A 142,207-nucleotide genomic window follows, 5' to 3' on the forward strand; every position below is an offset into this window, starting at 1 on the left:
GTCTCCCACGCGGATGCAGGGTCCCAAAGCTTTGGGCTGTCCTTGACTGCTTTTCCAGGCCACAAGCAGGCCTGGATGGTAAGTGGAGCTGCCGGGATTAGAACCGGCACCCCCATATGGGATCCGGGCACGTTCAAGGTGAGGGCTTTAGCCACTAGACCAAGCCGCCGGGCCCACCTCACATTACTTTTAATGGCAGAATTGTATTCCATGGGTTGGCCATACCATGCTTGTTTAAGAGCAGTATATTGGTTTTTTTCCATTTAACATCAGTTTTTTTGCTATGATCAAAAATTCTGTAATGATCAACATGGTCAATAACTACAAACAGTTTTTGCGGAGAATGTTTTAACAGCAATGTGTATAGACTTTTAAAAAAAGATGTATTTATTTTTTACTGGAAAGGCAGATTTTCTGTCTGCTGGTTCACTCCCCAAGTGGCTGCAATGGGCAGAGCTGAGCCAATCTAAAGCCAAGGAGCCAGGAGATTCTTCTCAACTGGTCACAGAGCCAGAGCTGGGCCAGGGTGAAGTCAAGAGCCAGAACTCCATGGACAGTCTCCCATGTGGGTGTCAGAGGCTGAAGGGCTTGGGCTATTGCTTGCCCCCTTCCCAAGCACGTTAGGAGAAAATTGGAACAAAATCAGTTGTATCTGCTGAGCCATAACTCTGCTCCCACTCTCTATATTGCTTTTTAATGGATTTCAGGCACTCTTTTTTTTTTTTTTTGAGATTTATTGGAAAGTCAGATGTACAAAGAGGAGGAGAGACAGAGAGGATCTTTTCTCCATTGATTCGTTTCCCAAGCAGCTACAACGGCTGGAGCTGAGCCAATCCAAAACCAGGAGCCAGGTGCTTCTTCCGGGTGTCCCATGTGGGTGCAGGGTCCCAAGGCTTTGGGCCATTCTTGACTGCTTTCCCAGGTCACAAGCAGGAAACTGGATGGCAAGTGGGGCTGCCGGGACACGAACCGGTGCCCATATGGGATCCTGGCATGTGCAAGGCAAGGACTTCAACTGCTAGGCTACCGTGCTGGGCCCAACACTCTTTACATATGATGGAGATGAAACCTTTGTCATTATGTATTGTCTCATAACTATTTTCACTGGCTTGTCACTTTATTTTCTTTTGCAGATAGATCATCTGCTGGTTCATTCCCCAAATGGTTACAATGACCTGAACTGAGCCAGTCTCAAGCCAAGAGCCAGCAACTTCTTCTGGTGGTCCCAGGGGGTGCGGGTCCCACATCTTTGTGTCATTCTTTGCTGCTTTCCCAGGCCACAAGCAGGAGCTCGGCGGGAAGTGGAGTAGCTGGGATATGAGCTGGCAACCATATGGGATCCCGGCACTTGCAAGAAGAGGAATAGCCCGTTGTACCATTGTGCCAGGCTCTATTTACTTATTTTAAAGACAGAGTTATGGGTCTACTGCGATGGCTCAATGGCTAAATCTTTACCTTGTATGTGCCTGGATTTTATAACGGCATCGGTAGTGTCCTGGCTGTTGTACTTCTAATAAAGCTATGATGAAATATATATTTATTTATAAAATACAGAGTTACAGGGAGGTGGGGAGAGACAGAGAGAGATCTTCCAGCCACTGGCTCACACCCAAATAGCTGCATAGGCCAGGGTTGGGCCAGACCAAAGTCAGGAGCCAGAAGCCTGGAACTTCTTCTAGATCTCCCCCATGGTGCAGGGGTCCGTGTTCTTTGATGGTCTTTTGCTGCTTTCTGAGGAACATCAGCAGGGAGCCAGATCAGGAGTGGAGTAGCCAGGACCTAAACTGGCACCCACATGGCTTTAATATTTTGCGTAAAAGGCCTCTTCTTGTGTAAGATTATTCAAAATTTCCCCTTACCTAATAAGATCACTGAAGTCATTGCCTGGGGTGAGGGGTGAAGGTGAGGGTTGTGGGGGTTCACTGTGTTCCTCACCACCAGGTGGCTCTGGCTCTCTCTCACTGCCTCAGCCGGTTGCTTCCCTTCCGTTCCCGGGCTCCTCGTGGCTGGGGGCCCCCCTGGCCCAGTGACTCAGAGCTGTGAGTGGATGTGTTGGGAGGACACTGCGGGAGCCAGCGCTGCACTCCCAGCAGGAGGCCTTCACCTGCGGGCCCAGCCCTTCCACGGGGAATCGGAACAGGCAGGTTCTTGGTCTTTTCGCTCTGGGACCTCCACAAGCGGAACCTCCTCTCAGCTGGAGTGTCCCGAGCCAGAGCAGGGCTCAGCTTTCACTACTAACCCAGTGACCCTCAGGGGGCAGTTCCTTAGCGCAGACAGCATGGCTTATCTGGGCTAACTTGCTTCTTCTCATTCAGATGGTTGGTGACTTGCCGTTTGAAGTTAACAGGTCCATCTTTCCTTGCTCAGGCAAAGTGCCATGCTGCTGGTGTGGGCTCACAGTGCGGTGGTTGCGGGAGCCTGCGTCCTGTATTGAAGTGCCTGGTTTGTGTCCCAGGGAGCTGCTCTACCTTTGGACAGCTGCTTGCTCATGCGCCCTGTGAGGCAGCAGAGGATGGCTCAAGGCCTTGAGGCCCTGCCACTCACCGTGGGAGGCTCAGATGGAGTCCTGTACTCCTAGCTTCTGCCTGGCCCAGGCTAGGCTTGTTGGGGGCGTGAACCAGTTCAAATGAGAACAAAAATAAAGTAAAAAAAATGAAATGTCGTGTTTCTCATATTCACACCGATACAGTGGAGCCTTTAGCCTAATCCACTAGTTCATGTGCTTGTTTTCCTCCCGGGTCAGCCACAGGTGTCCCTCAACTTGCAATGGACCAATTATGCGTTGGAAAAGCACCGCGTGCATAGCGCCAAGCCCGCCCTGTGGTATAGCATCCCTGAGAACTGCAGAGAGCGGTGGTCTTCCTTCTGATCACGCAGCCGCCTGGAGGCTCTGTTGCTGCCCCTGGCCACATCAGAAAAGTGAAGACAAACATTCAACATCCACAGTACAGCTCTGCTCGCCGTGTGGTGCTTTATCACTGTGAAGTAAAAAAAAAAAAGTAATAAACTAAACTTGTAAGTCAAACCATTGTACATTGCTGCCTGCATTTAACTGATAAAGCGTTACAACACCTTGACATTTGGTAGGGCAGGTTTTCAAGCTTATCTTGTTTATTCTTATGGGATTCAGTCTTTAGGCAAACTTCAGAATTAGTTTTCAAAGTTACAGATGAACTCCATCAGCATATAGATTGCAATTATGTTGAATGGATATATACATTGGAGGAGTTTTTTATGGTCACAGATTGAGTCTTCCTTTTGCCATGTCTGGTGCTGTGAAGGTATATAGTTCATGAGCTACCGTGCATCAGTGTGTGCCTGGCCCCAGGGAGAGGAGGAGACCCAACACGGTCCTGTTGGCAGGTGCTCACAGCCCAGTGGGGGCTGGGCAGGATTGCTCATGGTGGTCCCGGTGGGAAGCATGAGACAGAGAACCTGAGGTAGGCAGGGAAAGGGTATGCCAAGCACCATGGGTTCTAGGTAGGGATGTGGTGGGTGAGCGGTGGGGAGGTGGGAGCCAGCTGGTGCTGCCTGCAGGTGCTGCTGTCATGTCTGAATGTTACTCTCTAGTAGGATACAGCTGAAGACGGGCTCCGAGGCCTTAGCGCAGCCTGTATCGGGGTTACCATCTGCTGAGTAGGCCCAGAGAGAGCAGAACCCCAGAATGTTCATTTCGGATCATCTAATTATCTAGTCTGGGGGCGTATGTCATGTGGTATCAGATCAGAGGACAAGGGATACAAGGACTCAACCTTGAAAGCCACTAACACTCATTGAGCATCTACTGCACGCTGAGAATTTGCATCCTGTGCTATTCTTGCTGTCAGTGGAGGAGTGAGTATTTTCCTGTGGGGGAGCTCCAGGGGGCAGAGGGGATAAGAGGAGCTTCCCAGGGCCTAGATGCTCCCCCCGAGGCCCAGGGGCTCCTTGGCGGCTGAGCTGGAATTGCATGGCAGTCTCTGCATCTCCTGGCCTCGCTACAGCTGCATCTCCTCAAAGGGAGCCAGTTCTCCAGCAGGAAGGAGGGGGAAGGCTTGTTCTTGGCCAAGTTTCATTTAATTTTCCGTCGGTAGGTGTCAACTGTGAACTAGTCAGAAATGCTAAAATAACAGCTTTAACAACACGGAAGCAGACACGGCAATGTGGTTTCAGCACGCCTCAGCAGCCCCTCCCGGAGATAAGCACAGCTCCTGGAGTATCTGTTACAAAAATGTGACACTTGAACACCACACTCGCCAGCGATGTGCAATTTAGCAACTCAGGCTGCTAAAGAGGAGGGGAGGGGACAAAAAAGAGTTCCCTAGGCAGCAAATGGAACACAAAAGGAGGCGGAAGGAAAAAGCAAAGACAGACAGCCGTGCTGCCTCTGGTCAGTGGGTTCTGCCCAGCAGCCTGGTGGAATGCCCATCGCTTTAGAAGCCCTGTTGGCTAACGACGCAGCCCTGGATGGTAAAGGAGGCATGATCTGACCTTTTAGACCTCAGAGCCCTTGGTAAATGAGCCAGTACTACTGCAGACCCACTATGCGTCCAATATGGAGCCACGTCCAGTGAGGCTCAGGTGAGCTGCTTCTTGATTTGGGGTGCGGCAGCCCCTGGAGCAATGAATGGAGGACACAAATCCAGGACAAGAGGTGGGGCTGTGCAGGCCCAGTGGGCTCACACTGCTGGGCAGGGAGGGCAGGGATGCAGCTCTGGGTGGGGAAGGCCGAGGGAGGGAGGTGATGTGGAGAGGGGCCACGGGCCCCAGCTCAGGAGTGAGGGGGTAGGTTTTCCACCCTCATCCCGATCCTCCTCGGCTTTGTGGTTTGGGACGAGCTGCCTCACCTCTTCGTGTCTCAGGTTTCTTACACATCAACTAGACGTTTCATGAGGAATTTGCCAAGGCCCTCCAGTTTCTGACACCTGCAACATTTCAAGAATCAGGATGAATATGAAGGTTCTTTTAGTTGCTGCAATCCAATTCCAACCGGATGAATCCAAAAAGGGGCATTTATTGGCTTCAGGCGTTGTGCAGTCCACAGGCAGGGTTAGGTGCAGGCTTAGCTGGATGTAGGACCTCACGCTGGACTCCCTGGCCTCGGTCTTCCTTGCCGTTCACCTCCGGGTCTCCCTCTTGTTTCTGTGTTCCTTGTCCATCATAAAGTGCCTTCCTGTAGTTCCAGGAGACACGCAGGTAGGAGTTCAGCCCCGCCGCAACCACACAGAATAGAGTTCTTCCCAAGGAGAAAGCTTCCAGCACCCGCTGAAAGGGGATGATGGTGGTGAGTGACAGATGACGTCCACGTGGGCCTCGATGTAGGGTGTGTGGAGGAGGAGGGAAGCGTGCCCGTGAGGACCCCAGCTGGGAGCCCACGCTTCTTCTGTGCTCTGTTCTGCTCTCTGGGCTATAGTGTCTCTCACTGCAAGCTCATTGGGTCTCAGCCCTGATGTGTAGACAGGCCTTTCGGGGTGACTTGAACACTTTGATGCCCCAGATGGGATCTCCTGAGTGTCCTTTTCTCAGAGAAAAGTCCTGCCCTGGCTGTGTCCACCCTGTCTTCTTTGGCGCCCAGGAGTCCGCTCATCCAGTGGGGGCAGGAAGGGGCCCAGTGCAGGTGACTCCCACGGGGAAGTTGAGGCTGGGGAAAGCATTTGTAGCAGGGATTTCTTTCCCTGACCTCCTGGGAGACTGCCCCTTCTGGATATTTCCAGAACCTATCACTTCACCCCATGCTCTGCTGGCGGCAGCAGCTCTGAGTACTCTCCTGCGTCTCTGCTGGCCTCTCCTCATGGGTCCCCTGACCACCTGCTGTCTGGCCACAGCCTGGCTGCCAGTTCAGTGCTTGGACAGGCCAGTGGCAGGGCTCCCGTCTCAGAGTGAACTCAAGGCTCTCACACAGGGGGACAAGGAGGAGGAGCATGAAGACCCTGATGCCCTGCGGCCTGGAAGAGGGCAGATCCTGACTCCAAGCTTCCAGCTGCCATGATGCCACAGGATGGAGAGCTTCAGGGAGAGTGCCGGGCTGTGTGGGCAGCTGCCCCTCTTCTGAGCTGAGCCCTCCCTCCCCTACACCAGCCCATGCTTGCCCTCTCTTTGGGGGGGACCAACTATCCCTGTTGGCCCCTGGGCCATCTTGAGTTTCGAACTAAGTACACCAGAGATGCTGGCCCCCTACCTGCTTTGCTCCAGCCTCCCCGGACAGCTCCTCCTCTGCTTCTCCACTTGTTTTCATCCCTTAGTGGTTATTACCTGCTAGCACCCTATTTTGTCTTCATTTTATGGACTATTCTCTTTTTCTATGCTAGAAAATAAGCTCTGGGATTAGCCTTGTGATGTGGTAGGGTAAGCCTCTACCTGCCCAACACCAGTATCCCATGTTAGTGCCGGTCTGAGTCCTGGTTGCTGCACTTCCAGCTCCTGGCTAAATGCTTGCAAAGGCAGCAGATGATGGACTAGCATGCTTGGGCCCCTGCAGGCCTGGATGGAGTTCCAAGTTCCCGGCTTCTGCTGGGCTTGTAGCCATTTGGGGAATCAAACAACCGACAGATGATCTTTCTCTGTCTTTCAAATAAATCTTTAAAAAGAAAACAAGTGGGCCCAGTGGCTAAATCCTCACCTTGCACATGCTGGGATCCCATGTTGGTGCTGGTTTGTGTCCAGTCTGCTCCACTTCCCATCCAGCTCCCTGCTTGTGGCCTGGGAAAGCAGTCGAGGATAGCCCAAAGCCTTGGGATCCTGCACCTGTGTGGGAGACCCGGAAGAAGCTCCTGACTCCTGGTTTCTTGGCTCAGCTCTGACTGTTGAGGCCACTTAGGGAATGAACCAGCAGATGGAAAATGTTTCTGTCTCTCCTTCTCTCTGTAAATCTGCCTTTCCAATAAAAATAAATAATCTTTTTTTTTTTTGAAGAAAGAAAGTAAACTGCATAGGGGTGAGGCTATCTCTTCCTTTGTTGCACCTGCTGTGCTTACAGCGGTGCCAGGCACGGAGGGCAGGCCTGGTCAACACTGGCTCAGAGCTTGATCTGCAAACCAGAGCTCACCAGACCTCCGTGTGCACCTGAGCAAACGAGGAGATGTCGGGTTCTGGCTCAGGCAGTCTGCGGTGCGGCCTCGGGTGCTGCATTTCCTCAAACTGCAGGTGCATGTGGGAGTAGATTGTGCCACTTTATGGTTTGGGATCTCCGAGTGGCGGTCCCTTCTCTGCACTTTGCCTCCCTGGGTTTGGAGTGAGAAGAGCAGGTGGGACCACCCGGAATTGCTAAGAGAGGCACTTGGCTCAGGCATCCCTGGGTGGACAACCAGCTGGCCCTGCACACTGACTAACGTCCCTTGCTTGGTGCTGGCTTTCAGAAAGAGCCTCCCTCCTGCCCCTCACACCCCCAGCCTGCCTCTCACTGTCTCGATATCTGGCTACAAACAAGCAAAGGATTTCTCTCTAGAGCCTGGCTCACTTTGGTTTTGCACCTGCTGTTGGCAGCTGTTGCCGAAACTCCCATTAATGGCACAAATGGGGCTTCCCATGGACAGGACGTAAGCCCTGGCTGGCACTGGGCTTGGGGGTTGAGGGCTGTGCAGACAGATGGGAACCCTGCCAAGTGCCACAATCCAGGCTGCACTGCCAGTCAGAGATCCAAATTGTGGTCAGCTGGCCAGCTCGGCGAGCTCTACTCTCGCACACTTCTGGGGACCCAGGAGAACAGGTAGGCAGCTCCGGGCCCTCTAAGAGCTCATATGTTAGTTGAGGGAGAGAGAAGACCTTGATAGAGAAAAGACTTGAAGAATAAGACCAGACTGTGGCTAAAAAATCTTTGCCTAAGTGTGGGTGTGGAACCAGCTGGAAGAAATTCTGAGGGCATTTTGTTGGGAGATAAACTGGAATGTTCCTTTTCCTCATAAAGATTTTTATTAACGTTAATAGAGCATCTTAAATTTTAAACCGAAGCGCTGTCGCCAAGTGGATGTACTCGTTTAGAAAGCTGTGACATGTAAAAGCTTTTTAATTTAGAGAAGCAAAATAAAACCATGGGAGGTACTGACTGGCCATTTAGCTCCAATTACTCGGAATTCTTAAGGACTGTAAGGGTCTATTTTTCCTTGTGCTGCAAAGTTTTGGAATTTTGTAAAAAGATCAACATGCCCAAACACTCCCAGGTTAATTACGGTGCTGCTGATGTGGTGCTGATGACAGTAAGCTGTGTTTACTGAGAGCATTCTAGAAGTCAAGCACGAGGCAGTGGGCAGGTCCACCTGCTCTTCGTTTCCATTCCTGTGCTTTGACAGGTGGCTTTTACTTCCACGGCAGAGGTGTGACAGGCGACCACTCCTGACCCATCAGCCTGCCCTGGCCTGTGAGTCGGTCACATGATCCCTGGCCTGTGGGTTGGTCACGTGATCCGCAGAGAGCACATGATGCCTGGGAACAACATCTAATCTTCCCTGAAGTGGGAGAAGCTGAGAGCCCGTGAGACCAGAAGCTCAGCCTGCCTGGGAGCTCTGGGCAGGCAGTGCAGGGCAGGGAGCAGAGCTGAGCCAGGAGCTAGCAGCCAGGGGCTGGAGTCACTGGTGTCTGTTTGAATGAGTTCGAAATCCGTGGGTCTCAGCTGATGTGTAGGGAGGCACAGTCTGTGTTTCCACTTTGCAGACATGAAAGCTCTAACAAGTGGGTGACATCAGGGAGCCACTGCGATGGCTCAACAGGCTAATCCTCCACCTTCAAGCACTGGGATTCCATAGGGGTACCAGTTTGTGTCCCAGCTGCTCCACTTCCCGTCCAATTCCCTATTTATGGCCTGGCAAAGCAGCAGAGGATGGTCCTAAAACCTTGCACCCATGTGGGAGATTCATTAGGAGCTCCTGGCTCCTGGCTTCGGATCAGCTCAGTTCTGGCTGTTGAGGAGGCCATTTAGGGAGTGAACTAGCAGATTTAAAATCTTTGTTTCTCTGTCTCTCTCTGTCAATCTACCTTTCCAATAAAAATAAATAAAAATTTTTGAAAAAGAGAGTGACATCAGTTTCCATGGGGACCCAAGGGCTTCTCAGCAGAGGGCCGAAACATGGATGAGGATGTTCTCTGATCGGATGGCTGAGAGCAGTGGCAGGGCATTCGCTGAGGCACAGTCTGCAGGAGGAGGGCTTCAGAGGAAGGCCATGAGCTCAGGTTGTACCACACCCAGGTGGGAATGGCACCTGGAATGTCAGAAAAGGAACAGGGTGGGTAGAGAGGCTTGAAACAATGTATAACCAACCGACCAAACAGCCTTCTCAGGGATAACTTGAGAAGTAAGACCCACACATGTTAGCCCCCATGGCGCAGCTGGGCAGGGCGTGATGGCATCCTGGGTGGCCCAGGGGGTGGGGGGCGTGGTCTGTGTTCTGTGCAAGGGACTCATTGGTCCTTGACTATGCGTCATGACCCTACTATTCTTACAAGGCCCCATTGGTTGGATTGCTCATGTTTTCCCTTTAAGCCCCCAGGCTCCCTTCCATTCCCAGGCCTACAGTCCTTCTCACAGGCTTAACCCACATTTTGCTTGCATGTCTTCTAGCAATCAGACGTTTTGTTGTTTTACTGCTTGTGTCCTGATTTTAGAAGACGTATTTATTTGAAAGGCAGTTATAGAGGCGGGAGAGTGGGGGGTGAGAGAGACAGACAGAGAGATCTTCCATTCTCTGCTTCATTTCCCAAAGAGCTGCAACGGCCAGAGCTGATTCAGGCCAAAGCCAGGAGCCAGGAACTTTCCCAGGGAGCTAGATTGGAAGTAGAGCAGTCAGGACAGGACTCAGTGACTTTATAGGATGCTGGTGTGGCACCTAACCCACTGTGATACTACGCCTGCTCATTGCATGTATCCTTAACTAGTAGAATTCACGGAATGGTTTACCTTTTCTGCAGGGAGCCATGTTTTTAAGACCCACACATGTTGCTGTGAGGACATGGAACCCCTAGTACTCCATAGTGCATAGACTACAGAAAGCTTGTACTGCCCGCCACTCCCAATGATGCCGCAGTGGACGTCCCTGCCAGCATCAGCTCCTGACCTGCTGAGAATGGCCAGCATGGCAGCAGCGAGGTGTCAGCCTGTGGGACCACAGTGTTTCCTGCCTTCTTAATTCATGCTCTCACACACTGACCAGGGCTGGCCTGGGTGACCAATGGGGTTACTGTACCAGGGAAGAAGCCCTGCTTGTTCTTGCATTGAGCAGCTGGCCTGTGGCTTGAACACACAAGCTGCCTCCTGGAGAGGCGTGAGTTGGGAGAATCAAGCCATCTGTCACTTGGGACAGCACTAGCCCACTCCTTGGCCTGGAGGGGGATGGTGAGCCACCTTGGAGGTGACTCTTCCAGCCTCAGTCATACCAACTGACTCCTAAGAGCCAGAAGCACACAAGCAAATGGCTCCCTAGTTCCTGACTGCAGACACGGACATTGGATTCTAAATATCCAATGTTGAGACTGGTGAGCAGCCTACACCCCAGGAAGGTAAGTTGTCAGGTCATAGGTTGGCTCTGTGCAGGTGTGGGTCGTACACACAGTTTGGGGACATCAGCATGATCGTGAGTTACTCCCAAAGTTGGTCATTTGTGGGAGGGAGGCACAAGGCCCTAGAATGGCAGCATGCCCTGGGAGAAGATGGTCTGTGCCAGTGGCCTGCATTTCCAAAGAATGGTCCTAGAGGACTGTCTGGGGTGGGGTAAGGTTGGCATGGGGGCGGTTCTCTAAGAGCCTGGAAAGCCCCAGGGGAGGGGTGCTGTCCTGCCCCACCCTGCCTCACTCTGCCAGTGTGAGGTGATGACTTCAGTGCACCTGCTCTGACCAGGCGGTCATAGAGAGCGCCACTGTTTAGACGGCTGTGGCAGGAATTCACTGTCTCACATGTTCCCTGCCTTTGCCTGGGGGATCCCTAGGGTGGCATCCCTTGGGTACCACTTCCCGGCTCTCCCCATTTGGATAAGGAAACGAAGTGCAGGGTTAGATGCCTGTTCAGCAGACTCCAGGGGGCTGTGACTGCTCTGATGTCCCAGGCTACCAGAGTTGGAACTGCTCTGCCCAGTGACTTTTCTCCCCTCACTTCAAATTGTGCCTCATACTGCAGGCTTTGCTCGCCGGGTACAGCAGAGTTCCCACGGATGGCACAAGAGATGGGGATGGCCAGCCATGCTTCTCTCCCTCTCCTTGGTAATGGTCCCATGTTGAGCCCAGCCACTTGGGATGCCGCACCACACCGAAGGAGTCTGCAGTGATTAATTCAGGGAGGCACAAAAGAGCCTGGTGTGGCCACTCAGAGGCTTCCTTGGGACTTGCTCACTGAATCTTCAGAAAAGACGACCTTTCTCAACTGTTATTGCTGAGCTGAGAGCATTCATCCATTTTCATGTCTTCCTGCAGAGTGGGATAGAAGGAAGAGAAGAAGGAAGGAAGCGGGGAAGGACGGACGGACAGACCAATTGTGAGGGTCACAGACAACTGTGATTCCAGAAGCAAAGGAGAGAAGATTCTGGAGGGATTTAACTGGGCACAGGGCACTCGGTGAGGAAGCCAGCTTCTGGCATGGCCGTTCATGGGAGCCCGAAGTTCTTTCTCCTTTCTCTCCCACTGGTTTGCCTGGAGCTTGAAAGCAGTGTTTTTCTTGCTGATGGTCGGGAGAAGCATTCAAGAATGAGATCTTCACATTCCTTGGGTTTGCCTTCCTAGCATCTCCACCTCGAGCTGGGATGTGTGTGGAGTAGCAGCAGCCACAGGCCTGACCAGGGGCATCGCGCTCTGTAATAAGTGGCCAAGGGCAGTGGAGCAGCATTCTTGGTACCCTGCCCGGATGCTCCACCTGCTTCTGTTGGCGCCAGGGTCCCAGTGGCGCTGAGACATGCGGCCGACCATCATGCTGCTGCAGCTCTGGGATGGTCCCAGGCCTCTAGCTACAAGAACGTGGGTCTCTCCCCGAAGCGCTGGTCCAGGCCCAGGTCTGGGGTCCATAGCCACCCCAAGCTTGAGCCCCAGTTTCCCTTTCCACCAGTCCATGAGAAGTCCCCAGGCTCAGGCTTTGCTCCCCTCCCCGCCCCCCCGAGAACCTGGCTTCTGGGAGGGCTTTTCTAGGGTTGGATTTGCCTGCTAAGCATAGCCCTGGATGCACTGGAGGAGCTCAAGACAGAATGTGCCTTGTCTGTGGGCTTCACAACTCTGCCACTGCTCTCATGCAGCCTGGGCTTGGCCCCTTGGTGAGGCAGCAAGGCAGAAGGACAGGTGGCCTGGAGGGAGTGAAGGAAAGTGCTAGGGGGTGGGGGTGATCCACCTGCTGGCAGCAAGCAGAATGAGGCTTCATTGGCTCAGCATGTCTGGGAGCGATCCTCTCCCAGATCAACTTGCAGACTCCCAACCAAAGTGCTTGTCCGGCCCCCTCCTGTCCGCCCCGCCTCCTCTCTCCGGAGAGCGCGTCTGCGGGCACAGATGGCCCCATGTCAGCGTCCCTGTGCAACAGCAATGTGAGCAGGGAAGGAAGGCAATGCATCTCATGGCTTCAAAAATAGACCCGCACTAGGAATGTGCCAAGTGAGCCTCCTCCCCCTCTCCTCTTCCTATTCCGGCCATGCCAGGCATGGCTCTAAAGCCAGCCCTCCTGGCTTTGCTGCCCAGCCAGAGCAGTGGTCTGCAACGTGACATTTACAGGGTTTGTACGAAGTAGAAAGAGGCATGGACATCTCTTCTCTCTAAGTCCATCTGGCTATTTCTGGAGAGGATCAGCCCAAGGATGCCGGGGATAGAATTCCCAGCGTTTCTGAGCACAGCCATGAGTGACAGTGTGGGAGCTGTGTCTTCCGCCCCTTCCACCAATGCCTCCTCCCCCAGGCAGGCAGGCGGCAGTTTGACTTCAGCTTGCATACCTTGTGTGATGGAGCACTCACTCTCTGACACCGAGACCTTTCCATGTCAGGGGCCGCTGGCTGCCCTGGTGGAGAGGTCTTAGGAACACCAGGCTGATGTCTCTCTCTGAGCTCGCTCCTCCGCTGCTTGTGGGGCTTGGGGCCGCGTTCTGTGCTGCAAACCCACATTCCTGGTCTTAAGTGTGCTCTGCAGGTGCATCCGCAGAGGCTGAGAGAGATGTCGTTTCTGGAGCCAGCTACTCTGGGGCGATAATGAGCACGTGTGGAACGCTGGGACGGTGCGCAGCGACAGGATGTTATTAACTTGGTTGTTGTGTAGTGCTGCCTGCTTCCTTCCCCCTCAGAGTCGGCCGCAATTTTTGCCTCCCCTTGGATTGGTTAATGATACCTACACTTTAACAACCTCTCCGGCCTGGACCCTTGCAGTGAGTGACCTTAGCTCATTCCCGCTAGTCTCCTCCCAGCTCACAGAACCCTGTAGAGTGGTTCTCCCTTAGTGCCTCCCACCATCCCCATTGTTCATGCCGCTGGCCAGCAGCCCTTGGCCTGGGGGCGTCAGGGCCTTGTTGCAGTATGGGGGCTATGTCTGGCCCTCCGACTTGGCCTGCTGCCTGTGCTCTCCTCCTTCCAGCCCCCAGCTTTCATCCCACCATGGGGAATGCAGGCACCTGCTGCTTGTTCCCCTTTGTTCCTCCCATGCCCCACTTCTGTCCGCCTGCCTACACACCTATGTTCTGAGGCCCCACAGAAGCTGCTTTCTCTGTGTCTGTAACCAGGCTGTACACTGCCTTCAGCTGTGGCTTTCTCTATAGTGAAACTCCCAGCCAGTGCCCCTGATGGCCGCAAACAATGGCCTCAATGGCACAAGATGGAAGTTCAAGCCATGACTCCGTCCCCTGCTCCCTGCGCTCTGTGCAGGTCCCCAGCCCTCACTAGCCCTCTGTTACTACATCTGCCCTTTCTCTGGCTTTCTGGTTAATGGACACCATGAATGTGATAAGTGTTAGCTCACGAATCTTTTCTTCTTTAAGAGAAGTGAGCTGGACTTAGATCCTTTTTATAACCTTGGAATGTGTAATCAACAAATATTTAGTAGGCAATTGTTGTTTGCCTAGCCCTGCGTAGTGCAATTAGAGGGTTAAAAGCACAGGAATGGTTTCTAGCTGGCAAGTTCTCGTTCTGGGGAAGATAATGCAACTGTGGAATAAGGAGCCTAGGGAGTGGGATTGTCTGAGCCTGCAGGAAAACAGGGTTGCCAGCTGTGGGCATAGGCAGCTGAAGCAATCCAGGGAGGCTTCCTGGAGGAGGCATCCTAGAGCCAAGCGCTTAAAGGGCAGCTACCTCCAGAGAGAGGGGGCTGCCCTGTGGCCTGGTGCCTTTCTGGATGCTCCTTGGCATCTCATCATGACTCTGGGGTTGTCTGGAGGACTGGTCCCCGACATACCCAGGCACTCACACAGGCCCAGGGGAATCCCTGCCAAGCCCAGATGCACCCCCCCGCCCCCACCCCATGCTCAGACCTGAATCTTAGCGCTTCTCCATCTTTCCCAGACAAGTGTGTTCCTGGATCCCCATATGCCTACCCTGTGCCCCCTGGATCCTGTTGCAGCAGTGGGGCGGGGGCCTCACCTGCCCTCCTGTGGAGTGTAATTTATCACAGGGGGGAAAAAGCCTCTGCTGACTGTTGACAAGAGGTCTTTATTGGGGGGAAGTCCGTTCTCGGGGCCTTTTCTCCCCTCAACGGAGAGGCAGAGAGGAAGCAGGAGCCGCGGGGATCAAAGCACACGGACGAAAAGGGTGCACCAACGGAGGAGGCTTTTCACCCCCTCTTGATGTGGAAGCTGGAACGGGTGCCCTCAGGTCCTAATTAGGAGAGCAAATGCTGGCCCAGTGCATCCTTGGTCTGCCAGGGCTCCGTTGCCCTGGTGACGAGCCAGTCTGCACAGCCTCTTCCGGGTCCAGCTGAAGGTAGAGCGATGGGTTGGGTCTGTTGCAAACTCCGCCCACCTCCGTAGCTGCGAAAACCTTGGCCTCTAGGTAACAGGAAAAGTCGCTCTGGCTACTTCCTGCTGAGGAGGGGGCATTGTCCCTATGAGAGGTCCAGAAGAGGCTCCACGGGCACCAGAGGGTAGGCGTGGAGAAGCATCAGGTTGATGGTGACCCTTCTGTGAGGTGTCACAGGCTCTTTTCTTGTACGAACCTTAGGAGACAGGGGGCAATGGTTAGAAAGAGGCCTGTAATTGTTAGTGGAGTGAGTACTGGGATGAGCGATGACATGAGTGGGGATCCCCAAATATTTGGACCAGAGTTGTTCCCGAGTTTTGTAAATTGGTAGGCCCTGTCTGTAAGGGTTAAGAAGGAGTTCCATCAACACCCGTAACTGAGATCTTGGAAGGAGATGTACAGTCGACATGGCAGGCAACACTAAATAGGGAGCCCCCATGTCCACCAGGAAATTAATGGACCTATCCGCTATCTCAGTGGGGATTCAGGGTTCAGCCAGGGTGATGAGGGTGTCTGTCCCCGCGGCCTTGCTAATCCTCAGCCAGTCCCAAGAGTTCGGGGGTTGGGAGGGTTGGTAGGACTGCTCCCCAGTAGGATGCAGCATTCGTGGAGGCAGATTGCCAGACCCCCGGGCATTGGGCATTCTGAATTTCAATGACCGAGCTGTCTGCAGTGTGGACATGGCTTGGTAGGAATGCAAGGTATGTGAGAACCTGGTGTGGGGCACTGTTGGGACCAGTGTCTCTCCTGCCCACATTTAAAGCAGTCTCTCGGTGTTGTCGAGGCCTCGTGAGGCATGGTTGGCGGTAGGGCCACCATCACTGCCTGGGACTGGTGGGTCACCTTTTTCTGTAGTCTAGCCTGTCTCTCCTGTTCAGCTACCTTCTCATGAGTATTATAAACTCTAAAGGCCATTTTTACGAGTTCCTGGATAGGAGTCTGAGGACCCTCCTCTGTCTGATTTTCTCCTCAGTAGGACTAACTGGGGAATGAAATAGGTCACCAAGACCATGGCCCCCACGGAAGATTCCAGATCTAGTTTAGCACATTTTATAAGCGTCTCGGGCAACCTGCTCAGCAACAGTGCTGGATTTTCATCCGAGTCCTGAGTGACTTCGCGTAATTTATTAAAGTTGACCACTTTATTGGAAACTGCCTGCATGCCTGCCAGGAGGTGTTGGACCATGCGGGCTACATTGCAACAGCTCTGTTTGCCATCTTGATATTCCCAATCTGGGGGCACATCGGGGACTGCTGAGCCCCTGGTAAGAGGGTCTGGTCAACAAGGTGTTTCTGGTCCGCCTGATCTTTGGCTGTCTGCAGGATGCGAGCCCGTTCCTCAGAGGTCAGGGAGAAAGTAAGAATGCTATGAATGACCTGCCAGGTTAAATCAAAAACCCGAGAAAAGGCATCTAAACTCCTTCATATAGATCTCCGAATTAGCGGAGTAAGAACCCAGATGTTTTTCAATCTGGGAGAGGTCCCGATTGGAAAGAACACGCACCATTACTCTGTCCTCTGCCCCAGCTCCTTCACGAAGAGGACACGGGTGTGCCTGCCACATGACTGTCTGTGGCAGGCCGGTCTGTGACCCAATGCGAGTGCCCACAGGTGAAGAAGGAGTATCGGAGGGAAAAGGTACGGGAGGGGCAGTGGGAGGAGAGGTGGGAACAACGGGACGAGGAAGGCCAAGCGTGTCCACACGTTCCGGATTTGGCACTGGCAGGAAAAGTCCACGAGAGCAGTTGAGTGAGGGCGGTGCTGTAGGGAGAGAGGTGGAAAGAAATGGGTTTGAAGGTGGTGCTGGTGAAGGATGTAGACATGATTTTTTTTTTTCAGGGACAGTACCTGTGGATACAAAGAAGGAGGAGGAGTCGGGTCTGAGGATGGCGCAGAGAGCTGGAAATGGAAGTGGGAGTAAAAATGGTGGCATTCGAGTTAACATAAGGAATAAAGTAGGAGAGAGAGTGGTGGTGACGGTGGAGGAGGAGGATGGGAGAGAGCCCTAGGGGTAGAGGTGGCTCAGAACAAAAGTGATCAGACACTGAGTTCAAGGAATCCACAGAGACATGGGAGGGCTTGGTCTTAGCCAGGAGGACTTGAAAGACAGAACAGGAGCAACGAAGGAAGGGGTGAGAATGAATGGAGATCCCCAAAGGCCACTACATAAGGCATTTTAGACCATTTGCCCTTGCGGCAACAAAAAAATTGTCTAATTTCGTGAGGATGTTAAAACCAAACGTACCTTCCGCTGGCCACTTTGAATTATTGCCTAGCAAATATTGAGGCCATGCCATAGTTGAGTAAAAAACAAGACACTTGCCATGGAGCTTCTGGCTTACTCCCCAATTTTTGAAGTTGGCCAAGAAGTATTCCTAGGGAGCCTGGGGTTGTAGGGTTGGGACAGCAAGTTGCTCATCCTGTCCCAAGGGAGGGCCTCACAGTTAGTTTGAATATGAGGAAGGTACCGGTTTCCCACAGAGAGGGCGGGCCAGTGAATGGGACACTGTGAGCTCAGGATAGAGGGAGGAGTGCATGGTTTGGACGGTCTAGATGGTGGGGAGGACTTTCAAGGACAGGAGACGCTGGAAGGAGGGTCTCCTGTTCCTCACATCTGGCAGTTCCGTGACAGGCAGAGGTCTCCAGGGGCCGGTGGCTGGGGGTTGGGGAGGGGGACGCCTCAGCCCCTAGGGTTGGGGGTGGCTTAACAACCCTTCTTCCCGGTCAGGGAACCAATATGTAAGGTTTGCCAACCACCAGGGAAAGAAAAATGCCTTGGCTGACTGTTGACAAGAGGCCTTCATTGGAGGAAGTCCATTCTCAGGCATTTTCTCTGTGCGGAGAGAAAGCGGGAAGTGAAAAGGCGCGGATGAAAAAGGTGCACAAAGAAGAATGCAGGAGGCTTTTATACCTCTTCTGACGTGGAAAAACTGGAGCAGGTGCCCTCAGGTCCTTACCAGGAGAGGACATGCCGGCCCGAGTGTGCCAGGGCTCCGCTGCCCTGGTGATGTGCTGGGTATGCACTGCCACTTCCTGGTCCCGTCGGAGGCATGAGTGATACGTCAGGTTTGGTGCAAGCTCTGTCCACCTGCATAGCTGCAGGAGTCTTCATGGGGAAAGACAGGTTTGGGTTGGCACTGTGGACAGGGACGTGTCCCCAGCCTCCAGGACATGCTCTTGTCTGGTCAAGGCCCAGCTGGAAGCTGGTCTGGCGCTGAGCCTGGTGCACCTTTGGGTAGCCTACAGCTGCGAATGCAAAGTCTCAGGGGCCCTGGGAGAGAGGAGACTTGCTGAGGCTGTTGGTTCCATGAACAGAGGTTGGTCAGAGCTGAGGCTGGCCACTGACCACATCCAGTAAGGTGCCTGCAAGGGGCAGGGGTTGTGGACCAGTCAGGGAGATGCAGGGAAGGGGACCCTGGGCAACCAATGGCCCAGTCTGGCTAAGTTTGGGTTTGGCTTCTCCGGGCACAGGAAAGGGTCCTATAACCTGACTAGGGGGTGACTAGTCGGCGGGCACCTTAGCATGGGTCACGAGGCTTCCCTGGGCCCACCATGTACCCCCCTAGTCTGTCCCTCCTTCTTCTTCTGTCCCTCCCTCTCATTCAGGATGTAAAGGAAACTAGCATTCCTTAGCATCTGTGGCCACATGACAAGGGCACAGGCTTACCCCTGTGCTGGCTGCCAGCTTGGCCACTTTGCGTCGACGTGGTGGGTGTCCTTCTCTGCAAACGGGATCATCTGCGTGATGATCAGCCTGTGTGAGCGCTGAAGCAGACACATCCCTGGCGCACAGGAGGTGCTCAGTGGGAGCAGGCTCCCATCAGTCCTGCGCTGATGGAGCAAAAACACGCCCCTTTCTCCCTCCCACCCTTCCTTCTCTCCTTCCTTCACTTTTTCTGTACTCTGAATTTTTCACCTTCCTTGTAGAGAAATCGGTGCTGGGGAAATGACTCTGGGTGAGCCCTAGACAGGGTCCCTGAGCGCCCATAGTTGGTCAAGGACTTCTCACAGCCCGGGTTTGCTCCAGCCGGGTTTTACTCTGAGCGCCTTTGGAGAGTCCTCCCCCCTAGCCTTCCTTCACTCCCCCACTCTCCTTCTGTCCCCTTCTCTCTCTTGATATTCCTGAGAGACAGACTTGAGTTCTGGAGTCATTGACTAAAGGAAATAAGGAAATATAAAATTAAAAACTAAGTGTTGGGCCTGGCACGGTAGCCTAGCAGTTGAAATCCTTGCCTTGCACTCTCGGGATCCCATATGGGCACCAGTTCTAATCCTGGCGGCTCTGCTTCCCATCTAGCTCCCCGGGAAAGCATTCAAGGATGGCCCAAAGCCTTGGGACCCTGTACCCGTGTGCGAGACCTAGAGGCGGCTCCAGGCTCCTGGTTTCAGATCAGCTCAGTTCTGGCCATTGTGGCCACTTGAGGGGTGAATCAATGGACAGAAGATCTTCCTCTCTGTCTCTCCTCCTCGCTGTATATCTGACTTTTCAATTAAAAAAAAAAAAGATCTTTAAAGAACAAAACGAAACAAAAGCTAGGTGTTGGAGGTTGATGTTGTAGCATAGCAAATAAAGCCACTGCCTGTGATACCATCATTCCATATGAGCACTGGTTTAGTCCTGGCTCCTGTGCTCTAATCCACCTCTTTGCTAATTGCCTGGGGAAGCAGCAGAGGATGGTCCAAGTGCTTGGCTGCGTGTCATTCACATGGGTAGGCTGTGGCTGTCCCAGACTGGGACGGGGTGGCTGCTCTCCATCCCCAAGGTCTGAAAGGAGCCTGGGGGTACTCCAAGGAGAAGGCAGAGTGCTTGCAGGTGCAAACTGTGCTACATGAATGAAGAGCTCCCCCACTGTCTGCGATGCCTGGGGCTGGGCTGGGCTGGGTGCAGGACCTGGGACCTCAATCCAGGTCTCGCAGGTGAGCTGCAGGGCCTGAACCATTAGAATTGGCATCACTGCTTCCCAGCGTTTGCTTTGGCAGGAAGCTGACCATGGGCCTAGAGCCAGGATGTGAGCTCACGTGCTCCAACGGGGGATGAGGTGCCACTGGCTGCCTCAATTCAGAACCACATGTCTGTCCCATGGACTGTGTTTTATATTCCATGGAGAGTTATACTTTATGAGCCTTTAAAAGTTTTTAACTTATTTTTATTTATTTGTAAGTCAGGTATGAGGGAGAGAGAGAGGGACAGAGAGAAGAAAGGAGATAGAGAGAGCGATTCTTTTTTTTTTTTTTAAATTTGTTCGTTTACATCCCAATGGCCTGCAATAGCTGGGAGTGCACCAGGCTCAAACAGGAGCCTAGAACCCAAGCTGTGTTTCCCACATGGGTGGCACAGACCCAAACACCTGGCCCATCGCCTGCTGCGACCCAGACTGCGTGTTGGCAAAGAAACTTGCATGGGATATTGGAGCCAGGAATTGACTCAGGTACGAAGGGCTGGAGGCACCTTTGCCATGGTGCCAGACGCTAATCCCAGGGCTACATTCTGGACCCAGCGTTCTCTGATCGGCGCTCCTCTGACCTCCTGGAGGAGTCACACACGTGCTGCGGGGATGGGGGAGTTATAAGTGTCTAAGCTAGGATTCCATTAGCAGTAGGGGCTGTGGAGTGTCTCTGGAAGGACTTGAGGGTGCTGGGGGAGGGGGCGGGGGGGGGGCGGGGGGGCGGGGGGGGCGGGGGGGCGGGGTGAGTGCCTTCCATGCCGCCGCTCCCTGGGGCTGGCCATTTTATCAGCCTTACTCTCTTTGCTGAGCGAGTCACTCATTCACCTGCTCGTATTGGCAGGTGTCACCCTCTTCCCAGCTCCTGGTGGAGGTGACGTGAGACTCAGAAGTCCTTTCAGAAAGGGCTTTTCTCCTGCCTAGCCTTCTTGGGCCAGCAACTCCCGAGCTCCAGCAGCCAGCAAGGGGCCTGGGTGTCCGGGGCTGTGTAGCTCACAGCAGATCAAAGGCTTAGCGAGGCTGGCTGCCTCCTTTCTCCTTCTGTTTGCTGGTCCCTGAGCAAACAAGCCACAATAAACTCAACGGCATTTGGAAATGGACAATGCAAAGAGAAAGTATCTGGAAAAACAATAAAGGGGTCAGAGTGGGAGTTGCAGATCGGTCCACTAATTCCCCCTCAAAGGGACGGTGGTTTGCAAGCCGGCATGGGTGGGGGCCTAGGTCAGAGTTCTCCTCCGTCCATTGTGTCACCCGTACAGATGACATGGGGGGAGGTTGGGGATCTGTGACTGCACAGGCAGGACGAGGGGACCCACTTCCGCCAGCCAGGTCCTGTCAAGAACACAAGAGGATCCCTTCCCAGGTAAGGGCCAAGCGACTGGTGAGCTGTAACAGCCTGAACTGAGAAGCTGTGGCTGCACAGCTCAGACACCTCCTCCAGGAAGCCTCCGTCTTCCCTGGGGTCCATGATGCTTTCTGCTTCTGCAGCCCTTAGCACGTGGCTGGCATGATATGGTGCTCAGGGCTAGACCCTCATCTTTTCTATCTGCCTCTCTGATTGCCGCGTGCGACAGTGGATATGTTCATTTCCAGCCCAGGTTCTTGTCTTCCACTGTGCGGGGACTAGAATGTGTGAAAATTTGAGCAGGAACTAGTTCACGATGAGGGAATGAGCACACATTTGCATGCCAGTGTTTTCCCACACAAAGAAATGCCCAAACTGAGTGGGTCAGAGGGTTGCCTGTGAAAGAGACGCAGGAGCAGAACCTCCAAGTGTGGTCCGTGGGAAACACAGACCTGTCTCCTCCTTCCTCCTCTGTACATGAGAGAGAGAGTGCAGCGCTGCAATCAGACGTACACCTCCAGTACGCGGGGTTCTTAGCATGTGCCCTGGTCCCAGATGCAACAAGTGCACCCTGAGAAGGCAGGTGTATCAAGCTGATGGTTAGAGACAAACTTCACAGGGATACAAGACTTCCAGCTCATCTAAACGTTAACTGCCTGCTTGCACCATGTCTATTAAACCAGGGGCCAGGAAACCACGGCTCACGTAAGGTTTTCTGAGAAGGAAGTTGAATTGGAACACACCCCTCTCCAGTGTGAGTGTCTGTGGTTGCTTAGTGCTGGAGGGGCAGCTCTGGGCCACAGCAATGGAGTCTGATCAGGCTGTTCATTGTCAAGGCTGATCAGGCCAAGAGATGGTGTGCAGCAGGGGCTGGGTCTTAGGGCCATCGCAGTCTTTGTCCTTGGCCTTCGCAAGAGCTGGACGTTATAAGGCTTAATTAAGGGAAGGAGTGTCCAGGTTGGAGAAAATAAAGAGCATCAGGGGAAACAGCTAAATTGCTTAAAAGCTGATTTCAAGGACTTTAAAAGCTTCCATTTACATATCCAGAGCTGATCAGCTAATTGCACAGCCATCTTGTCCTAACCAGCACAGCAGCCCTCCAAGGTCTTGTTAGACAACACCTTGTTAGCCGAGTTCAAGGAGTTGGATGTTCAGATCCTGTAGTCTGCACCTGACACTTCCCACCAGGCCAATCTCTCTTCAGTCTGAATTAGACACTAAACAGACATTCGTGTACCACATTCAAAGTGATTGTGAATGAACTCTACAGAACTGAAAGTATGACTTCTCTCAGACCAGGACAAAAGAGGCTTCATTTTATCTGTCATGCACTGTCAACCTGGAACTACAAGTTTTCCAGGGCCAAAGAAAAGGTTTGCAACTCAGACATTAAAAAAAAAAAATGCTGCCCACAGGTGCTGGTGTGCTGGTTGTGCTGGTTGTGCTGGTTGTGCTGGTGTGCTGGCTTTAGCTGCTGCTTGCAACAATGGCAATTTACATCGGAGCTCTGGTTCGAGTCCTGGCTGCTCCACGTCCAAGTAACTGGGCCCCATTTAGCCAAATGGAAGTTCACCATGGAGTTTCAGGACCCTGCCTTCAGCCTGGCCCCACCCTAACTTTGTGGCCATCTATGGAGGGTGCAACTGGGTAGATTTCTCTCTGGGTGTCGCACTGCCTTTCAAGTAATAAAATAAATCTTTAAAAACAATGCTACATCTGAAATTTGCATTTTAAAAAACTGGGGAAAAACCCATATGGAAGGATGCCTCATTGAAAGTTTGTTAATGATGTTAGGGCAATTGGCAATCAGTTAGTTACTGATCCCCACTAACAAGTGGGGATGCAGGCACATTGTAAAATACTGGGGGTGATGTAGAGGTGGGGCCTCAAGATGTGGAGACGGGAGAAAACGCACATTTTGTGGGGTTTGAAGCTCGTACCCTGTGAAGCAACATCACCAACTTCTGCACAAGTCCTTGCTTTGCTGGGCACTTCCAGAACTTGGCCACGGGGCCCTCTCCATGTGACTATTTCTGCATAAAGGAGAAGCAGCTTGGGCAAGACTGCTTCAGTCCCTCCTGCCTGCTGCTCCTTTCATTTCATAAATGAGGGGACTGAGCTCAAGGATCAGTACCCCCTGCCCCTGCCCGGTAGTCCCAGGGGTTGAGGAGTGATGATTGTGATTTCAGTATCCCAGGCGTGAAGGTGCCTGCCTGCGCGTGAGTGGGTGCCGAATCACGCAGCCTTTCCTGCGGGTCCCCAGCGCCGTGCCACTGCTGTGCAGCTCGCCGCGGCTTCGTAAATAGCTGACACCCTTCAAGTGAAAATCACTCCAACCTGGCGGTTTTCCATAATTGTGCTGGCTCCTGATGGATGGGTCAGCAGCGGCCATTCCTTTGGTAGTTGTGGGTGTGGTTGATGTGGATCTGGGGGTCTTCATTCTATTCTAGGTCTTTCCTTACAAACTCTGCAGGCATGAGAATTCCAAATGGAGGAGTCCATATGGATACTGCAGGAAGGGGACAGAATTTACGTCACAGTGAAGGGCTGAGCACATGTTCGCACACGAGTGGGGGGCCAAGCCATGCATAGACATTCCTGGCTGTGAGTGGGCCAGAGAGAGCTGACCAGAAGTGAGCGATATCTCCCCCCACTCCCAGCTTCTTTTATCTGGAGGGCGGAGGTGGTACCTTATCTGCATTTGAGGCATGCTTCCTGGTCCAGGATGAGACAGCCACATCCTGGGCAAGTGGATGCATCAAGCTGAGATGTAAAGACAAGGTCAAGGGGTAGGCCTGAAGAATCCCAGCTCTCTCGAGTGGCACCGCACAGGAGGAGGGAAAGGCGGCCGGAGCTGCTGCTCCCATGGCAGTAACCTGTGTTCTTGCAAGTGTGATGCGTGCTCAGCCTGGGATGTCTTGGAGTAGCAGCAGAATCCAGGGCCCAGCGCTCTCCCTGTCTGGGGTAGGACTTGGAGTGACACCCCATGGCTTCTTCGCTGGCCCCTGCCCACATCCCAGGCCTCTGCCTGTAGGACATGCACCCTGTGGTTGGGGCACCCAAGCTTAACCTCAACTTGAAACTGCAGAGGATCCCCGCATTCTCTCTCCTGAAAAGCGAGGTGTGTGCCACCAAAAGTGAGAGGCTGAGCAGGGAAGGGGTGTGCTGGGTCGGGGCGGAGGGGGGTGCCGTTTTCTTGTTTCTAGTGCAGTGTTAGTGACCTTTGAACTCTTGAGCGCAGTTGCTGTCTCGTTGAACAAAGTTTCCCCTGCCACTTTCAACCTCTTCTTGGTCTGTGGCAATGAAACTGTGGGCTCCGGTCCCTCAGAGCTGAGAGGAGACTGGGAGGGAGGGAAATCTGGGGGTCCGTGGGGTCCTCCAAGCTCCTGGCTGAGCTCCGTGGGGTCACGTGGGTTTGGTGACAGCCTTATTGAGATGTTTTCCCTGAATCATTAGATAGAGAACAAGTGTGGGAACATAGCAACAATCTGCTTATTTGTTCCTGCTGGGGCGACTTTGGGTCTGGAGTCCCTGGTTTCTCCTAGAGCCCAGGTGGGGCTGCAGGTGCAAGAGGAAGAGCCTGCACAGCCCATCTGCCGGGATCATTCTGATTGTTCTCCTATCCCGCCCCAGGTACAGATGACACACAGACACAGGGGGCCTTCGAGGCTCTGCGCGCGTGGGTAGTGTTTAGCCGTTAGTATTTATGTAAGATTTCGTTTTAATTTTTATTGGAAAGGCAGATGCACAGAATGAAGGAGAGACAGACAGAAAGATTTTCCATCCACTGGTTCATTCTGTGAATAACAGGATCTCAAGTAGTCTCCATTCATGGGCCTCCTCTCCACACTGGTACAAGGAAGGCAAGTGCTTTTCGCTCTGCTCTTTTGCAGAGCCATGAGCGCAAGCCAAGATAAACTACAGACTCAAAAAGAAATTTTTTTTTAACTATTATTTGGAAAGCAGGGTTGTGGAGAACAGAGAGAGAAGAGAGGGAAAGAGAGAGAGATATCTTCTAAATACTGATTTACTCTCCCAAATGAGCATAACAATCAGACCTGGATCAGTTCAAAACCAGTAGGCAGGAGCATCTTCCAGGGACCCAAGCACTTGGGCTATCCTTTGCTGCTTTCCCAGTAGCATAAGTAGGGAGTGGAATTGGAAGTGGAGGTGCCAGGATTCGAACCAGTGCCTGTAAGAGATGCTTGCATGACAGGCAGAGGCTTAACCTCCTATGTCACAGTGCTGGCCCCAGATTGCAGACCATGAAGGAATTTGCAAGTGCCATGCATTCCTTCGTACCCACAGCTCTTGGGATCTAGCTGGGTGTGGAGAACAAGGAATGAGAGTGAGTGCTCCGGGGTGGTGCCCCCTGCACAAGTACAGTCAGAGTGCAGACCCAGGCAGGGCAGGCAGGCCCCATTCCCCCCCCCCCCCCCCCGCCCCGCAAACATTCCAATCCCTTGCTGTGGAGCTGTGCATCCAGTGCCACGGCTGCTCTCACCCCAGGAGGGCTCCTCTGGCTGAGTCCGAGTGTGCCCAGTGGGGGCTGTGCCCGCCACCTCAGGCATGCAGAAGCTGAGGCCTAGGGAGTAGGCCTGCACTTCGGGTCCTTGGCTTTTCTGCTGTCACCCTCAGCCCCATGCGCAACTTTTGTGTCTTCCTAGCAGAAGGTTTGCTTGCACACTAGGCGGCCACCGCCCCCAAGAGCAGCCAGTCCCCACTGGGTGTCGAGAGGGGTCGGGGGTTGGAATTCGTCCCCAGGCACCCTCTCTCTCTGCAAAGTTGTTATTAGATTCCGTGCCTGGCCCTGAGCTGGATTTAAAGATTTGCAAGAAGACAAATTCCAAACAGCTGCCCATTAGGGCCCTGACAGCCGCAGCTTAAAGATAACATTTACATTCAGCCCGGCGTTGGAGCTCTCTGCTCCCCACTCGGCCCCTCGCCTGCCTCCGGTGGGATCAACGCCTCGGTTGAGGTTACGTGGAGGTGGCCACATTCTTCTAAGCTGTTTGCACAGTGCTCGGTTTGCTCTGCTAACATGCTAGGCACTTCTTCCAACCGGTCTGTTTGTCCAGTATTAGGGCTGTTTGCCGAAACACCTCGCCCAATCCGAGGGGGCTCAGCTCTCTAAACAGTTGGTTCCCGAATCTGTCAATCAATAACGCCAATTGGGTTCCTGAGGCGGGCGACGAGTGTGGCCAAGTCCAATATTTGCCCAAACTGCACCGCTGCCCCCTACACCTGGCTATCCCTCAGCTCGACAAGGAACGAAGAGGCTGCTGGGAAGAAGCAATGCTGGCCCGTGGAAAACCGGTTCCAAGAAGCAGGGTGCATAGGCGCACGTGACAATGGCTCCTTGATGATGGATCATTTACTGAAAGGAACGGTGATTGCCGGCTCACCCAACCCTGGTGGGATGAGCTCGGGGCACCGGCAGGGATAGCTCGGTTTCAGCTTTGGGGAGCCGGAGACTGGATCCAGGGATTGGCCTGGAATCACAGGGGATGTGAGGGACATCAGGATGCCGTTAGGCCAATGACGTCAGCTCCCAAGATGGGCCAAAGAGAACAAGGGAAACAGGACCTTAAAACAACATTCCACAGACCTTTTGGAAAAAAGACGGAAAGGACCAGGAGCTTGACACAGGAGTTGGAAGCGTTCTGTTTTGGGAGTGGACAAAATGCCACCGAACGGTTCCGTGAACACGGCTGATTTTTCTGTAGTGTGAATTTCACTTGGAAAAAAAAAAAGTGGTGACTTGCAGTGAACAGTGTTCGTTTGCATTTGAGACACGGCTCTCCAGCGCGATGCCTAACCCAGGGCTTGGCTGGAGTAAGGGCTTAATAAACGTGTATTGGAAGAACAACCTAACATTTGCACAGTCAACAAAGCTCTTTGTTATACCTGAGCTCATTGCAGCCTGCGCGGGCCCACGGAGGGGGCTGGTGAGCATTTGCATTCTCTCTGGAGCAAGGGAAAGCATGGCTTTAGGGGAGGACGCTGGCTTGCCCAGCCTGCCGCAGGGCATCCTGGCAGTGTTGACACGCCCACCCCGGGGGCTCCCACTGGGAGCGACGAAGCAGGGGCTTGGGAACATTGTTTTCCTTCTCTTCTTTTTAGGGGATATTCTTACTTAAAACATGCAGAAATTGGATCGTCAGGTTTCTTGGCCTCTGTGCGTGCGGAACATCCTAGCTCTGTGCTTGATCAATATTTGCTGACTCAGCACGTGGCAGCTGTGCACACCCAATCCCCAGTGGTGGTGCCCTCTGGAAAACCCAAGTGCAGCCAGGAGATTGTGCCCCTGGCTATGTGGTGTGTGGAAGGAGAGCTGGGCTAGGGGCACGAGAGAGGTGACTCTCAGACTTGGGGTGGGGGTGGGTGCCTGGTGGCTGGCTGAATTCTGCTGTCCTGTCACTTGTCAATCTCAGAGTGGCAGTGGCTAAGGACCAGGAGGGCCCAGAGGTGGCATAGACTGTAGTCCAGACATTGTGATCACACAGTGTTTTTTTTTTTTTATTCCTATCTCTGGTCTTTCCTTCCCGAGGGCCCAGGGGAGTGAAAGCCGGCTACTAGATCTGTGTGTTTAGGGCAGATGAATGGGCCAGGGGGCACCCAGTGCAGGGCTTGGTTTGAGATGGCTAGCAGCACTGCTCTGTATGGGCTGTCCTGGAGAGGACCTGAAGCACAGGGCCGGGACTGGGGCAGGTAGGGGGACCCCTCTCTGGACCTGGACTCACAGCTCTGAGGAGGACAGGTCTCTACCCCTCCACTTTCAGGGCTGGGAGTGGGGTCAGGCTGTTAGTCTCTGGTTGTGACAGCACTGTCTGTGTCTGGGATAAAGAAAGGAGTCAAGGGATGTCCAGAGAGCTGAATGACCCACGAAAACGTCCCAGGAATGCTGGCTGGGGCCCGGTGGCAATTAGCATGGGGTAGTCGTGATCTAGAATAGCAGCATGCTCTGGTCTGCAGGCTCCTTTCCAGCCTTGTTGCCTAGCTTGTCCCTTAGGGACCCCAAGGGGTTGAGTTTAGAGTAGGCCCTTGAAGAAGGTGACTGTGGTACATGGAGCCCATAGCGGCCCTCTGGAGACGCAGCTTGCATGTCTGTATGGGGCCTGAAGAGCTTGCTGTGCAGTGACCTGGGGCAGGCACGGCCTGGCCTCCCAGTGGGCATCTCAGTGGAGCTGTGCCTGGAGAAGGAGCCAGCAGGACCACAAGCTAGGGCTCAGCAGGTTGAGCCACCACTGCCCGTGACATGAGTATCCCACATGTTGGAGTCTCAGTTGCTCCGTTTCCAATCCAGTCTCCTGTTGATATGTTTAGGAAGGTAGCAGAGGATGGTCCAAGTATTTGGGTCCCCGCCATCCATGTGGGAGACTGGGCGAGAGTTCCAGGCTCCTGGCTTTGGCTTGGCTCAGACCTGGCTGTGTGGCCATGAGGGACTGAATCAGAGGATGGAAGATATCTCTCTCTCTCTCTCTGTAGTTCTGCCCTTCGAATGCAGCAAATAAATCTGAGAAAAAGAAAAAAAAAAAACATCTGGAAACCATGTAGGAGTTGTAGAGCACTGCCTGAAAACTCCCTCTCAGGCCCTGAGTGGTATGGTGGCAGAAGAAGCAATCATAATAATAATTACAACAATCACGGCAATAAAGCAGAAGAAGACACAGGATGAACAGGGCGTTCCTTCTCCTGTTCCCTCGCCCCCCTTCCCCCGCCCCACGGTGGGAGCCAGGGATGGCCGTGCACCTGCTTGGCCTCCATCTGGGTCTGCCCCCACGAAGCTGAACCCCTCAGCTTCTCTGGTTGGCACTGATGTTCTTCTTCCAGGTCGCTGAGGGGTTGGAGGAGCAGGTGCTGAGGAGGCCTGGGCATCCAGCCAGCAGGTGTGCCCCTGCTCCCGGGTCCCGTCACCCCATCTGCTGTCCCAAGGGCTCCAGGTGATTCCCAAGCCTCTCTGACCAGTACAGCTGCACATGGATGGGAAGCCCACCAGTGGCACACGGGACAGCCCCACTCCGAGGCTCCAGAGCAGAGCTCAAAGAGTGACGCGGCTGTGGTCAGCTGGCAGCTTTTACTTATTCATTTTAAAGATTCATTATTATTAATTTTTTTTTTATCAGAATGGCAGATATACAGAGAAAAGGAGAGACAGAGAGGAAGATCTTCCATCCACGGGTTCATTCCCGAAGTGGCTGTGATGGCCGGAGCTGAGCCGATCTGAAACCAGGAGCCAGGAGCTTCTTCTGGGTCTCCCACATGAGTGCAGGATCCCAAGGCTTTGGGCTGTCCTCGACTGCTTTCCCAGGCCACAAGCAGGGTGCTGGATAGGAAGTGGAGCAGGTGGGTTATGAACCTGTGCCCATGTGGGATGCTGGTGCTTGGAAGGGGAGGATTAGTGTGCTGAGCCACCACGTCGGCTCCCAGCTAGAAGCTTTGGGCCACACCTGAAGCCACTGAAGCTCAAAAGGAAACAGACCTAGGAGGTTTCTGAGCTAACTAGGCTGTGGGGGTCCTTGTCCTTGGGAACATGGAATATGGAAGGTGTGTGTCAGGTTGAACCCTTGGGACGGAATTAGAAGGCTCCAAGCTCCTGCCAGCTGAGCTATAAACTTGGCTTTGAGCCTCTTGGTGGCAAAGCTGTTGGTGCAGCATGGCCAGGCACCTGCTTCTCTGCTTCTACCTGTTGGCGAAGGCAAAACCTGTCGCTGTCTCAGATCACCTGGGGCTTCCTCCAGGGCTTCACGAGCTGTGTGCCAAGGAGCTATTCTCTGCAGGCAGGCAGCAGGCCTGGGGGGTGCTTGAACATAGATCCGGTAGCTTTTCTGAAATTGTCTGTTATTAGTACCCTCGTGAACAGGAGAGCAATGGGTGCTGCGTGTGGGGCCTTGATGACAGTCATGGTGGTGACGTTGATGTCTCTCCACGAGGACAGCTGTTGTACTTGCCCTTTCATGAATGTCCACTCAAGCTACTGTGGAGAGGCCGAGCCACAGGGCTGCCTCTAGAACGCAGCACAGGCCCTCGATGGAGAGCATCCTGGTCAGGTGCAGAGCCGCAGCCCTCAGGTGGGGCACGCAGCCTCACGTCCCCTGGGATACAGCCTGTTCCTGGTATGTGACATCACAGGTCTCAGGTTACAGGGGAGACTGCGCACTAACAGCTAGGCCACCGTGAAGATGGAGGGAGCAGCTGAGTTACCTTAGTCATGCTAGCTGAGCTCTGAACTTACTGGAGGTGAATGTTTTAAAAAATTTTTATTCGTTTATTTATTTTTTCTGTTTGAAAGGGAAAGAGAGAGTGTACACACCAGAAAGTACGTCTGTTTGTTGACTGACACATCGAATGTCTGCAACGCCTGGACCAGCCTGAAGCTGGGAGCCAGGAATCTGGTGCAGGTGTGCCACATGGAACCTGGACTGTCACCTGCTGGCTCCCCGGGTGCACCTTAGCAGGGAGTCGGAGTTAGGAGCAGAGCCGGGACTTGAACCCAGGCCCTCTACTGTGACATGGTTGCCCCAGGGAGCCAGGTTGGACTGCTGTGCCAAGCACCTACCCAGGGGTACAACATGTTTGTGTAGGAAGTGTCTATTTCAGTACTTGGAATAATTTACTGAATTCTGGTGATCTTTAAAAAAATCTAAACTTTCACATGCTTTTAAATGACAGAATGAAAACCAGCCCCTAGCTTTGTCAATACATTCTTTTTTTTTTTAAAGATTTATTTTTATTATTTTTTTATTGGAAAGGAGGATATACAGAGAGGAGAGACAGAGAGGAAGATCTTCCGTCTGATGATTCACTTCCCAAGTGAGCACAACGGCCGATGCTATGCCAGTCCGAAGCCAGGAGCCTCTTCCGGGTCTCCCACATGGGTGCAGGGTCCCAAAGCCTTGGGCCGTCCTTGACTGCTTTCCCGGGCCACAGGCAGGGAGCTGGAAGGGAGGCGGGGCTGCCAGGATAGAACCGGTGCCCATATGGGATCCCGGGTGTGCAAGATGAGGACCTTAACCACTTGCGCCACCGTGCCGGGCCCAATACATTCTTTTATAAAAAACATTTTATTGAGGCTGGCATTGTGGTATAACGGGTTAAGCCACTGCCTACAATGCTGGCATTTGGTGCTGATTTGAATCCTGACTGCCCCACTTCTAATTCAGTGTCCTGCTAGTATGCCTGGCAAAGTAGCAGAAAAGGGCCCAAGAGTTTGGGTTCCTGAACCCATCGGAGGACCCGGGTGAATCTTCTGGCTCCTGGCTTCAGCCTGACCTAGCCTGGGCTGCTGCGGCCGTTTGGTGAGTGAATCAGCAGGTGGAGGATCTTTGTCTCTTCCTTTCTCTGCTTTATAAGTAAATAAATGAATCTTAGAAAAGATTTTGCTTACTTAAAGGGGAGTGGGGAGAGTGACAGAAAGAGAGAGGTCTTCTGACTGCTGTTTAACTCCCCAAATGGCTGTAATGGCTGGTGCCGGTCCAGACCAAATCCAAGAGCTAGGATGTTAGTGCAGGGACCGAGGCACCGGGCCATCCTTTATGGCTTTCGCAGGCACCTTAGCAGGGAGTTGGATCAGAAGTGGAGCAGTTGGGACTCAAACCTGTGTTCCAACATAGGATGCTGATGTCACAGGCAGAAGTTCAGCTTGCTGTACCACAGTGCTGGCCTCCAATAAATTGCACCTTTTGATGTCCATCTTGGTGGGATTACACCTTTTGGTAATGTTTCACCACCTAGGCAACATCTGTACAGTCTTGGTCAGGTCTGGGCCACAGCCGCAGGCAGCCATCTGCATTTGTCCCCAGTCTATAGGAGTAGATACCCTGTGTGGAAGCATTTCTCCGTATTTCCCGAGACACCCTGCTCTACACCGATAATGGATAGACTAACCTCAAATTGCTCTTATTTGTTCGTTAACGTGAGTCCCCCGAGGGCTCGCTGTGCAACACTTTATTAGTCTGCCTTGAGTAATAGATTTTAGAGTAATAAAACGACATTATTTTTAAATTATTTTTTAATGTGGACTTTCCAGCCATTGACTGTCCTCTCCGATCAAGCTGAATTAGTGAGTTTTAATTGTGTGTAAAAAAGCAATAAAATCATCATTACTAAAATGATGGGGCGCTTCGCTCGCGGCAGGCATGGGGCTGGACACATCACGTGCTCTGTCCCTCTGAGCCTCGCCAAGCCATGGCCTGGCTGCACAGGCCGAACTTGGGCTGTGCCTGCCTTGGATTGCCTCTGCTAACTGGGGCAGAGCCAGGGATCCAGGCCAGGCTGGGCCCCTTTAGGGTCATGCTCTCTGCAACGCTTGCTGGACGCAGTCAGCATGAGCCTAACAAACAGAGCAACACGCTGAGTAAGGCTGAGCCTTTGGCCTCAGGGCACCTGGGTTAATAACATTAGGAAGGTGAGAAGTGGAAAAAATAAGAGAAAACTGAAGGCACATCACGTCCCACTGAGGATGTTGTGCTGTTTATTCTGTCGGAGCGGCTGGCTCTGAGGTCCCCGCGTGCCAGGGGCCACAGGAGACTACCGGAAATGATGTGGTGCTTGGCTTTGCACATCCACCTGTGTAGCAGGTGCAGAAGCACTTGGTTAAACAGTGATCTAGATGTTGCAGTAGAGGTATTTTTTTTTTTTAAAAAGGTTTGCTTTATTTATTTAGAAGACAGTTGCAAAGAGAGAGGAAGAGACAGAAAGAAAGAGAGAGTGTGATCTGTGATCTTTCATCTTCTGGTTCATTCTCCAGGTGGCCACAACGGCTGGGTGAAGGCCAGGTCAACTCCAGCTGGGTCTCCCATGTGTATGCTAGGGGCTGAATCCTTTTGGCCACCTTGTGTTGCTTTTCTAGGCATATTTTCAGGGGGTTGGATTGGACGTGGAACAGATGGGACTTGAATAAGCCCCTCTATGGGACGGTGACATTGTAGGCTGTGGCTTAAACTGCAGTGCCACAATGCCAACCTGTGAAAGTGTTTTTAAAAATTAAGTTGGAGGAATAGGACCGTAGCCTGGCATGTTAAGTTAATGCCTATTGCACCTGTATTCTTTCTGGGGTTCAAGTACTGCTTGCTCATTTTCCAATCTAGCTCCCTGCTAATGTGCCTGGGATAAATATTGGAGGATGGCCCAAGGGCTAGGGCCCCTTCACCCATGTGGGAGACCCACAGGAATTTGCTGGCTTGTAGCTCCTGCCTGCCCAGTCCCGGACAGCTTGAGACATTTGGGAAGTGAAGCAGAGCACGGAAGATTCTCTCCTGTAAGTCTGCCTTTCAGATAATCCATCAACCAACCAATCAACCAATCTTCATGAGAAAACAAGCATATCAACTGGGTGTGCTTCAGCGGCAGAGCTGAGCGGCAAAGGTTGAAGTATCCCCAAGAAGAGGAAATTCCTAGGATCACAGCTGCCCTGACTGCTGCCCCGTGGAACTGGAGCCACCATCCAGAGGGCGAACTCTGACTTGAGCTTTCAGCTTTCTAATCTACCCTGGCCAGTCTTGGGTAGTCCTACAGTCCCAGAGTCACACAGTCAGTTCCTGACAGCCAGTGTGTGTGTGTGTGTGTGTGTGTGTGTGCACATGCATCTTTGCCTCCCAACACCTGCCTCTAGGGATTCTCTGGAGGGCTCAGTACATGCTCTCTCTTCCTTCAGGGAACGCACATGTCCCCTCACTCTCTGTCCCCTCTCCCCACTGCCTGGCCTGGCCATCAGCCATCAGCACAGGAGCCCACAGTTACAGGAAGGGGCCCAGGGCCGCCTGTGTCCTTATGGGATGTGGGGATGGTAGGTACGGGTCAGGCATTCTGACGCAAAGTTGGAGTGGGAACCAGGTGGCGGAGCTTCCACCAGGCTCCGACTTCAGCTCCTGTGGGAGGCAGGTCTTCCAGGGTCAGTTGTTCTGTTCTTCCGAGCAGATTCTGGCTCCAGGAGGAGCCTTTAAGTCCACAAAATGCAGCTCTTTGATTCGGTACACAGGGAGAGTCAGAGTCCATGGGAGCTTTCCATTGTACTGACAAAGGCACCAGGCCACAGTGACCTGGCTCTTTGTCCTCACAAAGGACAGCCACTGGCCATACCAGTCTCACTCTGACTGAGAAAATGTTACAGGGTTTCTACCATGCTTGGTCCTTTCAGAACGAAGCAGAGGTCCAAATCCTCGACCCATATGGGTGCAGGCTCCGCATCCATTCAGTACTCTCTCAGGCGGTCGCCTGGTGCACCCTAGAGCAGGGTGGCACTGCCCGGGCCAGTCATCTCCAGGCCTGGCCCCAGTGGTATAAGAGAAAGATTTAGGTCATAAAGGCTGATCTCCAAGGGGCCTCTAATGGTATTGAAAAACCACTTCTCCCAAATGGATCAGGGTATCAGATTTATTTTATTTTTATTTAAAAGGCAGAGTTATAGAGAGAAGACAAGACAGAGAGATCTTCCACCTGCTGATCACTCCCCAGATGGCTGCAGTGGCCGGAGCTGAGTGGGATACAAAGCCAGAAGCCAGGAGCTTCTTCCAGGTCTTCTACATAGGTGCAAGGGCCCAAGAGATTGGGCCATGTTCCACTACTTTCCCAGACCATAAACAGAGAGTTGGACGAAAAGTGGAGCAGCAGGGAATTGAACCGCTACCCCTGCGGGCAGTGTGTGGCTCCGCCCACTGGGGGAGAGGACACTCACCACGTCTTGTGAGTCCCCATCCACAGAGATCAATTAGAGTAATTAGAGGACAGCCCCTCTGTTTCTGCACTTTGAATCTAGATCCTAAGTGTGGAGACTCCAGATGCAGGGCTCTGCAAGAGGCAGGAAGAAATTGAAGAAGGCATGGAGGAGCACACAGACAGCCCACGTGAAGAAACCATGCTCAACAGGGGGTCCCTGGAGCCATGGGATCAGGCACAGGGCTCACTCCTGGTGTAGGGGGTTAGGAAGGGGCTGCTCAGAGGGCTCAGGATGGCCACGTTGCAGTGTGTGTCCCCATTTTCCTGCTTTCTGGCCAGAAGGAGTTTGTTGTCATCACTGTGACCTGGAAGTGGGGAGCTGGACTTCCTGAGTGGTGAGTCTCCAGGTCTGTGTGTGAAGCAGGGGTTCCTGCAGCTCAGTCTGACTTGAGACCACTCCCACCTTTTCACTGAGAGCTGGTGCCTAGGCATGACATGGGTTCTGGGTGAGGAAGTGCAAGCAGCATCCCTAGACGATTCTTGCTGGCTGGGAAGTGTGCCCTCCCAGTTAAGCTCTGGATTGTCTGGATTGTTACTGGTGACATTCCCCAGGTCTCCCCTACCAGTCTCAGTGCCAGCCTCAACTGGAATGCTCAACAGCAGAGGGCACCAGAGGCCTGTCTCTGGCTTTACCATCCTGCTGGCATCATGTGAGTGTGGGTGGGGTGGTGCTGGTGCTGCAGGGGTTGGCTGTGGGACTATGCAGGAAGCAAGCTCAGGACCTGCGCCTCCTGGGTGTTGCAGCTGGGGTGCATATCCACAGGAGTCTCAGGGATGTGAGCTAGCCCTTCAGTTGGCTTCAGAGAACATCTAAGTGGGAGCCGAGAGGGCCCACCATGACATGCAAAGAATAGGCCTTGCAGGAATCTATGCTGTCCATGTCATGGCTTAGCCCAGGGTGAGGCTGGGCTGGGAAGCCAGGGGCCTGGACTGCACACAGAGCACTGTGTACGGTCAGCCAGATCTGGCTCAGAGCAGTAATGAAGGGAAGCCGGCCCAAGGCTGCTGCTCCGTGCATCACACTCTGTCCCAGGTCTTTGCCCGTCTTGCAACCTGCTTCTGCCTGCAGCCCAGAAGAAGCAGGTGGAAGTCAGCAAGGGCAGGGCTCAGGAAGCTGCTGTCAGCAACTGAGTCTGCAGTCGAGGGAAGATCTGGAGGGCTGACCCTGCAGTGGGAGTGAGGAGTTGAGAGCAAGCCTTGGCAACATGGATCCCTTTCCTTTCTTAAGCTCCAGTTTTCTCCTTTCAAATGGGACTGTGGGCCAGCTGAGCCCCGAGATTGTTCCAGTTGTTGTGACCTAAGATCCAAGTTGTGCTGGTTATGGATGGGGAGACAGCCTGGGCCTTGGTTGGGGATGAGGTTGGGGATGAAGGTGAAGGGAACAGAGGGAGGAGGGGCATGCAGGAGCGGGACCACATGTGGTCCTGGATGGCGGCTGGAGGTTGCCATCAGCCAGGAGCGGTTCTGGGGCATGCACATGCTTGCTATTCTCCAGTGTTGGTGTATGTATCAATGTTTTACCTTTCTACAGGCCAGACCAAGATCAAGGTCAGGTTCAGAGCGTTACTCGCACCCGAGCTGGTCCAAGGTCAGACAGAAGACATTGCTATTGGTACCCGTGCCTCCCACCCATCCTGCGTCCTCTGCCATCCCTCCTACTTGGGGAGGACGTCTAGGCCGCACCGTGGCTCTCCAGTGGCTGGACCTGTCTTCCAAGGTCTTTGTGCGAGGGATGCCCTTGTTGTCACCCTCTCCCCTAACCCCCTCATGGCCACACTCCGACAAAATGCTCAGTGTGCAGAACAGAGCAAGGGGCCAATCTTGACAATTCCATCCCTGCTACCTCTGTGTGCATGACTGGCACGGAGTCCAGCAGCCCCGGGTTGCTGGAGTCAGTGCCCTCAGCTGCGTGGGGTCCTGTGCTGCTGGAAAGTCCTTTCTCTTCCTGTTCTAGGGGCAGTGGCAGAGTCTATGGTGAGTAGAAGCAGCAGGTCAGGGACTGTGCTCTGAAAAACGGAGCTCCGCCACGGGTACTGTGGCTGCTGTGGAAGGAGGCAATGAGGAGCTGCAACAGGTCAACTTCCAGAGGCTTCCATGAGGCAAGGGCAGCTAGCAGCAGCGCCAGCCTGCAGTGGGGTCTGATGAGGCTCCCAGGCCTCTCCTCGCACTGTCCCCCAGGCCAGCATCCCGGCCGCCTGACTCTGGCAGGCTGAGCATGGCGTGAGTTATTGCACCTGCTGCAACCGATACACCTGAGTCACATGACAAGCTGAGAGGGCAAGCAGGAGTGGCCTCCTGGGAACTGCCCCTTTACTTTAGGTCAGCCAGGCACACAGGACAGCCATTAGGAGTCCTCTTGTTACACGTGGGGTCTCATGGGGCTAAGCAGCACCTCCAAGTTGGGCCACCCAAGGGGAGCCCAGGACGCAGCTGAGGTTGGTGTGGGGAGGACTGCTGTGGCCGTGGGTGGTATGATGGTGGGGTGGGGAGGCCAGGCGTGTGAGGAAGTGAATCTTTTAAGCCAGAGGAGAACTAGAGGGGCCTTCAAATTTCCAGTGACATGGCATTTTATCACATGAGAGGAGCTGTGGGTGGTGCCACTGTTAATGAGTTCAGGGATTCGTGTGGTCCTTGGGACACCGTGTTAGAAAATGCCATAGAGGCTCAAATGCGGTGTGGGAAACTCGAGTGGGGCAGTGACGGGAGGAAACCTCAGAATGATCATGGGAAACACAATTGGAAGTGCACTTTAGTACAAAGCCATTTTGAAAGCCATACATGGTTGTTTCAGAATGTGCATTTTCCACAAGCTTTTAAAAATTTATTTATTTAAACACTTTTCTTTTTTTTTAATTTGGAAGTCAGATATACAGAAAGGAGGAGAGACAGAAGGAAGATATTCTGTCTGTTGATTCACTCCCCAAGCAATCATATCGGCCAGAGCTGAGCCTATCTGAAGCCAGGAGCCTCTTCCAGGTCTCCCACACAGGTGCAGGGTCCCAAGGCTTTGGGCCGTCCTCGACTGCTTTCCCAGGCCATGAGCAAGGAGCTGGATGAGAAGTGGGGCTGGGGGGGTTACAAACCGGCAGCCATATGGGATCCTGGCACGTGCAAGCTGCACCAGACCCCTTGCACAAGCATTTGAAGTTCTTTTGTGGAACGGGAATAATATAGATTACCCTATATTACATAATTGAGCAATGAATATATGCTATATTGGTCATAATATCAATACGATTCATACACAAGAAATTTAGTTTTGAGGGTCCTGAATAATAGCCTAGTGGCTAAATTTTTGTCTTGCATGCACCAGAATCCCATATGGGTGACAGTTCATATCCCTGCTGCTCCACTTCCCATCCAGCTCCCTGGTGGCCTGGGAAGGCAGTAGAGGATATTCCAAGTCCTTGGGACCCTGCATCTACATAGGAGACCCGGAAGAATCTCCTGGCTCCTGGCTTTGGATCAGCTCAGCTCCAGCTGTTTTGGCCACTTAAGGAGTAAACCAGTGGATGGAAGACCTTTCCCTGTTTCTCCTTCTCTATATACATCTAACTTTTCACTAACAATAAATAAATCTTAGAAAAAAATAAAATGAAAAAATAATACCGCAGAATGTGGTGCAATTATTTTTAAAAGTTTAACAATTGGTTTAATAAAAAAGATAAGATGCAAGGCAGAACTTTATTTGTTAATTTGAAATGCAGAGTGAGAGAATGCTTTGTGCAAGTTTTGGATTTAAACTTAAACAGAGCTTCTACCTGTTACTTTCCTCCTCCAATCCTGTGATGAGCACGGCTGAGCCGGGCAGATATTGGTAGCTGGTAACTCCCACCGGGCTGTCCCAGGACCCATCACAGCTACCTCTTGGGACTGCAGTAGCAGGGAGCTGGGCTCAGTCAGTGGAGTTGGGACCGTGGTGTCTTAACTGCCACATTCTCTGAGCTGCCACATTCAGCACGCGCACTCCATACGCTCATACAGTCCAGCTCAGGCTCTGCTTTTTTTTTTTTTTTTTCCTTGGAAGGACTCCTGTTTGGGTGGGTTCCCTGCCGAATCTGCACTTCAATGTCCTAAGCCTCAGTGTCTCCATCTGTAGAGTGGCCTCACGATTCCCTGCTCCCATGGGACACCCCTGAGAAGGTAACCCTTCACCTGGCCTGGAGCACAGGGGCAGCAGAGTGAGTGGTGGTCACTAGGCATTGTGGTGTGGGGAGTTCAGAGCCACCGGGGGTCATGTGCTGTTGGCCTGTGGCTCTATTCGTATGTCCCTCCATCCCCACCCTGCCTCCCCTCCCTTCTTAATCCGTTTATTTATTGGAAAGATTTGCAAAGGAGGAGAGACAGAGAGACAGAGACCTCTTCCATCTGCTGGTTCACCCACTTAGTGATTACAAAAGCCAGGGCTGAGCCCGGAGCTGTATGCAGGTCTCTCCACGTGGGTGGAAGGGGTCCAGGCACTTGCATGCTCAGACACATGAGCAGGGAGCTGGAATGGAGGAAGTGCAGTCAGAACTGGAGCCATCACTCAGGTAAAGGATGCAGGCACTGTACATGGTGGCTTAATCCACTGTGCCACGGTACTGGTCTGATCTCTTGCTTCTGAGCTTCAGTTTTTCATACAAACCCTTTCATGTGAAGACCTAACACAGTCCCTGGAATAGAGCAGGGCTTACTTCCCATCTCTGCTGCTGCTGGAATCACCCCCTGTGGGATTTCCTGTCGGGGGTTCCTCCAGGAGCCTGGGTGGCCCGTTCCCTGAGAGGGTCCCGTCCGCCAGGCATAGCATTCTCTGCTGGCTACTGACTGTCCTTTGGGGAACAAACCTAGACACCCCTAACCAATTTGCTGAATGATCAACTTGCTGGATGACTAATGTGCCGTAGGACTGAGGACACGTTCTGGGGACTTGGGCTTCCCCTGAGACTCCGCACAGAACTTCCAGCAGTAGAATTTGCATGAGTGTCCGATTTCCGATGAGGAGCCCGACTCCAGCTGCCCAGGGTTTGTCCCAGCTGCTGCCCAGGTTCTGCCTCCATTCCGGGGATGGGTGAGCGGTCCCATCCAGCACAGGTGCAGTCCCTGTCTCTCTCTTGCTTTTGCAGACCCTCCCACATTGGTTTATCTGTGTATTAGTCCATGCTGGGAGATGAAAACACCTGAGAGGCTTTCTTTAGAAAAGGAAAGGTGTATTTCCTTTACTGTGTTAGAAAAAGTTTGTATTATTTGAAAGGCAGAGTGATCGGGTGACCTTCCACCTGCTGAGTCCTTCCTGAGGATGGCCACCACGGAGCTTCATCTATGGCCATGGCTGGTCCATGCCTGAACCAGGAGCCTGGGGCTGCATCTGGGGCTCCCAGGAGCATGTGGGCCGTCCTTTGCTGCTTTTCCGGGCCTACCAGCAGTGTGCTGGATGAGAAGTGGAGCAACTGGGACTCCAACTTGGGTTGCTGGTACCGCAGGAGGCAGCTTAGTTTGCTGTGCCACAATGCCAGCTCTCAAAGGTTTATTTCATCTTAGAACTTAGGTTACAGGATGTGGAAGCCACGGGGTCAGTCTTGGAGGCTAGTCAGGGCAGGCTTCCTAGCTGGATCAAGTTATAAACTTGGAGGCAGAAAGAGACCCTGGGCTGAAACTGACCTGAGACATTCGAACTTCTGATGAGAACTACCTGGCAAGGACAAACCCCCAGTGACCTGTAAATTTTAGACATTGAATCTCAGTTTAGAATCACCAATTGCTGCCACACTGTAATTGCTGAGAATCGGCAGTTACAGATTTTGACATACTGGAAAAAAAATCATTTACTTCGACTTTGCCCTTTATGTGATTTCCATGCCCCTTTACCTGTGTCTGCCTCTACGGAAGGCAATCCTAGAAAAGGAGCTTAGTCCTAAATGTTTTCACTTTAACGTTCGATTATTGATTCAAAGCCACAGAAAGAGAAATCTCTCATGTGCCACTTCACTCCTCCAGTGCTTAGAAGCAGGGGACTCCATCTGGGTGTCCCCCATGGGGGGGCAGACACCACCACCTGCCACCTCCCAGGGTGGGTATCAACAGGAAGTGGGAGGGACAATGGAGCCAGGACCTGGACCCAAGCTGTGGGACTTGGCTGCAGGAGTCCCCAAACAATATTATCCTTGCTGTGCCAGTGAGGCTTTCTGCCAGCTGGAGTTTCCTTCCTGTTGACTGTTGTCACTTCCTCAGCATCTGTGTGTGTGTTAAGCCTCCTCTCTTTTGCCTTCTCTATGGCACCTGCACAGAGCCACCATGCACAGAGCCCCCTGCGGGTAACCTGTGGGCAAGGTAGGGAAGCTCAATCAATGGGATTGCAGGTGTCTCCCCAACCAGTGTCCTGAGTGTGAAGACCTAATGAGATCGGGGTGGGGTGGGCTGGAGCCGTGTCTCCACATGGGGTTGGCAGATGTGCGGTGTGAATTGTCTTGGGTCACTTGGACAGGAAGAACCTGGGCTGGTCTGGGTTGTCCCGTGGAGCAGAGACCGCCCAGCCCAGGAGGGCCATCCCCAAGGCCAAGTCTTAGAGCAGAGAGCAACTTCTTTGCCAAAACTCGGCATGGGATTCCCCCCGCCCCCAGATTCTCAGCTGGTCTGGCATAGACTCCGCTGCTGTGCTCTGGCCACACAGACTGTTCAATTTCTGGAACATTCTGTTCTTTCCTTCCTCGAACCTGCGCATAGGCTTTGTCCGTACTCACGTCCTCTCCAGGTCTAGGCTGAAGTGTTCCCCTTTTCTCCCCATGACTGTGGACTTCTGCATCTTCGCAGTTCCTCAAATACACCATGTGGCCTGTAGTTCAAGCGTGCCCTTGGACTCGGCCTCTGCCTTTACGTCGGCCGTGTTTGCTTGGCTACCTGCTGCCTCCCAGCACTGAGCGCTCTGCAAGGTGCCCTTAGCTGGCACTAAGAAAACATTGCAACCTTTTAACGTGTTTATTTGAGATGGAGAAGGAGACAGAGAGAACTGTCATACACTGATTTCACTCCCCCAAAGCCTACCAAGGCCAAGGTGAGGCTGAATGAAGCTGCAAGCTGGAAACTCCATCCAGGTTTCCCACAACGGGGGCAGGAAGCTGGCCACCTCAACCCTTAGGGTCTGCAGGGTGGGCGGGAGGGGGGAGGCGGAATGCTGAAGTCAGGAGGCAGAAGCAGAGGTCAAGGCCGGGCACTCTGTGTCTTACCCGCTAGATGAAAGGTCCACCCTGTTAACCGTGTCCTGAATGTAGGGATGACTGTGGTTGGCTGAGTGTCCCCCAAGGTGGAGAATGGTAAAGTCGCCCCTCTGTGGACGCTCTCACCCTGGTGCTGGTCAGCAGAGCTTTTGAAAATTTTGTTTAATTTTATTTTTTGGCTCTGGTCTCTCTCTGTTCCCTCCCCAGATCAGGGTTGGCCTCTGCTCTGGGGTCTCAGTCCACTCATTCATCTGCAAACATCCAGGAGGGAAGGGGCGGGAAGCAGCCTGGGCTCAGAGGGCAAAAGCTGCACCTCTTTGAGGAGGAAGTTGCCTGAGCTCTGGCACCGTTGGGGCACTTCATCGAGAGGCTGGGACTTGCAGCCCATGTCGGGAGGCGCTGGCAGCTCCTGCGGTAGCCCTTGGAGGCCCCAGGAGCAGTCAGGGCTGTGGCCGATTCAAGTGCTAATTCCTGGGCTGTATGCTGGCAGAAGAGTGGCTCATACATGGGCAAGCTCCTGCTGGCATCTGCTGCCAGCTGGTCTTCAGGACCAGTGTGTCCGCCTGTCCAGGCTGAATGGAGGAGGATGGCAGGGCACCTGGCGGGGCCTCCCACGGGCGGGTGTCTGGGGTCAACAGGGAAGTAGGAAGCTCTAATCCTGTGCTTTCCCCCAGAATCTGCCACCTTTTTATTTATTTAGTTTTAAAAGGATTTATTAGATTTTTGGAAAGTCAGAGAGAGACAGAGAGAGAGAGAGAGACAGAGAGAGAATGAGAGATCTTCCATTTGCTGGTTCACTCCCCAAATGGTTGCAGCAGCTATGGTTGGGCGAGGCTGAAGTTAGGAGCTAGGAGCTTCTGGGTCTCCTGTGTGGAGAGACCCAAACTTTTCCAAGCACAAATGAACAGGGAGCTGGATTGGAAGTGGAGCAGCTAGGACTTGAACCCACCTTGCTATGGGATGTTAACATCACAGGTGGTGGCTTAACAAGCTGCATTTGGTGCCGACCCCCTACCTCTTTAACCCACTCGCTTCCCAGGGCAGTGGGCTGGTTCTGGCCCCAGGCTGGACCTGGAGGAGGTGGAGATAGCTTGGTAGTCCTTTGTCCCAGCCCTTGACCTCAGCAAGCATGGACAATTCACAGACTCAGTTGTGCTGCTCTTCCTGTTGACTGAAGACTCTTTAAGGACTATAGGACCAGAGACCCCACGCTTGTCTGGACAAGCAGGTTGTTCAGCCCATGTGTGTCAGAGATGGAAGCTAACGTCCAGGAGGTAAACTGAGGCATTCCCTCCACATCGCTTTGCTGATGTGTGTCTGTGGTTAGGGATATGGAACACTAATGCCCTAAGCTGTTCTTGGGTGCCACATCATGTAGGGTCAGTGGAGAACTGGGCAGATGCTGGGTTCTGGGGCAATAGATGGGAAAGCGCTGGCCCACTCCCTCTTTTGTCACCTGCTGGCTGAGAGCCTCTGGTGTAAGCTGCCCAGTCCTCGGAATTCTTAGTTTTCACATCTGTTGAATAGGAACATGATCTTTTTTTTTTTTCTAAAAAGTTATTTATTTTTATTTGAAAGGCAGAATTACAGAAAGGAGAGACAGAGATCTTCCATCTACTAGTTTACTCCCTAAAGGCCACAACAGCCAGAGCTGGGCTGGTCTGAAGCTGGGAGCTCGGAGCTTCTTCCAGGTTTCCTACATGGGTACAGGGGCCCAAGGGCCTGGGTCAGCCTTTTCTGCCTCCCCAGTCCACTGGCAGGGAGCTGGATCAGAAGTGGAACAGCCAGGACTGGAAATGGGACCCATACAGGCTTAACCCACTACACCATGGCACTGGCCTCTAGGATCATGATCTTAATCCTGGACCACTCCTCAGCATGAAGGAAGGTTGTAAACAGTTCCACTGTAAAAGGTGGGGATTTTCGCCCTCTCCCCTCACATCTCCTGATCCGCACATTAAAGTCCTGGCTCCAGGGAGACCTATCTGGAACTGGGGCCTCCGAGGAAACGATGCAGTTAGAATGAGGTCAGGAGGGCAGGGCCCTGAGGCGACAGGTGGAAACCTCAGGAGTCCCTCTCTGTCTCTGCGTGGGTTGGCATCCCGCAAAGGCCAGGCGAGGACACCCAAGCAGGCAGCTGTCTGCATGCCAGGGCGAGAACCCGTCCCAGAATCGGGGACCCCTGGAGCCTAGACTTTGGACTGGCAACCTTCAGAGCCCTGAGCAGGTTGATGGCTGCTGCGTCAGTGCTGGCCTGTGCAGTTTCATGACGGCGGCCTTGGGGGACACCGGCGGCACACCTCCTTTGTGAAGCTGCCCAGGTCTTTCAGGGTGTTTGTTTCAGAGCCTGGGGCCGGGCGTGAAGGAGGCTCTGAGGGCAGCTTGGTGGGGTCCTTCCTGTGCCGGCAAGAGAGGGGAGGAAGTTGCTCTCTCAAACAGCAGACATTTGGGGGGCCCTCTTGGAAGCTGCCCGCCCCAGCGTCTTCCAAGGGGCAGGGCGATCAGGCCCTCGTCTCCCACTCTGATTGCATTACTGGGTTCCTGGTGTGTATGTGTGTGTGTGTGTGTGTGGGGAGGGGGAGTGTAGCCTAGTGGGCAGCAATGCACCAAGAGGTGCTTTCTGAAGCAAAATCCAAAATTGGCTCTAACGTTGGGTGAAGGGTCTACTGCATGCGGCCCAGCACCCTGGGGCCCTGGCCTTGCCTTCTGGATATCCTGCAAGCTCTGGCTGGGCCTGCACCCAATCGGAGTGCTGTGGGTAGTATGGCATCCCCACAGAGGACCTGGCAGTGTCAAGAAAGCAGAGCTCAGCAGCCAGGCTCCTCTGTCCTCCCTGCCCCCATCTTGGCATCTTTTCCTTAAACCTCAGCAGCATGAGCCCCGATGGTGTGAGAATTGGGAGGCCTTCTTGGAGCAGGCAGTAGCTCCAGCCCCAGCTTTGAAGAAGCTGGGAGCCTCAGGATGGGTGTGAGGTGGGGGTGGGCGCTGTAGAGGACAGTGGTGGGTGTGGCCCGGGGTCAGTGGGTCAGGCTGGTGGTCAGGGTGTGCCTGGGTGGAGCTGGGTGGGAGCCTGGCCACAAGGCGGCTGGGAAGCCCAGGTGCTGTCTTTGACCCAGAGCTCAGTGGTCCCCGGCCTCGGTGGTTAGCGCTAAATAAAGCAGTCCCTGTGATGTGGAAACCACAGCGGGCTTGCTCCAGGTGCCGGCTGCTAATTCTGGACTGCAATTGTCTGAAGCAGGATTGTGTTCTGACCTGCTCAGGAACACTGTGACAGCCTCCCCTGCCTGGCGGAGACAAAGGCTAGGTAGGGGCACCATCTGCCCTGGCACTAGGGGGTCAGGGAGTAGGTTCCTCTGGACCCATGAGAAGCCGGCCTAGGTAGGTAGGGCTGCAGAGGGCGTGGGCCAAGCCTGTTTCTGTGAATGGGGCTGGCGGGGAAGCAGGATGCAGTGTGGCTGTGGGAAGGCTCCCATGGAGGCCCACACCTGGCAGGTAACCTCATTTTACAGAGGAGGAACTCAGTTCTGGGGGAGGCTGGGGCCATGTCATGGAACAGATTTGGTGTGTGTGTGTGTAGGGGCCAGTCTGCTGAGACCCCTTGCCAGCGTGCCCTTGGGTTCCTGTAGCCCTCAGCTCCACCACCTCCTAGCTGTGAGGGTGACATCATTTCAGCAGTGCTAGTCTCGTGTGGGTGTCACGGGGCAGGGATCTGAGCCGCTGCTGGAGACGCCACATTCCACATCGAGTGTAGGTTCGAATCCCTACACCTCCTCTTCTGACCCAGCTCCCTGCGGAAGCCTCTGGGGGGCAGCACGTGGGGAGACCCAGGTGGAGTTGCTGGCTCTGGGCTTCAGCCCGCTGTGGAGCTGGCTGTTGCAGGCATTTGGGGAGTGAAGCAGTGAATGGAAGTTCTCGCTCTGCCTTTCAGGCAGAGCAGAATAAATATATAAACACTAAAATGAAGAAGTAAAAAGTACCACAAAATGCAGATCTGTCTCGCCCGACGTGTGCAACCCGCCTAGTGACAGGTGCTTGCCCCCATCCCTATCACCACCTTCATCTCAGCCCCACCTCCCTGCTCCATCCAGAGCTATGTCCAACAGACCAGAATCCTGCTGTGACATGTCCATTCCAGTGGCCCCTGCAGGCAGAGCCGACGGCAGAGCAATGAAGGCCAAGCCGGGGAGGCCCTCCGCCCCTCCCGCTGGCCCCGGCCCAGCCTCTGCCAGGTCCTGTTCTCTCCTTATGACTTCCGAGTGGTGTGCATTTCCTCGGCCCGGCTCACCCACCAGCCCCAAGGGAATGGGGCCCTGGCGTACAAAGCTGTGCCCCCTGCTAACCCCAGCACAGCCCAGCTAGGCCGAATCAATATTTCATGGGTGCTGAGGGCACAGAGTTAATGACAGCTGGGGAGGCCCTGGGGGGCATGTGGACAGGCTGCCAAGGCTCGACAAAAGGTCAGGGTTCTGCAGCCCACTTTGCAGCTCCACTGCCACCCTGGTGGGGTCCCACGGGGACTGTTCTGTCTGGGACCCTCCTTCCCCAATTCCTTCACTTATCCAGGACCCTTTTATCCTTTAGGGCTCAACTTAAAAGTTACTTCCAGGCCAAGTTCTCTGTTGATCTCCTGACCTGGCGCTCACTGAATCTTCCTGCAATTCGCTCTTATCTTGCCTTGAGCACAGAGTGCTGGCTGCTTCCTGTCCCCTGCCATGACAGCTTTCATTTCTGACAAATCCTGATTTCACAGGGAGGCACTGTGCCGAGGGACAAGGTCAGGTTTTATAGCCTTCCTGGCAGCTGTGAAATTGCTGGGTCAGCCTTCCAGGAAACTGAGAAGGAGCTGAATCATTGTTCTCTGTTTTTTGCCTTGTGCCTGCAGGGCAGACGCGATGGCTGGAGCTCCAGCACCTATTCTGGGCCTGTGTGTTTAAGGGCGTGTAACGCCAGGACTACTCTTGTGGGTGTCACCAAACTAGCTCTGGGCTGTTAAGGTTTGGGCTTGTTTTTGGGAAGACAGAAAACAGTCCTGTGTTTTGATCGGCACTGTTAGATTTCTGTGACTGGCAGCCAAGTTCAGTCCCAATGCCCAAGAATCCTGTCATTATTGAGGGTGATTTTGGGGCAGAGTCATTGAATACTTGCATCATTTAAAAGTTAATTTCCCAAAGGCAAGGTCCCCTTTCACCTTATTTATTTCTGTATTTCAAGACAGTAGCCAGCACTGGTTGTGGCTTGAAGTGCTCAGCAGATTTTTTTCTGAGTGAATGACTGTATGCTAACCAGTGCGTGGTAGAGGGCAGGAATTCTGCGAGATCGTTGGGGAGTGGCAGGTGCAGCTCCGGCAATGGCCTCTGCACTGACTTTGAGAAACTCCTTCAGCTGCTCAGGTTAGCAGGAATCATCTGTTTGTTTTCCAGTAAGTTTTCTCTTCAATATTTTCATTTGAACTTGAAGTTTAGTTACTGTACTCTGAAGGTCTCTTGGAGGAGACTGTCCTGTGATCTCACTAGTTCCAGCAGCTCCTAGAATGCCCACGCAGGAGTGTCATTTCTTGCCGCACAGTTCCTTCATCCTCTTGGTTAGGCTCACAAAAAATGTGCATTTTTCTCCTCCTTGCGATAACAGAATTTTGCCATTTATTATAAGCTGGACTGCATAATACCTTTGTTAAAATCCATTTTAGAGATAGATAGATGGATGGTTAGAGACCTTTCATCTACTTTTATACCCCAAATGCCTGGACTCGGGCCAGGCTGAAGCCAGGAGCCTGGAATGCAGTCGGAATGTAGTTCAGTTCTCCTACTAGGGGCCAGGGACCCTGGGCTACCACCTGCTGCCTCCCAGGATGGTGTCATCGGGGGGCTGCCTGAGAAACGGAGCCAGGATTTGAACCCAGGCACTGCAATCTGGGCAGTAAGCATCCCAGAAGCATGTGAACCACGGCCCCCAGTGCCCACAGCCCCGAATGCTGGTTGTCGGCGGCCACACCGCAGCCTGTTTCCCATTCTCATTATACTTTTGGTGTGGATGGTACTGGGACACACCTTTCCATGTCCCCCAGGTTATTCTCTTACAATGGATGCTTGGAGGTGGACATCTTCGCTGCAGATAACGGCATTCCAACATCCTTCTGCAGGACAGAGGCCCATGCCAGCATAAGAGGAAACTCGGGAACGGGAGAGCCACCGTTTTCCTCTCCTCTGGCTTCGGTGTCCCTGGCTGTGCAGCGGGCAGGGCCCAGCCGAGGGCTCCAGCTCCCCTTACAGATGTGCATCCTGCCAGTGGGTGAAAAAAGAAGCCTCTGGTTTCTTTCTAGGCAGGAAGGCATGAGGGGACCTGGCTACGTCAGCCTTGGTCTCCAGGGCACCCGTGAAAAGCTGGCCCACTCTGGGCAGGAGTGAGAAGCTTCCTTCTCTCTCTCTCTCTCTCTCTGTGTCTTCCACGTGGTAACCCTTCTGTCCTCTGCCCAGCAAGTTAGTGCTCTGCTGCATGCCCGATGCCTCTGGACCCCTTGCTCTGGGTCTGGGAGCCGTGTCCAGTGACGACAGAGCTTCACTTTTGAAAGCAAGCGCAGGAGGAAGGTGAGGCTTACCCATCAGAGCCACCTTGGGTGAGGTGGTCAGCCCCCTCTGCAGGTCACTGAAGGAGCTGAGCACAGCGTGCCATGCAAACAGCTGGGAATGCCATGCAGGCTCTGCAGCAGGGTTCCCGGGACCTCTTCCAGGCACGTGGAATCATTCTGTATTTATCTGTTTGTCTGTGAACTCGGCGGGGACAGGCAGGGTGCTCTCTGCTTGTCGTCACAGCTAGGGCACAGCAGGTGCTCACCCAGGAAGAGAACATGGCAAGGCCGTGTCCAGATGTGATGGGAAGCAATCATGGCAAGCTAGGAAGTGAACCCTGAGCAAGGCTGAGTGTGGGGAGCCACTGACCGCAGGAACAGCTGTGGGTGCTCTTTCCTCTGTCAGGGCGACAGGCACGGGACGAGGACCCCTCCCTGCAGCCTGGCCCTTCCCGTGTAGGAGGCCTGTGCGCCCTGGAGTGGGTGGCCAGGGAGCAGCAGAAGCCCCTGAAAGACATGGATTGGTGATGGTGAAGGAGAGCCGGGATGGGGATGGGGCTGGAGGGGGAAAGCAGGTGCAGAAAGAGGGAGCCAGGGGTCCTGACGACACCTTTGTCCACTTGTTCATGTGCTCATTCCTTCACCCAATCTTTCAGAGAGATTCTTTAATTGTGTATCTATTTATTGAGAGAGTGCGAGCAAGCTGCCACCTGCTGGTTTCCTAACCAAATACCCCTAATGGCTGAGACCGCAGCAGGCCAAAGTCAAGAGGCAGGAATCTGGCACTTCATCCAGTTCTCCTGGGAGGGTGGCAGAAACCCAACAGCTTGAACCACGACCTGCTGATTCTTGGGGGGTGGGGGAGTTAGAGTGTCACACCAGCAGCAGGAAGCTGGAACTGGGAGAGGCACCAGGACCAGGATGGAGAAGCTTCTGTGGGCAACCCAGGCAGTGTCCTCACCACAATGCCGAGTGCTTGGTCCTTGGCCCATCTTTCCAAGATTCTCTGTGAATTGTGTTGTGCGTTAGGTTCAAAGACAGGAAAGAAAAGAGACATGGCTGTGTTGGTGAGGGGAAGGGGAAGCTCCCAGCCGCCAAAGTTGTTCAGCAGGAAGCTGGATGACCACTCCTTGGCCCACTTTGTAGCCTGGGGACGCGTGCTGGGAGATACGGTGCAAGCAGCTAAGATGCAAGGACCGCTGGTTGTATTTGAGGGACGGGTTTCTGGGACACTTACTATGTGATTCTAAAAAAGGTTATTTTCTCCTGGCAGTTGTGATTGTTTCATTGTCACCATAACCGAGTTCAGGGGGCACTGGCGATGTTCTCTGGGGGTTCCTTCCCACAGGGAGGCAAAGGAGCACCCGGTAACAGAGGACATAAGCAGGTGGTTCCAGGGTGGCTTTCGGACCAGGTAAGCTGGTGCAGGAAGCTCCTCAGCAGAGCCAGGGGCTTTCCTTGCGTTGTGTAGATGAGCTGGGGGCTCTCTGTGTCCCCCAGGGGGATGCGGTGGGCAAGCTGCCTGCTGGAGTTGTGCCGACCTTGCTTCATCCACGATACCCTCCAGCTCCGTGAGGGGGCTGGTGGCACAGCGCTTCAGCCCCCGTCTCTCACCAGGAGAGCAGGAGAGGGGGCTCACCACTGCTCTTCGGCCTTCCAAGGGCCGTGTTTTTTCAACATCTCTTTGCTGGGGTTGGGCTGAGCCTGATGGATGTTTGTTGAATGACTAATTATTGACTGATAGGCTAACAGTCTCCGCTGAAGTAGGCTGAGCAAACACACCCCTGAGTGGAGCGTGGTGTCTAGGTTACACAGTGTGCTCTTGTGCGGGTCACTGCGCACACAGCTGGTTGTCATCACCTAAGATACTGCAAGGAAGCACTCCGAACGGCGCAGATGGACATGCCAGGAGATGCCAGAGTTGAGGCTGACCTGGGGGCTGGCGAGAGGAGGGGTAGAGGAGCTCCGGGCAGGGCCAGTGTGGTCCAGAAGGAGACGGTCAGTCAGGGACTATCTGGTTACGAGGAAGAGTGATGATAAACGTGGCTCTCAACTAGAGCAGCAATGATCATAGCTCAATGGGAGACTACAGGAGTCTCTCCGGACCCAAGGGCAGGGTCCACACCCGGTCCCCACAAGAGGCTCCCAGCGACAAGAAGTCCAGCTGCCCTTACAGCCCTGTCCTGGCCTCCCTCGATAGCTTTGCTTTGGTCTTTTCTCCGTAGACTGGCTTTCTTTATGGGTGCCCCAGGCTGTTCAGCTCTTAGGTGACCCTGACTCTAAAGCCCAGTTTCCAGAAGAAGGCATCTGATTTGCCAATGGCTAGCCAAGCAGGAGCCTCCCCAGGAAAAGGCATCTCTCTCCCCTCCCTCAGTCAGATGTGCTCCTGCAGCTGGTAGATGGAGACTGTGTGGGACCTTCCTGTGGGCAGGAGAGTCAGTCTCAGGGACAGGTCTGGACAGGCAGGGACGGACTGGGCAGCCAGGAAGGCTAACAGGCCTACTGAGGAGGGGAGAACGGAGAGAACTTGGCTGTTGGAGGAAACAGAAGTGAGTCTCAGAAGGTTCATGGAAATGCGTCTTGAGGGGTAGGTGTTTGACTCAGCTGTGAGGTCACTGCTTGGGGAGCTGGCTTCTGCGTGCAGCTCTGCATCCCAGCTTCCTGCCAGCGCATACCCTGCGAGGCAGCAGGTGAGTGCCTTGCTCCTGCCCCGGAGACCTCTTTGCATTCCCCACTCCTGGCTTCAGCCTAGCCCAACACCGGCTCTCGCTGGTACTTGAGGGAGTGAATCCACAGATAGAAAATTTCTTCTCTCTCTTAGGTATGCAAATACACAATTCAAAATGGGTATTAGAAATGAGGTTGAACCATGTGTAAAAAATGCCCACCATGTCTTTTAAAAAGCAGATTGCTGGAACTGGGAGCACTGGTCACCACCAAAGTCCAAGGAGTCACCCCCATCATTTTCCAAGTCTTTGTGGAGTGCCATTTGTCAAAAATGTTAATGTCCAATTTTAGCGAATGGCCATCTTGGGGCTGTGTCGGCCACGGGGCTGGCAGAAGCTGCTTCTAGAATGGTCTCTTGATGATCCTCGCGATTTGTTAAACAGAGACGCTCCACGGACCTGGGGCCAGTTGCACAGCCAAGCTTGCCTGTGCTTTCCTTGTGGGCCAGGAGAAGCTGCCCTAATCACCCTGTGTGGACTGCCCTCCACCCCCGATTCCCCAGGTGTTAATGGGGTCACTAGAGCCTCTTTCCAGGCATTGCGTTGTCAGCATTAGCTCGCCTTAAATCTGCTCTAAGAGCTGAGCTCACAGCCAGGGTCTCCACTGGTTACGCAGTGCTCAGTGCCCGCAGTGCTGGGCTCCCTGAGTAGGCCCATCCCTGCAGGTGCTCTGCTGATGGATGGGTTTATATTGGTCTGTGGCAGTGTGGGCTCCGGTCCCTGCACATGCCAACCGCTGCGACAGGGAGGAGTGGGGGAGGGTGGCTCCCTGTGCTGCCTCACCCCACCTCTAAGGGATGACCTCCCCAGGTAACCTTTGTCGGTTCCTTCAACTTCCCCAGAGTGTTGACTTAACAGCGGGCATGCTCCCTCCCTGACCTGGGTGTGTTGGTTCCGTCTCCCCAGGAGCATCCACCGTGGAGGGGAGGGTGTGGCAGGGGAAGGGCACTGAGGGCAAGGAGGAGCAGGGGCTGGGAGGAAAGGGAGGAGAGGTGGAAGCGGGGGGGGGGGGGGGAGGTGAGGCGAGGCTGTGCAGCTTCCTGCTCAGTGGAGGGTTAGCACAGGCTGTCCTAGTGCTGCTCAAACAATATTGAGAATAACCCTGGCTCAATAGCACCAGTGTTAGGCTGCAGAGTCAATATTGGCTTAGCAAACATAGCAAATAAGGAGTTGCTATTTGCGTAGCTACGAGTACTTGTGTGCTCTGGCTGCCTCGACAGGGGCAGCCCTTGGAAATGAATGGGAAAGCGACGGTGTCTGGAAGTGGAGGGTCCTGTTTGATGGATTGGGACAGGCTGGGGTTTCTCACCTTAGCGGCGTTAGCCACAAGGCTGGGTCTGCACATGTGAGTGGCCCAGGGTTCTGTGACAACTCAGTACCGTGGCAGTGCCCAAGGGCTCCAGCCATCACCCTGTGGGGAGGGCAAAGGCTGCTGCTGCTGCTGCTGCTGAGACCTGCTGGGCTAGGCCCTGGGCCAGGCTGAATGGGGGTGAGGACGGCCACCTCTGGCATCTCCTGCCTCCAGCCTGGCTCTCCCCTGCAATCCAGTGGACCTGGAAAGCCACCTGCATAGGAAATAAACACCATGTGCTAGGGCTGTCCTACCCAAGAGGCTGTGTCAGCGGCTGGCCCCTTGCTCATCCCACTCTGCCTGGGAACCCAATCCTACTTTCCATGGGGAGAGGGAAAGACCATGGGCTATCCAGTTCATTTACATCTGTTGCCTCTGAGCAACATTTCTGGCATGGTTGGTGACCTTCCTGGCCAGATAAGCCTATTTACAGCAAGCGGGACTGGCTCTGTGTCCTCTCTGGTGTCCCTGGGGATTGGTCTTTGTGCTTCTGAATTCTGCAAGCAGCCTCGGCTGGGCGTCATGGGAGCCTGGGCAGCCGGGAGGGATGCAGGCCAGGTTGGCTGTTCCTGCAAGGGGTTGTTGGGGGCACAGTGGTTCCTGACGTCTGGAGCCTGCTCCCTAGGTTTGGCTTGCAGCACTGCTGTGCTGGTGAGGTTGTGATGTCATTTGGCTGTCTTCTCTTCCTTGGGCAGCCCTGGTGACATACGGCTTGTGACTAGTCCTGCCCCTTGGTTCCGGCAGGTAGCATTTCAGGAAGAGGGAAACTCTTGGATGCTGGGATGTGAACAAGACAAGGGAGTACCCAGGCAGGAAGGAAGGACAGGGAGTAGTCGGTGGCTGTGAGCAGGACTGTTTTGGCAGCTGTGGCTTGTGTGTGTGTGTGTGTGTGTGTGTGTGTGTGTGTGTGTGTGTGTGTGTGTGTGGTTGTGCATTGGGGGACAGGCGTCTTGGTGCTATGGGTTTCCATTCTCAAGCTCACATGGACTTGGCCATGCACCAACACAACCAGGCTTTCTCCCACTGGCCTCCCCTCCTTCCTCACACCTCTACGCCTTAGATGATGGGTCTTCAAAGACCTTATTCTTCAAGCCCCCAGTGGTCCTCACCCTTGTTGAGAGAAAGTGACAGTGTGTTGACCATGGAATGACAGTCCTGGCATTGAATGGGAGCTGGGCCGCCAGAGCAGTGACCTCACCTCTGGAAACTCACTTACTCCCTGCTCTGTGTAAAGGGCTTTGGCTAGAGGAGAGTCAGGCTCTGGCAGTTCTTCAAAAAGCTGATATGCGTATGAAGAAGCCCCTTTGGCATTTGTTTAAAGATAGCCCAAGTCTGATGCTTGCAGCTGAGCTACTATAGCAGCCGACGGGAGCAGAACCCAGGCATTGCCTTTTAAATAAGCAAGCAGAAGAGTATGATATGGCTGGCCGGCTGAGAAATCCTAAGAGAGCACTTCTGAAAGCTCGTGCAAGATGGCTTTCCAAGAACAATTTCTTTGGCTGCAAACACGTTTTGAAATCCACGCACGCAGAGTCTGTGCCTTGGTGGAGACCACGGTGTGGTGTGTGTATGAACTCAGTGTCCTGGATCTTAGCTGATGGGGCACACAGATGGGGCCACCATGCAGCACCCACACATCCCCATCTCTGCAGTGGCTCAGTGGGAGCACATGCGATGGCTGTGCCAGTGTGTCTGCGAGGCCACGCCATGCTGCTGCCCCCACACCGTGCTCCTTCCGGCTCCTTCTCTCCTGCCCTGAGTTCTGCCTCATCCTGGCCGTGTTGACTGCCCTGGTAGGTGCTCATGGGTGAGACTGGCGGCTGTACTGTAGAATGTGATCTCCGCCTCTTTGCTCAGCTCCATCATTTCATACAAGCGACATTCAGGTCAGGCTGCCACCTTCTCCTGGCTGCATCTGGGGTTTTGGCACCCCAGTCACAGCCTCCCCAAAGGCCTGTGTGACTTCAGCATCTATGTGAGTGCCACATTCGTCCTTCATGCTCAGACGTGATGGGTGGCACAACCGCCACTCCGTACTGTCACTCGTGCTCTCTGTTCCACTCTTGCGAAGCTGGCTGCACACAGCACCATTTGAGGAGCTGTGCAATACAGATCCAGTGGCGGACAGCTCATTCTATGAGATCCACACACGAAGGGGTGCCGCAGGGTGCCATAGCTGCTGCGAAGGCTGGAGCGGAGTGAGGGTCTGGGAGCTGCAGCTGAAGGCAGCATACAGGCTTCCAAAGGGCCTGCTCTCAGAGGCTCTACTGGAGGCCTGGTGGCCTCCCCAGCAGGCAGCACTGGCCCTCTGCAGCCGTGGGCAGCGGAGGCAGGAGCTGACTGTGAAGCAGTTGCAGCCTCCCACCCATCCCTGGGTTTGTTCAAACCTAGCTCCCTCATCTTCTCAATAGCACCCTTCTGTGGTGTTGCCAAGACCTAGCCAGTGTCCCGAGGGAACAGGAGCATTTAGGGACGGCCATAGGAAGGTCATGAGGAGAGGGTGACAAGGGTGTCTGGGTGTGGATAAAGCTGCAGTCAGGACCATTTGTGCAGATCCTGTAACCCTCTGCTCTGTTTCTCACACCACTCTGCTTTTCTCACTAGCAGCACCTGACAGCCCTTCACCATTGGTGGACATGGAGGACCAGGGAAGCCGCCAGTGATGGACCAAACCCTCCTGCGCATTCCTTGCTTGGGTAGCACACTTATTGCTTTCATCTCAAACCCAAATGCCCGAGACATCGGCCTCTGACTTGCTACCTCCTGGCTCCTTCTTCTATACCTGTGCAGGCACCAAGTCAGGGCTGGTGCCCTGCTGAGGGTCCCTTCTGTCTGCCAGGCCAGGTGAAGATTGTGAGAGGGCCAGGCCAAGGAGGGAATGGCACTTCCTCCGTGCCCAGCAATCCCTAGCAAGAGGGAGAAAAAGAGCTTTCCCAGTGGCTTTGGCAGCCCAGTGGCCCGGTTGGCCTGCGAAGGACCAGGCCTGTGGGCTAGGTGTCTGGGATTGCAGCACAGTGGAGATGTGTGTGTTTGAGACTACAGTTCTCCATGGGCCTCATGAGTCTCCCCAAGCAGCTGTGGTCAGGAAGAGAGGGGACTCTGCTGACCAGTGGCTTCCTGGGTGGGCCAGGGTCTTCAGATTCTGACTTCTGGGACCCCATACCAGTCCTGTGTGTTTTCACATACATGAAAGAGACCCTGGAGGCTAATGTTTTGGGATGTATTGCAAATATTGTGAGATATGTTAACACCCTGGGTCAAGACGATTACAAGCTTGGAATATCAAGTCTGGATGACCAATGGGTGCTTAGTAACTTTTAAAAAAATTATATTTCGTGAATTAACAGAACCTGGCAATGGAAAACAAACAAAACTGAATGATATGTTAGCTCCTCTGTAGAGAATGCCTGATTCAGAGTAAGCCCCCAGCAATGGCAGTATAAGATAGTGGTGTGTTGCAAATGAGACGAGCCTTTGTTTGCTCTCATTGAGCAGATCTGCCAGGTTCTGGGGTCCTAGGCCTGGAGGAGCTCCGAGCCCAGCTGTGGCAGCTGTGAGTTGAGTGACTGCAGCCACACAAGGTTGTCTGTGTGGGTAGGGTGGGCTGTCAGTTACTACTGTTAGCCACTCTGGCAGGGAGAGATTGGGCTGGAAATCCCTGGAGGAAGTTACATCTGAGCTGGAGTTTTCTGTTTCAGTAGGAGTTGGGCAAGAAAAAAAAGAATTTGGGGAAATATTGCAGTCGAAAAGATCAAGGAAGGGAATTTAGAAATCCATCGAAGTGAATATACAAGTGGAAGAAGAACAAGGAGACTTAGGCCGGGACTGAGGACGGGTGTGCATTTTCCCTAGCAGTGGGCTGCTGCCCAAGAATGTGAAGCTTGGGTCCACTGGAGGGGGCACTGCAGGAGGCAGGAGACCCATACAGAGTATCTGCAGTGGACAGGTCCCTGCAGCCAGGCAGGGGCCTTGACAGAGGAGAAAGCTGAGGACGAACTATCCTTGTGCTGCTCTAGCAAACTAGCCCACATGTAGCGGCTGAAAATAACACCACTTGGTGTCCTCATAGCTGTTGAAGCCAGAGCTCAGAATCAGTTTCACTGAGCTGAGGTTGAGGTGCCGGCAAGGCTGACTTTTCATGCGATCTTCAGGGTAGGATCCACGCTCTGACTGCTGAGTCCAGCTTTTCCATCTCTAATGTGTCACCTAATCCTGAACCCTGCACTCCTCCTTACAAGCCAGTGCTGTGAATGTTCAGGCCCCAGTTGACTCATCTCCCGATTTCCCCGTCCTGAGCTTCATCACCCTTGCAAGGTTCCTTTTGCATGTAAACTAACACCCACAGGTCCCAGAGATTAGGATGTGGACATGTTTAGAAGGGCATGGTGCAACATCCTACTGGAACACAAAGGCCTTGGGAGATGCAGCCAGAGCAATTCAGCCAGAGGTTGGGGAGTTTGCAAGCATGACAGGAGTGACTGAGTTAATCCTTTGGTTACTGGTTTTAACAACAAACACATGATGGGGCCACCCAGTGACAAAGAAAGACAGGTTGCGGGGCAGAGAACAATATGCTCTTTGAGGGCACAATGAATTTGAGGTGTGTGGGGGTCCTCCAAGATGTGGAATTCAGGGACAGGGTCTGCTTGCGAAGTAAATACGAGACACCAACAGGCACTTGACAATTGAAACTGGGGTGTGGGTTAAGATGACTTGTCCCTGAAATTTTGGAGACATCAAAATCACTTTGGCAGAGAGACAGACTCTCCCAAGGCTTAGTACATAGAGACACAACCCTGCCTTCAACCCTGACCCCTTTTCTTGGGGAGGTCCCTTTGGGGAGATGCACTCTCGCATCCCTGCCATCTATTCAGACACCCATCACCCCTTCCCCGCTTGCCCGTGCCTTGGCCATGCACCCCAGCCCCTCCTGGAGGCCCACACAACTGCCCTGAGTGTTTGGTGTGCGGTGGTGTGGTGTGGTATGGGTGGGGTGGTGTCTCAGTGTGTCAAGCCTCAGCCTCCCAGGCAGATAGAGTGTATGGCTGCTGTTTCAAATCCTGGCTCCTTCCCCTGTGGGAAGGGGCAGTGTCTTCAAAGCTGTTAATGCTGTGTGGGAATGCCTGCTTCAAGTCCCAGCTCTGCTTCTGATCTGGCTTCCTGCTCTGGCGCACTCTGGGAAGCAGCAGGTGATGGTTCCAGTGTTTGGGTCCCTGTCACCCATATGGAAGTGGTGATTGAGTTCATGACTTACTGGCTTCTGTCTGGCCCAGCATTGGTTGTTCTGGGCATTTAGGGGAGTGAACCAAATCTAGTTCTGCCTTTCAAATCAATAAAAATAGATGCAGAACTAAACTTCAGAAATGCAAGTAACTCTGCTAAATGATGTCTGAAAAATGCACATGCATCTCTCATTCCACCTCTCCTTTTTATATTAAATTCCAATGGAACCCAACATTCTGCGTTTTGTCTGGCGACCCTGCCTTGGGGTCTTGCTAGAAGACGAATGGTGGATGCCAGTCTGAGATCCAGTGGGCTTGCGACAAGTCCTGGGGATCTGCGTTTTCACCACCTCCTCACACAGCCAGACTTTGAGACACACTGAAGGACAGTGAGGAAGGGGCTTGGAGGAGGAGCAGACAGACAGCAGGAGGACTCAGCCTGGGGTGGCATAGAGGAGGGTGTTGGGGAATGAGAGGCAATGCAGGGAGAACATTGCATTGACAACATGGCCACATGGGGCCAATGGCGACTGTTGCAGTTTTATGGACACGCAGGCACATGTCACTGCATTCTATCCAGCTCCTATCTATCTAGCTCCTGCAGTAGTGGGCTGCTCCCAGGATACCCTGGATACAGTGGTGGCTCAGCCTCTCTTTCCTTGCCCCTAGTGCTTTAAACAGGCACAGCATGGGAATGTAGGAACAGGAAGATCACAGGGCTGCCTTTACCACAAAAGGGAGTGGGGAAAGTTGGATTAGGGGGTTGCCATGTGCTGCACCTGGCCTAGCCTCCCTGCCTCCCCCTGCTCAGTCAGTTTCTCAGAGAGGCCCTGGAAGTTTCCCACAGTGGTAGCTGCTTGCAGAGTACACTTGGTTAGCTTCTATCCCTGCCTTGTCTCACATTGTCCCTGGCTTCCCCCAAACCTCACTTCCTGGAAACACTGCCCAGCTACACAATAAGTCCCATGACCTTGTCCCAGGTTCTGCTCCTGGAGACCCCTAACCTGTGAGCATGGAGAGGACAGTTAGCACACAGCTGTGAGGATAAACCGAGGGCAGTCAGGGGAGGGGCCGTGAAGGGGAAGTTTTTCTCAGTGAGCCCAGGGTGTCTTGCGTGGTGCTGAGTGGCATCGTCTTGTATTTCCTGGGGTCCCTCTGCAGAGCTGCCTTTTGGGGCTCCTGAATATTGGCAGCCTAGTTCCCTGAGACTCTGTCCTCTGCATTTGTGCTGATGGGCACACATATTTGGCCCTTGCCATCCCCAACCAGGAACGCTCTTATTTCATTGTCTTAGTGAAAAACAGGAGACGAAGTTGTGCTGAGCTCGGCTGTGGGCCCAGCTCCGCTATCTCATTTCATCTTGATTCTTTCACCTTTCAGATCGAGGTACTGGAACTCTGGGAAGTTACAGAATCCGCTGAAGTCCCTCTCCCTTCCTCTTGCTTCATGTGTGGCTGGGAGTGGCTGCTGCCACCAGAATGAGCAGGTGTTTGAAGACAGGCACTGGCCACACTCGGTCATGCCCTTCTGGCCAACACAATCCCTGGCCCTGGCCCAAGACCACACTTTCTATAGATGAGCCTTCAAGCACTGGGGCCCCTTGGATGCTCAGCTCTTGGGTGATGCTACTGTTCCACACCCCAGTGAAACATAGCACCCTTCACACCGGTGCAGCCTGAACTCATTACCTCTGCTGACCCGAACGGGATATCTGCATCCCAGTCCCAGGAGATCATGTTCCCTTTTGAAACAGCCACAGCCCTACCTAGATTCAGATGAAGCTCTGGGGTTACTTACCTGCTCCCTCTCTCCCTCCCCACCCCGGGCCCTTTTCACCTTGACTGTTGCCGAGGCAGGATGCTCAGAGGCACGTAAGCATTCTGGCCCCAAACGCAGTCCTTGATGTTCATCAGGGCTGTGGTTTGTGTGGTCTGGGCTGATTGCAAGACCAAGAGAAATACAGTTGCTGTGGTTTTCCCTACCTGGCCATTAATTGGCAACAACGGATCCATGGTTTGGCATCTCATTGCCAAGTAGATGTTGGTTTCCGGTGGGCCAGGCATCTGCTTTTTCTTTGCTGCATGGCCCTCAGGGCTCAGTTCTCAGCAGGTGCCACTCAAGTATTCCTGGCTGAGGAGCATGGCTCCACTTTCTGCTCCCCAGGTCAGCTCTGTGTGGCCTCCGCTTCAGCAGTTGCTGGCACTGTGCAGAAAAGGCCTGAGTGATCTACTCCCGCACCCTGGCTGCTGGTGGTCACTGTGGCCAGCAGGATGGCGCAATCAGAGGAGTGTCCCCGGAAGCCAGGGACCTGGTGTGCACCCGAGCTGTGTCATGCATGAACGCGAGGGAAGAGGCGGTGAGAACAGGAAGTATATATTGAATCCGTACTGTAAAAATACAATCAGTGCTTTATGCCCTTAATCTCAACCCACAATCAGGGGTCATTACCATCTCCACTTTTTGTTTTAGGTGAAAAACTCTGACACAGCTAAATTTTTTTTTTTTTTTTTTTTTTGCTTAAGGTCATCACTGCAGAGGGTGGTGACTTTTAAGCTGCGCTGTCTGCTTGAACATGGCCTTTAGGCAGGATATAGGCATCACTGCCTGGGTCAGAGCCTTGTCTGACGCAGGCCCCCATGTGAAGGCTACTTGCCCACCTGACACGCAGTGAGTGCTTGATAAATGCTACCTCTCTCTCCCTCCAGCCGAGCGTCCCTTAACTTTCCGCTTGATTACAGCGGATCTAGTACCAATGAGCGGAAGTAGCAAGGGACTTATCCCTGTTGGAGGCAGAAGTGTCTGGAATCTGTATCATCTCGGGGAGACACTTCTCTTGGAAGAGGAAGATAGAGCCTGGCCAGGCAAATGTTGAAAGTGGAAACCTGGTCTCAGCTGGGGGCAGTGCAGGATGGCCACAGGAGGGTTGGTTGGGTGCCCTTGGCCCTGTGAAGAATGCATCTGTTTATCCTCATTTGCTCTCTTGCTTGCCTGTTCCACGCATTCAATCACCTAACGTTTTCATCCTGTTTCACATCGTCTGGCATCCTTCCACCTGCTTGTCCCCATGCTCATCCCCACTGCCTCTCAGGGCCACTGACAGCTCTGCTGCAGCCCTTGGCATTGGCTATCCAGGAGGGCACCCTCTTTCGCCCCTGTTCATCCACACACGGCGTTGCTCGGCATGTCCCTTTGAAATGCACGGCAGCACGTCCCTCCCCCAGCTCAGGAACCTGGCCCAGCAGGAGAAGGTCCTGTGGGACCTTTAGACCCCTTTGCATCACAGCTGGCCCCATCCAGTTCCTCCTGGGGGCCCATGATGTGCCTCTGCTTGTGTGTTCCCCTCTGCATCCCTCCCTTCCTTGTTGATGCTGTCTCCCCCTTCTAGCCTTGGTGTGTGCAGTTTCTGAGCAGCTGTCCTGGGTCATTGTTTCCTCTGTCCTCACCCCAGTCACTGGCCCGTCTGTGTCATCAGAATCCTACCTCTTGTCTCTGGGGCCCAGCCCTGAGCTTAGTACCACAAGCCTTTGTTGAGTCTTCCAAACACCGAGGCTTGGCTAGACCCCAAGGACATGCAAAGGTGAATGAGCCAAGTTTCCACAACTGGTTCAGATAGCTCGGGGTGATGTGCTGGCTGAGCAAAGCCCAGGTGCTGTAGCAAAGAGCAGGGAAGACTGGGAACCCAGATGGAGCGGGCACAGGAGGGCTTCCTGGGGGAGGCTGTGCTGACATGGAGTTTCCTGAGTTTCATTTATGTGAAAGGGAGAGAGAGTGAGATAAAAATCTCCCATTGGCTGTTTTATTCCTGGCATGCCTGTGACAGCCAGGTCTGAAGCCAGGAGCCCAGAACTCCGTCCACGTCACCCACCTGGATGACAAGGACCCAGTCTCTTGAGTCCTTGCTCATCTGCTGCCTCCCAGTGTGTGTAAGAACAGGAAGTTAGATTGGAAGCTGAGGCAGGACTCACACCAAAGCCTAGCGCTCTAGTACCGGGGGTGGGCATTCCAGTGGTGGCCTAACCACATCTACCACGATTACCACCCCTGAAATGGAGTTTTGAGGTCCCATTACAAAGCCCTAAACAGAATCAGAAAAGTGGTGCTTAGCCAAGGTTCAGGGAGCAAGGCCTCCAGGCCAAGCAAGGCTGGGTGAGGGGCAAGGAGGGGTGCCTGGTTACTGGGAGGGCAGCAGCAGGAGGAAGAAAGTCCTCATGACACACGGGAGACTAGGTTTGGGGGAAGGGGACAATGGCCTGTTGAGGAGGCTGGTCAGGAACCCATTTGACCTGGGGTGTCTGTGGGGGGTGGGGCACTGAGTGGTGTTACTATGGTGAGACTGAGAGTAGAGGTGAGAAAACAGCATGCCTGAGGCCAAGGGGCAGGAGTGGACAGGGCCTCAGCAGGGAAGGACAAGGGGCACACTTGCCCAGGAGGGCGAGAAGAGTGGTCATCTGGCAGAGACCTCGGGGATGACCACAGGTATGAGCCGGACGCTCTCCAACATGCCCTCCCAACCTGCCCCAGACGCACTCACTGAGCCTCAAAGGGGACACCAGTCTCACCTGGGACTGCATAGCTTCGGCTGGGGCTCTGTGCAATCGGTGCTGGGCACACCTGAGCAAGTAGAAGAATGAGGGAGTAACAGAACAAAGCCCGCATGGACCTGGGCTCTGTCCTTTGCTGCAGTGCAGCGCCTGGAGATTCTCCGTCTCCCTGAGCATCCCAGCTGACCTGAAGGTGAGGAGGATGAATGACGCAGTTCCCTGGCTAGCAAAGCCCTCATGCCATATACTTTCGGCCTTCTGGAATCTTCTTCCCTCGCTGCTGGCCAGCTCCATACCAGCCGCCCTCGTGAAGGCCCTGTTTACTTTTCCTGCTTCAGCTTTTATCATTTTCTCCGGGACAATATTTGCCTTCCCATTACTTGAATTGTGGCCTCTCGGGCCCCGCGGGCAGGCCTTGCAGGGGCAGTCATCCCATGTTTTGTTTGCTGTACTGGGAGAACAAACAGGCTTGTTTGACTTCTCTGCCTTTTCCCAGCAGGTGGACCCCTTGGAGCAAACACTGAGGAGTCCTGTCTTCTGCCCCTTGGACCTCGAGTTGGCTGTGGGGCGTTTGAAGCCGAGGCCAGGCCAGGGGGCAAGGCTGGTGGCTCTGGATGAAGATCCCTTCAGACCCTGTGCTCTTGGCAATCCTGGAGGATCCTGAAGGGGACCTGGGGTCCTGTCGAGTCTGGGAAAGTGCTCTAACAGTCTCCTACCTGGCTATTTAATGCATAAACAGGTTGATTTGGGAGTGATTCCATCAACAGACAGGTTCCAGAGATGAGGGCTGTGTAAGGTTCGGGCAGCTAGGACCAGGAAGAAGCTTGAATTTGGAAGGTCGCCAGGGGCCCCGGTTTGAGATGCAGACGGTTTGGTGCAGACTCCGTGATGGGTTCACTGCTTGTGATGACTGGGACACTGAGGATGGAGCTGTGCCCTCATTCGCTCTGTAAACGCTCAGCCAGCATTTCTTAATGTCACTGCGATGTCAGGTGTTGGGCTGCGACAGTGAACCAAAGCTATAATAATACCACCTGCCCTTTGGAGCTGATGAGTGCAAGAGGGAATCATGTGGCAAGTTAGAAAGGGACAGAGAAAAGCAGAGCAGGAAAGGGGGGAGAGGAGAGTCTTAGGGTATAGTGGGGTGAGTCTCCCAGACAAGCTGATATTTGATCAATAGCTTGAAGGAGAGAAAGAACTTAATTCCAGGCAATGTCTGACCTAAAGCCTGGCCTCCTGAGCTCCTACCATTCCTCCCGATTGAGTGAGACCAAGGAACTGGACCCACCGCAAGAGATTGGCAAGAAATTGTTCTCCCAGCTTTAGCCTGGTGCAGTCTCCAGGGCATTCATCAACCAGAGAGGCAGGGGAGAGTGTGTGTGTGTGTGTGTGTGTGCGTGTGTGTGTGTGTGTGTGTGTATCCTGTCAGGACACTATTGCCAGAGCTGAGTGGGACCACCGAAGGGGTGCATGGGGAACAGGCAGTCCCCAAGGCCATGACCGACCTGGCCAGCTGGGGAAGTTAAGGCTCTCAGGTTGAGGTCAGGCACATCCATGTGTGTTGGAGGCATGAGTTGAGCAAAGTTTTACTGAGGATTTCCAAGGAGACAGATGCTTTCTCATTCTCACTGCATTCCTCAGGAGTGATCCACAGCAAGGAAAACAGAGACCTGTTGCTTGAAAAGCTGCTCGGTGGCTGACTGATCCGGGCATAGATTTAGATCTGTCTGACTCTGCAAATCAGCCCAGTTTTGACTTCACAGCCATTATCAGCTTCCCCACGCGAACAACTCCCAGTGTCATCATGGCCAACATCAGTATCACAGCTGAGACAGCCACTGATGTCACCGCTGCCGCCACCGCTGTCGACAGCACCAACCTCACATCTACCTCACCTTGCCGTCCACAGCCCTGCGAGCACAGGCAGAAAGCGATGGGGTAGGGTTCCTGACCTCTCTGCTTCCTAGGCGCTGGGGAGCTAGCCCCAGTCTTTATCTATAAAACAGGACCAACCATCTACCACAGAGGTTAGCAGAGCTGCTGAAACCAGAGCTTCTGGTTCCTGTGCTCTGCTGACAAGACTCTTGTCACGGTCATCGGTGACCTCCTTAACTGTCATCATGTCGCTGCCTAATGCACCTGACCACTTCCTCCTCCTGGTGTTGACACGCTCACTGCTGCCGGCCCCCAACCCCTGACCCCTCCTTGGCTAGCTCCCAGACCTCACAGAGTATGCTTGCTGCGTTCTTTGTCCCCTCAAGCTCTCTAATTGCTTCTTCCCGGAGCAAGTACCAGCCTGCCTCCCTGGGGATACTAAATGCCCTGGTAACATGGGAAGGGATGTGGACCCCAAGAACAATGGTCTCGGGGCCATGTTCTCTTTTTGGAGGGAACAAGTTTTTCTAGTGGGCTCCTAGGCTTGTGCTTGGTGGGTCTGCTGGCCAGGTTTGAAAGACAGAGTTACACAGAGAGGGAGAAAAACATGGAGAGATCTTCCACCACTGGTTCACTTCCCAAATGTCTGCAAAGGCCAGGGCTAGGCCAGACTGCAGCTAGGAGCCAGGAGCTTCTATCAGGTCTCTCATGCAGGTATAGGGATCCAAGGACTTGAGCCATCCTCTGCTGCTTTCTCAAGTGCATTAGCAGGGAGCTGGATCAGAAGTGGAGCAGCTGGGACTAGAACTGGCACCCATATGAGAGCACAGGTGGCAGCTTTGCTCACTACACCACAGTGCTGCCCCAGTTCTCTTTTCTTTCATCATTAGGGCAGTAACTTTCCACAAAGGCCAGGGCTGGGCCAGACTAAAGCCAGTAAGTAGCCAGGAGTTTCATCCAGGTCTTATACATGGGTGGCAGAACCCAAGAACTTGAGGCATCAGCTGCTGTCTTCCTAAATGCATTAGAAGGGACCTGGAATGGAAGTAGAGCAGCTGGGACTTGAACTGGCACTCTGAGAGGGGATGCCAGTGTCACAGGAAGTGGCCCAACCCACTGTGCTGCACGGCCTGCTTTTGAGAGTCAGAAGCAGGAAGGTTCTGAGGACAGCACCACAGTTTAGCTTAATGATCTTAATTGGTTTTGTATTTAATTCAAGCATCAGGCAATCCTGAATTTTCTCACAGAGTAAGTGTGACCGTGGACTGAACGGAAGAGGTTGGTTCTGGAAAGGGTTCCAAGAAAATAGAAATGAACAAAGCCAGAATGATCATTTTAAAGTTACATTTCCTTGTAAGAAAGACCGGGGCAGGCAGATGGAGCCATAGGAAAATGATCGATTCTTTAACCTCAGCTTACTTCCGGTGATCGCTTTTAAGGAAAAATCAAAGCAGAGGGAATTACATTCACTGGCTAGTTGAAATGGTCCAGTTTGGGAAAGCGACTGTTCTGTCTATATGTCCTGTGCATGAATTCCCTCTTGAGATGGCCACAGCAGCAGCAGGTGCTGGGCCGGGTGAAAACCAGGCATTAGGAGCCTAACTATGGGAGCCATCACCTGCTACCCACTACTTGAACCCCAACTCTGTGATGGGGGTTGAGGGGGCGGTCTTAACTGCAAAGTCCAACTGTTTGTCTAGTCTGCCTCCTCTGGACACACATTCAGATCCTGTGGAAGGCACTCATTGTGTGTGTGGTTGTAGATTCTAAGAGGTGGGGTCTATAGTGGAGTCTGGAAGTGTGTTTCAGCAGACCAAAACGTGCTGGACCCCACGCAACACTCCCGTGGGATCTTTAAGTGGAGCAAGACACAAAGCAGACAGCAGAGTCTTACTTGACCCCGCCACAGTTCTTGCTGTATTTGAAGTCTTTTCACCCAGTTTCCCTCTGGTCTTTGATGGGAAAGGAAAGCAGTTACTCACCGTTGTACAGTCTCCCCACTTCTGCGATATCTCACAGTGAGCCAGAAGTGGAGCCGGGGTAGGGATGCTTATACCCAATTGTCAGCAGAAGGACAGACTCTCAGCAAGGTCCTACGTACAGGCCAGGGTCCTTCAGGTGTAAGGGGTGGGACCCACACCTTGGCCTTGACCTGGAAGACCACACCATACATGATCTATCCTCAAAACATCTCCTTCCTCTGATTCGCTTACTGTTCCATCTCTCCTCCCTTTTCCTCCTGTCTTCCCTCCTCCTCCTTCATCTCCACCTTCCCTGTCCTGCCCCCTCCTCCCTCTTCCCGCTTCCCACCTTTCTGAAAAACCAGTGTTTTCTCTGTTCCTGTCCCTCTACAAGATTGTCCCAGGGACTTTCTCACTTGCTCCTTGATGCCAACACCAACTGTGCCTAGGTACACAAAGATCTTCTAAAAGTTCATAAAAACATATCTTATGAAAAAAAAATCTATTCATGGATTTTTAAACACTTTCACTCCAAAATAAACACCCTTTCCTTTCAGTGTCTGTGAGCTTTTTCAACTACCTCCATATATTTATTGAGGCAATCTCTGCCCCCAAGTCACACCAACTTTCTGCTTCTGTGACCAATCGAGCAGATGTTTGCAGACACTACAGAAAGTAAGTCATTGAGCAATCTTTCCTTGAACCAATTAGATTCCGACATCTGCTTACTGTTTAATTATCTTCTGACTGAGGAAATGGAAAAGTTGACAAACAGTTTAACCAACAAGAGTCAGGTTCCATATTTTCCCCTCCCATTTCCCCGTGGGTATGTTTACTGAATGTTGATCTGCCAACATCTCCTGGGCTCTTTGGGGCATTGGCAAAAAAGCACAAATATTTATGCTCCGTGAACTCAAGATGGTTTTCATACTGTTTTTATGTCTAGCTGATTTCAAATGAATGACAATGGCCCTTGATGTGGTCACAGGAATTTGCCATTAGTTTTTGCTAGAAATAGCAAGCAGCCAGGATGTATGCCCACACTGGGTGCTAGTTCTCCATGATTTACCTTCTGAAACCATGGCTGCTTCCCCTTGGCCGAGGAACATAGCAGCTTGGCAAGGCTGTGAGTTTCCCATTACACGTATATGAAAATGAAGTTCAGTAGGTCCCTTTTGGCTTAGAGGTGTCTGCACGTAGTGCTTCATTTGGGAGGCCAGGAAATGGGGAAAGGACCACACAAAGGCGGCAGGTGTGGCATACCATTGTTTCGTGGTGGGGAAGTTGCTGGTTCTAGCTGCAAGCAGGAGACAGGGGCTGGGTGAGATGGTCCAGGGGCAGTTAGAATGGTCTAAGGTCTCAGATCACTAAGAAAAACTCCTGGTGTCTTCCTACCTTTCTTTCTAAACACACACACACACACACACACACACACATACACACACACACACGAAAGATCTATTTGCTAGTTCCATTCCCAAGTGCCTACAGCCGCTAAGACTGGACTAGGGTGAGAGCAGGAACACAGAATTCAATTCTGGTCTCCTCTGTGGGTTGCAGGGACCCCCACATTTGAGCCTCTTAGGATGCGTCGCAGCAGGAAGCTGGAACCAAGTAGGAGCCAGGACTCAAACTAGGTGGGGCATCCTGAGTGGTGATGTAACCCCTGTGCCCTTGGTGTGGAGCAAGGATTCTTCGCAAGATTTTGAGTCTTCTTGACTTCTGTCTAAAATGCTGATGTCAGTAGTAGGACACATGGGAACCTTGTCATAAGGAGACATGTTGAATCATAGGAACAGGATTCTGTACCTCTGGGGAAGCCGCTTAATTTCTGTGACACTTGGCTTTGTAGCCATAGACTAATACGTTTCAGAGTTTTTGTAGGGGATGAATGTTCAGTAGGATGGGATGTTGGGAAAATGGGTACCAACTGGAGATAAGAACAACTCATATATAAAGATGAGGCTTGCACCACTGGGTGCAAGTTGGGGGTGACAAGTAGGTTCAAGCTGGTGATGGGCTTCCTGGATTGTGTTGTGGGGAAGTACAATGCAGATGCCTGGTTGATTAGTAATGTCTGTCCTGGTCCCTGGAACGGGAAAGCTGCAATTGCCAAGTGGATGATTTTACATGGCCCTTTCAATTCTACCTTTTTTTCTTTTTTTCTTTCCAATGAGGATGAGCAAAGCTAACCTCCCTGTGAACTAAACACCCTGAGGCTGAGACCTGGAGAGCTAGACCAGGAGGCCTAAAGTGCTGCTCCTCCAGCTTGGATGTGCATGCCTGAAGCCATCACAAGGCAGATGCTGAGTCAGTGGGTCCAGGGAAGGGCCCAGCACACCTGAATTTCCAGCAGACTTTGAGGTGCTGCTGATGCTGCTGGAACCTGCCACAGGACCGGAACCTGGGCCAGGGCTCTATGCTGCAGGCTTGGTAGCCTACAGAAAGCTCTCTAGTTTGGCTTCTTTCCAAGGCTTCCTTTACTCACCAGCCTTTGAATTTCTCCTGCAAGACAGCCTTTGATGTCAGAGAGATTATTTCTTTTCTCTTAGCACTCACTTTTTTGGGGTTTGTTTTTGAATGTGCCTTGCAGGTGCAGTGGGTTTCAATGTCTAGACTATTGCTGCAAATGACAGAGTTCGGACTCACATCTAATCGATGTCCCTTGGCTACCCGGCATCAACCCTTTGGGCATCTCTGGTCTAATCATGGAGCTAATGTTGCCAGTGCTTTCAACTCAATGGAGTTGTGCCAAGGCGTTGGATAGATGCCAAGTGTGCCCTCAACTCATGTCAGAAAGCCAAGCCCAGCCTTGGTGACTCCAGGTCATCTACCCTCTCAGACAACCAAGGCAGTTACAAAACAGCTCCTGATCCTGGGTTCCTGGGAATGAACTTTTACACCCTCAGGAGTGGTTAGAGTCCTGTTGAAATGTTGTCATCGTACCTGACTTTGAGCCGACTGTTTAACCTCGCTGATCAAAGACCCCTCCCCTGTAGAAAGGGACTGATATGCATGCCTGCCTTTCAGAGCTGTTGGGAAGAAGACAAAGAGGACCCTAACATGTATGGAGTGGTGAGTAGGAAAGATGGCGCTGTCAACACTCCTTTGTCTTTCTGAACTGCAGTGTTTACCTTATGCTGTTCACTACAAAATCCAACCATTTAGATTCTCCTGGATAGTCCATCCAAACAGTGTCGTGTTTGGGCCCAGCGTGGTAGCTTAGCAGCTAAAGTCCTCGCCTTGAACACGTCAGCATCCAAAATGGGTGCCAGTTCTGGTCCTGATGGTTCCGCTTCCCATGCAGCTTCCTGCTTGTGGCCTGGGAGGGCAGTCGAGAATGGTCTGGGAGTCTTGGGACCCTGCATCTGCGTGGGAGACCTGTAAGAATCTCCGGGCTTCAGATCAGCTGAGCTCCGTCTGTTGTGGTCCCTTGAGCAGTGAATCAATGGATGGAAGATATTCCTCTGTGTCTCTCCTTTTCTCTGTATATCTGACTTTGCAATAAAAATATAAATACATCTTTTTTTTTTTTTTAGAAAAGCAGTGCCATGTTTAATGTGGTACCTTCCTTATGTACAATAGAATAGAAAACTCTACTCATCGCTAAATACTGTTCCCTCCTGGTACAACAAAAACCAACTCTTTCAACAAACCTCAAAGCTTGAGCTCTAAAACGTGTTGGCAACAAGAGCTATTTGGGCAACACAGACAAATCTGAAAATTAGAAGCGAACTTCAAATATGAGTTGGCATTAGTAAAATCACCGATAACTTTCTCAACTTCTGCTGCCTTGCTTCTGCAGTGCGTGGTGTTAATTCTGCTAAATGTTGTGATTGCAGACTGTTCCTTAAATAGTTTTTAATTGGTTGTCATTTGGAGAAAGCATGTTTCACTTGAGATAAAGGGGCAAGAATTGTCAAAAATAAAATGAACAGATAACATTCCGCAGAAAAACTTGTAGGCCTGGGCTGTCATACCAATTGTCGTCCCGCGATTGCCTGGATACTTGTAATTGTGTCAGCTTCACTTGTTATCGCTCTTCACGCAGCAGCAAGTTTTTTGGCAAAGCTTCTCCTGCATCCGTGGAACAGTTCTTCCTCACCTTCTGTGTGTTCTTCACAGAGAACTTCGCGACCACGTGAGTTATTTGGGATGTTAGGAAAAAAAGGCAAACAAGTCAAGCAATTGTGCTTTGCCCAAAAATGTCTGGTCTGTTAAAGGGTGGGGAAACGTCCAGCACAGAAGGCTGGCTGTGCCAGGGAAATCGCAATGGGTCTCGAGTTGGACACATCTCTAGCAGGCTACTTTCTAAGCTCATAATTTTGCATGGCCCATGGGTGATGTCAGAAACATGCAAATTTCCCCTAGCCCATCCTAGGTAATTCACAGGGTCAGTTCTCTATGAAGAAAGGTTGAACCATGTAAAGTCCCCTTCCCGCTCGAAAGTTCTGCACAAGATCCACCTGCTATCCTGACACTCCAGCACATCAATAGGTGGGAAATAAATGGTGCAAACATCTTTTTGTTGTCATGGTATCTTCGCAACATTTCCACCAAAGCAATTTCCTTTTCTTTTAACTTGATTTAGCCTGATATTTTGGGCCTATTTTTTAAAAAAGATTTATTATTTTACCTGAACATCAGAGTTATAGAGAGGGGGAAATAGAGTAGGAGAGAGTGGGGAAGAAAGAGAGAGAGGAGGAAAAAGAGAGATACTTCTAACTATAGACCTCTGGTTTACTCCCCAAATGGCTGCTATAGCCAGAGCTGGGCTGATCTAAAGCCAGGAGCCTGGAACTTCTTTCTGATGTGGGTGCAGGATCCCGAGGACTTGGGTCACCTTGCACTGTCTTTCCAGGCCATTAGCAGGTTGCCGGATTGGAAGCACAGCAACCAGGGTGCTATCCAGTGTCCGTGTGAGATGCTGGAGCTGCAGCCAGAGGACCACTGTCCTGGCCCCTGGACCTATTTCTAAAGATAGAGTTCTGTGCTTATGAGCACATGCTTCTATTAAAGAATCTTGTGTCCCTTTAGCTCATGGCACAACAGACATGCTGGCAGCCCTGCTTTGGCAAATGCCACCTAAGGAGCCAGCCGACATTCTCTTGGCTGAAGAGGTGGCAGAGGTCAGTACCCTCTGTGGGTCGCCACGTGCCTGAAAGGGTTGCACAGGGCATCCCAGGCACGCTGTACCCTGCTCTAGTGGCATCTTGTGTAAAACATGTGTAAGCATTAGAGACTCTCCCCACCCCTCCCTTGTTTTTTTTTTCCCCAAATAGGAAAATCTCTGAAACATTCAGGGTGAAATTGACACGTGCAGTGCTACTGTGCTATGTCTACTTGTGTACTGTTAATGTAATATGTCCTTGCCTTTGCTTAGCCATTAAGGAATGAAGAGGTGGTGGTTGAAAGTTCTTGTCTAACAGACAGAAGCATGTAGCACTCCACAGGTCAGAAGGAGGTACTTGAATCTCAGTGGAATTCTGCTCACTTGGTTCTCACGGGAGCCAGAGTGGAATGCCATTCAAGTGCGGTCTTATTTATTCTTTCATAGCGCCATGTGTATTTAAAAACCAGTTGCCTACAGCAGCCTCACTTAGCACCGCAGAAGCTGGCAACTTCGGGGGCCCCTTGGAACCACAGCCTTGGGGTGTACCATCCTTGAGTGATATGGATTCCTTGGCTGGTTACTCTGCTTTCTTGGTGATCAAAATCTCCAAGGCTCAGCCCAGAACAAGCCCTAGCTCCCCCTTACCTGCCAAAATCCTCCCGTGCAACTCAGCTGCTTGGGCCGGCCAGTGGCAGCACTTGCCTCCTCTGCCCCTGCTCTTCCAGTCTTGGCTTCTCCCACTTTGCTGTGTTTCTCTGCTCCTGGGACTGCCTCCCGATTTGATGCATCCTTTGATACTCAGCACAGAGCCTGGGTGCTGAGGTCCCGCCAGGAAGCAGTAGATGTGTGGGGAGAGGTGGCAGGGGTGGGGTGGGGTGAAGGTAAGGGATGCAGGAGGTGGTGGAGAGGGACAGTTTATAGGAGGGAGTGAAGTGGAGCCAGGGTGGGGAGAGCAGCCAGGGTGTTTGTGGCTTGCAGGACTAACAATGAGAGCTGCTACCGTTTCTGGGCCTGGGTCATCCTGCTAGCCAGAGCACAAGAGACGAGGAGGGGTTGGGAGGGGCAGACCTCTACTTCCCCTGGAACCACCTGAGAAGTACAACCCAGAGTGACATCTCTGTTCTCTGAACTGCAACAATACTCTGGGTTTGAAAGTGCCATTTGGCCTGGAGCAGCTGTCTTGATCCTTGGTGTGGGTTGCAACGCTGGCTCATCATTTCCGTTTGCAGCCCTTCTCTGCTGCGCTGTGTGAGCCCCTGGATGAAGGAGCCCCACCTTGTCCCCCTTGGCATTCTTCATTAGAAACAACTGGAATGTTAGCTGTGTTAGCTCTGACTCATCTATTGCTTGTTGCTACCTTCCACAACATGTCTTTGGGACATCAGGCTCTGCACTCGGGACTCTCGTGTGTTTTTCTGGGAGCATGTGAATCTCAGGCCTGGGGTGCGAAGGTTCCAGATACAGTAGAAATAAGAGTACAGGGATCAGCAGAGCAGAGCTCAGGAGGGTTTGTGACCAGGGGTCAGGGAGTACCAGGCAGGCATGGATATGGCCTATGAGTTTGAGGGTGCAGGACCAAGGATGCCAGAACAGCAGAAGTGTGCGGTGAGGAGACTCATCTGGAGATGTGAGAATGGGCTGGGCATGAGGTGGAAGAGGGTGCCAGCCATAGTCGGCACTGTTCAAGACAGCAGCCACCTGTGTGGAAAGCGACTGAACTTGGAATGAACGAAGGTGAGTTCAAGCCAAGAGCGATCTCCTTAGTGCCCCAGAGACATTTGCAGTGCTCCAGAGGCTGGCCAGTGCCACATGGCAATGGTGTCATCCTTACAGAATCTTCTACCACACAACCTGGTCCAGGATATCCTAGGTATTTCAGGGGCCCCACCAGGCTTAAAGGAAACATTGGTTGGAACTCATCCTGTGTTCCCTGTCCTGATGGCAAACATACTCAGCTCCACATCTTGAGAGTGCCAGGGAATAACGGCATATGAGCCCCCAGACTGCAGTTTCCCTATCTAGAAAATGAGACTCACTACAGAGGAGGACTGGGAAGCACTTGGGAGCTGCCTTGTCCAGATTAGCGTCCCTGGTCGCTCACTTCAACAGCAGAGTAGGGCCCCTCAGCTGCGCCGTGCGGAGCCTGTCCTGCAGCCCTGGACTGGGCAGCTTGTTGTGACCACCTCGAGCGATTCCCACAGGAATGATACACAATGGCCCTACTGTTGTTGTTTTGCACAGCAGACCACAGAACCCGGCAGGATGGACAGCATTGCCAGGTGACAGAGCCAACTCTTTCTGCGTGATCCAAACCTGTTACTGTGGCTCTCCGTCATCTCTTCTGGCTGTCTTCCCCATCACTCAGAGCGTGGTCTCAGGCCTCACTGGGTTCCTGCCCGCGGCAGATGGAGCCGGGCCAGATCCAGGCCAGGAGCCCCAACTCAATCCAGAGCTGTGATTCGGGAACCACCACCTGCTGCCTCCCGGAGTGAGCATCGGCCTGAAGCTGGAATGGAAGCAGAGCCAGGCTCCGCATGGACCTCACAAGCTGCGCCGGATGGGAGCCTTGGATTTCAATTTCCTTCCCAGCATCCCTCCCAAGAAAGTTTCCAAACTCTCTGATCTTCATGTTTGGTGGCACAGAAGGACCCCATAGTGACCACATGCTTGTAAAGTAACTAAAACTGCATGTGGTGGAGAACGGGCTAACTGTGAAACATCCCCCCTTGGTTGTGGGGTCTCTGGCTTCCTCACCTGACGGGATCAACTAGGACTTCAGAAGGAAGGGGCAACAATTGCAGATCTGACCTCCGACTGGTCCAGAGCTGCCTGACTCCCTCCTTCCCCTGGGGCCTGCTCTCTAGATCCTGGCTGCAGTCACCCGCCCAGTCTGGGGGTACTGAGCCGGTACTGAGATGATTTAAAGGGGAAAGGAAACTGCGAGTGTTTGCTTGCCTTATGAGGCAAGTGGGGAAGATGGACTTTTTTATGTTTAAATTTTTAATGTACTTATTTTCACTGTGTTTGAAAGGGGAAGAGAGAAAGAGAGAGCAAGCTTTCATCTGCTGTTTCACTCACCAGATGACCGCAAAGCACAATAGCTGGACAGAGCCAGGCTAAAGTCAGGAGCCCAGAATATAATGGGTGGCATAGACCCACTTACGCTTGAGCCAGCACCTGATGCTTTCCGGGGTGAGCGTTGGCAGGGTGGGGCTGGGACTCACAGGCAGGGCTACTCTGAGAGGCAGATGTCCCAGGATGCATCTCAGCTGTTCCACCAAGCGCTGGCCCTCCGAAGAGGAGTCTGACTTCCTTGCACAGGCTGTGGTGAGTTCTCAGCAGCCAGCTCTGACCTAGCTATTTTGCAAGAGAAATTAGCCCCGTTTAGGATGGCACCCCAGCCCAGGTGCCCATGGGAAGGGGTGCTTGTGTGTTTAGGTAGGAGGCCTTCTAGGATGCCGGGCCCCAGTGATTGACATTTCCCAGGTGGTTTTCAAGAAGGTGTTGACCTCCCCAAACCGAATGGCCAAACTGGCCTTGCCAGCTGTGGTCATAGCTGCACAATCCCTGCACCTGCTCTGTCCCAGTGCTCAGAGCTGGAGCTGTAGGGCCTGTGGGTGCTGCCCACAATCACAAGTGCTGTTGCCATGTTCTTAGAATCTAAGTCCCGGTGATTGAGAACAGAGACGACCATCTTCACTGATCCAGCCCTGGCCAGGACCCAGCCCACGTGCAACTCAGGTCTGGAGCTCAGGCTGTCCCTGCAACCTGGAATACCTTGTCCACTTCCTCTACTGCTCAGAACCTTGTCAATTTCCTCTCTGCTGGCGCATGTCATAGAAAAGTGGGTGGTGCTTATGTACTTAAGCACAAGTCTGTACAATCATGACAAGAAGGCAGGTGAGAGGGAAGGAAGAAAGCTCGCTAGGAGCTGCACACTGTCGGCCCCTGGGCCCCGGTCCCTTGCTTGGACATACACTATTGCCATCTCACCCCATGCTGGCCGCAGGAGGAAAGCTGAGCCTCTGCTCGTTTTCCACGTGACAATCTACTGGCCCAGAGCGTCCGTGGGTGAGGCAGATTTACTGGAAGATACAAGGTGGGGTGGGGGTGGTGGCGAAGGAGGGATTTGCATCGCCACCGCACAAACAGCTTCGTGCGGAGAAGCACATGTTCCCATTCTTAAAAGGTTTCTGCCACCCACCACCCTGCGCCCCACGGCCACTGTGCCGCTGCGTGCTTCCCTCTCGCCCTTTGCTCCGGGCAGCCGTGGCTCTACGCCACCTTGGGACACCCACGTCCTATGATCCAGTGCCCACATTCAAGTCTTGGCTGAGTTTCCGATATCAGCTTCTTGCTAACGGACATCCGGAGAGCCAGCAGTGATGACTCCAGTGGTTGAATTCCCTGCACCTATGTGGGAGATACAGGTTGAATCTCCTGGCCACCTCTCTCCCCAGATATTGCAGATATTTGGGACGCGAACAGGCAAGTGGGAGCTCTCTGTGGAACAGTCTGTATGCCTCTCAGATTTGAAAAAAAAAAAAAGGAAAAGGAAAATTGTCTCTGGCAAAGTGCTAGCAATGTTTAGAAATGTCTTGGAGGCCTTAAGAGGTCACACACAGGACCCCGTGTATGTGGAACAAGAAGGGCAACTGGGCAACAGGTGTGTGTCCTGATGACTGGGGCTGCTCTGCTGTGTTTATCCCGTGATGGCCTTTCCATAGGGCTTCTCGTCCAAGGAAGACTCCCACGGCTTACAAAGAATGCCACCTCTCCGGTCCAGATGCCATTGGCAGTCCCTAGCTCTAGTGCCCCAGGAGCCCTCACAGCTGTGCTGAGGGGAGGGGACGCTCCCTGAAGGGTTCTGGTGGCTGTGTCTTCCATGGGGACCCCTGTCACCAGGCCCCTGGGACAACAGGGTGGGTGAGTGGGCAGTCCCCTCTGTAGAGGCTGCTTTGGGGACTTTCTGAGGGTTGGTAAGTGTGAATCAGGCCCCAATGTTTCCATTTCCTGTGCCCAATTCTCTTTTTCAAGAAGTGTGTGTGTAGGTCTGTGTCTCAGCAACATGCAGGTGCTCCAAGTGTCACGGGTCCGAAGGAGGAGGTTTGAGGAGTGAGCGAGGGCTGGGCCGAAGACAGGTGCCCGAAATTTCCACTGTGGGTGGCACAGTGAAGGTGACATGCCTTTCCCATCTATAGCCCTTCTGAGAGCCAACACCCTGGGCAGTCCATGTGCTCCATGTCGCCCGAGTGCCACCTCTTGTCCTAAGTGTCTTGAGGCTCAGAGGGTAGTCAGGGTCCGGGCTTGGCTGCTCACCCTGCTTTCAGCTCACGTAGAGACCCTGCCTGGCCCTCCGCTGCTGCCCGATGGAGAGCAACTCTGAGGCTCAGCACTTTAGAGCCTGCCAAGTGCTCTCATGCCCGTCATCTCCTCTGACCTCACACGCCACAGCAGGAGGAGAGCTGCGGGTGCGGTGGCGCCATGTGGGAGGTGTGGTGGCACTTAGCTGGGGCTTGGGGTTGGAGGCCACTGCTCTGTGCTGTGCCCCCACCACCTCCTGCCCTCAGCCTCTCCACCATTATTGCCGAGGGAATTGCTGCTGAAGATGATTTCTTGACATTTCCTATCCAGCCTCCGTGGTTAAAATAGCAGCTTCAGGATTGTTCCTGCCTTCACTTGGAGTCGCCCACCAGCTTACACAATCATCCCATTCATCTGTTCGTTCACTCAAGTCCTTGTTCAGGGCTTTGGGCTCAGTGGATGGGGGGGCACTAGAGCCCTTCCCAAAAGGGCCTAATTGCAGGCCCTGACTTTGAGAGGAAGAGTAATCTGTATTTCCAAGGCCCATCTGTTAAAAGCTAACAGCAGGCATGGTCTGTTGTGTCTACCACATTTGACTCCCCAGGGCTGGGCAGAAGCTCAGCTGGGACAGTTTGGGGTCACCTGTGCCACTGGCATCCTGTGCTCTTGTAGAATTTTAGAGAAGTGAAGGTACTGACGGCTGGGGTTGTAGTGAGAGAAGGCTTCTCGGAAGAGGTGTGACTTGAGCTTGGTTGGGGAATTATGAAGGTGGAGAAGGCGGAGCGAAAGGTTTTAGTGTGGTTCAGGGCTCCTGAGTGGGCTGCCAGGTATGTGCCTGTGTGTGTCCCCATCCGTGAGCATGCACGTGTGCACACATGTGTGGTGGGGTGGGGGAGGTGAGTCTGTGAGCAGACATGAGGGTGGGGATGCTGGTCTGCGGGACAAGAGATGCCCATGTGCAAGGGACTGGAGCGCCCGCGGCTGCCTGCTCCTGCCTGCACGGCCGACGTCCTTTGATCCTGCAGCACAAGGTGGCAGGCAGACACTCTCAGTGGCACACACTCTTAGGAACATGGGCACTGCTCTTTGCGGGGTAATTGAGTGGCCTTGGCCTGCTGGAAGCCCTTGGCAATGCAAGTGTTACTGAATAACTTCTTTCCCCCCACCGTCCCATCTGAGAAAGATTTCTTCTAACCACTGGTTCACTGTCTGAATGGCTGCAACAACCAGAGTTGGACTGGTCCAAAGCTGAGAACAAGAAGCTTCTTCCGGGTCTCCCACATAGGTGCAGGAGCCCAAGATCCCGAGCCATCCCTTGCTGCTTTCCCTGGCAGGGAACGAGATCAGAAGCGGAGCAGTTGGAACTTAAACTGGTGCTCAGATGGGATACTGGTGCCACAGGTGGAGGACAAGCTGTTACTCTCTCCTTTGGAGCTGATTTTTCTTATGGAAGGGGGAAAGATGGACTAATGAGTGGGGAAAGGAGAAGGAGAAAGAAAAGCAAGAGAAGAAGGAAACAGCACGGAATGAGAAAGAAAGAGAGAGAGGACAAGGAAAAAAAGGTAGGAGGAGGGCTGGGTGAAGAGATGGAGGTAAGGTGAGGCTGGAGGGAAAAAGGCAAGGGAGCAGCCGGAGAGCCTGCGCAAGGCCCATGGCGTCTCCCTGATTCTGCTGAGAGCTGTGGTTACTTCTTGCTGGAGATGCTTGGGATGAATGTCTGAATTTCTCAAATGGCCACGGAGGACTAACCTGCCGGCATTAACGTAAAAAGTGACCACCTTTGCAGATGGCCGCTCCTGCCTCTTTAGGGAGACAGCGAGCGACCCCTGGATCCCCACCTTCTGCAGCCTCTGGGCTGCCGAGTGCCCTCACGACCTGGTCTCCCCATGGATCAGAATCTCCTGTGGCTGAGTGCCAGGTAGTGGCGGCTGTGGTTGCCATGGAAATGCCTTTCTCCGTCCTTCTGCTGATGTGACCATGAAGACCCCCCCCCCCCCGCTCCATTCTTGAGGAGTGACAACAACACACTATACACACTCCCCTCATGGAAACTGCCAGGCAAGGCGTTTCTCCATCCTGATGGAAAATGCACAGACAGTGTACCCTTCATCAGCTATAAGTTCAACGTTCAACGTTCTCCCTGGAACTCGCAGCCAATATGAGCTTTCATGCTTAGAAAAAGATGGCACCTTAAGAAGTGAAAAGCAGGAAGAAGGTGTTCCTGGTTTCGGGTTCTATTATAACATGTCTGGAAAGCCAGCAGAGACCGTCGGAGAACTCCTGGAATTTGCAAGGGAGCTGAGTGCCAATCTCAGTATGGTACCCACAGGAAGCCTCACTGGAGCTCTGGAAGGCTTGGGGAAGCGTGTGGGACTGACGAAGTGTCACATATTCTACCGTGTGATTGATACACCTCCAGAAATTCTCTCTAGGCCTTCCTCTTCTTCCAGTGGCCATTGGACTCTAACTTTCTGCTCTTTCATCCCTGCTGTCCCCTCTCCCACCTGCCCCATCTTGTCTTCACCGTGCAGCTCTCACTACGCTGTGCGTGGCAAGGCAGGCCTGCCCGCCCCGCCATGGGGTCCCCCACTCACAGTTGAGGGGAAGCCTGAATCCTTGGAGATTTCTTCTCCCTCTCTGCCCCATTTCCTTGGGAATGATCACCGAGTACAGGGACCTCCAGGAATCCATGGAAAAGGGAATTAAAAGATCAGACTGAGTGGATGCAAAAAAAGAAAAAAATTGTAAGTCACTCATTTGAATGGTCTTCCGGAAGCTCATGGGACCATGCATGCTATGGAAAAACAGTGGTCGGATTGCCAAAGCTGTTGCACCCACATCAACTCATCTTGCAGTATTTCCATTTCCTTGAAACTTTTTGAAGTGCTTGCTTATATTCGTCTCTTTAATGCACTGACTACGTGCGTGAAAATCCGTGACTTTCTCACCGGTTTGAAGACGACAGCAAACAGAAATGTAACTCCGAAGGATTCTCAGTAAGAGTGGGGCAGGGGGAGCCTTCACAGAGAAATCCACAGGACGTTCTGTGTTTTGTGTCAGGGGAGATTTGGGGTTGGCAAGGCTACAGTGAGCGGTGTTCCTTTTTCATAAATTCATACTGAATCCTGGCACCAACCTAATCGAAATCTCAATGGAAACTTTTGGTCATTTAACCAAAGGGCACTACAATGGATCTGCAAGAATAACAAGCTAAAAATAGCTAAGATTTTTTTTTTTCCTGAACTAACAAAAATATGTTTGAAAACTACAGCAACGACAAAGAGTCAGTCAGTCTCGAAGGCAAAAGTAACTGCAAACCACGCTTGGTCTGGGTACAAAGGAGCATGAGACTAAGAGAAACCCAACATGCATGGGAAAAGGTTGGATTCCCAAACGGTGTTGAGAAAATCCAGTCCTAGCAAAAAAAAAAAAGATTTTGGGATCTTTGTCTTTTTCTCAAGTGAGACACAGGGAGCTGGATGGGAACTGGGACTCCAAATGGGGCCCATACTGCAACACTGGTGCCACGGGTGGAAGCTTAGCCTTCTACGCCACAGCACTAGCCACTCAAAGCATGTTCATTTGTTTATTTCTTAAAGTTTTGTTGTTGTAAAAATTCTATTTTTCCTCCCGTTGTTGATTTTGGTTTATGGCTTTTCATTTAGCAGGATGTATAGTAACTGTGGAATAGGGACCATCATTGCCAGATAGGAAGGTACAATGTAGTATGCATCTCTACTGACAAATCAAAGGACTCCCGATGAAACTGTTTACTATATGTTGACAATAGGACGCTGAACTCTCTGCCATTGTCCACACCTACAATGTCAGGATACACTTAAATAGCAGAAAGATGGATTTAAGACTGTTTGTGAAGGATTAGTATACTGTTATAACATGGGGGGCATCAGTGGAAAGAAGGGGATATGGGGAGGAGGGAAGGGAAGTTCCAGAGCCTATGAAACTGAATCATCAGATAATAAAAAATTTAAAAATATGTTTACTTATTTTTATTGGAAAGATAGCTTTACAGAGGGAAGGAGATACAGATGATGATCTTTTGCGAGCTGGTTCACTCCCCAAGTGGCCGCAATACCTGGAGTTGAGCCAATCCGAAGTCAGGAGCTAGGAGCTTCTTCTGACTCTCCGATGTGGGTGCAGGATTCCAAGACTTTGGGCCATCCTTGACTGCTTTCCCAGGCCACAAGCAGGGAGCTGGAAGGAAGTGGAGCAGCCACGATATGAACTGGCATTGTATGGGATCCCTGTGCGTGCAAGGCGAGGACTTTAGTCACTAGGCTACTGTGCCAGGCCCCAGGTCTCACATTTTTAGACTCAGTTGTTGTATGTTTAGAAATCCATCCTCAGAAAACCCTGAAGATAAAACCAGTTCGTCTTACAATGTCATTTGTTAGACTAAAGAGTGGAAATAAGTGAGACATGAAGTAGCACAAGATTGATAAAATATGGTAAATTCATGTTGTAGAATAGAGTTTTAAAAGCAAACTTGCCTATTCAAAGAACATTGCACAACCCAGGCACACTCTCCCAATGCTTACAACATGTTAACGTGCTGGAGTAATGATCAGAGCTGTGAGTGAGTGTGACTGTGTGAGTGTGAGTGTGACTGTGTGTGTGTGTGTATCGAGTCTGTTTTTCACTCCTCCGCCTGAGTGAGAAGTGGAGCCAGAATGAGCAAATGAGCGTGATGTGTGACTTAGCTTCATGCCTTTGGTCCCCTCTCCCCTTGGGGCTGGGAAAGGATGAATGCAAGGTGTTCCCTGGGAACCAGACAGACTCAATTTACCACCTGCACCTGTGTCTTCTTGCCTCATGGAGGCTGGGTCTTTCTAGGGACAAGGCCTGTGTGCCTCCTTCAACCCATTGGAGATGCTGGGCAGGTGCGCATGTTGCCAGGAAATCAAGTTTTGACGTTCTGGGATCATGCTGAGCTCCAGACGGTTTCTTTTCTCAATCTCACAGTTAAAACATCACAGTCACCTCTTTTTCTCTTCTCTGATAAGATAACAAATCATTTTCAAAGACCCATGCATCTCATATTGGGGTGCCTGGTCTCATTGGCCCTCAGCTGCTGGCTCCAGCTTCCTGCCCTGGCAAACCTGGTTGTAATAATGCTGAGGAGATTGGGTTCTTCCCACTCATGTGGGAGGCCTGGATTGAGTTCCCAGCACCTGTCTTCAGCTCCGGCCATTGCACACATTTGGGGAGTGAGCTAGCAGATGGGGACTCCGTTCGTCTCTAAAATAAAATTCAAAAATATGTAAGACATGAGCCAGCACAGTCATTTCAGTCTTTTGAATTCGGAGCTGGGCTCCCAGGGCCCTGCATTTGGGCCATTGTACAGGGTATATTCTTGACCCAGGGAAAGATCGAGTTGCCGCCTTGGCAAGTGGCATGACAGCAGGGGTTTTAATCTGTTTGTCCATTTCTGTATTCCCAAGTAGTGTCTGGCATCTGATGGGTGCTCAGCACCTGCTGCCTGAGTGCAGGGTGAATGAGCAGAGAGGCAGATGGGCAGACCTCATCTGCAAGTCCTGCTGGGTGGCTGGCTTGCGATGGGATCCTTGAAACCATCAGGGATAGAAGGAGAGAGGTGAGGGTGGGGCTGGGATGGGATGGGATGGGATGGGATGGGATGGGATGGGATGGGACAGGGCCTGCCTGCTCGGCCTCCCCAGACAGCCTGCTGGAGGGCTGGGGTTTGCAGCTCGGGGTGCATGCGTGCCACAGCAGACCAGCTGGGGCACCCAGAAGCCGGTAGCGGTGTTTCCTGTGCCACCCGCATTTTGTTCTCAGAGCTCCACTCTGATCCTGGGGAAGCTTGTGCTACTTTCCTAACCTGACTTACAAAGCCATGGCCTCAGGGAGGCCACAAAACCTTTAAGTGAGCTACCAGGGTGCCCAGGTCTATCTGATGTCCCAGTTGCCTTGACCTTGAAGCTGTATGCCACAGATGGCTCTCTCCCTCAACTCCTCCCCTTAACAGCGTGGCAAGAATCTACTTCGGCAGCGCCTGCATCCCGGGAGGGGTTCAGACTCCACCCCTAAATCATAGCCTGGATTTGAGTGTCGAGCTTGGAACAGCGCACAGGCATTTGTGACGGGTCCCCACCGTCCATCACGCCCCCGCAGCCCCTGACGTGCAGGGCTGGGTGTAATCAGTGCGATGGTGTCTGATCTACGAGGGGTGTTCATCATCCCAGGGCTGGCACCTTGACATATTACCTTAGCTCGCTGTCTGCTGCAGAGCCGCCTAATGGATTTCTGTAATGCATCACCCGGGGCAGGTGGCTGAGAAGGCGGCTGACGCCAGCCTGCTGGAGGCCTTGCCACATGTGAGCCTGCACGCCCGGTCTCTTATGAATTCACGTGTTCGTGCCTCCGAAGAGGGCATGAGTCAGAGGCAGAGGCAGGGAAGTGGAGAGAGGACGAGGAGAGAGAGATGGAAGGATGGGAAGCAAAACAAGAAGTGAGAAAAAGAGGAAAGGAAACTGGAATGGGGCGGAGGGGAAGAGAAACGAAGGTGATGGGGAACCAAGAGCGGGGAGAGGGGTATGGGAGTGTGGAGCGGAGTGGAGCACGGAGGACTGCAGGTCAAGGTGAGGTCTTTGAAGAACAGAGGGCAGGAGGGAGGCACGGGTATTGCAGACACCAACTCTGTCCCTGGGTGCAGGGGCCATTGGGGAGGGGGTGATTTCTTGGATCCTGCTCCCTGGGGACTGGGACTGGAATCTTCTTTCCCATCATCTACAGAGAGCAAGCGGGGCTCCATGGTCAGCCGTGAGCGTTCTCCCTGTGCTTCTGAGATCACTGGCAGAGGAAGCAGCCCCCGGGTGCCTATAAAAGCTCCACAGCACCCTGCCCCACAATGCATTTTACCAAGATGCCACCAGGTCAGGGAGCAGTGACTGGACTGTGGTCATCACTCCCCACCCTGGGCGCTCTCCTGGCTTTCTCTTACCTGGCTAGTCTCATGTCACCCCTCCCTGCACCTGTGGGGCAACTTCCGCTCTTGATCCTCCTTGCCTCACTCTCTGTGATCCTGACTTGGCCACAGCGGCCCCTGCTGTTAGGAGGCCTCAAGCTCTCTGCCGGCAGCTAGCTGGGACCACTCCTGTGCTTGACCCAGGCGTGCCATCCCCAGGAAATCAGACAGGAAAAAAGGTAGCCAAAGAGTGGCCAGGAAAGCCTGAGAAGATCATTTCAGAAGAAAGGGGAGGAGTGGCCAGGCAAGGGGTCCAAGAACAAGTCTAGAAAGGGGATGTGCAAGCTGGGTACCACTTGCATTTGGAGCCTGGTTGCTGGTGCTAAGACCTTTGACATGGTCAAGACTGCACACCTCGCCTGGATAGATTGGGATCTGCCTCCCAGGCCCCTCCTGTGTCTCCCTGCTTCACCTGGGTCAGCCCCATCTCTGGCAGCCAAGAGCCCCCGACCTGCCATCCGGGTGCTAAGGTGACTGGGTTGGGCTGCACCTCCATTTCTTCCTTAGCTCTACCTTGTCTCAAGGCTTCACTTGAGCCCTCTCTCCTATTCGGTGGGTCCTCCTACTGGTCTGAGCACATGAGATTCTGTTCTGGGACAAATACTATCTTACTCCGCAGGGACCCCAAGCCCTCCGAGGAGTAGAGACAAGCCCTTCTGGATGAACTCATGGGAAGTACAGCTGTGTGAGCTCTGAGGGGCACAGGGACCAGGAGGAAGCGGGGAATAGAGGCCTTGGGATGAAGCATGGTGGTCCCGCTCAGGCTGCTGTCCAGTACTAGTGCAACCTTGAACTTTGTGGCTCTGGGTTGTAGGTTCCTTACAGGCAAGCTGTGAAGGTGGTGGTGGATGGGATTTATGGCTTTTACTTAAATGCACATAAATATTGTCAACGTAGAAACATACTATCCAGTTATAAACCTAGATAGGCTAGCCATGTATGTTTGCCTTCGGGTCACGGTAGGTTCACCTGCCATGGCAGGACACAGCACAGCGAGCCTGGGCACCCTCTTCTCAGTTTCCCCCCTGGCAGGACCACTTGTCCTGCCCGTGAATGACCACTGACACGTCTGCACCTACTGGGTCCCTCCTCCACAGACACTAGTCTGCTATTGTTACAGCAGTGGAATCTTACTTCAGCTTTTGGATTGGACACTTTTTATTTTATTTTATCTTTTTTTTTTTTTTGGTTTATTTTTATTTGAAAGAGAAAGTCACAAAATTAGAGACAGAGAAAGATTTGTCCTCTGCTGGCTCACTTCCCAAATGGCCACCACAAGAGCCAGAGTTGAGTTGAGCTGAAGCCAGGAGCCAGGAACTTCAGTAGGGGTTTCCCACATGAGTGCAGGGACGCCAGGATCTGGGCTAGCCTCTGCTGCTTTCCCAGGCCATCAGCAGGGAACTGGATCAGAAGAGGGGCAGTCAAGACAGGAACCAGTGCTCATAAGTCACGCTGGCACTGCAGGCAGAGGATTAGCAGCTACGCCACCCTGTTTGTCTCCAGTTGATTTTCAAATATTGCGTTAGCATGCAATTCGTTTATATATTGCCGAACCGTATGTGCTGATTTTATGCTAAGAATTTTTTGCATTCACGCTCATACCTGTGTCTGTCTGATTTTGGTAATAATGTAATAGCAGCTTCATAAAGGAATTGGGAAGTTTTGCCTTCTCAGTTGTTTTCTGGAAGGCATTGTGTAAGATGCCCATTCTTCTTCAAATGTCCTGTGGACTTTTGGGTCTCTAGCATTATTTTGGGGGGAATAAAATTACAAATTTGGTTTTCTAAAAATAATGTTGGTGTATAGCTCTTGTGACTATCCAAGTTACCTATTTCATTTTAAGTGAATTCTGGCAGTTTATGCTATTAAGAGCTTGGTGCATTTCCTCCACGTGGTTCCATTTGCTTGTGTGGACTTGTAGTATTTCCTTGTGTTCTCACGGATGCGGAGTCTGTCACGATGGCTCCCTTCTCACTTCCAATACTAGTGCTTTTGATTTTTTTCTCTGTGTTGTTTTCTGTAGATTTGCCTACTTTATCAATCTTCTAAAAGAACCAGCTTGTTCATTCATCCAAGCTCTTTACTGTTTTTGTCTTAATTTCATCATTGGACTGTAATATTTGTTATTTTCTTTCTTCTGCTTGCTTTCAGTTTATTTTTGTTTTACTCATCTTTCATGAGAATCTGTAGAATCTTAGCCGGCCTACGGATTTGAGACTTCCTTCCTTCTAATGCGTGTACTGAGTGCTACACATTTTCCCCTCAGCCTGGCTTTAGCTGTGTCCCACATCGCGTTTTGATGTGCTGCATTTTCATTTCCACTGTATCCTTTGTATTTCCTTTGGGACTTCCTCTCGGTATGTTTTTAATTTCCAAGTGTTCAGGGATTTCCTAGCCATTTTTCTTCCCTTGTTTCTAGTCTGATTACATTCTGATTGGGAAATACACTTTGGACAAATTCTCTTTTAAAAAAAATGCATTTATTTGAAAGATAGAATTACAAAGGGAGAGGTGGAGAGACAGAGAGAGAGAGTTAGGGAATGGTCTTCCACCTGCTGGTTATCTCTCCAAACAGCTGCAATGACTGGGACTGGGTCAGACCAAAGCCAGGAGCCTGGAGCTTCTTCTGGATGTCCCATGTCAATACAGGGGTCCAAGCACTTGGCCCATCTTCTGTTGCTTTACAAGGTACATTAGCAGAAAATTGGGTCAGTAGTGGGCAGCTGGAAATCAAACTCACATTGATACAGGGTGCTGGTGTTGCAGCTGGTGGCTTGACACACTATGCCACAGCTTTGACCCCTGGGCAACTCAGTTGCTTTAAATTTGAAGGCTGCGTCATGGCCCAAGATATGGCTCATGTTGATACACTCCGTAGGTCCTTGAGAGTAATGTACATTCTGCTACCTTGACTAGAATGTTGATGAGAGCCTGTTGTTGAAGACGACAACTTCTTCTACGTCCTTGCTTTCTCTTATCATTTTATGAATTGTTGATGGAAAAATATAACTCTTCAATTATAATTGTGATTTTCACGAACTTTCCTTTTAGCTCTATGTGTTTCTGCTTCACATTTTGCATCACATTCGTTTGGTGAATTCACATGTAAGAATGCTACATCTTCTTGGTAGTATGACTTTTATCATGACAAAATACCCTTTTATCTCTGCTTATTTTACTTACTCCAAAGTGTACTTTATCTGGCTATTAATATGACCACTCCTGCTTTCTCTTAATAAATTTTTGTATAATACGCCTTGCCCTCTTTGTTGCTTTTTCTTTTACTTTCTACTTACCTATGTCGTTATATTTAAGTGAGTGTATTGTGATAGTATATAGTTGGATCATACTTCTTTTTTTAAGATTCATTTATTTTTAGTTGAGAGAGAGAGAGAGAGAGAGAGGTCCACCATCCACTGGTTCACTTCCCAGATGGTTGGAATGGCCAAAGCTGAACTGATCCAAAGCTGGGAACCAGTGACTTCTTCTTGGTCTTCTGCGTGGGAGACTTGGCCACCCTCCACTGTTTTCCCAGGCTGAACAGGAAGTTGAGCAGCTGCAATACAAACCAGTGCCCGCAGGAGATGCTGGCACTGCAGGGAGGAAGATTAGCCTGTGTGCCACTGTGTTGGCCCCTGAGTCATATGAATCAGTCCCTGTCTTTTAGTTGGTGCATTTGAAATGTTTGTACTTAATTTGGTTACTGGTATGTCAAGGTTTAATTTGCTCATTTTGTTTTCTTGTCTCTGTTTTCTCTGCTTTTCCTGTGCTGCCTTCCAGGAAGTTAACTGAACACTTTTCAGAATTCCATTTTGCTTTAACTGAAGTGGTGTTTTGTTTGTTTGCTTGTTTTTAGCATCTCTCTTTTATAGCATTTTAGTGATTGCTCTAAGTATTATAGAACATTACAATATATAACTTTTTTTTGTAATTAACTGGTGTCATCATTCTTACTACTCCTAGTGAAGTACAGACACCTTGCCTCTTGTTTTCCCTTTATTTTTCCTCATTTTTGATGATCTTAACTACATGGTCTATATTCATCTCAAACCGCATCAGTGTCAGGGTGGTCACTTCCACCATCAAATAGAAAGCATAAAAAATTAGCCATAGAAAGGAAAATATTTACATTTAATATGTTCTTTATTTCCTCTCGATATGCCAAAATTCCTCTTCCAATAGTTTTCCTTCTGTTGGGGGGAAGTTTCTTGGGTTATTCTTTAGTGGGGGTGTACTGGAAATAAAATCTCTGAGTTTCCCTTCCTCTGTGACTATTATTCCCTTCCGAAGTTTGTTGTTGCTGAGTGTGGGGTTCGGGGTTGACGCTCCTTTTCCATCAGCACTTGAAAATGCTGCGTCTCTTCTATCTCTACGTCTTCTGATGGGAAACTACCATCATTTAGTTTTTCCTCTGCAGGTAAAATGTCATCTTTTTTTCTCTGGCTGCCACTGCACTTTTTTTTTTTTCCATTGTCTCTAGTCTCCTGGAGTCTTCGCCTGAATGTCATTGGCTGTATCTGTTGCAGGTGCCTTTTCCCCTTGTGCTTATCTGTTCTCTCTTTCTTCACCTTCTAAGGCTCTAATGATATGATCTCCGAGGATTCATTTTTCTTTATTTTCTCCTTGCTACTATTCTGCCTTTCAATTTGCTAATTCTTGCCTTTGTCCCCACTGTTCTGCCATTGAGCCCACTCACTATTTTCCATTGTTGTATTTCTTTTTTTAGGTCTAAAATTTCCATTTGTTTTTTGCTCTTATCTTCTATTTCTTTGTTGAGGCTTTCTATTCTTTCACGTGTTTCAACCGTGTTCATCATGTCATTTTTTTTCCCCAAATAACTGCTTTAGTGTCTCTGTTGGGGCAGGCATGTAGTCTAGGGGTGAAGCCCCAGTGGAGATCCTTGCAGCCTGTTTGGATTGCCTAGGTTTGAGTTCTGCTCCCCCTCCTCATTCTACTTTCCTACCAATGCAAATCCTGGGAGGCAGCAGGTGATGGAGCAGAGGTGTGGCATTGCCTTCCACATGGGAGCCCTGGCAGTTCTCGGCTCCTGGCTTTGGTTGTCCAACTCTTGAGGACATTGGGGCTGGAACCAGTGGATGAGTGGTGTCTGTCTTCTCTCTCGATCATTGAAATAAGAAGAGAATCCTTGTCAGATAATTGCCACATTTTGTCATGGTAGTATGAGCATTTATTAATTGTCTTTTTCCATTCAGTCTGAGATCTTCCTTCTTGGGGTGCTGAATGACTGTTTTGATACGTTAACTTAGGCATTTTGCATGATGACTAGAGGTGCTGCTTTAGCTGGGTGGTTTGTACTGAAGTTGGGGGTGGGATGGGGAAGCCCTGTTTCCTTACTGCTAGGGGAAGGCAGGAGTCCCTAGCCACCCCTGACCTGTAACAGGAAGACCTCTTATTGTGGGGGCCATGAGATCCCTAGCAGATTCATTTTTGTGTCACCTTGCTCGTGCTGAGCAGTGATCAAGGACTCCTCATCAGGGCTCTTCCATGCCCGCTCTCTTATGCAGAGGGAGGAAGCACCTCATTGCTGTGGAGTAGGTGAGAGCTGAGGCTCCTGTTGACCCTGGCTGGCCCTGAGTGGGCCCCTACTTGGCTGGACTAGGGTTGTGATTCCAGTCTTATTAGGCTGCCCCTTTCCCGGTCCTTTGGCCGGAGAGGCTTGGGTTTTGCTTGGCATATCTCGTTAAAACTTGTTGGAGATTCCAGCTGGTTGGTGTCTTTAACCCAGGATGTAAAGAACACAGTCTTTATCAATGCCCGGTTCCTTGAGTCCTGTAGTCTCTCTCTGGCCTCCTCTATGGCCCCCTCTCAGAACCTCCTCCTATCTGTTTCATACGTAGCGTCCATGGGTTTGGCTTGATCCTAGCAGGAAGAGTAAAGAAAGAATATCCGTTCCATTTTTATGGAAGCAAATATAGATCTGGCATTTATGTCTAAGCTGCTGAACCCACAGCAAATATTACACAGTGATGGCCAAAATGTTAAGCAGAAAAAAATGCCACTGTAGCCAAAGTGAGATGGAAGATGGCAGCCCCAACGGCTGGTCTCTTCCCCCCTACTACTCCACACACCTCTAGGGACCTTCCAGAACTCCCAGGAGGCTATAGAGTACAAAGTTTGAAGTAGTCTTCATTCTCCTCCAGATGAGACATATCCGTGAGGAGTGCCCATAGGTGGGAGGTGAGATGGGACTAGGGCTTAGGGTATGGCTGGCATAGGGGCACGCAGGAGCGCTGTGGTCAGTAGCAGTGCTGGTCTTGGGGTACCTGCTACCTTCTCCCTCCTTCCTCACTCCCACACTCCCCTGCTGGCATGTTACTTGCCGCCTCTTCATGAGTCTTCCAGTTCTGGTCTTGTGGTCTTGCCTCCATCATCGCCCTCAGCCCCTGCCTCCCTGCAGTCCGAGCGTCTCTCAGGGGTCCTGGGTAATCAGGACCTGGTGCTGCCCCACTCTGCAGCTGCCTGGCCCAGGACACGATGGAGCACGTGCTGCAGAATTCATCGCCAGAGTCTGGCATGAAGGCTCAATGGCTAAATCCTCACTTTACATGCACCAGGATTCCGTAAGGGTGCCCCTCCATGTCCCAGCTACTCTGCTTCCCATCCAATTCCCTGCTTGTGACCTGGGAAAGCAGTTGAGGATGGCCCAAAGCTTTGGGGCCTGCGCCTGCATGGGAGACCCAGAAGAAGTTCCTGGCTTCAGATTGGCTCAGCTCTGGCTGTTGCAGTCACTTATGGCGTGAAACAGTGGGTAGAAAATCTTTGTCTCTCCTCTCCATCAATCTGATCTGCCTTCCCAATAAAAACCAATGCCTTTTTTTTTATTTTGAAAGAAGTCACTGCCAGCATCAGTTAGTTGAGTGGTTCCTTGTTCTTTGTCAGCTATGTAGGCAGCAGGAAGAATCCCGAGTCTTTCCAGGATCCCTCTTGGATCTTAATACCCCCAGGAGTAGCTCCTGGATGGGCTGAGTGGCTCAGGGGCAGTCCTGCAGAAAGTGACATCATAGGACCCTCATGCCCTGTCACTGAGCCACAAACATGGATGGCAGTAAGGATATTCTATTTGAACGTGGAGTTAGGGGCTGGAGGAAAGGGACAGTTGCAATAGCTAAAACAGCCTGACTGCTCACAGGGGCAAATGTGTTTTCTGGGGCACAGAGGCCTGGGGCTTCCAGCTGCACCTGCAGGAGGCATAGACTTGATCTCACATTTCTCCATGAGGCTGGGGTCCCTGGGGAAGCAGCGCTCAGTCATGAAGCTCCCTTAGGTGCTGGAGAGGGGTTGGGCAGGTGAGGGGCAGGCAGCCCCGGTGGCTGCTGCTACAGCTCAGGGCTCAGTCCTGCCCCTCCCACTACCTCCCTCCCCTCTCCTGGCTGCCCCCTTCTCCGCCTGCCACACAGCTGTTTTGCCAACATCGTTGCCTGATTATCTTTCAAGTGGCTTCTTGGAGCAGATGTTCCCAGCTCCCTTCTGCATGGAAAACAAACAGGCGCCGTGTTGTTACCGGATCTCCCGGGGAACAGCCCTCTGCTGCTATGCACTCCTCTGCTCTCTGCTAGGAATTTGGCTCCTGGTATCTGGCAGGGGCTCCTTGGGGCTCCTCTGAGGTGTGTGGGACCCCTTGGGTGGCCTCTCAGAATCACAGCAACCTTTGCAAAGCATCCACATCTTACCCACGTGGATACCGAAAGACACCCAGGGGGCTCTCCCTCACTGGCAAAAATCTCTTCTGGCTTCCAGTGGGTCTGTCGCCGACAAGATGCTGTTGAGTTTGCATCCTGAGGTTTGTGTTATGAAAACAGTAGGTTTGGTTTCTGTTTGATGCCTATGAAAGGTTCACACGAAGCTGAATGTGCCTTTCAAGGTAGACCCCTGTCATCTCCTCACGTCACTGAGGTTCAGGGCTCCCTGTGGCCAGGCAACAATCTAGGCAAGGTAGGAGGTTGGCAAGGGTACGCAGGATGGAGTAAGCCATGCCAGCAAGGCTCTGGTGCCCAAAACTAGCTGCCAGTCCTTCCTGACTGGCTGTGTGCCAACAACTGCACCGCTAACCATTGATGTCCTCCTTGGTGGAAGAGCTTGAGGGCCCAGGTGGCAGAAATTGGACACAGATGACTGATGTGGGGGACTTCCAGATGGCAGCTGGGTGCTGGACAGACCTCAGCAGCAGGACAGGCAGGGAAGTGGAGCCATCCCGAAGTGTGTGCAGAGGGATGCCTGGCCAACCAGCATGGCTGCCTTGCTTGGCATGGGAGCTGGTTGTAAACAGGATAAAATCACACGCGTATCTTAGGAGGGCAGACCCCAAGCCTCCCTCTGGATGGGGGCTACATCCTTGCTTGCAGCCCACTGGAAAATCCCTGCCACTCTCTGGCTTTGGTGAGAGAATCCACCTCTCCCGCCACTGGCCCCACTCAGCCCTGCCTTATCCACTGAGATGGTCCCACGTCCCCCTGGGCAGGTGCACATCTCACTGTATTGAGCCTGCCTGGTCACTGTCCTCTTTTGCGTGTCCTTCCAGGACTTGACTCCTCTAACCTTGCCTCCTGAGCTGGTCTCTCCTCCCTGGTCGGCCTCTCTAGTGATGAGGCCTCTGTCCCTCTGTTCCATGCCTTTGATGAGGGAGGGGGCGTGCAAACTTGGGCAGGACACACAGCTTCCTGTGTGCATCCCTGGAGATCCAGTGGGCCTTGGGGCCCAGAAAGATACCTGATTAGCATCCCCCAAGGGTCCCTGAGCAAGGAGCACCCTTTGAGGAAGCTTCCTGCTGGGTTGCAGCCAGGTGCAATCTCTGTGGGTAGCATGGGCATGCGGGCCATGCCCCAGGGGCATCCCTGCTTGTACCCTCCTTGGGACAGAGGTTGCTGACTCCAAGTCCACTTGTCTTCCCCACTCGGACACCATCCAAGCCTCGGCCCCTGAGCAGCTTCAGAAGCCAACTCCAGCATCTCCTCCTTGGACCCTCAGCTCAGGAGGCGGAGCTTTCCACCCCAGCACAACCACACCCTGCAGGCACACCACTTACTGTGTCTTCTCCCTCTCCACCGTGGCTGCTCTAGTCCCAGCCACCGTCGTTTCTCCCTGGATGCTGCAGAAGATGCCTGGAAGGTCTCCTCTCCCAAGGATAACCCAAGAAATAGACAGAAGTTGCTCCTTTTGGTGGCTTTTCATCTCACTAGGGTAAAATCAGATTCTCTTAACGCCCCCGGCCCCTGCCTCTCTTTGGAAGGAAGCTGCTGCCAGTGTCACATGGCTTTTCACTAAACTGGTTTGCTTCAATAAATTGGTAAGAAGAGCAGGTGCGGGGGCGAGGGGAGGTGGCATGATAGCACAGTTGATTACTTCTCCGCTAACTAGTGCCAGCATCCTATATGGGCTTCAGTTCATATCCCGTCTGTTCCACTTCCCCTCAGCTCCCTGCTTGTGGTTTGAGAAGGCAACAGAAGATGGCCCGAGTCCTTAGGAGCCTGCATCCAGGTGGGAGACCCGGAAGAAGCTCCTGACTCCTGGCTTCGGATTGGCTCAGCTTCAGTCTTTGTGGCCATCTGGGGAATAAACCAGTGGTTGGAAGATCTCACTCTATACATTTTTTCTTCTTTCTATACCTTAGCTTTCAAAAACTAAAAATAAAAAGAGCCTTTAAAAGTGATAGTTTAGAGTAATAGTGAAACGCACAAGCCAGCCACCTCTGCACTGTGTGTCATTGGATTGCTGTCCTTAATGGCACCGCCAGTGCCGAAGGTGTGTGTCTGCCCCACCATCGCTGTGCGGCATTGTGCTCGGCACTGGCATTGTGGAGCAGCACTGAACTGCTGCCTATGATGACAGCGTTCCATGTCACTACACCAGTCCAAGTGGCAGCTGCTCCACTTCTGATCTGGCTTCCTGCTAACACACCTGGGAAATCAGCAGAAGTCCATGTGGAGTTCCTGGCTCCTGGCTTTGGCCTAGTCTAACTTTAACCACCTCGACCATTTTGGGGAATGAACCAGTAGGTAAAAGATCTTTGTCTCTCTGATTCTCTGTCTCCTTTTAAGATTTATTTTACTTGAAAGCCAGAGTTACAGAGAGCAGCAGGGAGAGAGAAAGAGGAGTTACAAAGTTACAGAGGAGAGATCTTCCATCCACTGGTTCACTGCCTGAATGGCCCTGATCTCTGGAGCTGTGTCAAATCGATCAGGAACCAGGAGCTTCTTCTGGGTCTCCCACGTGGGTGCAGGGTCCCAAGGACTTGGAATATCCTCTCCTGCTTTTCCAGGCCACAAATGGAGAGCTGGATGGGAAGTGGAGACGCTGGGACATGAACTGAAGCCCATATGGAATGCTGATACTGCAACATGAGGATTAGCTTACCGGCCACCACTCTGGGCCCTTTATCTCTCAAGCAAGCAACACACATGTGTTTAAAAAGCAGCTCTCTTGTAATCTTACGGGATCTTTAATTCTGGCCACAGGCAGCACACGACTGCCTCCCGCCCCATCATGAGTTGCTGCAAGCTCAGCACTTGCACCTGCGGGTGAGCCAATCCTCTTATGCCTTTGGTGTCCCTTCACATGGGGACGGCTTGCTCCTCCCTTCCGCAACGCAGTGTGCACTTCACAAACACTGAATTCTGCCTCACCCAGAATGTACCATTTGGCTGTCCTAGTCCAGCTGCCTGAGTCTGTCCTATGCTAGTCTCTCAGATTCTTTTCTAGTCTGCTCCGTTCTGGTCTGTTCCAGCGTGTTTGGGCCTGGCACTCTGTGTGTTCCATGTTCTGTTCAGCTGGTTCCACTGTGTTCTCTGATTCCTGCTTGTTTCTATCTGCACCGCACTGCTCTCTTTTTGCTGACTCTGCTCCTCCACTCTGAGAGATGCCCTCTCATCTTATCATAGGGCACACGGAATGAGATGGCATCCTGGGCATGAGACAGTCAGCCACGGATGTGAGAACGGAAGGGAGGAAGAGAGAGGCAAGGGGTATCAGCTGACCTGAGTGGTGGGATGGTCTAGCTGGGAGGAAAGGACGGGAACGCAAAGGAAGCCAGAGGGTGGGCATGAGGTGGGTGAAGCACTGAGGACTCCGGCCCGGGAGACTGGGACTGGAGGCTGGAGTTAGATCACCCACGTGCTGAGTGCTGAGGTCAGTAGCACTGTCTTTCTAGCAGGCGGCTTAGATCTGTGGTTCAAGCATAGCTACTGGACACTACTGGGTTTGACAATGTCAGGACTTCAGGAGAGGCAGTGTGGTGCAGTAGAACGACAAGCCTCGGACAAATGGCCAAGCCCTTCATAGTCTCAGTTCCTGTGTCTGTAAAATGGGATAATGCCATCTACTTTGGGGCTGGCACAGTGGCTCAACAAGCTAATCCACCACCTGCTGGCACTGATATCCCATATGAGCACAGATTCCTGTTCTGGCTGCTCTACTTCTGATCCAGCTCCCTGCTTATGACCTGGGAAAGTAATGGGGGATGGCTTAAGTGCTTGGGCCCCTGCACCCATGGGAGGCCAGAGGGAGCTCCTGGCTCTTGGCTTTGGATCAGTTCAGTTCTAGTTGTTTTGGCTGTTGGGGAGTGAGCCAGTGGAAGGAAGATCTCTCTATGTGTTTTTCCTTCTCTCTGCAACTCTGCTTTTCAAAATAAAATGAATGAATGCTTAAGACACATACCACCTATTTTGCACTTGGGGAGGATAAATAGCTTAGAGTCCTGAACAGAGGGCTGGCCCAGTGCTTGGTTCAGGCACCAGGAGCTGCTGTTGCTTGGCCTTTGATGGGACTGGAGGCTCGGTCATTGTTGATCAAATTGTGAGAGGTGGTTCCCTTCCACCCATCAAGATAACACTTAGCACTGGGCTGGGCACTGAGACGGCACCTAACAAACAGAATTTCCTCACTTGGAAGGCAGGTAAAGCCCTTTCCAGAGCCGACCAGACTGGTGGCTGCTGGGGCCGAGCTGATGCGATTTGCACTTGGCCTCCAAACCCATTCAGAATCAGGGAATTAGGAGACAACGGAGGAGGCTGCCAGAAAGAATTTATCTCGGAAGTGGAGCTTGGGGAATAGCACTAATATTTTCGGAAATTGAAACTCCAACCATGAAATTGCCTATCATTTATCATACATGGTCTCTCAAAGGGGAAACAGAAAAGCATTTAGTCTTATTGCTTTTTAAACACTGAGTACAGCCATCCAGCCTGCGGATTGAAGAGACGAGGGGTCCAGCTGGCGACTCCCTCTGGCCCAGGGTGGGGCTGCTCCCTGTGGACTCGGCCATGTCCAGCACCCTGAGCCACACACAGTGAATCCTGGACCGCTAGGGGTGGTGCCAGTCTGACATGTATAGAAACTTCCAGATTCCCAGACTTTCCCCTAAGAGCTGGCAGTGCTGTGTCTCCCCTGTGCTGTTTCCAGGATCCCTTCGGAAAGGGCGGCACTGCTGGCACTTGGGGCACTGCACCTGAAGGTGCATGTGGTCAGCAGATGTGCATGGCAAACACCACCTTCCTTCTCTAAGGCCATGAAGCTGGAAGTGTTGATGCCAAGGCTCTTGTCCAGCTTTTCCTGCATCTACACTGGGCCCTTCCTCTTGAACACATGGATATCCCAGGTCGTTGGTCCCAATGTGCAGTAGGAAGTTAGCATGAATTCTCACTGCGAAGTGTTCACAGCTGCTGCTGCTCTGATCCTGGAGCCCCAGAGAAGTGGGGATTCCTGGAGTCGCTTTCTGTGGCTGCTGCCCTCTTGCTCTGGTTCTGTCTATCATTTCTGCACAGGGACACCGGGTCCTCATGTCCAAAAGAATCTTTCTGCTCAACCCAAATCAAGCCACTCCCTGGCTCCTGGGTTCGTGAAGCCTTCCAGGCCCCATGTAGTGGCACATTTTTGGGGAATTCCTGTTTCATCCTGGAAGCCTTTGCACCTTGTCCTCATTTGCTTTGCGCCCACACAAGGTCTTCACCATGTGAGGTTTTACTGATTTACTGGCTCACATTTCTTGCAGTGCAAATGGCTACAAGGTAAGACTGTAAGACACCTGCTGTTGGCCTGCCTTGTCCTTCACCTGGTCCACTGCCCCTCATAGCAAGTGTCCTTGAGCAAACACCAGCTGTCATTCAGTCCTGGTCAGAGGTGGGGTTAGGGGTAGATGTTGAGATCTCTGGGAATCATAATATTTTCCTTTTGCTAAGCATCAAGACTCAAAACTTTCTCTTCTCTTAGGGGCTGGTGCGATAGTTCAACTGGCTAATCCTCTGCTTGCAAAAACAAGCATCCCAAATGAATGCCGCCATGTGACATCTGCCTCACTTCCTATCCAGCTCCCTACTTGTGACCTAGGAAATCTGTAAATCTGCCTTTCCAATAAAAATAAATTAAAAAAAAAACCCTCATCTCTTCATATCCTGATTACCAGAAATCACATCCTCATGACATTCTAGATCCTATTAACTGGATTGGCTCATGTTGTAATTTGTATTTCTCATTGTCTTTGTCTATGAATGAATCTTCCCCATCTATTGGGTCGCTCCTCAGGTGACTGCAATGGCCAGCACGAGGATAGGCCAAAGCGAGGAGCCAGCACTTCATCGAAATCTCCCATGTGCATGACAAGAGCCCAAGTGCTTGAGGCTTCTTCCACTGCTTTCCCCATGCACGTCAGCAGGGAGCTGGGTCAAAAGTGGAATAGCCGGGTCAATGAACTGGAATTCATATGGGATACTGATACCCTGGGTGTTGGATTTGTTTTTTATGACGCACACAGGCCCCAGCGATGTCTTTTCGGGAGATTTTATTATTTATTTGAAAGGCAGATTGATAGAGAAAGAGTGCTCTCATCTGCGGATTTATTCTCCAAATGGCCACAATGACGGGCTGGACCAGGCCAGAGCCAGGAGACACAAGGTTCCTCCAGGTCTCCCACGTGGGAGACAAGCAACAAGCATGGAGCCATCTTTGCTGTTTTATCAGGCACACTAACAAGGAGCTGCTGGGACCCCAACTGGTGCTCCAACATCAGGATGTTATATTGCAAGGGATGGCTCAACCTCGTCGTGCCACAATGCTGGTTCCTGTCCATGACTTTGTTCAACTGTGGTAAAATACACACAACATGAAACTTCCCATTTTAACTATCGTTAAAGCTATACATTCACCTAGAGGCAGAGAGACACACAGTAAGAGAAGGGCGCTTATGCCCACAAGGTCCAGGGACACACAGGGTTGAAGCTGACAGTCAGGAAGCCAATGCTGGCCTTCTACTTGGCTGTCAGGAGCCCAGTATCCTGAGCCATCACTTCCTGCCTGTGTGCACACTCCCAGGGAGCTAGACTCAGGAGTGCAGCAGGGACTCAAACCCAGACATTCCAACACAGGATGTAGATGTTCCAAATGCTCTTCATCACAGGGCCAAGTGTCTTCCTCAGTGTGACACGTCAGTAGTGAGTCACATAGTCACCATTTTCCCAAACTGAACCTGCACCCACAAGACGCTAATTCCCCATTCCCTTTTCCGCGCCCCCCCAGCAGCCACACCGTGGTGTCTTTGCCTTTTAACCTGCTTACTCCTTTCTCCCCCAGTTGGCACCGCCACCAATGCAGCCCTACTATATCTTCTCTGGCTCGTTTCACTTCGCAGGATCTCCTCCAGGCTCCCCTTTGGATGGTAAATAATAACCTGGTTTCTGTGAGAACTTCAAATCTCACTCCACAGAGGATCCCATCAGCTCCTGATTCCACAGCAGCAAGATGGCGTTATTGTGTGGGTAGTAAGCATGCTGGTCCTGCAGCAGTTGTCAGTCAGGCTTGCAGGGTGGGGGCTGGGAAGGCGTGCATCCAGGAGAGCCCAGCAGTTGGCCAAGACTGACTGCCCCACCCCGTGTGCTGTCCAAGTTGCTCAGGTAGAAGCCGAGATGCATTTCTACGGCGATTGAGCACCGGCTGTGAGGCCAGCCGCACAAGCGTGTTGGTAATTGTTGGAGCTGCAGGGAGGAGAGCAGATACCAGGCCTGCCTGACCGAGCTGCTGGAACCCAGAGCTGGGACACGCGATTTCCCCCTCTTGCCTTGATGCAGAACAACCCTAAGGGGACAAGCCCGGGTGGGCGAGTACATTTGCATTTCTTTCAACTGAATTAATTCTAAGTCTCTGTGCCAGCAAGATGTTGCAGATTTGGCCTGCTGGCCCCTGGTTTCCATGGAGATGCCCACTGGCCTGGCCATTGTGGTGCCTTCAATGCCAATCTGTGCTGGAACTTTTGCCCAGGAATGGGATGCCTGGGGCCTCTAAAAAACACTCCAGGCCACACTGCCTGTCTATTTGCCAGATGAGCTGGTAGCCACCGGGACCTGTCCAAATCAGTGCTTCTGATCTGGGATGAAGGCCCTTGTGGGCAGCTAATGGTCCCACCTGCAGCCAGGAAGAGGCTGCGAGCAGGGGAGGGCACCACAGACTGAGCAGGCCTGGGAGGATGGGCTGGGCTTAGAGAACTGGAGGAATGAGACCAGCCTTCCCCTCAGGGAGAGAATGGGGAGGCCAGAGAGTGGCAGGAATTTGAGCCTGCATGTTGCTGGGCACTCTCCCTCCCGGTCACAGAACTAACAGTTTCACTGGGTGTCTTTGTCCCTGGATTTAGAATTGTCCACTGGAGGGACAAGGAGCCCTCCCCGCATTCATAGTGAGCTTTATGTTTTAGGTCTTTCCAGCCCCAAGGACCGTATGCTGTTGCCTCCATCATGTGGATAAGGTAGCGAGGGTCAGTCAAGGGCCTTAGGATTCCACTCTGTCCCCTCTGCTGCCTACAGGGCCATGGGCAAAGCTGGGAACAATGAGGGGTGCACACCTCATCAAATATCTAGAGAGAAAGCATGCCTGGTGACCCCAGGGGGCCTGGGGTCAGACATCGCCTGGATGTCTGGGGTCATCTGGCCCTCCTTGGGGTTGTGCTGGGCCAATGAGAAGAGCCAGAGACCTGGGCCATGACCTTGCCTTGCCAGCCACCATGTGGACTGGTGGTTTCCCTGCTTGCCTTCCCCTGTCCTAGGGAATCAGCTAGTTCACCCTGACTCACACAGCCTGGGGCCATTTGCACTTTATCTGGGGGAGGGGGTGGACTTCCAATCTGGTTAAGGATGAGAACTAGACTTGTGCCTGCCTCTCTGGTCCTCCTAGCCAAGGGCCAGCGTTAGGATGTGAGGCTCTGTCAGACTGCCCCTGCCAGCGGGTATGTCTGGGCATGGGAGTGCTTGTTGGTCTGGGCATGGGAGTGCTTGTTGGGCCAGCCCCATCTTCCAAGATTCCCATTGGGAACAGCCATGTGAGGGACCCCTCAGCACTCCAGTGACAGCGGCTGCTGGGACGGAGTCCCTGCTATACAGGCACCTGACGGCCATGGAGCTGTTCTCCCATTTTCTAGATGAAAACCTCAACCTGGTAAGGCAGTGCAACTTTACTGAGTTCTCATACACTGGGATAGCATAATCGGAAGGAGATCTGTGTCGTGTGACATGTCACTGACATGCTGCTTGTCCCTGACCAGGCCCACAGGAGTGCTCCCAACAGCTTCTCTTCCTCAGGGCTTGGGGTCGACAAGCAGACCTAGGCATCTCTTTGTGGCACTGCTCGGACAGGGCCTCCCTCTCTGTCTGGGACGGGTAGGCATGCACGGCTTACCGTCTCCAGGCGGCCATAGGATGAGTAACTGATGGTGATTAGCTAAATCATAACATCGCTCATGCCACGCGTAAGTGATGAGCCAACTGGTGCCAAGCTGTGCTGAGCAGCAGTGGGCACCCCCGCCTCGCCTCCCCCCTGCACCCTCTCTCCTTCCCCAGCCCGGAGAAGCCACCACCACACTGCCTGCCTGTGTTATCTGGCACATCAAGTGCTGCGACAATGAATATAGATTGACCTTATTATAGCAGCCGGCTGCTGGTGCCAGGCACAGCCAGGCATACTTTGCACAAATTAAAGGTGTCAGCATGTAATTTACGGTTCATGGCGGAGAGGGGCGGTGGACGTGGGGGAGGCGCTGAGGCAGGTAGAAGGGAGGTGGGCTGGTGCTGGGGCTGGCACCGGGAACCCTTGCTCTGATGACAGGAGGCAACGTCGCGGTGTCATTTTCATCCTGGTTTGCTCATTTCAGCTATTCATGGCTCCGAGGGGGGCGGCCCCCTCTCCCAAGCTCCCTGCATGCGCACTCTGTGTGCCTGCGTGTGTATTTTTCAGCTAAATTACTGGTTTTACCTGAAGAGCGTAAAGTAGGTGTGCTAATTTACGGCTCGGCAGATAAAGCCGCAGTGTGGGAGCTGTCTGGGAGGCTGTAATCCGACATCATTTTGCTAACACGCCCCGGAGCAGCTTGCCATCCTGAGCCCGGCCTGTGATGGAAATCTTCGTCTTTTTTGCATCCACTCCCTCGCCAACACGGATCTCAGATTCAACTCTGAGCGATAGATCTCGGCTTCCTTGCCATGGCACACATGTACACAGTACACAGTTTGACACGAAGAGTAAGTTCAACGTCACAAACAACAGTCCCTGCTCTTAGCCGCCTGAAGGCATGCTCCAAGTGCGGAGCTTTCCTCTCCTGCAAGCCCGCTTTCCTGCCGGGCGGGGCTCTCCAGCCTCTTGATTGGCAGGAGAGGAAAAGGGTCGCCAAGGGACAGCTGGTGCTACTCCTCCTGGTCCCCACAGGAGGAGAGTCAGGCCAAGATGTTGGTGCTCTGTAAGTGTGTGTTTGTGTCACAGATAGGGCGTAGCCTGGGGCTTCTGAAGAGTGGCTCACCCCTCCGCTCCTAGCCCCTCTGCACTGGCCGCCAGGGGACCTGGTGGTGGGTAGGCTGTCCGAGGAGCTTGCCTTCTCCTGTGAGAAACTCTTCTCGGCCTTGCTTTTTGGCCCTTGATGGGGGCTCTAGGGGATTACGACTGGCTGCTCCAGGGTTTGGCCAGCGGTGCTGGGGTCTGATTGAGGTGGGAGGGAGGAGAGATGGAAGGTGTCTGGTCCCTCCTCCTTCCGTGATGCTGCAGCTCTGGGCTGAGCCTTTCCCGCAAGGCAGCAGCGGCCATGCCCTGGCAGGACTGAGTGTGACTTTACGTGTGGGGTCACTTTGCCGGCTGCTGGCAGTCAAGAGCTTTCTTGGTCCTTTGAGTTCCCTTGGCTTGCAGATATCTGTCAAGCACAAGTTTCTCAGTTGGATCATGGTGGTGGAGGGAGCGGGGCGGTGCTCTCCTTCCCGTGGGGGACCTGAGCAATACCTGGGGAATGCCTTCTGTTGGGGACCTGTGGTGACCTGTCCTCATGGCCCACACAGGAGGGAGGCTTCCTATGGGAAGAACTCGACCCTTGAGCTGTCCTTTGCTGGCCTGCCCTGTGACAAGTGCTTGTTGCTTTTCCTCCAGGACAGCCTCCCAGGCCACCCTGTTGAGTGCTGTCTGGCTGGGACTCTCAAGGAGGCGGGAAAGGGAATCCTGGAGAGGCTGTCGCCTCCCTGGGATCACAGGACTTTCTCCAGCAGAATCCAGTCTTAAGCTTGGGGCTCAGGGCCGAGCTGTGTGGGAGGTTTAGGAGGAAAACCCTCAGTGCGGGTGCACACACACTCACATGCACAAGTCCCCCCACAGGAGTACCTCCATATGCATTTGTGTGCATTCACAGACATGCACACCACGTGTACATATCCACGCTCCCACGTGTGTGCAAACACACACCTGCACATATTGGTGCCTGGATAGCATACACTGCGACACAATGTGCCCAAATGTGTGCACATGTAAATATAGGTGCACTCCCGTGTGTCTGCAGGCAAACATGCATGTGCACACACAAGCATACCTACAGCTCATAAAATATTTACAAATGCATGTACGTGTACACATATATCCAAGTACCTTCAGGGAGCCATGATAAGCCCTCAGGAAGATGGGGGGAATGGAAGACAGGCTTTTGGGGGCGGGAGGTGGGCCTGAGATGTATTAGAGTAGCCCAGAGCTTCCCAGCTGACCACAGAAGGCTGACTGGTTGTGTCAGAGCCACGGGGTCAGGGCTGGGCAGAGGATGCTGAGCACTGCTTGGGATGCCTTGCCTGCATCCCACATTAATGTCAGGCGGAGCGCTGGCTGCTTCCCTTGCAATTCAGCTTCCAGTTAATGCACCTGTAAAGGCAGCAGCTACAGCCCCAGTACTTGGGTCCCTGGTAGGAGACCTGGCTGGCATTCCTGGCTTCTGGCTTGGGCCTAGCCCAACGCTGGCTGTTGTGGGCACTTGGGGTGTGAATCAGCAGGTGGAAAACCTCTCTCCGACTCTCTCCTTCTCTGTCACTGTATTTCAGGTAAATTAAAAAAAAATCAATAAAAATTAAAAAACACACCAAAAAACTGTGCATTTGCAGGCCCCCGTGTCTGACTTACTGAACCCAGAGCACAAAAGAAAAAGCCTGAGGCTTTGCTTGTGTCCAGCCAATTATAAACTGCTGCTGTCTAATGAGCCACAACCCTTCCCCCATCCACACCGTTTCTGGGGAAGAAGGGACCCACACACAGAGAGGACAAGGCACTTGCTCTGGGTGTCACAGCAGTTGATTTCCCAGCCAGGTTGGGCTCCCAGTGCGGGATGCACCCCTAGGCTTTTCAGCGGAAGGGGTGGAAGCAGCCTTCTCCCCAAGCAGCCGGTTCTCAAGATGGCAAACAGGGGGGTGGATGAAGGTGGTGGCAAAGTGGGAATGCGCCTAGAATAACGTGACATTTAGAGACGTGAGTCACTGGCACGAGCTGTTTTCTCCTCTCCCCCTCTGCAGCCCCCAGGCATGCTCTGAGCTGCGGGAACGCCAGCCTGGACAGCCACTTGGGGAGCATAACTCCCAGGGCAGAGTAGCGTGGCACTTCTTCTTGCTGTGTGACTTTGGGAAGATGCTGCACCTCTCTGGGTCTGTGCACACTCACCATCAGGTCTGTGAATGCTAATGGGCAGCCACATTGTGTGAAGGGGGATTCTACAGGACACGTGCTACCCTGACTCCCCAGTGCTGCTGTGCACTGTTGGGGTTCTGTTCTGCTGGACCCCAGGGATGCCAGGATGGTACTGGGAAGGAAGGTGGCTCCAGGTGTTGGAGGAGAGGGTGGGGTCAGGCAGGGAGGACTCTGTATGTGCTCAGGGCCCTGTGCGTGTCCTGGGCTCCTTCCCACGCTCTCTTCTTAGAGGCAATGATTTAAGAACCAGAATGACTTGCTGGCTCCAGTCTACATGCAGCTCATGTGTGCCCTTCACAATGGCCAAGGTCACAGGGTGGTGCTCCTCCAGCCAGGGCCGATGAGGCTCTGTGTGGATAACCCCCTCCCAGTCCCTGTGGGTCCTGACTCCACAGGCACTGTTTCCACTTCACCGGGCCCACAGTCCAACTCCATGCTAGGCACAGCACTTGCTCCGAGTACATCTACCATGTTGCATCTGTGCACCTGGCCAAGGCTGTGCAGCCCGGTGGGGAGAGGGCAGGTCCCAAGGCCCTGGGCAAGACTCTTTTCAAGGTGTCACTCACTGCCTACACTCCTGGGATGGAGGTAGTAGAGGGCTCCTAGCAAAGGGGCTCTTTCCACTGCCACCCTCCCTCGGGTCTGTCTGTATTAGTAAGGGCATGGAATGAGGGCAGAGTGAGAGAGGGAGATGGCCGTGCTACTATGAGCAGCTCGGATGAGGCTGGCATGGGGTGGGAGCTCTGTTAGTGCCTGGGGTAGGGGGAAGACGGGCAGGGGGGAGGAAGGAAGTGGGGGTGATGCTGCTGGGTGAAGCTCCACCTGCTAGCCCTGCCTCCTGGTCCAGTCCGTTCTCTGTTTTCATCCAGTGGCCCTTTCCCTTTCTCCAGGAGGTAGAGATTATTCTGGAAGGGATGGGTTGGGGTAGGAGCGTGTTGTACATTCTGGAGAAAGCTCTCTACAAAATGGAGCTGTCTTCTAGAGTCCAGGGAGGCTCGACAGTGATTGTCCTGACCGACTCCTCTGAGAAACCCTCTGAGCAGCAGGGGCTACTTAAAGCGAAACATCCCACCTCTGAGGTTTTGGTAATCCCCTGAGCTGTCAATCACCACCTAAACGGTTCAGCTGCAGAGGTCTGCCTGGGAAGGACCGCTGAGCAAGCTGCTAGCATGAGGTAGGTCTGCAGGTGACAGGGCAGCATTTCCACACCCAGGGGTGCAGGGAGCCCAGTGGTGCTTGCTGACCAGGGTTTTATCATTCAGCACCAGCCTCCTAGTCTTGGTCAGAAGCAGTCCCTAGCTCACCCTGATGTGTGGCTGCAGCACCCCACTCTGGCTGAGGCCAGTCTCCATTGACATCCTGGGGACCGGAAGCACTCAGAGGTACCTCTATGGGGGCTGGGGTGCCCTGCCACTTATGCTCTAGAAGAGTGTGCCCTCCAGTTTGTGATTTTGTTTGAGAGCAGAATCTCCTTGCTTGCTCCTTATCCGTTTTCTTGTTTCTCACAAAAACCACCTGGTGCCAGAAGCACTCCCTCTGCCCATTCTTCCTGGGGGTGCAGGTTCTGGGTTGGCACAGGTAGAGGGTGGGCTGCGGGGGCTCTCAGACCCTGAGGAAATCTCAGAGCACTCTGGTCAGGTGGTTTTGCTGATGGAGTGGCCACGTGGCTCACCTGGTATCTTAGCATTACCATGTCATAGAAAGGAAAGTGAAATCTCCAAAACGGAATGTGAGCTGCCCAGGGAAATACCATTGTGGCCGGACACTGCCTGAAACGCCGCCCATCTCAGCTTGATTCCCCGCTGTGCCGGACACCCCCCGGGGCAGGATGCATCTGTAAGTTGTTTTGTTGATCTTGGCTTCACAGATATGGAAACCAAAGGCTGGAACAGTGGGCTGCTTGGTGCAAACGCCAACTCTCAGTTGTGTTGAGATTGGAGGCAGAGTTCAGGGGCCCAGCCCCAACCAGCCACGCAGACTCCTCTAAGGTGTCATTTACTGTGACAGATAGAAAAGGGAGGAAGAGAAAGAGGCATGAGAGCTTCTGTGGCCAGCCACTCTGAGCACCACGTGCATGCTCACGGAGTCCTTTGGATCGCCTTAGGAGGGAGGACACCCATTTTACAGATGAGGAAACTGAGGCTCAGAGGGTGCAGGTCCCCAGGCAGGTCTGTCAGACTCAAGCTCAGTGTGTGTTTTTCCTTACTCAGCACTACATTCAGCTCTTCCAGAACTGTTTGCCAGGTACTGTCTCATGTTTGCAACTTGGCTGTGATGTCACAGCCTACTGAGATCCTGTTGTTGTAGCCACCACTGTGACCGAGCAGGCTTGGCAGGCGGAAGCTCAGCAGAGTGCGGCCTTCAAGAAGGAAGCAGAGATGGAGCACAGGAGGTGGGTAGTCCCGTTCTGGCCCCTGGCCTGACCACTTCCCAGCACGGGCAACCTGGGCTCCTAAGTCATCTTTAGGGACTCAGTTTCTTGTTCCATAAAAGGGGGTGGAGCTGAGCCCTGAGTGCAGACCTCACTGTGTGGCAGTGGGGAGAGCTGACGGACTGTGGCTCACAGGAGCCCGTCATGGAGCCTGGCACACAGGGATAATTCTCCTGGCTCACTTGTTTCCTGGCATACCTGGGGTACCCACTCCCCCAGCAGCTGCAAGTGGACTTTCCATTCTCCCAGAGGCCAGGCTGTCCCCTGACCTATGCCCAGCCCTCAAGGTGAGTACCAGTTCCTTCCATTCTGGCAGTTGGATACACAATGACTGGAATGGAGGAGCCTGAGGTACATCGGAAAGGCTCTCCTGACTTTTCCAAGTGTGAGCATAACATGTTAGTTCTTTATATCCCCTAAGGATGCCTACTGAACTCCCGGGTACCCCAAGCATAGATGAAGGTACTGAGATACAGAGAAAGCTACCCAGCTGGCACAGGAGAAGCAGCAGGACTATGGCTCCATCCTATGGTCAAAACAGGCTTATGAAATGGGACATGCCCACCTGGCATGTGGCAGGATCCTGAAGGTGCAAGTGTCCTGTGGCTAAACCCCCCCATTGCATCCCAGGGAGCACCAAGGTGGATCAGAGACCCACCCTTTGGGAATTCGGGTACACCTCCATCTCTCCATTTGCCAGGCTGTGAAGTGGGCTTTGCCAAGGTCAGGCTGGTGCTGGTGAGGTCTCCAATGAGGACCCTGGGGAAGGATGTCCCAGAGAGCCGGCTGCCTGGAAGGGGCCCCTTTGGAGAAGCCCCTGGAAGGGGCTCAGTACCGGGGAGGAGTTAAGAGCACGTGGGACCACACTTTCTAGTGTCTGTCTCACTACCAGGATAAGATAATTAGTTCTATAGTCCTCAATGCTTACATGCGTTTTTGTTCAGCCATTCTGTGTCTGCAAATGCAACAGTATTGTGGAAAGGAAAACAGGAATTTCAAAAAGAGATTTTAAAATCCAAATTGCTTGTCTATTAATATTGCTTGCCTGGGATATGATTGCACCATCCCTGGGCTTAGGGTTCCCCTGCCCTCATCAAGAGCACAAACTGGGAACTGGAGCTGCAGAGCCCAGCAGACCTGCCTTTGAAGCCACAACTTTCTTGCCTGTGTATGACTTAAAGGAGGTCATTTTGTTTGGGCCAGGGTTGCACGGGAGGGAAAAAGCTCAGGTAAGCATGTGGTTGGTGTGGCGGTCATCATTGTGTTGGGTAGGGCTGGCCCTTTTGTGCTAACATGAGTGAAACTCAACCTGGAGTACCGTGGGCCACTTTCTGAACTGCCCTCACCATCACTAGAGATGCCAAGTCACGGGCAAATGTGACTGCAGCTGTGATGACAGTTATCCTGCAAGGAATCTGATGCCCTTGGAGCACGCAGAAGGATGGACCAGAACCTGGCTAAAGGCAGCTGGCTTGGCTGTCTCCTGGACGGGGCCTCAGCTGGTCAGATTTCAGCTTTCTCTGTGTTCCTTTTAAAATAATTGAAGTGTCAGCTTGGGTTCACAGGCTGGTCACGGTTTCGATCCCTCCCTAACTTCATAAGGCAAGTCCATGAATTATACAGTGCTGGAGCAGACGGTGCTAAGTTAAGGCTGCATCACAGGCTGGGCTTAATAAGGACACTCCAGCTATTCTTGGAAGGCATTTGCAACTCAAAAATCTGGTGTATGGAGCTCTGATGTAGACTTCAAACTCGGAAGATTTCAGCGGGGTCAGCACTATTTCACGTTCAAGCTCATCAACAAGCAAGGAAGAAGGGGCACAGGACTTGGTTTTCAATTTGGGCTTTTCAGTGATAGCACAAATGGTCAACGTGCCTGCCTCCTTCCCAGCAGGCCCCATCCTCATAATGTCAACACACATCTTCTGGGACTCACGCTGTATAGACATGGCTGTAGTGAGGACAGACATTTCCTGGCGATGGAGTGTCAAGGTAACAGGATTGGGCGAGGTCATGAGATGAGAGCTTTTCTACTTGCTTTCTTACTTCCCACTGAGGCTTTACATGACCTAGACCCTCTGTTCTCTAGCATGACTGTGCCACATGTCAGAAGCTCTGCTGAGAGGGAAAATAGAGAACAGGAACTACCAGTTTCTAGCAAAAAAAAAAAAAAAAGCAGCTGACATCTAACTAAAAAGATCAAACACCGGTGGCTGGCGGAGACGAACCCCCGTGAAAGCAAGCCTGCAGGTCTTCCCTGCGCCAACAGCACAATGCTCATGCAGACACCCCAGGTGGGAGTGCTGAAAATTCCAGATGGCTCCTTCCGCACTTCCTGGGGACCAGGCCCCCTCCCTTAGCAGGTGCCTGGTCTCAGTAAGACAGAGTTCCTGTTCAGACTTCCCTGTATTGGTTCTGGCATGTGGGCTTGTTTATAAACATGATCTTGAATGGGGAAGGCAAGCAGGCATCAAGTGCCAGGAGGTGATGAGAGAGGCCCATAAACAAGACTCTATGCGACAACCACAGAGGACCGTGAAACTCACTTGCAAGCCATTGGGCCAGTGACATCTTCATGATCACAGGATCAGGTGTATTTTGGGAACCCCTACATGCAAGCTCAACAGAGCGCATTCAGGGTGGCCCCTGATTCTCTGCTTGGGGAAAGTGAGCATTTCCCCACTCAGGCGCAGTTCTACACTGCACGCACACACACACACTCACAGATTTTAATGGAACTGAAAACTCCTGGTGCCCACTGTAGCAGTTACAGCACATTACCCACATGTCAGCACACCGATGGCACTGCCGGGCATCGATGATGGCGGGCAGTAAGTGTATTTGATCATGATGTGAATGGCTGCTCCCATGTGTGGCATGCTTGCTACACTTCGCAGTGTTCCTTCTGAGTGTTCTCCTACTTAAGAAAAGCATCGCTTACTGTGAAGCAATGTGCTGGGTGCTGCTGGCAGAGGCCTTCCCCATCTGCTCAGTACTGAGTCTCTGGGTTGCTTCCAGAAGCCATGCTGGGTGAGCGGCCTATAGCCCCTAGGTTTGCTAAGTACTCTCTAGGTTGTCTGTGCAGCAAGAAAGTTGCCTAATGAGGGGTCCTTATAACATAACCCCATCATTGAGCCATGTGCTTATATTTGAGAATCCCCTAGGGCTCTTGCTGAAACAAACAAGCTGGCTCCAGGCAGTGTGAGGTTCTGCACCTGTGGAAGTGCCCTAGTGATGGAGTGGTGGATCCTGCTTGAGTAGTTGATTTTTGTGAGAAGACCATCATCTGGAGCTGCGTGTCATTGCTGTCCCAGACGCTTCCATGCAGGTGTATGGCTTCAAGTTTGCTTCCAGACTGTGTCATGGGTACACATGGCTGCTCCACCAAGAATGCAGGGCTACGGGAGTACTAGGCCACCATGGGCAGGGGACAGAGAGCTGGACTATGTGATGCCACTTGTCTCCATTGTTCAACTGTGTGACATGGGCCAGGCAGTTTGTCGCTGTGTCTTTTCTCCCTCCTGTGTATCTGTCTGGGCTGAGGGGTGTCTCTGCTATATGCCAGAGAGCTGAGTAAGGTTGACACTGAGGATACATCATGTCCCCGCAGAGTGGGTGGCTCTAGAAAGAGAATGACGTGGCTCTAGCCCCCATGGTGTATCCTTGGTTAATGCTGTGTATCTCAGAGTTTTGATGAAGAGAACATTGGGTAGTTGACTAGTGAGCATGTATCTGAGACTTTCTGGAGAAAGGGAAGTGGGCTTGGCTGGTTCTTTCATTCTCCTTTGGGGTTGCACACATGATTTCCTAAAGCTCAGACTATAGGCACTGTTGACAGCACAGCAGGTTGCCTTACACCTGTAATTCAGGCATCCCCCAGGGGTACCAGGTCACATCCTGGCTGCTCTGTTTCCAGTCCAGCTCCCTGCTAATACACCTGGGAAAGCTGTGGAAGATGGCTCAAGTGCTTCGACCTCTGCACTCATGTGGGGGGCCCAGATAGAGTTCTAGGCTCCTGGCTTTAGTGTGACCCAGCACCATCCATCGCAGCCATATGGAAAGTGAATCTAATCTCTCTTCCTTACTCCTTCTTTATAAAGCTGTCTTTCAAATAAATAAATAAATCTTTGAAAAACCAAAGATCACCCTGTGACAGCTCCAACACCAGCTCAAGTCAGGCCTTCATGCAGTTCTCCCAAGCAAAGCATTCCTGAGTAGAGCCCTGGCAGATGGTGGAAGCTGAAGGTTGGCATCCAAGCTGATGGGGACACAGGATGAGTCTGTCTCCAGCTGGCTCATCTTGAAAGTCGGCTTTCGCTCCCTACTCTATCTCCATAATACAGTGCAAGATGGAGACACAAAACAGTCTCCTCCTGCTAATAGACAATGTGAAGGCAAGGAAAACTGTGAGGCTGTGTGCTTGCTGGGCAATCATGACATCTGAACTCCAACGAGACGCTCTGAAATAACTTCTTTCCATTACCCTAGGAGCCAGTCTCCCTTCCAGCTGTCACCCCACTTCCATGTAGGGCTCCTTCCTTGTTTGGTCCACTAGATCTGAGTGAGAATCAGCTTGAGTGCTACAGATCCCATGACCCGATCAGGGTATGTCCTCCTCCAGCCAAGTTCGGAGGATCTGGGTATGTGACATGGATTGGTCCAATCAGAAAGAGTCTCTGGGTAGATCAAGCTGGTTTTTTTTTTTTATCATCATAACAAATACTGAAGACAAACTCATTATGAAGGAAGAAAGTTTCTGTTGGTGCAATTGTTTTGAAAGTTCATAGTCTAAGATGGGGCAGCCCCACTGACCTGGTGTCTGGTAAGTGTAGTGGGCATCAGAATGCATTTGGAGGAGGGATCTTTCTCTTGTCCATGTCTGTGGGTCCCCATATGATCTGTCTGATCATAGGTGTGAGTTCCCCCCAGTCACTTCATGCAATGAATTACTTCCCAAAGGCAACCTACCTCAAGACACTACAAGTCTTTATTGTCATTTTTTAAAAGATCTATTTATTTTTATTTGAAAGGCATATTTTAGAGAGAGAGAAGGTCTTTCATCTGCTGGTTCTTCCCAGTTCTCAAACTTGTCAGAGACCTGTGGCTCTGTTTCTTCCTCACCATGGAGCTTTTGCAGAAGGGGAACTAGGAACGCAACTCCTTGTTCCAGGCTCTCCCCTGTCTCTGCTGACCCCAGGCCCTTTGCTTGTCCTTATCTAATCTCAACGTCATGACTACCACTACCTGGCTCTCCATCACCCTTTCCCTGGTTTTCACTGTGTCCCAGTTTCTTCAGAGCTTTGGTTCTGATGATGCCAAAAAACTTCAGGGCTTCTAGAACTAAAAGAAGCAGTTCTTGAAAGTCAAAAGCCATGGCTTTCAAAGTCTTGTCTGCTATGAAGACCACTGGTGCATTTTGAAACAGCAAGAGTGGAAGCTGCCTCTTCTCTCTGCAGCATATACTGCTGATGTCACAGTGCCAATCTTTCCTGAGCGTCTGTGGCTGTGGGAGGCACAGGCTGAGGCGTTTGGGGCACCTGCTGGTCAGAGGCTTCCAAATCCTTCTGGAGGTCCAAGGAGTGCCCACTGAGAACAGGGCACACCCAAGTTCCAGTCATGACTCTGCCATGCATCTGCTGCACAGTTTAGGGAAGTTAGTTGCTTTGAGTCACACTTTGCGTGTCTATAAAATGGAGAGACCAATGGTAAGCACGTCAGGGCTATTTTGGGATCCAGGGAGAGAATACTAGGATACTTATATTTATGGTAAATGGAATTCAAAGATAAGTTTATTTTGTTGCAAAAATTTTTAAATCTGTGAATATAAGGGGTCTTCCAAAAATTCATGAAACATTTGTGTTAAGAAAGAACTGTGCACACATTTAAAAATATTTCAAGTTCTAAAACCGATCTTTCAATTGCAGTTTGAAGTGTCCTTGTATTTATGGAGTAATTTGCAAGCAACAAGGCATTGTATGACTATGAGGCGTCGCCAGTTTCGGTTTTCACTTGGCTGTGAACTTCTTGGTACAGCTTCTCCAAGGCCCTGCTGAAGGCTTGTCTTGTGGCCCCTCGCGCAGCAGTTAGTTCACTCGGGGGTGGTCGTATCTCTCTTTTTTCAAGGAGATCTGGGAATCTGGAGATGTTTTTAGTTGTTGTAACTTGAGGGTTGCTGCAGGGCTCCAGTGAGTGGAGGCCAGGGAGATGGTCAAACACACTACGATGGCACAAGAGAACCTTCTAAAACAAAGAGTTACCCAGCTCTGAATGTCAGTGGCAACGCAGTCTAAGCCCTCAACAGACTTGCTTTCTCAACAGCCTTGAGAAATCATTCCTGTAATTTGAAGGTAAATCGTTAAAACAGCTTCAGTTAAAATCAGACTGGGAGGGGCCGGTGGTATGGCAGAATGGGTTAAGCTGCCGTCTAGGAGGCTGGTATCCCACGTCAGAGCATTGGTTCAAGTGCTGGCCGTTCCACTTCTTACCCCGTTTCCTGCCCATGACCCTGGGAAAACAGCCTATGAACCTCGTAATTGGAGCTGTGACATTTACATGGGAGATCTGGCTGCAATTTCAGGTTGCTGGCTGATCCAGCCTGGTCCAGCCTCACACACTGCAGCCATTTAGAGAGAGTCAGCCAATGGCTCTTCTCTTTCTCTCTCTGTCGCTTTCTCTGTCACTCTCCCTTTCAAACAAACAGATCTTTTGAAGTGGACTTCAGGCTTGAAGAGTGTTTGGAAGCTGTGTCTTGATTATCTTTGATGAAAGGAAGGAGTGGAGAGATGGTGGCTGACTAAACAGGGAAGATTTTGACCATTGCTTCCATATACCTGGGGTGGGACAGGCGTGAGATGATGGAAAATTCCCAGCTGAGGAAGAAAAAGGGGTAGGCATGAAACAGGCCTGGCTAGGGTTGGTGTGCTGGGGGCCATGAACTCTCTACAGACAAGCTCAGTGCCCCGTGTGCTGGGTGCCATGGCTGTCCTTCAAGCCCTGTCCTTCCTGTCGCAGGGAGCTACCTGCATGTGAAACTCAGGCCTGGACCTGGGGCCTTGCTTTGACCAGTGCGATGGAGCAGAAGTGACAACCGCTCTGCAGCATGCACTTCCAAAGGGGCTCCCTGTCTCAGCATCCCAGTGTGCTGTCAGCCTGGGTCCCAGAGGGAGAAGACAGCAGCAGAGGGTGTGACCTGTACTTGCCATGGAGCTTGGGGCACAACTACTGCCACTTAAGGTCCATTTGTCGTTGTACCCTAGCCTTTCCGATTCCCACTGCAATCGACTCTATCTGAAAGATTCGGGTCCTTGGACTGAACTGATTGTGAATCACAATGTTTGAAAACCAAAATGTCCTGCATTTGTCCTGAAAATGTATGGGCTATTTTTTTCTGTCCGTATTCTCTGGAAAATGCAGCGTGACAACTATTTCCATCACGTTTACAGTGTACGAGGTATCGTAAGTCATTTAGGGATGCTTGGAAGCATATGGGAGGATGTATGTAGGTTCTGTGTTGATGCTGCCTCGGCTTATATAAGGGACTCAGCATCTGTGGATTTGGAGACCCTGGGAAGAGGATCCTGGGACAAATCCCATGTGGATTGGAAGGGATGGCATGACCCAGTGGAGTGGATTTGGAGAAGAAGCCTGTGTAACCGGGCTGCCTCAGTTTGCCCTTCTTTGTCCTGTGGAGTTGTTTTGACACAGGGATGTTGGGCGTGATTCAGCCAGCAAAGGACAGCAAGTGGACTGGGCGTTTTATTTCTGCTTCTGGGGTCACAGAGTCCAGAGGTCAGCAACTTGATGGGAAGACAGGCAAAGCCCTAAAGGTCCTGCTTGTGGCTGGCCGGGGCAAGGGCAGCTTCCCAGAAAGGGGTGGGATGTTTCAGTCACCACAAATGTCACCATGATCACAGATGACAGAGATGTTTAAGAGAATATGTCACAGCTCTGCTTTGTGCATATGCTGATTCAATGAAGAGTTGATACCAGATGACAAGTTAGAAGAGGAACATATAAACATTTAATTGTTTACAGGCCTATACACATCTCTGCATAGACGGTGCATGGCTGTGTTGACACAGAATACCAGCTGTCTGCTGGGAGGCTGTGGCTTCCCAGGACACATTTGCCACTGTCTAGAGGCACCTGCAGTTACTGCCACGGGGCACGAGGTTTGCCACCTGCATCCTGCAAATGCTGCTCAGCCTTGGCAATGCCCAGGGCAGCCTTTGTTGTCCAGAACCCAGTCTCACTAGTGTTGAGGCTGATTGATAAAGCCTGGCCTGGTTACAAGGCAGAAGTCGCAAGCTTGGGGGATGCTGAGTTTGAGATGGTAGGACACTGAGACATTTTCAGAGTATCATTGTCACACACCTGCTTAAATGGCTTAATATTCACTACTTCAGCTGATTCGTCCAGAAGGAGTCACGGGTTCTAGGCCAGTGCAGGGCCAGCCCTTGTGGTCCTTCTAAATCCTATTTTAGTTTTCTCTGATTCTTTCGAGAACATGCAAGGAGTCAGGTGCACCTGTCCTGTATATTTCTGCTGATGCCAGTAATCAAATTACACCTATTGTGTATGAGACGCATGTAGGCTGGGGACTGTGACTGTGGATGGAGAGGGGCTGAGAGGCAACTGAAGCAGGGAGCACAGCTCCTTCTGTAGCTTTATGAAGCTGTGAGTACCAGCAGTTCATCTAAAACAGTGCCTCCGTTGGGCTGGTCTTGTGGTCCAGTGGGTAAATTTGCTGTCTGCAACACCAGCACCCCATACAAGCACTGATTCATGTCCCAGCTGCTTCACTTCCGATACAGCTCTCTGGTGATGCAACTGGGAAAAGCAACAGAAGGTTGTCCAGCTGTCTGGGCCCCTGCCACCCACATGGGAAACTTGAATGGAATTCCTGACTCCTAGCTTCAACCTGGGCAAGTCCTGGCCATTGTGGCCATCTAGGGAGTAAGTCAGTTAGTGGAAGATCGCTCTGTTTCTGTCATCTCTCTCTGTATCTCTGACTTTCAAATAAATAAATTGAAAAAAAAAATTACCCCCAAAATAACATGCCACGGCTATCTCTATAGGATGACGCTAAGACTTAGGTTTTCAGCTATGTCATCTATATTCAATGGCACTTCAAAAGTTCTTAGAAAAATGGAGTTAAAATACAAGTTTATTTGGGGGAGAAAAAAACATCAAAATCTGCACCACTCACATGGTGGCGTTCTCATAGTGCGAAGGTTATGGAAAACATGCGCTATGGCGTCTCAGGAGTTACACCATGCTGGCCTTTGGTGTTATACTCTCATCTGCCACTGCTTCTTTCTCCCCTCTCTTCACTACTTATTTATTTGCAAGGCGGAGCAAGAGTGAGAGCAAAAAAGACAGATCTTGCATCTGCTGATTCGCTCCCCAGAGGTCCTTGCCAGACTCCCTTCTGATCCCATTCTCGGTCAGTGATTCCTTTAGCCAACACCGGGTCTGTGCTGCTGCCGACAGTGTGGTGTGAGAGGTCTGTTGGAAGAAGCCTGCTGGACTGACCGACAGAAGGTCAAGGTCCTGGGCCTTGGTTCAACTTGAGTGAAGTGAGGATGCAAAAAAACACAAAACAAAAACAAAAACAAAAATCTCCAAAACAGCAATCATGAGGGATAAGAACCACACACACACAAACGATTGACCCATGAAGGGCCTTGGCATCTTGGTGACCATGGTGGGCCTCGGCACCCTCTGACTACGCAGTGCTCTTGACATGGCCCTCCTCTCGGTGTCCTTTTTTTTTTTTAAGATTTATTTTTATTATTTTTATTGGAAAGGCAGATATACAGAGAGGAGAGACAGAGGAAGATCTTCCGTCCGATGAGTCACTCCCCAAGTGAGGGCTACGGCCGATGCTATGCCAATCCGAAGCCAGGAGCCTCTTCCTGGTCTCCCACGCAGGTGCAGGGTCCCAAAGCTTTGGGCCGTCCTCGACTGCTTTCCCAGGCCACAGGCAGGGAGCTGGATGGGAAGCGGGGCCGCCAGGATTAGAACCGGCGCCCATATGGGATCCCGGGTGTACAAGGCGAGGACCTTAACCACTGCACCACCGCACTGGGCCCCTTGGTGTCCTTTTAACTGCTGTGTGATTGCCTGCCTTGGTTTCAGTAGGTTCAGAACTTCCTCTGAAATGATTTTTAAATATTTTGATAATTGTTTCTGGAAGGAAAATGTCACCTCCCCCCATACAATGCCTCTAGCAGAGATTTTACTATACAGAACGGACTGGGACGGGGTGTTGGGCCACATCCTATGTGGTTTCTTGCATCCTATGATGGAGTGCCTGAATTTGGATCTTTGCTTTCCTTACCATTCCAATTTCTGCTACTGGGAGGCAGCAGGTGATGGCTCAACTGGTTAGGTATCTGCCACCCAACTTGGAGACCTGGATGGAGTGCCTGATTCCTGCCTTCAGCCTGTCCCAGCCTCGGCTGATGTGAGCATCTGGGGCTGATATAAGAAATCTCTCTCTCTCTCTTTTTTCTCTCTCTCTTTCTGCTTCTCAAATAAATCTGTAAGATAAAATTTTTAGGAAAATGATTTACAGAACAAAGGTGAGGGGACTAGAAAAAGAAAAAAATGGCCATTGAAGACAGGTACAGATAGAAACTCTAAGAAAGTGGCTACCGTCCTTAGACCAGAGGGCTCCCAGGAGGTGACCCTGGAGGAGGGAGTAGGAATATGGGCAGAGGGAGCGTTTGGCTTGAAGCTTCAACCCACCCTGTAGGGGGTTCAGGTGTTTGCTCTGTGTTCAGAAAGGTCTCCAGTGGAGGTAAGAAGGCTGGGTGGTGAAGCCACACACCAGCATCCTTTGGCCATGGGCCTTTATTGGGAGGGTATTTAACTCTGGGAAGTGCAGCTGCTGTGGCCTAAGGCAGTGAGTGGCTGATGAAGGTGGAACTGTGAGCTTTGTGCCCATCTGCCTGCAGGCTGGCCGTGCCCTGGACCGGGGATCTGGACAGCCCACCTCAGCACTCACTCCTGGCAGGTGACACTGGTGATAGAGGTGATGGTCTATACTGAGTATGAGCATCACCCATATCCCAGAGCCTCCCTGCGTCAGCTGCATCCCAGGGAATGGCACTGACCTCCAACCCCTTTCCTGCTTGGGATGACAGCCTTGGCCTCAGCTCTGATCTTTCCCTTCTCTCTCTCCCTGGTCCTCTTCGCTCTGCTCGCATCACAATCACTCACAGGCCAGCTGTGTTGGCTTCCTAATGGACCTTCTCTTTCCACCTGAATGGCCCTGTCATCCAGTCCACATCCCACATCCAGAATGGCCTAGAGTTGCACTTGAAATATAGGCCAGACTCCTTCTGTGGAGGCCGGCCCCCCACCTTGGTGGGCGCTAACATCTTCACCAACTTCTGTCTTCCTCGAGCCCACTGTGCTCCAGTGGTGCTCTCTCTCTCTCTCTCCATTCCAGGCCCACTCCTGCCTCCTCGTCCCTTCTGTCTGGAATGGCCTCTGTAGAACCTGCCATGGCCTGTTGTCATGCAAAGTCTTGGCTGACCACTGCAGCTCTGCAGAGTTCAGGCCTCCAACTCTGCCCGAAGAGAGTGAGGCAGTGTGCAGACTGGCCCAGGCCCCCTTGGCACTTCCCAGCCTGACAGTGGGACATCCCTATAAGGCATAAAGTTCTTGCACGTTCTGTTCTCAGGACTCCAGTGCTGCCTGGAGGCCTTGGTCTAATCCCAGCACATCCCAACTGGATGTGTATCAAGGAGGAGGAAGTACACAGAAGGGCCTAACTTGACCTTGCTGCTTCAAGGAGGAAAGGGACCACTTAAGTTTTCATTGCATGGGAAGCTGCCCTTCCCTTTGGTTGAACAATGAAGAGAAATTTAGTTAGCCCATTTAAGGGCCTGGGGTAAGTAGGGACAAAGAGGAGGCTGGAAAGATTTTTCTAATGCATGTGCTTTCTTGGGTCATCCAAAGAGAAAAATAAAGTCTCTGAAGGTTGAAGGAAGTCACCATCCAATTCAGAAGCAGTAACTGTATTCTGAATGTGGCCAAGACATTGAGAACCTGGGCTAACCACTGATAAGGATAAGGTTCCTTTCGTTTTGGGGCTGACTTGTAGGAAGGCAGTGAGGGAGTGGGGCCCTCATAACAAGTGGTTATTAGGCTTAGGTTGCCTGGAACCCAGGGCTGGGCAGGCAGTTGAAAGCTGGACGCCCAGGAAGGAGTGGGGCTGAGTGCCCCATGCAGGAAGAAGGCAGTGTGCAGGAGACAGGCTTGGAAGCAGCCCCACACAGACGGCAGGCCTTGGAGGAACTCGGCTGGAATCTGGGCCAGCAAATGCATTTCTGCAGCCCCAATGGGCTTCCCTGTGTCTGTCATGTCCCCTCCGGGCTGGGGAGCACTCTAGAAGGCCTTCCTGTGCCCCGCCGGGCCTCCAGGGGCTGCCCTACCTGGCAGGTGTACGATTATCTCTGGCAAACACACACCAGAGGTGGGCTCTCGGCTGGGAGCACAGCAGCGACTTGGAAGCATTTCCTGGACAAAGCAAACGGTTTTTGTTGGAGCATGGACTTCCTGGGTGGAGGCGGAGAATCAGCTGCCTGGAGGGAAAGTGCGAGCTGGCCTCAGAGTGGAGCATAGCACGGGATAGCTGGGAACAGTTGTGCTTGGTGTATGTGTGTGTTGGGGGGCGGGGAATGGAACCAGGGTGCATGGGATCGAGGCAGGGAGGGAGTCTGTGCTCACTAATTGGAAGTTAATTCTGAATGGCCTTGACAATCACCACCGGTCCCAGCTCTACCTTTGATGGCGGAAGAGCCCGCTACTTGGGTTCTTTTCAGGACCCGTTTGCCACCCCCAGCAATGAAGCCAATTAGACCGAGCAGTGGTGGAAGGTCAGGCTGGTGGTTGGTGAGTGGCTAACAGGCACCGTGCACGCTGTGGGCGGCCATGTTTCTCCTGCCAGCACCATCCTGCTCCCGGTAATGTCGCCTTGGTGTCTTTGAGAGACAACCACCTCAGCGGCCTCTGTCACCAACGGAGGCCTCTTGTCCTAAAGACCCAGTGTTCCTGGACTGTGCTAGATAGCTGGGGAAGACCTGAGGCAGAATGGACATGGTTCCTTACACAGGTTCCCTGTAACTTGGGGCCAGTGCTGTGGCATAGTGGGTTCAGCCTTTGACATCAGCACTCCCCATAGGCACTGGTTCGTGTTCTGGCTGTTTTACTTCCCATCAAGTTCCCTGCTAATGGCCTAGCAAAAGCAGCTGGAGATGGCCAAGTATTTGGGTCCCTGATACCCACTGGATTTGGATGGAGCTCTGGGCTCCTGGCTTTGGCCTGGCCCAGCCCTGGCCATTGCAGCCATGTGGGGAGTGAATTGGCTGATGGAACATATTCTCATTTTCTCTGTCTTTCCCCGCCTCTCTCTGTAACTCCTTCTAAAACAGTATTTATTTATTTGAAAGACAGGAAGAGATTAAGAGAGATCCTTCAACTGCTGGCCCATGCCCTAAATGGGACTTTGTTGGGGTTGGGCCAGGTCAGGCAAAACCCTATAGCCTGGAACTCCATTCTGGTCTCCTATGGGGGTAGCAGGGACCCAAACACTTGGGCTGTCTTTCTCTGCTTTTCCAGGTGTTTTAGCAGAGAGCTGGATCAGAAGTAGAGCAACCTGAATTCCAGTGGGCCCTCTAGGACACTGGCATCATAAGCAGAGCCTTTACCCATTGAGCGGCACTGCCAGTCCCAACACCGCAGGCTGTTAACCTGAAATAGCAACAGTACAGCTATTGGCCAGGCAGAGTAACTTCAGTTTTTTTCCTGTTGCCCCTTATCGACATCTTGGTTGTGAAAATGAATAACCATGTTGATTTCCTTGAAGGGCATGTGCTTGCCTCCTGAAGGCCTGATGTTCTGCTTTGTATCTTGTTGAACTCGGGCTTTGGGAAGCCGGCCTGCACCAAGGGGTGCCTGTGGAGCTGTTGTGAATGTGGTGCACGCTGGTGGGAAGGGTGGGGAGTGCTGGCCCGGTGACAGGTGGAAGATGGAAAAGCCGTCATCTCAAATCAGCACACAGCTCGCTTCTTAATGGAGGTGGGAACTTGTATCTTTCAGAAAGACCTTGGCCTTGAGCTGCTGAAGCTGTCAAAAGGGACCCTTGGGTTTGTAGAGCAAATTTCCACCTGCTGTTTCAGAAAGAACTAGGGAGAAACCTGAATTCAGGGCTGGAGTTGATAGTCTATGTGGCTGTGCTAGAACTGGGCCTCTCCTGTCTCCCTCCCTCCTTTCCTCTTTCCCTTTCTCCCTCCTTCCCTTCCTCTGGCCTCCCTCTCTCCCTTCCCTCCCTCCCTCTCTCCCTCCTTCCTTCCCTCCCTCTCTCCCTCCCTCCATCCCTCCTTTCTTCCCTCCCTCCTTCCCTCCCTCCTTCCCTCCTTCCCTCCTTCCTTCCCACTCTCTCTCCCTCCCTCCATCCCTCCTTCCTTCCCTCTCTCCATCCCTCCCTCTCTCGCTCCATCCTTCTCTCCCTCTCTCCCTCCTTCTCCTCTTCTCTTCTTCCTTCCCCTCCTCCCTCCTTCCCTTCCTCTCTCCCTCCCTCTCTCCTTCCCTCCTGCCTTCCCTCCTTCCTTCCCTCCTTCTCTCCTTCCCTCCTTCTCTTCCTCTCTTCTTCCCTCCCTTCCTCTCTTCCTCCTTCTCTTCCTTCCTGTGGCTGCTTTACTCTCCTCCTCCTCCTTTTAAAGGGGCTCTTAGCATCGGACTTTGGGGTTCGGGTATCTGCATGAGCTGCAAAGCACCTGTCGACATCTCCTGATGTCTCCTCCATCCCCGTTCTCATAGAGTTTGCTGGTCATTGCACTGAGCAGGTGAACTTGCTCTGCAAGGAATGCGGCCATTCAGAGCTAAGTGGATGGCCTGCCCTGGGGCTGTCTCTCCCAGGACAGACACTGCACCGGACTTAGCGATCCTCACTGAAGATCCTATGGCTCAGAGACACAGGTACCCTGACTGATGGGGTTCACACTTACAGGGGAGACACAACTCTACGCAATGCTTTTTCCCAAGGTACCATGTACACCCCTGGGCTGCACTTCTTATGCGGAAGCCAGAGACTGGAGTGGTCACCGGAGTCCCTGCAGCATATGGGTGAGTGCCTCCATGGTGGGTACCTGACTCATGTATGAATCCAGGGAGTCCTCCACTTGGGACAAGGTACATGAAAGTCGCCCTTTGGCCTGCGCCCTGACCACCTCAACTCAGTATGTAGGCTGTGATAGAGCGTAGAATTACCCTGGAGTGCTCCCTTTCGTAGGTCAAGGTGGAGCCCACACTGCCCCCTCTCCCTGGACCACTGCCTTGAGCTAAATGGTACAGACGGGAGGAGGAGTCCACGTGGCTTTGGGAGGTGGAGCCCGGGTGTTCACAGCGTCTGTTTATGTGGTCGATCCCTGGCTCCGTGGAGGGTGTGGCTGAGCTCTGCACTGCACACTGGTCTTCTCTCCACAGCCTTGCTTCAATGCCAACAGCAGAGTAACTGTAGGGATCTGGTCCCACCCTTCCTTGGTCAGGTTAGTGCAAGAGGCTGATCAAGGGGCGTACTCAAGGGAAAATATGCCGGCAGCTAAGACTGTAGACACATGTCCCCTGTCAGGGACAACGGTCCCAGGGCCTCTGGAGTGGCTGTGTGTTCCATGAATAGAGATATTCGGTGTCGGCCTTTTTTTCTAGAACTTTCTTTGAAAGTTCTTGAAGGACAGAGAGTGTGTCTCTCCAGAGTGAAGAGCAGGCAAGTTCACTGGACAAGACTCGTCTTCTGAATCTTGGGGTTTCTTTCCTGCTAACACTGGACAATGTGTGCAGTGTCACCGGGCCCCTTTGTGTGTTGCCCTGCAGGATTTGGGGCACAGGGAGCGGACCTTGCCCAACTATATCTGTGGAATGAGAACTGTTTTATTCCTAACCTGGAAACTTTGTGTCTTCTGCCAACCTCCAGGAGAGCGTGGCAGGCAAACTCACCGACAGCTCACAGCTCCTGGCAGGCCTGTGGCCGGGCTACTCGGGAGTGAGATGTGTCTGTGAATACCCAAGGGCACGGTTGTCCTGGACTTGACCAGACTGCAGTGGCTCAGGGTCACCATCCAGGGTTGCCTTTAGAGGTGACCAGGTGGCCAGCTCTGCATGAGGCTCTGAGAGGCTCGGGGCGGCCTCTGGGTCAGACTACATGGGTTGTCACCACAACCCTTCACACGCCGCCATCTCTGTTTGCCCAAACCAAAACACCTCCTCGGAGGGAGTCTGTGGGGACTCAGCAGCAAAGGAAACCTCCTCTGCAGGTCACTCTTCCTATTGGTGCTGCCGCCATTACACTTGGTGCCACTTAGTTTTTGTAAAGCTTACCTTGCCCTTGGAGCAGCCTGTCTGGAAATGAAGTTTATCCTTTCTCCACTGAAATCGGCCAATTTAACCAATGGCACCCCTCACCACGGTCTCTGGATGTGCCTCTAATCTAATTAGACTAATTTCAATTTCCCGGATTTAATTACTTTTAATTCAATTAATTTAGAATGCGGTACACAAGGTGATTAATTAGGAAACGCTGCTGGGGGATTCAGGAGGTGATCCGCAGTGTGCAAGTGTTTCCACATTCCCGTGGCCACCTCCGCCAGTTGTCACTTAAACAGGCGCTGGAGGGGGCAGAGCTGACAGAAGCAGGTGGGACAAGAACTCCAAGTCGCCTGGCACCAAGGGTGCAGCAGCCCTCTTGTTTTGTTGCTTTTCACACCTTCCAGGGGGAGGGCAACAGGCTGTTGAGTCCAGGGAGCAGCAAGTTGGAAGTAAGGCCTGAGGTGGCAAGTGGCAGGGGGGCAGGGAAGGACAGAGCAACATGTCACACCACAGAGCAACCTGTGACAGGTGAGCCGCCCGGAGGGTCCCCCTGGAGCTCTCAGCAGGCTCCACATTTTTCCTTTCAAGCTACACAAACTAATTCAGTACGTGAGAAAATGAGTCATTAGCAGCAGCAGCCGCAGCAACACTATCCTAACAAAAATACAGATAGAGCCCCCGAGCCAGGCCCTGTCCTGAGTGCTTCCCACTGATGTAACTTGGTAACTGCTGCTGTGGTGCTGTCATGCCCATTGTCTATAGAAGGGGTTTGAGCCATGGTCCCGGCTCAGACCTGGGCTAGCGCAAAGGGTCTAGTCCCCATGAGTTCCAGGCTGCATGGCAGGCAGGTGAGAGATACAGTTTGGGGCTAGGCATTTTTTCAGGCATTTCAGGCACTTTGCTGTGCCTCTCCCCTCCTCAGGTGCTTATAACACCACTGCCAACACTTGCAAAAACCCTTAGCTTGGTTCGGGCGAGCCTCTAAGTGTCTGTCATGCACTGATGACAGACATTGCTTTGCTGTCCATGGGGTAGGGCGCTGCCCCGTAGCTCAGCTGGGAACCCGGGCCCTTGAGTAGTCAACGTGAGCTCCTGACCCTCTTCCCTCTAGGCCATTGTCTTGAAGATGCCACAGTTGCTGTCCATCAGTCACGACCTTAGGTTGTAGCTTTGTTGCGCCCTTGCAACCAGAGCTGGGACAGACCCCCTCCCCTGAGATAGACCCTGGATCCTGGCTGGACCCTCTGACCTGGGGCTGGATGCTGTATCCTGTAATAGGACGTGTTAAACTAAGTTAGACCCATTTCTTTGAAATGGAACTCAAATGCCAAGATGACTTGTTCACTAGTCATGGCACTGAATGGCTTCAGGACTTGGGCCTTACTCTTCTGGTATGCCAGGCTATGACACAGCTTAGCACGGAGCCAGCTAGCCTGGGCTGGGATTCTACTCTGCTCCACGAGCAGCCTCATAGACCAGACCTTCCTGTCTGAAAAGGTAAACACACACGTGTGGCCGTCGACACCGTCGTGTGAGGGCTCTAGGGCTGGGAGACTGAAGCTCTAGGGAGACTGAAGGAAAGTTTTCTAGCACTCTGAACTGCTAAGCTAGTGCAGGCTGAGAGGCCCTGCCCCAGGCAGTGGCTGAGCAGAAGCTGGTGAACAATCATTGGTTCACCTTTTCCAGAAATGTCACTCAGCTCCCGTTCAACCTTGGGAGCTCAACCTGGGCACTGTTTCTTCCAGAAAGGTTTCCCTGCAGGCCCCAACCCTACCAAAGCCGGGACAGATGTCCGCTATGCTCCCATCATGCCTCGAGCATGGCTGTACTCTTGCACTCACCAGACATGGCAGCGATCTGCGCATGAGCTTGTCTCTTTGCCTCCCCCTGCAAGACAGGACGGATGTCCCTGTTAGGAAGACAGCAGCAGAGGCCCAGCGTGTCTGAGGACCTTGATCTTGCAGCCAGCAGGAGGCAAAGATGGCTGGATTGGCTTCCTGAGCCCAAAGCCCTCAGGCTGCCTACAACAGGGGCCCCAGTTGTGCCATTCTGAAGGACGTGGGCTTGGGTGAGGTCTGTTTTCCCACAGCAGCAGGGGCAGTGGTGCCAGGTGGTGGTCCACGGCTGCCTTGGGAGCAATCTGAGCTTGTCAGATCTTGCCACCTGGCATAGCCAAGGCACGACATCAGACCACTTTAACAGCACACTCTGAACTCTTCCGGGGTCATGGAAAGGCCAGGGAAATGAGACCGAGACCCAGCCCAGTCCCAGCCTTCCCAGGATCCATGGGGTCTGCTGGAGCTGGGGCCAAAGCCCCTTTTAGCACCCTTATTCCTTCATTGAGCGAAGGTGAGCAGAGGCTGACCTTGCGGTTGGAAGGCTGGATTCCATTTCTATTAAGACTGCTGCTGGCCCTGAAAATGAACTCCCAGGCCTCCGTGAAAGCTGATCCAAGTGGAAAATCAAGTTAGAAAATTCCACCTTCCCTTCCCTCACACCTCGGCAGATTAAGGGGAAGGCCTGATGCTGAGTTTGTGGGGATTTATGGGAATGTTCAGTTGCTGGCTTTTCTATGCTCAACTCCTCGGGATGTTGGCAACCTTATTTCCTATAAATTGTTGCTGGTATTTCTTATCCCTTCCTTGCCAGCGCCGCGGAGGCCTACAACACCTTTTCCGTGCAGTAGCCTGTGAAAATATTGAAGCCGGGCCCAGAAAAACACCAGCACAGAAAGGCGAAACTTTGATGTTTGCTAGTTATTTTCAGGCAGCCCTTGCCAAATCTCAATTTTTCTCGTTTACAAGTAAGGGATTCTGACCATCTGTCTGCTGTCAACTGATGTTTGTTTGGATGAAGATTTTATTTTATTTTTTTTTTCCCCTTTCCAATCTAGCACTCCTGTTCTTGCAAGGAGTTTATTGGACTTCATAAATGTCAGCTTTTTTTGCAGGCATCCTGTAAGCAGCTTATGATTTAGTATTTAATCAAAATTGAGCAGTCGGTGTCTGTAATCAGTCTGAAGTGGGAGTCGCAATGCCAGCGAAGCGCGGCTCTCCCCGGGGCGGCGATTTACAACCCCTCACTGTCGCTGCCAGAACCGGGGTTGTACCTGAAGTTGAGGGGTGGGCAGGGTGATGCAGGTCCAATCACCCCCAAATCAGAGGCTTCGCCCAATCAGCGCTTTGCGGCGCCTCAGTGGGAGTCTTCCGCCCGCGCTGTGTGCCCTGGGTGTCTCATCTGGGACGAGTGAGGTGTGGCTGCATCATGTGCTCCATGTCCAGCGAAAGCCTGCTCCCTGGGGAGATGCTAGCAAAACCAAACTGTACAGCCAAGCAGGCGCCATTCCAGACGTGCGCATGTCGCTTTGACGAAAGCAAGTCTGAACGGAGAGACCGTGTTCTAGTCTGTCCATCTTTCCTTCCTCCCAGCTGAGCAGATCAACAGGAAGGAAGGTAGCCTACATCCAAGAGCCGGCGTCTGGGGTCCAAGATGGCAGGCACAGGCGGGTTCTGTGCTTGATGAGGGACCGCTTGCTGGTTCGGGGACACCCTCCCCAGGCTGTGTGCTCACGGGCCGGAAGGGCGACGCGGTGCCTTGGGGCCTGTTCTAGAAGGGCACTAATCCAGCTCACAGGGACTGAGCTCACTCACAGACACCTCTCCGAGTGCGGAAGGTGGACTCTAACGCAGTCTGTCCGTCACGGTGAGGCCAGAGACCCCCGACAGAGGTGAGCACCATCACCGCCTATGCTGATGGCGACGTCCAGAGGTCAGCCATATGCCCAGGTGCTTCCCCACTTAGCAGGGAAGCTGGGCTTCTTCCTCAGGACACGCAGACTGCTTATGCTGTGAGTGTGCTGGCCTCTGGACGTAGATAAAAGTAAGAATGTTGATTCTGAGCATCGCTCCATCACCCTTGCTGTACAGATGGCTCAGCTGAAGCTTGGAAACGCAGAGGGACTTGCCTCAGGTGGTGGAGTGGCGTGGTAGGACATGCCAAAGCCTGGCTACCGGGCCAGCATTCCCGGCACCGTTGAGGGCAGACCGCCCCTGCCCTGGGCTCTCACAGGCCTTTTGTGCACAGGAGGGAGACTGTGAGACCGTGAGGCTCCGATGCCCGCCGGCCACACACATGGAGACCGTGTCACCAGGCAGGCCCGGCAGGCACCTGCTTGGTCTTGGCAGCCTTAAGGGAATATAACAAAACTTTTTTTTTTAATTCTATATGTTTTAGAAAGATTTATTTAAAAAAAAAATTGGAATGTGGATTAACAGAAGAGAGACAGAGAATGAGAGAGAAAGCAAGAACTTCCATCTGCTGGCCTGTTACAGGGTACGAGCGAGATCACTCCAGACATGTCTAAGGTTCATTAAGAAGTCTTTATTAACCAAGCTTGGTGGTAATAGAGCACAATAGCAAATCACAAGTCCATACGGCAATCATAATCCAACCAAACATAATCCAAAGGGGAACAAATGGTCATTACCCTTCAGTCCATCCGTTAAACTGAAGACCCTTGTCCCAGCTTCCCCAATAATGTAAGTTATCCTAAGAGACATGCAACAGATAACCTGGACACACTTACAAAGCTGCAGACATTCACCTTTCCCTGGCTTCTCTGCCCACATTCCATCTCTGCTAGGCCTCACCTCTCCTAGAACTCCTGATAGTACACACACCAGAAACAACATTACTATGTCCATTGTCCCATCTAAGCAGTACACAGGGACCATGATTGCTCCAGCCAGCAGCGCCAGTAACGTGGACAGGGAGAGGGTCTGGGGATGAAGCACCGACAGGAGACAGTGATGGTAGAAGTCTCTGCGAAGTCTCACTTTATTCCTCCTTCACCTCTCCTTATATACTCTCCCCGACACGTCCTCATTTAGCAGGATATTGGCTACAGATGAGTCCAATTAGTCTAGGTGTTTTTAGCCACAAGCCCAGTTCCTGTTCCTGCCCAGCTCAAGGAGGGCTGATCAACTCCTTAGCCCACTGTCAATGGGTGCTGGCTATCACTGGCTGCACCCCATAACAGGCCCACTCCCCACATGGCCACAACAGCCTCTGCTGCTTTTCTTGGGCCATATGTAGGGAGCTGGATCAGAGGCAGAGCAGCCAGGACTCAAACCAGCATCCATATGAGATGCCAGTGCTGCATATGGAGAATTAGTGTGCTATGCCACCATGCTGACTCCAGTAAATCTGCTTTTAAAGGTGCTCCCAGGTAGAACAAGGATGCCACAGGCCTTTGGCGGGCTTGCTGCAAAGGAGTGCTTAAGGCCTAATGGTCTAAAAATGCCGAGAACACATCTCATTTTTTAACGAAACGTTCTCCTCTGCCTGCTTCATTTATTTGAGAGAGGATGAGAGACAGAGTTTGCTTCAACAAATAAAAGGCCTGTGTTGGCTAGCTGGGGTTTGGCTCAGTCCTAGCCAGGAAACTCAATCCCGGTCTCCCAGGTGAATCACAGGGACTCTACCACCTGGCTGCCTCCCAGCCCCGCATTAGCGGACACATGTGTGAACACGCAGTAAGGTGTGCTGGACAAGCCAATAGGAAAAGCCTGGGCAGAGTCCAACCATGCTGACAACCTGATCACAGACTTGCGACTTCTGGGACTCTCAGATCCTGGCTGTCTCAGCCCTGTGGGTCTGCAGTGCCCAAACTGACAATGGCAGACAGGAGTCCTCTTAGGAAGTGGCCACACCGGCCTTCACTGGACTGTCCCGGAGGGCCGTGAAGCACGGCTGGGGCAAACTCTGCCTGCCTACTGGTGGGGCCTGCAGGCTGTGCTGCCCCCGGAGTGCAGCCATAACCTCTCATGTCCCCCAACTGGGCCCCAGTCCTTCCTGCCAGCAGCCAGCTTGCCTGCCTTCAGTGCACATGGTTTTCCTTCTGGGGTCAAAGGCAAGAGGTCCTGGAGGTGGAGGCCGCCGCAGCTGCCTAGCTGGTTTTCCCCATGGCTCCCTGGGCCTTCTGTCACTCCCCAGGAGAGCGCTCTGTGAGTCCCATGCAAGGATGGTGACAATTTTGTCTTTGTTTTTTGCTTTTTAGAGATTTTTTAAAAATTACAAATGAGATCAGATTTATGGAGAGAAGGAGAGACAGAGAAAAAGATCTTCTGTCTGCTGGTTCACTTCCCAAATGACCACAACGGTCAAAGCTGAGCCAATCCAAAAACAGGAGCCAGTAACTTCTTCCGGGTCTCCCACATGGGTGCAGGGTCCCAAGGCTTTGGGCCGTCCTTGACTGCTTTCCCAAACTACATGCAGGGAGCTGGATGGGAAGTGGAGCAACAGGACATGAACTCGTGCCCACATGGGATCCTGGCACTTACAAACCACACACAGGCCCATGGTGACAATATTTTAGAACCTCCGTCTCAGTGGTTTCTGAAGACTCCAGATTCATGCCTTTCCCAAGAACTGCTTAGTGTACCCCAACGCCTTTGCTCTGTTTTCCTGAATCGTGGGAAGTGGAAATGCCAGGGTTAGCTGAGAGCAGCGGGCACGGGCCAGCTCAGTCAATGTGAAGGGGTGGCAGGTGACAGGGTTTTGGGGGGAAAGGCAACTGCTCAATTTCCTTTCAACTGCCTGCCCTGGAGGCTCAACTTTCCAAGTTCAGTCAGAATCGTCAAGAATGAAGAATGCGGGGGGCCAAATGCTGGTGACTGCAGCTTCCCTGCCCCCATTCCCTGCTGATTGCCGCCTTCCAGCCCCTCCTTCCCTGGCCCTCTGTGCCTCTAGCCCCTCCCCCTGTGCCCTCCATTCCTGACCTCCCGCCTTCTCTGTCCCTCCCTGACCTGCCTGCAGGCAGCTTGGTGCCAGGGGAGGAACCCGCAGGGCTTGGTTTGTCTGTTCATGGGCTATTTATTCCTGGGCAGTCAGTCAGCCTCCTTGGGCCTCAGTCTCCTGCTCTATAAAATGGGTGGGGAGAGGAATTGGTCACAGTGTGGTTACTACTAAGACAGCTTGTCTGGGCGTGGCCTACGCACTCACACCAGCTACCCCAGGTGGTGTGAATCCAGGACCACTCATTGGCCACTCACTGATCGATTCATTAATTCTCTTTCCACAGTGTTCTCTGGCCATGCCTGCTTAGGACGCTGCCTGCCTGTCCTGACTTCCCAGAATCCTTCACTCCCGGCTTTGCTATGACACCTCCCCCACTACCCTTCAATGACCTGACCATTCCCCAGATGGCCCTGTACCTGCCACTCCGTGCCTTGAACCCCTCCATTACACCCCTCTCCCTCCCACCAGACTTCTAGCTCAGAATGCTCCCCTTCTGTGCTTTGTGCATGCTTCTTTCATGTCTCCCAATGTCTGCCCTGTGACATAAGGCCTTGGCATAGCTCCCAGCCTTGCCTGCTAGTGCGGTCCTCTCAGCCACCCAGCTCTTTCCAGTCATACTCCAGTCTGCTCCTTCCACACGGTGCCGCCTCTTCCTGGGATGGCAGCTTCTGGTCCTGTTGCCATGGTGAGGACACTCCACTCATGTTCCCGGCACTGGTCCGAGCTGACTGTTCTCTGCTTTGCAGTGAGTCGGTTTTGTCCCTGTGTCACATGACACTGGGTCATTTGTTTCTGAGGTCATAGTACTTTGCACAGCAGGTGCTTAATAAATGTGCCATTGGCAAGGATGCCACTGTACTTCTAGGACAGCACCTAGCAACACAGGTGCAGGGGCGTGGGACAGTAGGTCGATGAAGTGGTTAAGTCAAAGGTTGGTTTGTATCAGCTCTGGGCTCCAGGGTGGACTGACCGAGTCAGGGGAGGGAAGAATGGCTCCTGTGGTGTGTGTGCTCGGTGAGCCTTGGTGGTCAGCTGTGCCTTGGGGGAGGTTTAGCTCCCCAGTCTCTCATACTTCTCCCTGACATCCAGAAGTTTCTTCCTAAGCCTTCCAGGCTGCCATCTACCAACTTCAGAGTCAACATCGTGCAGGCTCCTGAATCACCCCTCCCCTTCAGGTGAAGAGGTGGTGTGTGTCAGGGGCCAGATGAGGCTCTAGGGCTGGATAGTCCTGCACTGTGTGGCCGGAAGCACGGACCTTTGCCAGGCCGGGATTGTGCATCTATGGATCACGTTCTGGGTGAAGCTGTTGGTATGGATGGTCCAAGTTAATCATGGACACCCGCGTTGACCGAGATGAAACTAAGGCACGCTAAGTTTACGGTTTATCTTAGATCAATAAACAGTTGAATACCGCACAAGGAGATGAAATGAAATCAAGTGGGATGAGTGCAGAGTCCACACTTCTGAGTGCTTAGGTCCCCTTCCATTTCAGGGACTAATGTCCAATAGTGCTTGCTGGCAGGGCATTCAACTGATGTGAGTTAAGTGGCATGTGGCAGGTGCATGGTCCATGGAGACTGACGTCATCACCATCTAACTCAGTCATTTCAAATGTGAGGGGTCAGAGGTGTGAGTAGTAACGGTCACGTGATAGTTGTGTCAAATAGGGTCAACTCCATGTTGTGCCCTTTGGCGGCTAGCTGTGGAGTAAAAACCTGGAAGGAAGGGAAGTCTAATATTTTGGAGAAATACAAGTGGAGAGAAAGGTGGGGTGTGTGGACAGCACAGGAGAGGTAGGACCAGACAGGAACTTCCTATAACACCCCTAACAACCTAAGAGGTGAGTCCAATCACCAGTGAAATAGATCCTGTTGTCGCAGTCGCCAAGAAGGCAAGTCCTACTATCCCAACCACCAATGAGGTGTGTTCTATTATCCCAGCTGCCAATGAGACAGCTGCTACTATCCCAACCACCAATGAGGTGAGTTCTATTATCCCAGCTGCCAATGAGACAGCTGCTACTATCCCAACCACCAATGAGGTGAGTTCTATTATCCCAGCTGCCAATGAGACAGCTGCTACTATCCCAACCACCAATGAGGTGTGTTCTATTATCCCAGCTGCCAATGAGACAACTGCTACTATCCCAACCACAGTGAGGTGAGTTCTATCACCCCAACTCCCATGAGGGCAGGCCTTATTATCTCTCAGTGCAGTTTGCAGAGCTGGTCTCAGAGGTAGGTCACCTGCCTCAGGTCCTGACCTGGTAAGAGAAAGCCAGAATCTGAACTCAGGCCTCACTTACTCCTGGGTTACCACTCATTTCTGCCTGGTCAACCAAGATTGTGGCCCAAGACCGAAGCAGTTTGTGGAGCAGGAAGTGGCCGGTGTTAGGCCAGCTCTTATCTTAGAGCACGGGAAGCCAAGTAGGGTTGTTTGGCCTCCAGGTCTTCAAGATGGTCTCTTGGGCTGCTTCTGCCTAATCAGTTGACTTTCAAATGACAGACAGTGGAATACATGTGAGGGCCATAAGGCAGTGGTAGACAGGAAATGTCCCTTAAAACTGAGGCTTTGCTTTAAAAATTTGTCCAGAATTGAAAGAAATAGCCTTCTTTGGGCCCTACACCCACAGGTGCTTTTGTTTGATCCTGATTTAATGAGCCACTGCCTTAGGAAGAGCTGCTCTGCCTTGACTGCGGTTTTCTGACTGCCCGGAACCCTGACACCTGCCCCCTCCCTTCACTCTGGGGGTACATGTGCCCCCGGGAGTCAGGTCTGGGGTGGGGGGGAGTGGTTCAGGTATAAATGGGCATGCTTTATAGCACTGGTCTGCTTTCGTGTGGCTTAGCTGAAGCAGGCCAAGGAATTACGAGATGTGCCCCAGGCTGCCCAGTCACCATGAAATAGGAAGGCTGGCTGCGCAGCCAAGGGTCTGTGCACATCTCCCACGCCTCTGCCTCAGCACCCGGGCAGGGGCATGACTCAGGCACACACATTGCTTCTTCCGCAAATAGCTGTGTGTCTCTAGGAGCCCAGCCTGTTGGCTCTTGAGTGTGACGGGTGACTTGCCCCATCTCCATCCACTGCAGAGGCTGCGTCACAGTTATTTAACCTGACCTGCTCCGTAGGCGTTGTGAGATTACTGGCCAGGCAGGTCAGCAGGACGGGATCTTGTTTGGACTTGAGCAGGGAGTTCTGTCTTATGCTGCAGAACGGGGGGTCAGGCTTCTGCAGAGAAGGAGATTGATGGGGCACAGGTCGAAAGGTCACCCTCAAACAGAAAGGAGTGCTTCTAGATACTCCTATGTAAACAGGGTAGGAGTGTGCTAAGGCCCTTGCTTTTGGCCTCAGCTAGTTCAACACTGTTAGCCGTGGCTACATGGAAAGGCAAGCGGAGGAGGAGGAGGGGACATTTGTTGAGGAACTCTGAAGTGTCATCAGATATTGCCTGGATGCCGTGGCTCAGTTCCAGGCATGGCATAGATGGCCAGACCTGCACATGTCCAAGGCCTTTGTAGAAAATGGTGTCATGTTTCCAGTTACCCACTCAAAATCATCTCTAGATGACCCAGGATGCCGAATGCAGGATCCCTGTTGGGTAAATAAGGGTCGCATCGAATTGCTCAGGGAGAATGACAAGCAAGCAGCGTGTACAGAGTCGATGTGTATGCCGTCTCTCTGATTGCTTCTGAGCCATGACTGGCTGCCTCCATGGATTTGGAACCCGTGGGAACGTAGGGCTGGCTGTGTTTCACATGGAGTATGTTTTTCACTCTGCATGGCATGCCTGTACAGCAGAGCACTGTACCCCTTCAAAAACCAGGGAGTGAAGACCTTCGAGAGTCAGGAGCTTGCCCAATGGCTAACAGCCAGTGAGGGGACGAGACTAGGAGCCCAGATGGGGCTGACTCCAAGGGCTGAGGCATGGGTGTGCACGTGGCACCAACCTGACTTCTGGAAGGGCTTGAGGCAGGTGGGAGGGGTGGGCATGATCAGGAAAGGCCGAGGCAGACTCTCAAAGGGGCCCAAATGACTGCACCCCAAAATGAAGAGCGACCGCTGCTCACGGGGGCCCAGAAGAGCCACCAGACACACACAGGATGTGGGATGCCTGGGTCGACAGCACAAGTGAAAAGGCATTGGGTTTTTAGCTGACAGGAAGCTTCATATGAGTCAACAGTGGGATGTGGCAGCCATCAGAGCTAATGTCACTGTCCCCACCATGAGGGTAGGTTACAGTGGGCTGACAGCCTGAAGCCAGGAAACGGAGTTCAGCTGGAGGTCTCGGGGGACACAGCTCGACCACCTGCTGGTCTCTGAGGGCACAGCTGCCTCACTCTCCGGCTCTGCCATCACTAAAGCTAGCTGGTACCCACCTGGGCAGTCAGAGTCACTTCCTGTTGGGCGCTTGCCCTGAGTGCTTTGGGAATGCGCCTGAATGTAACCTGCGGACACACGCAGTTCTTTGTCACCCAGCAACTACCTCCGAAGAGGCACGAGCTGGAGCCCAAAGAAAGCCAGTGAGGTTTGCAGTTTTTAGGTCCTTGTCTGAGAGACACAAAGGGTGAGGTCTACTCCATCCCAATCTCCTCTCCAGAAACTGTCCTGCTCCCCGACTCCCCGACTCCCCTCCAGCGGGGAGCCGTCTTTTTGTGTGCTGTCCCCACCTCCCGTACAGATGGGTTAGAGACTGGGTCTTCCTCTCCTTGTCCCTCCTCCATTCTTTCTTCATTTTCTTTCCACTTTGCTCCTGGTTCAAATGCCTTCCCACAGGCCAGCTCTGTGCTGCAGTCATTGTGGTGGGATTAGCTGCTGTCTGCATGGCCTGCAACCCATGTGAGCACTGGTTCAAGTCCCAGGTACTCAAGTTCTACTCTAAGCTTCCTGACAATGCACCTGGGGTAGTAATGGAAGATGTTTGGGTTCCTGCACCCACAAGGGAGACTTAGATGAAGCTCCTGGTTCCTGGCTTCATCTTGGCCCAGCCCTGGTCATTGGGCCCATTTGGAGAGTGAACCAGTGGATGGGAAGATCTGTATCTCCCCTCTTTTGTCTGTAATGCTGCCTTTCCAAAGAAATACAGAGATAAACAAATAGGTCTATTTTTTTAAAATGTCTCTCCGCAACGGGGACCTTAGGAACTGAGTTGGTGAGCCCATATGCCTGCTCCCGTGTTCTGGAGTCTTTCCAGGGCTGTCCATCACTGCTGTTCATCCTGGGGGCTGGGATGGGACAAGACAGAGCCAGGGAGGAGACCCAGAACAGACCAGGACCGTGTTTGGGGCAGTGGATGGTAGCAGGCACACAGGGTCAGGAGGGTGGGGAGGCTGGGAATGTTCTAAATACCAGCTTTGTCCTCACCACGTCAGTACATGGGCACTGCGAGGGCAGAGCCTGGCCACCCTGCGTGACAAGCACAGCACAGACTCAACGGGACGGAAGCTTGCAGCAGCACAGGGCCAACCGGCAGAGACCCTTCCTCACCCACAAGTCCTCACACCTTGCAGGGTTCATTCTGCACTGGGTGATGACACACCCTGAGGCCTACTAGAAGCTGGCAGATGATGAAAGAAGTGGCAACTCAACATTTGCCTGCCACACACCCCCACATTGCAGGTGTCTTCCAGCCTCCTTGGCAGCCGGGTTGGGGCTGTTGGTTCATTCTAATGTCTAACTCATTATTCATTAATATGAATAAATAAACCTATGAATAACATCAGTATAATTAGGTTTCATTTTCCCTCCGCTGTCTTGGCTGCAGTATATGCTGGTTCTTGTTCTAGTGGTACACAACATGGAGAAGGGCCTACCCCCCTCCGGGGTGCCCTAGACATACCAAAAATAAGCGTTCCTCCTGTCAAGCCACTGATGTTTCTGTGCTGCTGTTGCAGGCCCAGCCCTGTCAATCCCTAGAAGGTCAGAATTAACCAAATCAGTGAGTCCCTTCTTCATGCGGAAAAGACCAAACAGAGGCTGTCGCAGGACCCCTGGGGCGCCGATGGATGCATTCCTTTGCCCAGATGGTACTTCCTGCTTGGTAACACCTCAGGTGAGCGTCTTTGCCCCCTTCCTCTCCGACTGGCTCTGCCATCTTCCACAGTTCAGTGTGCCCAGTGCTAGAGGCTTGCTGGGACCGCATCCTTGTGTCTGTCAGGGAATGCCTGTTTGAGAAAAAAAATGTTCTCGCTGAGATCATTCGGGGGCAACACGGACTGCCAGGAGACAGTCAGCTGGCTCGGAAACGAGCAGGTGGAGGTGACAGCATCACACAAGGAGGTGCGAGGCTGGCATGCCGGTGCTAAGGGGTGAGGGTTTAGACTGGCAAGAGTGGGGCAGAACGATTTTTAAAGTCCTTTCCAGCCCTTAGAGTCCCCAACTTAACGCATGATGCAGTATGTGTATTTTTGAAAATATGAGTGGATGGATATTAGTCACTAAGAAAGCAAAGAGCACATGGGGAACAGTAGCCAGGGATGACAAGTACACAGGAATCACAACCCCAAATGGTCCTTTCTGAAAGACGAAGCCTTGTGAGATGGATGTGTTCCTCGCTCGTGGCTGACCTACAGGGTTGGTGGTCACAAAGGCACAGGAGCCTCTCTGTCAACATGCAGACTAGCCCTGAACACAGCCGAGTCCTGGCGACAGGAGCCCTGGGAGGACTTGCCAGCTTTCTCACGCAGTGTATTCCCAGTGCTGGAATTTTTTTTTTTTGTTTTCTCTCTTTTTTTTTTTCAAGATTCATTTTTATTGCAAATTCAGATATATATAGAGAGGAGGAGAGACAAAGAGAAATATCTTCCGTCCGATGACAGCAATGGCCGGTGACAGCAATGGCCGGTGCTGCACCAATCTGAAGCTAGAAGTCAGGAGCCTCTTCTGGGTCTCCCACATGGTTCAGGGTCCCAAGGTTTTGGGCCATCCTCGACTGCTTTCCCAGGCCACAGACAGGGAGCTGGATGGGAAGCGGGGCTGCCAGGATTAGAACTGGCGCCCATATGGGATCCCGGCGCGTTCAAGGACAAGGACTTTAGCCGCTAGGCCACAGCGCCGAGCCCATGGAGTTTCTAACCTCTGAGTTGATTGCATGCACTGAGACTATCACATACTTCTGAGGGACTCACCCTGGGCCCAGAGAGAAGGCCTAGCAGTCCTCTCCTAAGAATGAGTGTTGGGAGGTTTCAAACATTCTCAAAGTCACACAGCAAGCAAGGAGGGACGGGGGGAGGTGGAGCTGAGGCTTGCACTTGACTCGCTTGATCCAAGGTGACAATTTTAGATAGAAGAACTCTTCTACTCCTGCTGTTGGAAGCTGGGCTTGCAGTCAGCCTACATGCTCCTGGGTCCCAAGGAACTTCCACTTGGGTGTACGGGAGATGTTCTAGGGAGAAGATGGTTTGAAAGTGCCTTGGGGACAGATGGATTCTTTTAGGAAGAGCAATGAGCTGGGGAATCAGGAATTGCAATTCAACCCTAACGGGTCGCCTCGCCTGCTTCACAGCTGTGGAAATACAGCATTGTCATCTGAACATGGGGGTGGGGAGAGAGTGAGGAAGATGGCTTGACACTATCTCCAAAAAAAAGAGTGACAAAAGCGCATGCTCTTGTTCCAGTTAGGAAAGCATTTGACAGCAAGCAACAGAAAGGCCAGCTGCCAGGGCTGGCCCAGAGGACTCTTGGCTCTTCCCATTACCAAAGAAGTCCACAGGGGACAGTACTGGGTGGGAGAAGGTTATTAAATCACACCATTGAGGACCTAGCCCCTTTCTGTTTTTCTGACCTAACGCCAGGCTTCCATACACCATCCTAGAAGCACACGATGGGTTTCTATGTTCAAGTCCCAGGCAGGGGAAAAGAAGGGAAGAGGAAGAGGGGTTGGCACTTGTGTCAGGACAGTTCTCTCAGAAATGCAGGAGCTGCATCTGTAACCATCTCGGTTGGCACAATTATCATCAAGTAATTGTCCTATGAACACAAGGGAGGCCAGAGGGCCGAACACTTGTGGCTGGGAGTTCTAGCATCCTGAACAAACCCAGGTGTTGATGGGATGGGAGCTGGGATCCACAGTGAGTAGCATCCAGTAGCTCTAATACAAAACTGTGCACTGGGTTAGCAGTGACCTTGTAAACTCAGTATTTGAATTTGAGTAAAAGCCAGTTAGGTGGCCACGTGCTTGGAGGCAAACTTGGGTCTGTAGAGCCCCCCTGTTGGAATGGGAAATAGAGGGCTAACCTGGGGGTGCAGCAAGTTGAGCTGCCACGTGTGGCATACAGTCCTATAATTGGTCTCCTAGCTGCCCTGCTTTCCTACATGGCTCCCTGCTAAGCACGTGAGAAAGCAGCAGAAGATGGCTCAAGTGTTTGGGCCCCTGCACCCAAGAGGGAGACCCGGATAGCCCAGCCCTGGCTGTTGTGGCCATTTAGGGAGTGAGCCAGCAGATGGAAGACCTCTCTCTCTCTCTCTTTGCAACTCTGCCTTTCAAATAAATAGATAAATCATCTTTTACAGAAAAAAAAAATAAAGAATGGAAGCAGAGGCTGCTGAAGACAGAGGAGGCGTGGCTGCTGCAGGCCTGGGAGGTGGACCTCACTCCCGGTGACTGGTTGGGTTTCCTGAGCTCAGCCCGCTGGGGCTGGCTGGCTGGGAGTCCCTGGAGCTCGTTAACAGCCGCTGTGGCTGTGTTCGTCTCCGCCCGAAGAGGCTAACCACAGGCTTCCTCCACATCAGGGAGAAAACAAAACCACAGCAGTTTTCATTGCTGAAGAAGACAAAACGAACTCTGGCTGAATAAGCCCAGGTGAAGGCGCGTTATTCCCGCCAGGCATGGCTGCAGCTCCAGCCCCAACAGGCCTGTCTGGGCAGTGAAGCCACCAGGCTCCGGGGGCCCGCAGACACGATAAGGTGACCCACGGGGAAGTCAGCAGGCCAGGGCTCAGCAGGCAAAGGGCTGCCTCCCACTTTATCCACCAGTAAGTCCAGGAAATGCACACCTCAGGGACACTGAAGCCTTTGCCCACCCTCACAACACAATCAGGCCTATTCTGCTATTTATGCTTTCTTTTTCTTTCTTTAAGGATTTCGTGTTTATTTGAAAGGTAGAACAACAGAGAGAGGGTGAGGTGAGATTTTGCATCCCTACTTCACTTCCCCAGGGCTGCAAAGGCTTGGAGCTGTGTCTGGATGTCCCGTGGGTGTGGCGGGGTCCGGGGCCTGGGCTGTGCTCTGCTGGCTCGGAAGCAGGGTGGCCGGGCAGGAACAGATGCTCCAATATGGCTTCCGTATCCCAAGCAGCAGTTCAATGCTGGCCTACCACTTCTGGTTTTAAAGAATCCGTGTGTGTACTCGCTTTTCCTCGTTTAGCTACTGACCAATCCTCCAGTTTATCCTTTTCTTTCTTTGGTTTGCTTGTTATTATTACCCTAACTTCTTGTGATGGGCAGTTAATTCCTTTACTTTTCATTTTTCCCATTTCAGGGCATAGCTGACTCTCAGAGTTAAAATTTTTTTTTTTCTTTTTGAGGATCTTCAGGGTTAGAAAAAATAATTCTAGCTGGTTTTTAACTTTAGGTTTTTATTCTGCGTTTTAAAGATCGGGTATATTTATTTGGAAGGCAGACCTACGGAGAGGAAGAGTCAGAGCACCCATCTGCTGGTTCACTCCTCAAATGACTACAAAACCTGGGGCTGGGGCTGGTGGGCACCTGGAGCCCAGAACTCTGGGTCGCCCTGTGGGTGGCAGGGGCTCAAGCACTTGGCTCATCCTCAGCTGCTTTGCTAGGCAAATTAACAGGGAGCTGGATCTGAAGTAGAACAGCCAGGACTCAAACCAGCACCCACCTGGGATGTGGACACTGCAGGTGGCGGCTTTTACTTGCTCCGCCTCCCTGCTGGGCCCTGGAGTTTCAATGTTATTTACAATCCATGGGTTATTCATTTCCAAGTAGCAAATACTTTCAGTTACTTTGTAAATGCCAAGATTCTAGTAAGAAATGTGGCCTGTAAAATCTCTAAGTCAATGCTTGTTTTCTTAGAAGCCAGGTAAGTGTTTAGACTGTCTAGGGTGAGACTTGGGCAGGACAGAACAGGGCGTAAGCTGGGACCTCATTTTCCAGCAGGTGTATTTTCTTAAAAACAAAAAATTTCAGCTCTGACCTTGTGGGTAGGGTCTGGGGTAGACAGACTGCTCGGGTCAGAGTCGACTTCTCCGCCTTCCTGGCAGCGTGTCCAGGGGCACACATGCTAAGCCTACTTCACCCGTAACAGGAATATTCCCCTTTAGCATTGCTGGGAAGCTCCTGTGTGTTTTGGGACCTGAAGTTCCCTGAGAGGGAGGCAGGTGCTGAGGGGAAGCCCCTGCCTGCAGGAGGGTCGTGTGGTGAGGCCGGGGCACTCAGCAGCCTGGATATGCCTGGGGGAAGCTGTGTGTGGCTCTGTGTGCCTGTGGACATCTGAATGGGGCTGCCTTGGAGCGCTGGAGAGGCCGGGAGCCACAGGGAGCTCGGAAGCCTGGGCGCTTCTCTGGGGAAGACTGGGGAGGCAGGAGGGCATTGCAGCGCAGGGTTAGCAGGTGGAGGGTGGCTGAGCTGTGGCTGGGACCGTTGAGCTTGGAGCAAGTCCTGCCTCTGCGCCAAGGACTCCTGTGGGCTTCAGCATCAGGTAGCCGCCCTGTGTGTGACCCATGGTGGGTGAGGGCGCCTGTAAGCGATCCAGTGGAAGCACGCGTGGGGTTATATCTGAGAAACAAGACTCTGACCTCAGCCATGCATACGGGCTGTGGGAGAGGCTGACACCACGCCAGACTGAAGACCTAGGCTGATCTGAATGCAAATTTTCTGGCCCTTCCTGCTGATCACGACAATTAAATACTCGCAGGCAAGCTCAGAAAAGAGCTATGGAGCCCCCCCAGGGTGGCACAGCTCTGTATGAGATGCTGGCCACCACAGGCAGATGAATGTGCTGTGGTTACAAGTGGAGGGGTGTGTGTGTGCGCGCGCGCGCGCGCGTGTGTGTGTGTGTGTGTGTGTGTGTGTGTGTGTGTGAGGGTGGATGCAGAGAGGCCTGTTTGCAGTACATGAGGCCCTGGGAAAATCCAGAGACTTGACTTGCTCTGAGCTCTGACTCAGCAAGGCCAACAGCCACGGGAGCCCGGAACAGGATCCCTTCACTCAGCCTGGAAAGTCTACAATTTTCCCATGTGCACAGAAAGCAGAAGGAGGTGTCATCTTGCATGCGGACATATTGAAGCTTGCAAGGCTCAGGAGGCAAGGAAACCTAGGTAATCGCATGGGCAAAGATGTGTAGGGGGAAGGCAGGTCTGTGGGACAGACACATGATCTGAACGGGGGAGCCGTGAGGTTAGGGCAGGTACACGGTGACCTTGACTGCTGAGTGAGCGAACTTGGACTTATCTTTCTGAGTTGACAGGGAGCCATTCAGCTTTGGACATGAGAGGCGATGAGAAGGCATCGGGCCCTGCCATCGTATGGCAGTGCTCACACAGACAGGAGCCACCGATGCTGGCTTAGGAGGGGCTGGTTTGCCAGCCAGCTCACCCCACAGCTGTGACAGCACAGTCTACAGGGAGGAGTGGGGGGGACCCTGCCCAGCTCCAGAGAGAGGAGTACAGGACCCAGGGCCACAAGCAAATTCCTGAGGGTCCTAGGTCTTCTAGATGCCCCTCCGCAGAGATGGCCTCCAGGCTCCCAGAGGTCTGGCTGGGACCTCATTTTCCGGCAGGTGTATTTTCTCAAAAACAAACAGACAAACAAAATTTCAACCCTGACCTTGTGGGCAGAGTCTGGGGTATTTCGCAAAACCCCATGGTACAAAACACAGCCTCACCTCTGAGGATCTAGAATCAGGAACTTGTAAGTCCAGGTGTCTCTGCTCCCCTCTCTGCCTGTCTCACTCCTTTCCTCTGCACAGCCTGGGAGTGGCCCCAGCCACCTCGGCTTACTAGTTGAGACCTCAGGCAAACTTAGCAGATCTCCATTTCTCACCTGTGAAGTGGTCAGGATGGTGTGATGAGGACACCGGGAGGCATGGGTGGGGGACTCCTGTGCCATGTGGGTGGGCCTAGGGGTGCTGTCAGCTCTAATGATCACTGTCCCCACTTGGAGTCACCCCACCGGGTCCCCCAACTGTGTGGCTTCCGTGTGGGTTCTTCGTGGATGATTGCAATGTGTCATGCAGCTGGCATGCCTGAGTTTTCTGGCTCATCCTCATGGCCGTGTCCCCACCTCTGGGGTCACACGGGCTCTTCCCTCCCTGGGAGGGCTCCCAGCCCAGCCCTCGTCACCCTGCAGGGGGCAGTCCCCTTCTCCCTTGGCTTTGTCAAGGACCCACCTCACCCCTGCCCTCAGGCTCAGAGTCTCATAGAATATTTCCTCCCGGGAGAGAGGTGGTACCTTGTCATGCCTCCCAGTGCAGCCTGCTGGGGCCATGTCACTGACTGAACCCTCCAGGCGTGCAGCCTTGGCTTTTCTGTGCCTTGTGCCTCAGTCTTCTTGGGTGTCAGATGGGGACAAGACAGGCAGTTGTGGGAAAACACTACCCAGGAAGGACTCATTGGAATCAGCTGTTTCTACAAAATCATCCTTGGAAACACGAATTTTTAATAACCGCAGAACTTCTATGGGTGTGGGTGGTTCCTAATTTATTTGATCAACTCCCTTGGCGCTGGGCAATTAGACTGTTTCCAATCTTTGGCCATCATTATACATAACACCGCAGCGAACATCTTGTGCATAAATCTTGCCATGCTTCTCTCATTGCTTCCCTGGAAGAACTTGCCCCATCTTACTTGTCTTAGAACAAAGTTCCTGCCCCCAGATCCTTGCACGACGCCGTTTGAAACAAAAGTGAAGCCTGTTTTCCAGCAGCAAGAGAAGCATATGGAATGTGTTAGCCAAGAA

This window comes from Ochotona curzoniae, unplaced genomic scaffold (assembly GCF_017591425.1).
Source record: "Ochotona curzoniae isolate NIBS_2020 unplaced genomic scaffold, NIBS_Ocur_1.0 scaffold_4701, whole genome shotgun sequence".
Lineage (NCBI taxonomy): Eukaryota > Metazoa > Chordata > Mammalia > Lagomorpha > Ochotonidae > Ochotona > Ochotona curzoniae.